Consider the following 144,179-nt stretch of genomic DNA (forward strand, 5'->3'; position numbering starts at 1 on the left):
CTTGCGCTTCTCACGTCCTGACGAATTTCCAGTCAATTCTACCTCCCAGGAGTTCAGCCTATAAATAATAATCGAAAATGTGATCTTTGATTAAAACATAAAAGCCCCAACATTTAGCAGCTGAAACATTTAAGCCAAGTGTTTTGCACTGATTGATAGGCGTGGGTTAGACAGAGAAACCAGAATGAAGATGATAAAACGAGTCATTGTTTTGGGCAGGATGCTGGGCAGAGTTTTCTGCCTTTTGTTAGCACGGCGTGCTGCATTAATGTGGGTCAGTAGTTGGGACACCACTAATGTCTAGCACATCAGAAGTGTTGACTCGCTTATCACCATCTGTCATTTAAAGAGATCTTATATGAACTCCGCTGCTGTCAACCTCATAAAAGACTTAATTTTTATACTTAGATTCTGGATAGACCACAGAAGGAGACTTTCCCAAGGCATTTTTGATTGAACCCTTTTTTTTTTGCCTTCCTACAGGAAAAAAGATGGCATTCCGCCCAGATACACTGGCGTTTTGAACATAATGTCCAAGTCACTCTGTAATAGAGCCAGGGCTGGACATTCTTCAAGACAGCACGATTCAGTGTTGATCACTTTCTTTACATTTTGATTCTATGCAAAGCCGCCTGTGAAATCCTTGAAGCCAAATAAACAAACAAAATAAATAACAGGCTGCACTTAACGTGCTTACAGAATTATAGGGTTTTGAGAGATGGCATGGTATCCTGCTAGAAGCCATAAAAATACCCCAGCTGTTTCATAGTGTGGAAGAAATATATTGGTTTTACATTTTATAATTTCAAACTCTGTTGTCAACAGGCAACTTATGTTACTTTATATTCCACTCATCACAACCCACCGTAATTCCTCATGGCAGAGCAAAGTAAAATATATTCCTCTGTGCTGACACTACTTATTGTTTTTTGTCTCCTATAAATGATTTGTGGCCCTGCTTTGAATTTGGGTAAGGAAGTGCATTTCCAGAAGCTTTTATAAGAAACAGCACATTCTGTAGCATAGGACAGTCAGTCTCTAAGGAAACAGGAAAAGGCTATTTGGCTCTTTCTCACAGGGCATTTATGTTTTCTCCCCTTTCTTTCTGGCAGGGTCTGTTAGACCTCTCTTGTCAGAGAAATTCATCAAGCCGCTGTTGAATCTATTAATCCCTTGGTTTAGAGCCCATCGGCCCACGTCTTCCCCAGGTAATCATTGTAAGCCCTCTACAGCAGCCTCGAAAGGTCCAGGTCAGAAAATCTCTTCCATTTTCATTTCATTGTTGATTCAGAGGCTATCAAGTGATAATCGTCAAGGGCTCAAGAAGAGGAGGTGACACCATTGTCTGGGCACCTCACAAAGATGAGGAGCTCTGTCCATTGGTTTTGAACACCTTACCCACACATTGGCTTACCCCCAAGTCATAAGAGAGGCCACAAGTTTTTCTTGAGAGGAGATTTGCACTTGCCACATCAAGATATAGTATCTTCACAGAATTTTTTCTTTTTGGAGTCATAACCTGTTTTGATAGGGTGGTCCACCCGGGTCTTCTAGATTTGTGCTAAAGGTGGGACTCGAGAATGGTGTCGTGAGCTGTGCCTCCTGGAGGGGAGGCAGAGGCTCTGTCTGCCTCAGAGGGCTACTCTGACAGTGCCCAGGGATCTTCTGTGATGAGGACAACCCTGCTTTCTCGAAATGATTTGGAGTTGAGCCAGCTCAGCGTAGGCCTACTTTATTGTAATTTCAGGCACTCCTGTTTCTCTAATAAAATAAAACCTTATGGCAAAGAGATAATAACACCAACAACCGCCCACATTAGTAATAAAAGCATGAATTACCATTAAAGTTTCCATCGGAAAAACATTTTTAAATGTCCTTAAAACACTTCCATGGATGGAATTACGGTTAAGACGGTTGAAATAATTGAGAATTGTGAAGAGTAACATGGATGTTTTAAGCTTTTTTGCAGATTAGTTAAATCTCCATCAGTCCTAATGACGTGGGTACTATTGTATGTCCATAGTTTGCAGGTAAAGAGGTAAGACCCAGAGAGGTCAAATAACTTGCTGGGGGTTATCCAGCTAGTAGTAGCAGAGTGAATGAGAATTTAAACCCATGCCTGGGATCCAGTGACTACTCTAACCCTCGTGGACACTCCTCCCAAATGGTTATTGTGACAATTTCAATCTCTCCTTATTTTTTGTCATGTCTTTATTTTTGATAGTAAACTCCTGAGTGTAATACCAAAGTATCTTCCTGAAGTTAAGGGGTGCTTGTCTTTGCAACAGGACAAAAGTGGCCATTCCCTCTTAATGTGTGGGAAGTCACCTGGTATTTATCTACCAGGGGAGGTGAGGCAGCAGAAACGTCAAAGAAACGACAGAGACACCATGACATTTAGCAAGGGCTCCCATTCATCGTGACTTTATTAAACACTCCGTCAACATTGCTTTTAAAATCTGCCTGCAAAGGTTTGGTCTGTACGTGTCTAACTAAGGAAAATGACTGTGATTTTTACCCAGCAGTAGATTCTGGAATCTGGTTTCGAACCCAGATCCATATGCCTGAAGAGGCTTACAGGGCCCTCTGACCCCGGAGCTCCACATTGCCAGCAGTGAAATAGGACCCCAGATACTCCCCCACCCAATAATCCCAGGTTCACTTTGCAGAAAGGTTGCAGGCTTGAGAATTGGTTTAAAATGCAATGAAGAACGGTTGTGCTATATATGGCAGCCTTCAATCTCCAGGGTGGGGAGGTATATAGTTATTTTCTCGAGGGAACATGTTCACATTTATTTCATTAATCTGAAATAAGCAACTCATATTTTCACACAACCTCATTTCCATTCATCCAGCTGCATGGAAGCCGGTTTCTGTGGTTGGCTTCTTCATTGTTCAAGGGAGATTTCATCAACTAATTGAAAAGAACACATCTCTGTCCTCCACAGAGCTAAATACATACAACAATTTCACCACCAATGCCAGACACATTATCAGTGTCCTGATCTTTGGCCTTTGATACTTTCAAGAGATGTCCCAGGGGAAATCTTTCCCTGGAATGTTAATCTGTTGCTTCTCTGACCTTCTACACATGTACCACATTATTATTACAACCCACATGCTTCTCTTTTCACGCTGTCATTTTGACAATAGAACCATCGGGCAATTCATCTTTAGACCAGATAGCTGTAACAAAGTGCATACCAGTAAGTGAAATCAGATTGGCTAATGGTATTGTTTAAATGCAATAACATTTCTCCCCTGAAATCCACCCAGATTTCAAATGATATGTCATTCCTGAGGGGGATGCTCGGCAACAATTAGCTACTGGTGATTCATCACAGGGTCCCACTGTGGGGATCTCTCTTTCACTTTTTTCTGAACATGCTTAGGAAACATAAATTAGTCCCTGAATTGGAGCGGTGTGGATTTATCAGTCAGGTTTTCTGCCTTTACCTTCTTTCTTCTTTCATCTGGCAGATGTTTATTTCATCTCCAGATTTATTGAAAGCAGTGTGGGGATCTGAGAGCATTTAGCAATACTGAAAAGCCATTTCTTTTAAATTCTCCCCAAATGTCAAATGTCACCTCCTCAGAGAGGCCTTCTTTTGACCACCCCCCATACAATAAACCTCACTCCTATTAGTATCTATCCTCTTTGTCCGGCTGGCTGGCTGGCTGGCTTGCTTGCTTGCTTTTGCTACACCTAGCATCAGCTGTCATAGGATATACTTATTCATTGGTTGGCTATTTCCCATCGTCAGAATGTGAGTTCGGTGAGCACAAGAGTGTGGCTGTTCCACCCACTGCAGTCTTCATTAGCACTAGGATTGTGCCTGGCTCATCATAAGGGCTCCAAAGATTAGTATCTGTCAAGTGATAAAGAATCTTCCACCCTAGAGTAGACAGGAGGATGCTTTGGAGGCATATGAGCTGTGAATCTCACTGATACCCAGTAGGCATTTTTTTTCTGTTCCAATGTGATAATGAAGGCAGAGGAGAGACTACTGCACACAAATTACTGCTTGTTTGTAGCCCAGCCTTATCATCTGAAGCATTTGAAAAATATACTGTGGGAAGGCTCTAGTCTGTTTTGTTTTATGGATTCTTTTGTCGTACTAACCATCGTTTTCAAACACAAAGTAACCAAGGTTTATTTGCAAACATTAGTCATGGTTGATGGCAGGAAATTCTGAAGCTCATATGAATAGAACTTTTATCTATATACCTGAGCCAAAGAATCATCACTGAAGAATCTTCTAAGGTTGGCGGAGAATATGTGTGGGTGGGTGTGTGTGTGCACATGTGCACAACTGTACCTTCAAGCCCCTCCCTCATTACCGTCCACAGGACTGTAAATTGACCTGCTCTGCTCTGCTTCTGTCCATTTGCAGACAACCAGTAAAAGCCAACAGGGTGAGCCCTACTTACATAGACTCATGGTAGATTAGGTATTGTTGCAGGGTGCCTCGGTGGCCTGAAAGGGTTCGTTCTCCTCCCCTAATGAGCAAACTTACAAGGAACAGGTTTTGAAGAAGTGCTAGGGAATGCTTCAGAATGTAGTTAGATGAGAAGAGTATAAATGATTCATCTTCCTTGGATCCTCCATAGACTGTGGTTCTTTTCTTTCCCTACTGAGAAAATGACCACTCTTCCTTTGTGGATGTGATAATTGCTACCCTGGCATAGTAACAATTAAGGAGAGTTGCCATGGGAATCTGTGCAATCCTGAGTGGTGGTGGAAGTGGGCCGGTGAAGGAGTCACTCACAGGTGCAATTTTTGCTATCTGATAATAATATTTAAAATAATTTTCCATTTCTCTGTCTACCTGTCTACCTACCCACCTATCTGCTCTGCTCTTCCTCTGTATCTCCCAGAACACTCTCTATACTCTCTTCCAAATATTGGCTTGGATTGCTCGTCAGGATTAGTGTCAGATTCTTATTCTCATGGACTGGAAGCAGTTAGAAACAAAGGAAGGTAAAGAATGTCAGGAGAAGTAGAAAGGAGACCGGGGTGGACGAATTGTATTTAAAAAATATAATCTTCTAAAACCCAGGATAAAAGGCTTGGGGGAGAAAAGATGATGTGAAACCACAGTTAGTGAGAGATCAAGCAGCTTCAAACAGCACTCTTTTGGTTGGTGAGACAGGTGTCCAGATTGGTAGGTGAAAGGAAGCAAATCACATGACTAGATTGAAATCATCAGTCTCAAGAAAGGAAAGGTAGATGCTAACGATGACAGGAATTCTGGGCCCTTCCGGTACTCCTGGAGGAAAGCTCACACATATTTTGGCTTTCTCACGGTGGACTGCAAGGGTAACACTGGTTTCTCTGAATGCTGAATTAAGTGATGCGGTTGTTGCTTTCAAAGCATGTCAGTGGGAGCAAGAGATGAACACACGGGAGCCCAGAACCTCAGCCACAGAGATTTTTCTTTGCGAGCAGGAGCTTGTTGCGCCCTTTCAAATCCAGCTCACAATATGTACTTTGCAAGGTTATTGCTTTTCATCTTTATCGTTCGCTCCCTCTAAAGAAATTGGTAAAAGCGTAATGACAAATCCCGGAGCTGCTTAAACCTGCAGAGAAAGCTTCTAATTTCTAATTCATCTCAACGGAGATTGAATTGTTCAGATCGGCATTTCATTTAAGGAAGATAGAAATGAGAGGAGGTTAGTCTGAAATAGCTCTTCCACAGGGATGAACGGAGATTCGTCAAGTTTTAGCTTGCACCATCAACTTTCAGGTGACGTGTCCACTTTTGAATAACACTGGGCAAAACACAGGAGATGAAAACAATTTTGAGAGCAGATAGGGCAGCCTTTAAAATGTGGAGCTTCTGAGATGCCTGGGGGCTCAGTGGGTTGAGCCTCAGACTTGATTTCTGGATGTCGGGGCTGTGAAATTGAGCCCCACATGGGCTCCACGTGGATCTTCCCTCTACCTCTGTCCCTGCTCTCTCGTCCTCTGTCCCTGTCTCTCTCAAATAAATAAGTAAAATCTTTAAATAAAAATTAAAATTAAGAGATAAAATTTGGAGCTTTTGTTTGAGCAGCTGAGGAGGTTGGGAAGATAGAAGTGAGGTCAGAGTGCAATTAAAAAAAAACCTGAAAATGCTCTGAAATATTAATTTATTTAGTACATATTAGTTGAGCACCTATGGCACATCAAGGATAGTTCTAGATTCCAGTCACAGCTATGGTGATCAGCCACTTGGTGGTTCCAGGCAACTGTTTACCATATATGGGCAGTTCAGGCACCTGTCCAAGCCAAGTTGGATCCCTTTACATGGACCCTAGATCTCACCACCCCCACCCTCCACCATGCTCTTAAGGGACTCTATCAGTTTCCTATGGCTGCTGTAACTACTACAACCCACACATTTTTCTTACAGTTGTGCAGATCAGAGGTCTGCAATGGACCTTATGGGACTTGAACTGAAGGGCCCACAAAGCTCTGTCCCTCCTGGAGACTGCAGAAGACAGGCTGCTCACATTCCTTGGCTTCTGGCTGCATCAGTCTCATCTCTGCTTCTGTCGTCCCATCTGCTCTGACTCCGAACCTTCTACCTCCTTCTTCTAGAGACCCTTGTGCTTACATGGCATTCACCCCATGATCTAAGATAACCTTCCCACTTAGGTTCCTTAACTTAATCCTATCTGTAAAATCTCATTTGCCACACAAGATGACATATTCACAGGTCACAAGGATCGGAGCACGAACAATCTTGAGGGGCCACTATTCTGACTCCTCCGGAGACTAAACATTGTTACTTATTTTTCTATTTATGATCCGATATTCAGGCTCATCCATCTCTTGCTTGCAGTGCCCCTTTTGACACTCTCATAACAGCCTTCAACTCTCCACACAATTATTTCCTCATAGAAACTGCTCATTGTAAGGTCACCTAGATTCCTCCCACTGCAATATTAACCCGATGCATTTTAGGGCTTCTCTTTCTTCATTGTAAGAGTAACACATTGATGACCATTCCTACCCTCTTTTAATTAACAACAAGGCTGCTCTCATTATTTATTATTTACTAAGCTCCAGGCACTAAACTGAACACTTTATAAATGTTAATTCCCTTGATCTTTTCCATGGTCCCATGAGTTCAGCATTATTTTCCACACTATCAGTGATAATACAGAGACTTAGCACCTCAGGTACCACCTAGAACTTTCGAGCCTCCATGTCCTAACTCCCACTTCTCTGCCAAATGATAAATCTAGACAACTGAGTGGCTCCTGGGTGTCTTCATGGGTTGTCCCAATTCTCTTCTCATCCTTAACCCACAGAGATACCACCAATCAACTGTGACCAGAAATGTGGCAGTCACCTCAGATTTCTCCTTCTCTTCTACATCCAAGAAGCATCCAAGCCCTGTTGATTCCATGTCCTAAATGTCCTTGAACCCATCTCCTCATCTCCACTTTGATGGCTACCACCTTAGTTTTGGCTTGTCTTGACTCCTGTCTTCTTGTGTCTCAAACTGAGCTAGCTTCTAAGTAACTTTGTACCCTGATGGTTCCCCATGCATTCTCTTCCAGTTTTTGCAAATTTTTTCTGCACCTGGTCTCCATAATAATCTTAGGAAAATAGAATTCTCATGCTGTCATTTCCATACTTAAAAGTCTGTAATTATTCTCATATGTTGTCAAGTCTTGCCTTCTCCTATCTCAGTACCTCTTCTCCACTTGTTTTTTCTCCTCCATACATCTCACCACCTCTTTCCCTCCTCTTTCTCCTCCCTCAGTAAACACTGGACTAAATTAATCAACTTAGAAATCAAACAAATGAACATTTGGATAACTTTTTTCACACTTGGTTTTACAAACAATTGCAAGATGAATTTTTTTCATAATTGGAAATTTTGATATAACAATCCTAGGAAAGGTCTGGCAAGCATACAAGCACTTAAATGGTTGAAGGGAGTGTGACTTGGTTTTCTTTTCCTGAAAATAATTATGTTAATATATAATAAGAGCCTTAAAGATGTACAATTGACCTTGTGTTTCCACTTCTGTGGATTTATGCTAAGAAAATAATCAGGCAGTATGTATGCAATTAAATACTGTATTCTTGAATATAAATCTTCATGTTCAAGAATATTTCAGCATTATTCATTAGGAGAAATCGAGAGACATGTCCAATAATAACCTAATGATTTAAAAATTAAGATCTGTAATAGGCTGGAAATATACCCATTAGAAATCATGTTTTCTAAAATATACCATAAGAAAATATTCACAAGTATTTTAGAATATACCATAAGAAATATTCATAAATATTCACAAATATTTTTAAATAGAAAAAGCAGAATTTTCTAGGAAACAAGGCAAATACACCAAATAGGTCAATGTGTTAACATAGTTGTTTGTAGATTTGTGATGGCTTAAAGTACTTTTTTTATACTTTAAATTTTCTTTACAGGAGATAGAGATAGGGGATAGATGAATAGAATATGGAGGGGTTTTAGAGCAGCAAAAATACTATCTGTATGAAACTCTAATGGTGGTTGGTTATCCTTATGCATTTATCCAAACCCAAAGGATGTGCAGTGAAAGTGAACCCTAATGTAGACTCCAGACTTTGAGGTGATTGTGATGTGTCACTGTAGGTTCATCATTCATCATGGATATTCAGCTGTGATGGGGAGGAGGGGTGTTCTATGTGTAGAGGGCTATGCATGTGTACAGATGGGGGTCTGTTGGAAATCTCCGTACCTTCCTCTCATTTTTGCTGTGAACCTAAAGCTACTCTTATAAAAGTGAGTCTTTTCAAGAATTTTTTCTTTATACTTGACAGCATTTGAGTATGACCTCTGGATACAAATGGTCTAGATTCAGATTCCTATCCTAATTTCACTTCTTACTATGGTGACCATGAGCAAGTCACATAACTTCCCTACAACTCCATTTTCCCATCTGTGAATTGGGAAACATAGAAAGATGGATAATAGCAATAATAAAAGATGTTGAATGTTGATGTAATATAATCATAAAGATCATAGTGTAGTGTCTAACACAGACTGCACTCATTGGACTTCTAGTATTGCCACTCGTGGGTTGTGAGACCACAAAAGAAGTTATGTAGCTGCTGTGAATCTTGGCAAGTCCTTCTGGAGTGAATGCAAAATGCACAGTGCAAAGCACAGTCCTCTCACTTGGTCAATAAATGGTAAGATATGAATAACAGTGCAGGGGCTTAGAGCTTGGATTTTGGCATCAGAAGTTGACACAGTGGGGGTCAAATCCTAGTTTTACTTCTTACTGTGAAAAAGGCAAATCAAGAAAGAAAAAGAAAAGGAAAGAAAGGAAAAGAAAAGAGAAAGAATGAATGAATGCAGGGTGTTTTGGCCTCAGTTTCTTGTCCTGAATGGGTGCAAGATCTCTTTTAGAAGGTGACAGTGAGGGATCCCTGGGTGGCGCAGCAGTTTGGCGCCTGCCTTTGGCCCAGGGCACGATCCTGGAGACCCGGGATCGAATCCCACGTCGGGCTCCCGGTGCATGGAGCCTGCTTCTCCCTCTGCCTCTCTCTCTCTCTCTCTCTCTGTGACTATCATAAATCAATAAAAATTTAAAAAAAATTTTAGAAGGTGACCGTGAGGATAAAATGTATATTATATAATTGTATAGGGTTCTTAACCTGGTCCCTGAGTAAGTCGGTCCTTAAAAACTATGGTTAGCTTTCAAACGACTGAATGAAACCAAGTTAACTTGATGTAAAATTTTCATGATATTTCTCAGTGTATTATAAATGACAGAAAGGATTCATATTTGATGATGAATTGGAGGTTAGCCAAACAACAAAAAATGTCCTAGAATAAAAGCAAGGAAATCAATCTATAAGCCTAGAGAAGTTACTAGTAAAGTGTTGGGAGGAGGGACAGGTAGGTACAGTCAAAAGCATGATTCACTAGAACTAAAGGAGCAGATTATTTAATAAAAAAAACATACCTAGTAAGTGGCCATTCAAGCTCAACACTGTTTTTAAATACTTTCCATTTATGGATTGCCTCCTACAATAAAGATGCTGCAAAGCTCATCAAATGGATCTTGTTGTCTCAAGGTTGACATAAGACTTGGGCTTCCTCTGAAGAGATTAATAAATTGACACTTCTTATATCATATTTCCTTTAAATAGTTGTGCCTCCTTGTTTTAGGGAAGGTAGGAGAAACTGATTTTTTTCCATTAACAAAAACTGTATATAAAAACATTCACTCACTGATTTCACTGGCTTCACAGAAAAGTGACCAAAAGAAAAACAAGTCCAAAAAAAAAAAAAAAAAAAGAAGAAGAAAGAAAAAAGAACCCAAAATATATTTCCCCATTTTCTATAGTTCTCTCAATTTTTTTCTTGCAATTTTCTAGATGAGACAATATCTTGGGAGGCAAATTAAGGGATTTGACATTTAGATAATTAGACTAAATCACTTATTTTTGGTAAGCAAAACAACATGCATTATTGATTTTTGAACTCAGCTGACAGCAAGCTCATGAGATTCACAAAAGTACTCAACCCAGACAGGTTGACACCAGTGAGGAGTTAAACCAATTTACATTTAGCCAATTTATTCCAGTGATATTTCAGTTCCCCTTCTCGATCTACATCCTCAGTGGATACCCAGCGTGCCTTCCCATTAATTTGGCTTTGAATTCTACTCCAAAATCTGTGGGTTGTTGAAACAGGATGAAAAAATATTCCAGGGATGTGACTCTTCTAGGGGAAGTAATTCTGAAGATAACACTTCACAGGAAATTCCTGCCATTGGATGATCAAACTGTGCTGTGGGTTAATTGGCAGGAAGGCATTGGAGAGGCAGTGACTTTTATGGTATGCACAGTAATTAGGCTGGATCGGTTACCCCTCCACTGAGCACTGAGATGGAATCCACTGAATCCGTGGTGTTTTCTTTCTTTCTCTCAAAGCTGAGTAGCTGAGTGGAAAATCTTCTCAAAATGGAGAAAGGACATTCCTCATTCTTCTGATCATGCACACTTAGATCGGCAGTGTTTCCTTGGACCACTTTGTGTTGCAGAGGTAGTTGGGCATAAGAATGAGAGGGGTTTTTTTGTTGTTTTTTGTTAAGATTTATTTATTATATATAGAAAGAGAATGTGAGTGAGCAGGGGGAGGGGCAGAAGGAGAGAGAGAATCTTCTTCATGCAGACTGCCCACTGAGCATGGAGCCCTATGCAGGGCTCGACCCTGAGATTATGACCTGAGCTGAAATTAGGAGTTGGATGCTTAACTGACTGAGCCACCCAGGTGCCCCAAGAATGAAATGTTTGGCATGAATTTCAGTGATGAAAGATTATCAAGATGGAATATGCTAAACTTGGAAGAAAAATACATCACTAGATAGATTTTCCCCATACACTCTTCCAAATATTTAATGAAAATTAGAATTTATTCTCCAAGGCTTCAGTGCCTATTCCTCTTCATGAATGTGCACCCCTCATGGTTTCAGTTACCAGTTTATGCATAGGGAGAAAAATCAGGTTCGGAAGATTTCATGCTAAACTGTCGCAAACAGTAGAATACCTTCTTGAAATTGGGAAAGAAAGTGAAAGGAAGTGACAACACTATAAAACATGTTTCCTAGTTCCCTGAACACTTGAACCTCATTGTGCTCTGAGCTAAGGTTAGTCCTCCACAGTATGTTGTTGCTCAGGGAGATTCATCATTTAGAAGGGAAAAAAAATGCTACCACTAGTTACACAAAAGAGGGAATGGGCACTGGCAAGCCAACTCAATTAAACACATCTTGCACAAGTGGATCCCAGCCATGTTGATTTTCCACAGTCCAGTCAGATTCAGTTTTAAAATATACATTTCTAGGGATCCCTGGGTGGCTCAGCAATTTAGCGCCTGCCTTCAGCCCAGGGCGTGATCCTGGAGACCTGGGATCGAGTCCCACATCGGGCTCCCTGCATGGAGCCTGTTTCTCCCTCTGTCTGTGTCTCTGCCTCTCTCTCTCTCTCTCTCTCTCTCTCTCTCTCTGTCTCTGTCTCTGTCTCATGAATAAATAAATAAAATCTTTAAAAAATAATAAAATAATAAAATAAAATATACATTTCTAGAACACCTTTCTGCCTTTCAAAACAGTATGTGAGCTAATATCATCTTGATTTACTTTTTATTGGTAGCCAGCCCTTTCACCCTATGACCTGGATTGGGGAAACAGTTGACAGAGGGAGTATCAGGACCTGCAATTAACATTTCAGTGTCTTGAATAACACTGGCATTGGGAGCCTCAAGCAGTATCTGTTCTTTCTTTGTGAACTAAGTCTAGATTTTTTTGAGTGATTTTTCTTTCATTCTTTACTTTTTCATACGTTCAGGACTGGGGCAAGGTACTGCGAATATGAAACATACAGGATCTCTTTTCTAGCAAGCTTCTTCCAGGGATAAGAGGAGAAAAATTGTGTCCCCAGAGACTACATTCTAGGAGATAATTCCTTTCCAGACAGAAAAGATGAATAAGATAGAGCCTTTGGGTCATCTCCTATGGTTTTCTGATTTTTCCTCCAGTCTGAACAACTAAGGCTCTCTTGCCAGTAAGCAGAATTTTCTCTTTTCTTTCTTTGCTAAATGATGCTGCTGTAGAATGCGGTTTCTTAGTATCTTGCATAGCACTTTGCAAGCTGTTCCATCCCACGCAGTGCTGCCATTCTGTTGACATCCTGGTACCCGTGTCTCTCTCACACCACCACCACTACCCCTCCTTGGTTCTGCCTCTGCTCTGGGAAGAGATTTGGGGTCCAACTAGAGTATCTCATTGCTCAGTCCTGGGTCAGATCCCCTGAGCTGATGCTCAGGTCTCTGTAGTTCACACTTTATGAGAAGAGTCATCTTTCCACTGGACCGAGTAGACCCCAAACCCTCCCCAAAGACCTTGGGTAAGAGAGTTAGTTTAAAGGTATCTGTTTGAACATGATTTCTGTGACTCTAGGTCTCTTAACAAAATAGAGTGGGGCATGGTTCACTCATTCTAAATAACTCATAATGACTCATCTCTTTGTTTCTCAACTCCATATTTTAATTCCTGAAGGAGGGGAAGGATTTTCATTTTAGCATCATAAAATTATTACGGGAAAATTATAGTCCTTGAAACCAAACATTTCTGTGGTAAATTATATTTTTAAAGTAGCCACAGAATAGCTCTCCTTGCACATGGTCTTCTAAAACCATAAAGAGGTGGAGCCTAACTACCCTCTCCTTCAAATGCATTAGGTTGTGACTTACTTATGACCAATAGAATGGATGAAAGTAAAGCAATGATTTCTGAGGTTGGGTCATAGAAGACAGTGGCACTTCTGCCTTGTTTTCCAGAATACTAATTCTTGAAAGTTTCATGCAACATGGAAGCAATCTGACAACCCTGAGGTTTCATTCTGTTAGGGAATCCAAGAGCCTGTGCAGAAAAACCCCATGGGGAAGGCCCTGGCCTACTCAAGGAGAGGGGGATGCCAGACCTCAGCTCCTAGTTCCAGTTGGAATTTGGCTATAACCACAAGAACAGCTACCATGGCAGAACTGCCCAATGTAACCCTTTGAGAGTTTCTGATCCACAGAAATCATAAGATTATTGCTATCATTTTAAGACACCAAGTTATAGAATGATTCATTGTGTGGCAGTAGCTTAGTAGAATAAGGCCGCTAGGTAGATCAGACTGTGATAAAAACCAGCACAGTTTGGATGGCTTAAATGGCACAAATTTATTTTCTCAAAGTTTTGGAGGCTGAAAGTCCAAGATCAAGTTTCTGGCCAATTTGATGTGAGGGCTCTCTTCCTGGCTTGTGGATGGCCACCTTCTCACTCTGTCCTCAGCATGGCCTTTTCTCAGTATGTGTGCATGGTGGGAGAAGGGGAGACTAGGAGGCAGACAAGGGAGGGGGAGAAAGAGAAAGAAAAACCCTTATGAGTTCATTAATTAACCTTAATTACTTCCTTAGAGATAGCTTTTCCAAATACAGCCACCCTAGGAGCTGGAGCTTCAACATATGAATTTGCAGGGGAAACCCACATTCAGCTCATAACAATGTCTGAGTTCAGATTACACTTCTACCACTGTAAAATACACTCAAACTGAGCAATTGGACACTGGTAGAAGAGAACATGCTAGGTAGTCTTTTGCCACTTCTCAGCTCAGCCAGAAAAAAAGAGTTTTTTTTTTCCTTTCCTAAGCAGGGAGAAAAAGGACAGTCTGCTCTTCTGAGGTGGGAGAACTCGCGGTTTCAAAGCACAGGGGGAAAAAAAGAAAACTATATAGGACAAAGAGTTCTTTTCTCTTTTCAAAGTATGAGAACGTGTGTGTGTGTGTGTGTGTGTGTGTGTTGGTAGGGTATGTGTGTGTAGGAGGTGTGCATAGGAGGTGTGTGTGTGTGGTGTATGTGATTGAAAAGGAAACTCACAAATACGTGCAATACATGTTTTTGAGACATAGGTGTAATTATGTTCTACCCCTTTCCTCTGAAAAAAATCGGTTCACACATTTAGTGTCTGATGGACAAAATTGGGAGGTCAGAGAGTTTTGTGTCTGAGATAAGAATTAACCAATATCTTTTCACAGAACAATTAAATGCTGGACCTGTTAAACCATACGTCATAACACATTGTATTTTTTTCTTTGGCTACTAATCCATATCATTAAAAAGACAAAACAGGGTAAGGGAGATATGAGGAAACTTTGGGGGTGATGGCTATGTTTATTATAAACATATTATCTTAATAATAAATATTATTTGATGATGATATCACAGGTATAGGCATATGTCCAAATTAATTGTGTATGTTAAGTGTGCAGGGTTTTTTTGTTTTTGTTTTTGTTTTTGTTTTTGTTTTTTTTTTTTTTTGGTATAGCAGTTAAACATCAATAAGGCTGCTAAGGAAGAAGCAGACCAGTATTTCAAAAATAGCTTTCTTATTTCATATACACATTGAATCCTTTCTCTCTCTCTCTCTCTTTTTTAAAGATTTTATTTATTTACTCATGAGAGACACAGAGAGGGAGAAGCAGGCTCCATGCAGGGAGCCCGACGTGGGATCCGACCCTGGGTCTCCAGGATCAGGCCCTGGACCGAAGGCGGCGCTAAACCGCTGAGCCACCTGGGCTGCCCCGCATCCTTTCTCATCAGGATGATTTTTTTTATTTCTCATTTTTTCTTTAATTCTGTGGAGTGAAAGCATCTTACAAAGTGATACAGAGAACTGCCTAATCGTGGTGTATACAGATGTAGCTACTCACTGAAGTGACTATAATTTATGCATACCAGAAAACTTCACAAACTTAAATAATCCAGTGAAGGAAAGTAGCTGATAATTAGTGTGGTTGCTCACTTAGTAAGTCAAGGTCAGGAGATCTCTTTAACATCTGAATATCCAAGTTCCCATCTGTCAGATGGAAAAATGTTATCTACTCCCTTCATTCCTTACAGGAAGAGTTTAATAAGTTGCACAAAGAACTTTTTGACCAATAGACTATGCAAGTAAAATGTTTTAGGGTTACTCAATGACCAACCAATAGATGGTTGAGACCTTCATGTGTTGTTCAGGGGAAATTACTCTAGTGAACTGGCATTATCCATGTTTAAGCATTCTTTCTGGTACCCACGGTCAAATGAAGAATGAAGAAGAAAAACTTTAAAATGAAGCAGTAGTTAGGAGAATGAAAAGATGAGACAAAGAATAGAAAGTATTTTTTAAAAAACATTTAATAAAAGAGTGTTATCCAAAATATACAAGAAAAAAAAAACTCTTACTGCTGAATAGTAAGAAAGTGCAGAGTCCCATTTAAAAGTGAGCAGAAGTTGACTTTGTTAAGCATCTGTCTTGGACTCAGGTTGTGATTCTAGGGTCCTGGGATAGAGCACTGCATCAGACTCCCTACTTCTTCCTCTCTCCCTCTCCTGCCCCACCCCCTGCTTATGTCTATGTCTCTTAAATAAATAAATAAAATCTTTAAAAAAATAAATGTAAGCAGAAGATCTGAGCAGACGCCCCACCATCAGTGATACATAAATGGGAAAGAGTAAATGAAAAGATGCCCATTATGCTGTTACTTGGGAATTAGAAATTAAAACAATAATGAGATACCATGATGTATCTATTAAAATGGTTAAAATTCAAAACATTAGAAATATTGACACCACCAAAGGCTGGTGACAATGTACAGCAACAGAAACTCATATTTATATTGGTGGGAGTGCAACATAGGATGGCTACTCTGGAAGACAATTTGACAGTTTCTTACAAAGGTAAACATACCACTTAATCCATCAGTCATGTTCCTTGGTATTTCCACAAATAAGTTGAAAACTTAACATCCACACAAAAACCTATACTAAAATGTTTACAGAAGCTTTATTCAAAATTGCCAAAACTTGGACACAACAAGATGTCCTTTGTTAGGTCAATAGGTTACACATCTATGCAATAGAATATTATTTAGCTCTATAAGGAAGTAAGCTATCAAGGTATGAAAAGACAGGGAGGAAATGTAAATGTATATTGCTCAGTAAAGTAAGTGAATATGAAAGGGTCACAAACTGTGTGCTGCCAACTGTATGACATTCTGGAAAGGATATAACTATGGAGACAATAAAATGACCAGTGGTTGCCAGGGACTGCTGGGAAAGAGGGATGAATGGACATAGCACAGAGTATTTTTATGGCAATGAAGCAGTTCTGTACGATACTACAATGGTGGATATATGTCATTATATATTTGTCAAAAGCCACAGAATGCACACCTCAAGAGTGGACTGTAGTATAAACTATGGACTTTGAGTGATAATGATGTGATAGTCGGGCAGGCTGTGCATGGAAAGAGAGAGAATAAATGAAAAACCTTTGTACTTTCTACTCACTTTTTCTGTGAACTTATAACTGCTTTTATAGTAGTCTCTTTATTAAAATGAAGATGAAGCAACACTGACATGATTCCTAATTGCCTTGTTCATTCCTATGGCTGACTTCATGGAAACAGGATGTATGACTATCATTATCAGCCTCACTTGAAAACAAAAGAAGGAAGCATCATTTCATGATCATGGGGTGTTCTCATTTCCTCTCCCCAAAAAGTGCATTCTAAATTTAAATGTTTCCAACTAGTTTAAGAGGCTCACATCACCCTTTCTCTAAACCAGATATTCAAAACACTTTCCCTGATTAAGCCCTTGAATATAGAGCTGCTGCTATATTACACAGAAGTAATCATGGTGGAGGAGTGCCTGGGTAGTACAGTTGATGAAGCATCAGACTCTTGGTTTTGTGATCTCAGGGTTGTGAGATTGAGCCACACATCAGGCTCTGTGCTCAGTGCAGAGTCTGCTTGGAGTTTCTCTCCCCCTCAGCACCTCCCACCTCAAAAATCAATCAATCAATAAATATTTTTTAAAAAAGAATAGTGGTAGAGTGAGGCAAGGAAGAATGAAGGTCGACCCATGAATTAATAGGTTTGCCAGCAGATTGCCACTTCGATCCAAACTTTAGAATAAGCTGAGACTCACAGAGTCTTCAGTCATGATGGCACAGTTTGCTTCAACATATTATTCAGCCATGAAAAGAAGTGAAATCTTGCCATTTGCAACAACATGGATGGATCTAGAGGGTATGATGCTAAGTGAAATAAGTCAGTCAGGGGAAGACAAATACCATATGATTTCAATCATGTGGAAGTTAAGGAACAAAACAAGTGAACAAATTAAAAGAGAGAAACAGCCAGACTCTGGGGATGCCTGGGTGACTCAGCTGATAGAGCGGTGACTCTAGATCTCAGCTCAGGTCCTGATCTCAGGGTTGTGGCATTGAGCCCCGTGTCAGGCTCTACCCTGGGTGTGAAGCCTACTTAAGATTCTCTCTCTGCCCCTCTCCACCTGCTTACATGCGCTCTCTCTCTCTCTCTCTCTCTCTCTCTCTCTATCTATCTCAAAAACAAAACCAAAAAGACCCCAGACTCTTAAATATAGTAAACAAATTTATGGTTGCCAGAGAGGATAGAGGGATGAGAGAGAAATCAGTGAAAACCCCAGACTCTTAAATATAGAAAACAAATTTGTGGTTGCCAGAGAAGATAGGGGATAGGAGAGAAATCAGTGAAGAGAATTAAGAGGAGTACACTTACCATGAAGAACACTGAGTAGTGTGTAGAATCGTTGAGTCACTATATTGTACACTTAAAATTAATGTAACACTGTATGTTAACTATACTTGAATAAAAAATAATAAAATTCTTAAAAGTTGAAGCCTATATTATGAAAGGATGTTCCAGCTAGAACTCTTTGTCCTCCAACACATTTTGTTTATTTGGGGTAGAGGTAGGAGGGAATGCTCAGAGAAAATGAGCTTTTAAATATGGAAGATCATATATAAGAGCATATCAAAAGACATCCATATGTATATCAATATGCAGTTGGAAATATTTATATGACTGTGTGTATCTCTGTGACTTCATTGTCTCCATGCCATTCCCTTTTTAAAATTTAAAGCATTTGAGGAAAATTACTTAAAAAAGGGAAAAGTCTACTTTAGAGATTCATGTTATGTGTTGATATCTGTCATCTATCTGTTTAGTGGGAGTGTTTACGTGCAGAATTAAGTCCTAGAAGAGAGTCATAAATTCTTCGATTGCATTCTCATTTTATAGGGAGGTTTGAGGGCAGAAATGTGTTCAGTCCCGTACTTACCGAGTTCTTTGTTCTGATATACACACGTATCCATCCATCCATTTGGCATGGGCCGTGTGATACCGGCTTTGGGCTTTGCTGAGCTCTTCAGGGCATCCCCATATGATCTTTGTGTAGTTGTGGGAATTCTTGAAAATTTCAAAAGGAATGGATCCTTAGGCTACAACCTCCATTAGTTCTGGGAGAGAATACAAAGTGGATTATCCTCAGATCTGAACTCTACCTCTCCTGGTTTGGTAACCAATCTTGAATATGAATTAAATACCAGATAGTGTGAAGAGTACATTACTGAACAGAAACTGAAACCTCACAAGCCTCAAGACTGAGCCTTGGCTTGACGTAGGCTTCCCCTCTCAGGTCACCCCAGAAGGTCCTCTGGACTAGGACCGAGATCTGATCCATTGGTAGGACTAGATGTTGTCGGTCCAGCTTCCCTACCCCGCTTCTACCTTCTTCAACAGTATGTGCCAAAATGAACTGACCATTTTGCTGCAGAATTCAGGAAAACTCCGGGAGGTGCATGATCAAGAGATGTTGAACTGGCTCAATTTCACTCACTAGCCAGTAACCTGTAAAGCACAAAGCAAATGGCTAGTAACAGTCCGTCTCAAAATTTGATACCACACTGCTGCTTGCAGTGGCCGCTGTGAGCATTTTTGTTCTGTGGTCCTGTCACTGGCTTTCACATGAATGGGAAAATAATGAGGAAGAAAAATAATCTAATGTCGGGTGGCAAGTCTCAGAACAAGGCCATGGAGAATAAGAAATGGCACACCCCCACCTCAGAGGGCTTGTCTGTAGGGGGACAGGCTAGCATGTTCTCTTTTATGGGCAAAGATAAGGGGCCAGCTGTTGAGAAGAGAGAAAAAAAAACAGAATTGAAGAAAAGGTTTCAAATTTAAAAAGACCAATTGAAAGAAGGTCTGATAGGCTATTGGAGAAATCCATGAACTGCAGAGTAAGGAAGATAGGTCCACAGCTTTCTTGCTGTTTCCAGTTTTTCTTTTTTTTTTTTCATCAGCAAGAAATCATTTCTTCTCCCGAAACACTTCTGCACTAAAATCAAGTTTTCATTCTCATTGGCCATGGGGATACCAACATCTTTGATCTTCAACTTACTGAAGCAGCTGCCTACTGTTCTACTTCAAAGTACACTTTTATGACTTAAGGGCATTTTAATAAAGAGTTCTTCCAAACCCAGTTGCGTATCATCTGGAATAGTAAGGAGCTCTGTAGCTCATCAGGTGATACAATACTGGAATCATAAGGAAACTTCTGCGAGAAAAAAAAAAAGCCCTAAATGTTAGAATGGCTTTTGAAACATTTATACTGGCTTTGTAAGGGGACATGCTCCTATAGTGGGTCCCTTCTGCTTATCCACACGTCTGCTGTTTAGAAATCATAGTCACACCCTCAAAATAGGATGGCGTGGGTTTGAAAGGCTTCTATTCTAAAGAATGTGTGAAAATACAACTCAGAAAAATCTCCTTTATGTATATCTAACATGCAAAATGTCTGTAGTGTGGTGAGAAGCTGTTTAGGTCAAAAAAGAATCTCTTCTGTTATGGAATCGTTTGCAAACAAACAAGTCATCAAACCTGTCCATTTGAAAGGAGATAATTTTGCCATAAGGAGAGAAATTGCCCGTTACTTCTTGACCTGGGCAGAGAAATGAAGACATTTCCTTACCTGTGAAAGACAGAAGCTCTCTCACTGTGTTCATCTTAACCATCGGCTTATGAAGGAAGCAAAAGTTCTATGGAGTCTTGAAAGAGGCAAAGAGAGAAAGTTTTCTGGCTAGGGAAGTCCACAGTAGCCAGATGATTCAAGTCTCACTTGTGAAGCATTTAAGCCAAGTTGGGAAATCTGGCAAGAGGCACACAATTCCGCACACGTAGAAGGAAAAGTTGTAGCTTTTCAGAAGATTGAGGGTTCATTATTTGGCATGTTGGGCCAAATATTCAAGACAAATGAAGTGGTTGTTGGTGCCCTGGGGTGAAACAGACCATGCACATGACAAGCACAAGTGAGAAATCTGAGCCAAGAAGTTCCCCTTTCAGTTAGTTTCACTAAATGTTACAATTTTTGTCAAACTCACTTTTGCTCCTTTGCTCTGTGTGCTCTCCCACACGCATCTTATGCACCACCTCTCCTTTCTTCCTGCCAAGCTGTCAGCACACTGAAGACTTCATGGTGTCTCAACCCAAAATGTCGTCTCTTCAGAGCAAGGACATTGTCTCATGTGACCACGACATTGTGGTCATGGATAAGCTCCATATGGATCAAGTAATTGTACAGGTTAAACAGACCAGATCTAAAATTCTCGAATTGTTCTAGAAATAGTTCTTTTGCTGATTTCCCCCTATAACTCAGGATCCAATCAAGGATAACTCATGGCATTCCCCTGTCACATCTCTCGGGGCTCTCTTAATCTCTAATAGTTGACTTGCTGCTTTTTTCTTTCATGCCATTGCGATTTTTTAAAGAATCTGGGCCAGTTGTTTGTCATAGGCTGTGTGTCTCAGCCTGAATTTGTGGATTTCTTTCCTGTTTTAATTAATATTACATATTTTGGGCAAAAAAATTACATGAGTGAGTTAATATTCTTATTTCTTTATACCTGGAAGCTCATTTATCCCATTACTGGTGAAGCTACATTTGAGCCCTTAATTAAGCTAGAACTCTATCTTATAAAGGTACTTTTCATTCCTTTATAAGAATCAAGAATAACCTGGGGTATAAAACTTGGAGAACATGAAAATTTCTGCCCTACTAAGATAGACAGGATAATATCACCTCTATCCCCACATCCTGTAGATGTCCACAGCCTGTAGATGTCCATGGAACTTGTGAATTTGTTAGGTTAAAGGATAGGTAAAGGGAATGAAGGTAGCAGTTGGAATTAAGGTTGTTATCCAGCTGACCTGAATATAGGGAAGTTAGCCTGGGTTATCTAGGTGGGTCCAATATAATCACAAGTGACTTGGAAAGTAGAGGATAGCTAACGGAGTCAGAGGGACATGTGTTGAAGGTAGAATGATCAGGGTTGTAAAATGTGCTTGCTTTGAAGGTGGGGAAAAAGGGCCACAAGCCCAACAATGCAGGCATCTTCTAGAAGCTGGACAGGGCGAGGAACCACATTCATGCCTATGGCTTCCAGAAAGGAACCCAAACCTGCTGATACTATGATGTTGGCACAGCAAGTCCACTTTGAGGCTTCTAACCCCCACATCTGTAAGTTCACAAATTTGTCTTATTTTAAGCTCCTAAATTTTTGGTAGTATGTTACAAAAAGCAGTAGAAAACTAACACACCCCCTAAAATTGGGTCGGTTCATTTTAGCATTTCTTGATGATCCTTGCCTGAATCATTTCTTATTTGGGGACTTGTAAGTGGTGGTGTTTACTATGTTGCTTTTTCCTTACTTTTATTGACTGGCATTCTGCTGAAAGAAGAGCAGAATCCATCTTGTTTGTTCTTCTCTCTCCCTCTTTGTCTCTTGAATACTGTTATGAACTCATTAGATCTCTTTTTCAAATTCAGTTCCATAATGTAGTATTTTCATTATGTTTCTGATCCTTTGCTTGTCCCAGATTGGACCAATAGTAGCCACTTCTATGCCCACCTGGCATTCCCTCAGTAGTAGTTTTTGAGCACTTTCTGCTTTCTAGAATGTAATATTTAGGGTTTACTTAATCCTTTTTTTTACCACCCCAAACCTGAAAGCCACCATTTTCCCAAGGAGCCTCGAATCATTTAATGGGAAAAGAAGGGATGGCTTTGATTGTGACTTTGATGTCTCAGTTTACTCTTTGGTTTTTAGTGTGTGCTGGAACATCTTTCCATAGTTTCCAAGACCTCTGTTGGAAATTTTTCTGTGAACCATTCATGTATTTTGCCCATTTTATATCAGTGTGAGATTTTTTTTCATTGTAAGTTGTTGTAGTAATTAGCCTTTTACTTGATAAACACATTGCAGTTGTTTTCTCCCAAATTTATATTCATTCTTTGACATTATTTTGCAATGCGAACTTCCTTTATGTGAATTTATTCCTTTTTTTTTATTGTTACTGGGTTTTGAATCCGAGTTACAGAAGACTTCTCCACATCATGGTTGTAAAGAAATTAACCCATGTTTTATTCTAGTATATTTGGATCTCCTGTTTGGAGATCTCAGATAAGGTCTGAGTCCAAAATTAATGTTCAGCAGCTGTCTCAGGAACATTTGTTGTCAACCCCAACTTTTCGCCCCAGCCACTTGGTATGCCTTATTTATCACTCACTGAATTTCTACGTTTTGAGGTTCATTTTTGGACTTCCTATTCTGTTCTGTTGGTCATTCTACACATGCACCAATACCACACTATTTTAGTTAGAGTTTTGATAATGTCTTAAATCCTAAGGCTAGCCAAGCTTTCAATGTTTTTTTTTTTTTTTTTAGTTTCCTAGCTATGTTCTCATTTTATATGAATGTTAGAAGTACCTATTCTAGCTCCCAGAAAACTTGTTGGTATGTTTTCTGGGACTGCATTAAATTTATATATTATCTTAGGGATGTTTAAAACTTGACCTACCTGCTATTGTGAATATGCTTAATGTAGAAAGAATGTTTGCTACTTTTCCCATCACTGTGCATCTTTCTCAGTGGTTTTCAGTCAGCTAAGCATATTGGAAATGCCTGGCAAGCCTCATTGTCAGGGCTCAACTGTCTCCCACACTGGCTTGGTATCTCTGGGTGACATAGCACAGGATCAGTGTAAATGAAGTTCCTCAGGTGATGGCAATGCACAATAAAAGCTGAGAACCCTGATTTATTGGGGGTTGGAGAGAGTAGGATCCTTGGGAGCCTGGATATGAAGGCAAAGGAAGGGAGAAAAAGTGTTTTAAATATCCTCGTATTAGTGATTTGCTTCTATTTGGTATTTACTATTTACAGGTATATGTATTGTATATAATGGTATGTACTATATACAAGTATATACTTGCAAAAGCTAAAAGGTCTTTGTCACATTTAGTGCTTTTTGGTCTGAATTCTAGCTTGTTTGCTCTCAGAATTGCTGTCACTAGTGTCTTTTGTTTCTTCCAAGTTTTTATTTCAATTCCAGTTTGTTAACATAAACTGTACTGTTAGTTTCAAGTGTAGGATTTAGTGATTCATTGCTTACATAAAACATCCGGTGCTCAGCACAAAAAGTATCCTCATGGTATACATTTCCTCAACCCTTTATTTCTAGCTTTCATGATTTATGTGCTTTAAACAGTTTTTTGCATTTAGTATGTAATAGGGTTTCGTTGGGTGACTGAATTTTTAAAGTAGGTAAAATAAGCCCATTTCATATTACATGAAATAGAATATGTCCTGTATGATCCCATCTATATACCTTATTACATAGAGTATTATATAGAAGTGTACTGCAGGCTGGAGACAGAGCTCCCAAGTTCTTTGCAAGCTCATGATCCCCTGAGGATGCAGGAAAGGGAGTATGGATCGCTGTGTGGTAATTAATGCAGCAGCGTAAGAGAATGCTAGAGGAACCCCAAGTGGAGACTGTTTGTGTCTTGCAGGGAGGGGAGTCCTCTTTGAAGTCTAAACTCCAGCTGGTTATGAAAATTAGTGCTGGGACAGATTTTGAAAATGATGAGACAAGGCAAAGCTAAATGAATAACACCTACCAACCATTGCCCCGTAGGAAATTTGAAGTGAGTTTTCTGGTCTAGTGCCTAAATCAGTGGTTACCATGACAGTGGCACCACAGCTAAATGGGGTACAGCTGGTGGGAAGATATTGGCTCCAGCTGACTCTAGTATTCCAAGCATTCAGGATGATCAATGAGAAGTAAAGTAGAAGATCTTTCTGTAATAAACTACTGATCTTTACTTTGCATCATGAATGTGTAGATTACTTAAATGATGTGTTGGTCCCAGCTTCATCCTACTAAGCTGTATTTACTACTTTTCTTTTTCTCTGTGCTCTATTTTCTTTGCCTCTTTTTCCAGAGCACCCTTGTTTATTAGGAAGAATTGGTTTGTTGTTGTTGTTTTCTTTTTTTTGTGATACTGGTTACATTTATGGTAATAATTTGTGTGTTAGTCCTCTTTCCCTTATTTAGATACCTATGCTTCGTTTTAAAAGACTTCGACCTGGGATCCCTGGGTGGCGCAGCGGTTTGGCGCCTGCCTTTGGCCCAGGGCACGATCCTGGAGACCCAGGATCGAATCCCACGTCGGGCTCCCGGTGCATGGAGCCTGCTTCTCCCTCTGCCTGTGTCTCTGCCTCTCTCTCTCTCTGTGACTATCATAAATAAAATAAAATAAAAAATAAAAAAAAAATAAGACTTCCACCTGTTGGATAATCAGTGAGCATATCTAACTTCTCTTAGTGTACTTTTCCTTTGTTGAATTACTTTTTATTGAATTATTTCTACTGGGGCAGAATACATAACCTATATGCCCTGTTCTTCCATGTGGACGACGCACATTTCCTTTAACTTTAAATCTGTGATTAAACATATTTAATGCTTCCTATTAAGCTGGTGCCCTCACAGATCTTGAGGAATTGTTCATGGGGACCGTGTTCCCCAGGTGTTAGCACATTCCCATTGTTTGTCTGAAGAGGCTAGCTGGATTAAGAGTCCTGGCTCACACTTTGTCTTTAAAGTTTCTTTCAGGGCAGCTCGGGTGGCTCAGCAGTTTAGCGCTGCCTTCAGCCCTGGGACCTGGGATCAAATCCCACATGGGGCTCCCTGCATGGAGCCTGCTTCTCCCTCTGCTTGTGTCTCTGCCTCTGTGTGTGTGTCTGTGTGTGTCTCTCATGAATAAATAAAATCTTAAAAAATAATAGTTTCTTTCAAATGTTGCTCTCCATTGTCTTTATATATTTCTGTGTAAAAGTCTGATGCCAACCTGATTTTTCTTTATTTGGAGTAACTTTTTTTTTTTTTTTACTTGGAGGCTCAGGGGATGTTTTTTCCCCCGTATCCTTAATATCTAACAGTTTTACTAGGATATATCTTAGAACTGATGAGCTTCAGTTATATACTTTAGGTTTATAGTGGAGTCTTGGCATATCTAACATCATCGTTTTCTTTCTAGAAAGTTTTCTTAGATGGCATTTTTAAAGACTTAAATATGCCGTTGCATTGCTTTGCTTTTCTTCAAACTCTCTAGTTATGTGATTGATCTTCTATCTTTTATCCGTGTCTTTTATCTCTTTATTTTCCATCTCATGGCTATTTTACCTTTTTCTTCGATGTCATATATATATATGTTTTAGTTGAATCTGATTTGACATACTTCTACAAATGATTGTGTGAGAATGTTTATTTCAGGTTGTGCTGTTAGGTTTTCACCCGCTTTATCTTTATTGGAGAATTTTTTTCAGCTAACCTCTTCAGATTCTTTTCTCTATTAATAATACCTTTGTGGATGTTGTTAGCCACTGCATGCTCATTTTGAAATGGCTTCTCTTTCTGTATGAGCAATAATGGGATATGTAGGCAGGGGTAAGCATACGTTTGGCCGACCCCATTTCTAGTTTGCAGGTGCCCTCTCCTCTGTGTTCATTGCATTGCAGTCTTGAAAAATCAATAGTGCTTGATTTTGGTGGGGAAGGGTTACTTCATGTCTCCTGATTTTACTATTATTTTTAAAATTTCAATAGATCCTGTATTTTTTAAGATTTTATTTATTTATTCATGCGAGACACAGAGAGACAGAGACATAGGCAAAGGGAGAACAGGCTCCCTGCAGGGAGCCTGATGCAGGATTCGATCCCAGAACCCCAGGATCACACCCTAGGCCAAAGGCAGATGATCGACCACTGAGCCACTCAAGGTGCCCCTAGACTCTTTAATTTCCAATACTTGCTTCCTTCTTCCTCTTCACCCCTAATCCTAGAAAAAAACCTTTCCAATTCCTATTCCCCAGAACAGTATCTTCTTGAGATTCTGATCCATGCTCCTGCATTGCCAAATCTCTACCTGTGGATTCTTTAGCAGCCAGTGCACAGAACCACTGTGTCTCAGCACTCTTTCAGTTTGGCATTTACAGTGTGAGTCTCTCCTCTAAGGAGATGATTTTCATCCATTTTCTGTCCTTAGGCCTCTGATCCTGTCTTGCCCTCCTATAGTTGCCACCGCTGTGCATTGAGCTCTGGAGCTTGGTCTGCTGCTTCAAAGTTTTGATTTGCCTTGTTGAACAGAGTTGGAAATCTATAGTAGTAGCTGATCCTATTCAGACTGTAAGTGTGGGTTCTGAAAAACTTTGTGATACTTGTTGATCTGAATTTTTTTCCCATATAATAGATGAAAAGAGATGAATATAAATAACCACCATCTTTCTCTGGAAACTCAAATGTTTCTTAAAGATGCCTAAAGTTTGTATCTTAGCATTTTTTTTCTTAACATGAATGTCTTGGATTAATACAGCATATTTTTCTCATAGCACTTATATGTGGAGTTTTTGTTCAGTGATGATTTAAAATAAGCACAATTTCAAGTGAGAAAACCAAGCCTCAGAAAGGTTACATAGATTCTTCAATATCACACACCTACATATATTGGAATTCAAATTCTACAGAGGAGTGCTCTTCTAAAATGAAATAGACAGATTTTTAAGCTGTGACTCTTGACTAGCACCAATCCGTCACACACATTGAAAATGCCTAATCAGAGTTAAGATGTTTACCTCTTGAAGTTGTAGGAAAAGTTCCTGCGTTATGGGGATGTTTTCTAAGACAGCTGTGACATGAGAACTATATTTGGTCTCTGTCCCCATTTCCTTACAAAGAGCTTCTAAAAAGAATTACCTGAGTAATAGAGGTGATAGGAGGGTCATTCACAGAGTTCCTAAATCTCTTAGAATTTTTTGAATGATAGGATCATCTTTTGTTCTAATGAGGTGACTCCTGGTGGGCTCCTGGGCTGCTTCAGGGTGAAGGTGGGTCACCAGAAATAATAAGCCATGACTAGCAGCTTGAAACTTTCAACCCCAGGAGGGGAGAGTGCCATGAGATGGAGTTAATAATTGGGGAGTTAAAAACTGGGGATCCCTGGGTGGCTCAGCGGTTTAGCACCTGCCTTCGGCCCAGGGCGTGATCCTGGAGTCCCGGGATCGAGTCCTGCATGGGGCTTCCTGCATGGAGCCTCCTGCATGAAGCCTGCTTCTCCTTCTGCCTGTGTCTCTGCTTCTCTCTCTCTTTCTGTATCTTTCATGAAGAAAATAAATAAAAATATTTTAAAAAAATAATAATTGATCATACCTATATGATGAAGCCTCCATAAAAATCCCTAAACTGGAGGCTTCAGAGAATTTGTGCTTTTGGTGAATACATCCATGTGCCAGAAGAGTGGTATACCCCAACCTTGCAAGAACAGAAGTTCCTGTGCTTGGGACATTTCCAGACCTTATACCATGTACTTCTTCATTTGTCTATTCATTGGTACTTTATATAATAAATTGGCTATAGTAAATATTTCCTTGAGTTTTTTGAACTGTTTCTGTAACTTATCAAACCTCAAGGTGGGGGTTGGTGGTTATAGGACACCCTGATTTTGTAGCCAAGTTGGACAGAAGTGTGGTTACTCTGGGGTCCCATTACTTGAGACTGTCTTCCAAAGTGAGGACAGTCTCGTGGGACTGAGCCCTTGAATCTGTGGAATTGGATTAATTATAGGACACCCAGTTGATGTTCAGGGAGCTGGTTCCCAGCCATGGGTAAATCAAAATCACACTGAGATACTTTTTTAAAAGAGGGAGTCTAGTAACCTAATCTATAGACTCTTCTTCTGTAAATCTAAGGCAAAGCCCATAAATTTCTGTCTTAAAATTGTTAATTATTCAGTCAACCTGCTGATGGCTCATATCTGACTCTGACACTCGGGTAGAGTGGTTCCTGAACTTAACAGCTTTTGCTCTTGTGGCATTGACAGTTTCATGGGAGAGAAAAATAGTAATTTAGAAATCACACTGTTGATATGAAAATGAAATTACAAACTCTTCAGGTCATTGATCTGAGGGGGAAAAAAAAGAGGAGAGTATAAGAAATTCATGTGATGTAGCCTGAGAGCCTAGAGAAGGCTTCATTGATAAAGGGACACTTAGCTGAGAAGTGGAATATGAGAGTGCTAGTTACTCAGCAAGACCACAGCATGTGCAAAGGTCCTGTGGCAGAATGAGAGTGGAGGGTTAGAAGAATGGGAGGAAGGGAAAGATGAGTATGGCTGATGATGAGACAGAGCCATGTAGGAGCCGTTAGTAGTGTGTTGAGGATTTTGGCCTTGATCATAAAAGCAAAGGAAAATCACTGCAGGGTTATGTGCATTCCATGCAAATAAAGTGTGGATACTCTGATCAGAGTTGCATTGTTAAATGAAAATCCCAGCTTCTTTGTAAAAAGTAGAAGGGGTGTACACTGCAACAAATGTTAGAAATGACTGAATTACAGACAAGGTTCATGTGGCATTAAAGGGAAAATGTTATGCCTAAGAACAATTTCAGATGTACAATAAAGACGATTGGTGATGGAATTGAGTGGAAGGTTAAGATTTGAAATGTTCTCACACATGCCTATTTGGGGAGCTTGTGCAGTTGCATGGCGGGAAGTGTGATTCATTGGGATAGAGTCATTGAAATGAGCACCATGTAGTGAAGACATTTTGATTCATTCTCAAACATGTTGAGATTGGAGATGCATTTTGATATCAAAATGGATTTGCTGAATAAGCTCTGGTATATATTAGTCTGGAGGTCTGCGGACAGGCGAGACAGCATGGTTCCTACCACGGCAGGGCATCCCATTAAGAAAAAATGCCCCCAGAAAGAATCCTTGGATAATGGCTTTTGCAACTGAAGAGTATAGTTAAATATCAGGGTTATTGGCATCTATCCTGCTGGTGTCATCTATTCATTAAAGGGAACATAATTTTAAGGAACCCAGATAAGGCTGGAAGCCCTTGGAGTTGTGGTAAGCATGCTTGGCTATGTCTGTAGTTGTACTACAGTAATTTTTTTTTTTTATAACAAGGTAGCATGTACTCTCATGGGAGCTGAAATGACTTCAAAGAAACCTTCACCCATCTTCATTTCTGCAGGAGAGGAGGCAGGAGCCTGTGGAGTGAGTGAATAGGATGTGGAAGGTGGAGAAACAGCCCAATTAAATTGCAGTGGAATGATAGAAGTGAATAAAATTTTGAAAAAAAATACTCGCAGTATCTCTGGTAAGCAAGTAAGTTTAAAAAGAATTAGAAAAATATGGGGGGAAAAGGCAGCTCATCAGCTCTGTTAGTTTTGCTCTCTGACCATTTCTCTATTTATTAATTGGTGATCAGTGATAAGACAGAACAATGTTCCATTTGCTCCATGTCTCAAAAATTTCAGTGGCAAAAACAACATCAAATTCAAAGAAGCATCTTGAATCAGAAAGCTTAGGGGATCTGTTCCACAAGTTTCCTGGGCAATTGGCTTATAGGAAGGAATAAGAAGACTGTTTTATGGAGGTCCGTCGATGGCTCACAGGGACTGATGAGTTGTGAGACCCTTGTCACTTTACCAGGAGAAAAGAGTTGGCTGATGGCAAAGTGAAAGAAATGTGAAAGTTGATGACAACACCTGTTTGTAGGCCACAGATGTCCCAGATCTGTTTTCTTTCTCATCTCACAACTTCAAATACTTCTATTTTATGGTAGGCATACCTTTGATAATTAACCTCAAGTCTTATTGGGAAGTGACACAAATAAAGTGTATATATACATTTGCACAAATAGAATGTACTTGCATACATTGTATACAATGTACATAAGTGTATTATACAAATAAAATGCATATAAAATGGGACTGTGCTGGTTCCACTCTTAACCACACATGAAGCCAGAATCTGCTATTTGAATGATTACACCTGGCTTTCTCTTTGCTCGCACCCACTCACACCAGCCTCCTGCTACTCTGGGAAAAAGGATGTAAAGGAAATAAGCAAAGTAGTAGCTCAGCAAAGTCACCAGGAAGTGCCAGCCTATTCTCTCCCTGCTCCTCAGCGTAGCCCCAGGTAAACAGTGAGCCGCTCCAGTGCCACCTCGGTGCTTGTTTGCCTTGCACATCTAGGCTGGTGCCTCCACACACACACACCTTGAGTTTCCTCCCTAATCCGCTTTTCCTCTGCACTGAGGGCACCTCTCGCCGTGTTCTCACTAATTATCTGTGACATGCAGTTGGCAACCCTGTTTGTGAGGCTTCGTCTATATTCTGTGCTAGGTTGGCCTTGCCCCTTGGGAGATGAGAAGATGTGTGTCTTTGAATCAAAAGATCAGAGCATGCAGTCAAGATGTACTCCTGTGATCCCTTAATATACTTTCAGCCAGGGCCCCTTTTATTGTCTCTCAGACACCATTTCCCAAATGCACTGCAGTGTCAGCCTCTTCTTCAAAGTGCCCTTACAGAGAGCACCTGATGGCTCTGGCTGGAAGAAAAAGCTAAGGACAGACTCAACCCTGCTGCTCTTCACTCAGGGCCCCAGAATGTGTCAGGAGGAAGCACTGGTTTTCCCACTGAGATGGGGGTAAATGCAGAATGTTTGAATTTCAGTCATCCAGTGCTTCCTAAAGATGATAGTGTGTGTGTGTGTGTGTGTGTGTGTATTGCGAGGGGGGATTTCTGAGTGTAGCATTGATGGCACAGATGAGATCACACATAGAGAATTAAACATAGTGAAACTCAAATGTTCTCTTGCTTGGGAGTTGATGTATTTGATTAGGTGGCTGCCCTCCTGCTCTTCCTTGTAATCTTTGCAAAATTGAAAGGAAATTATTGAGTCAAGAGTGGTACAGAAAACCCTTTGCAGGCCAGACTGGACTCTCAGACTATAGTAGGAAGACCTCAGTTTTAGATTCCCTGGGATTGTAACTGCAGTATTACCTTGGGTTTTCACTGAGAATATGAAAACCAAGCATATGCTTTGAGAGCACCTTAGTCCCTATTACTCATGTCTCCTCCTGTGTTCTTGGAGCTCCGTGCATCCCAACACACGTGGACTCCCTTTTGCTCCCTTCCTCACTCTGCTTTAGGGAAGGGCAGTTCTGGCAAGATGGTGAATTTGGGCCAAACACCTGAGCATGCTGGGCTCAATTCCCCCCTTCTTCCTCTTAGACATGAGCCAACCATTCGTTCATTCAACAGATAGTATCAAGAGCTTATGCATGTCAGATAGCTTTCTAGCCACTGTCATCAAAGCAAATAAAATAGGCAAATATGAATAAAATAGACAAAGAACCCCTACTCTAATAGGAGGTACAGAAAATAAACATAAGTGTTTAAAGTGTTTAAAGTGACAGGTGTTACCATGATGAGCCCTGAGCCATGTCTAGCATTGTTGAATCATTGTATCATACCCCTGGAACTAATAGAACACTGTAGGTTAACTCTCTTGCAATTAAGATTAAAAAATTAATACAACAAATAAAGTGGTGAGTGTTGGAGGAAAAACTGTGGAGCAGAGAGAAGAAATATCAAGGGTTGTGGGCCAGAATTTTAGAAGGGAGGCACAGGGGCTAAAGCAGAGAATTCCTGCAATAATTCCGATTATTGGCAATAATCGGCTGGAGCCCAGAATTCACCTAATTTGACTTGTGTTCTAATGAAATCACTGGTCTCCTGTCCTAAGACTCATCTGAGGGAAGGAGGAGGTTGTGACAAGAAGAGGTCATTGCAAAAGTCGAGAAGTGATGTGATGGTGCGAGCAGGGAAGGTGGTGAGGAGGAAAGGGCTACTGAGCATATTTGAAGTAGGGTTGTCAAAACTTGCCAACAAGTGATGCACAATGTGAGGAAAGATAAGCATTAAGGATGGAGATACGCGTCAAAGATTTTGAAGTGAGTAACTAAAGGACGAATTTGCAATTAAGTGAGGTGGAAAGACGGGTCAGACATGTTTGGGATGGGGCTGGCAGTAAAAATCCGGAGTTTAGTTTTAGATAAGCTGAGTTTAAGAAGCTTGTTAGACATCTGGTGCAGAGAGTAATCAGGGGATTAGAGATGTGGTTTGGTGCTCAGAGGAGAAGCCCAAACCTGACATCAGCTCAGAGGTGGAATTCAAAGTCACAGGCCTGCCTGAGATCATCCTGGAATGTGAATGTTGTCAGAAAAATAAATGTGGCCCAAGGACTAATCCCTGGTCACTCCAACGTTTACAAGCGCAAACAAAAGGAAGGAGCAACAGTGGAGATCAGGAGAAGGAGGAAAACTAAGTGGGGTGTGTTATGTCCAAGTACAAGATCCAATGCTCATCCTCTGGGGGATGTCTCCCACACTTGCCTGGGTCTACATGGGGAGTTTGGCCACATTCTGTGTTCTCAACACTACTTACCTAGAAAGCTTGAATGAAGCCACGTCCTTGAATTTGATCCCATGTGCCACTTGAGTTTCTTCTAAAACTGTTCAGACCTGGGTGGGAGAGAATGGTGTGCTACATCAGGGGTCTCCTGGGGCCTCCTAAAAGAAAAACCAAAAATTTGGGTTGGCTAATTAATTCTTTTTTTAACTCTTGTTTTAAGCCAAGAATCAATGTTCAGGGTACAATATGATTTTCTTGTTTAACAAATAAAGATAATCCATGTTAAAAACAAACCATAGTATTTTTGCCAATATTTAGTTTTGGTTTTCTTTTGACAAAGCAGTGAGCTGTTCTTCATCTTTGCTCTCCTGTAATTCAGCCTTTTTTGGGTAGTCATGTGCTCTTAGGCCTTGGTAACAAAGTGATCTTGTTTGAATGTTGACATTTTCTTTTTAGCAAGCATATCTGAGCATATTTACAAAGTCAGCTCATAGCCACAGCTGAAGTCACTTGGGACCAGTAATCAACATTGTTTGACAGGATCAAGTCTCATGTGTGGGTTTAGAATATGCCTACGTGTGAAAAGAAGGGAAAAAAAATGCAGAAGACATCCATACCGAAATGATTACATCTCAAAGCATTCCTTGCTAAACAGAGTCTCACATCTTTGCTATTCAGAGGGAAAGGAAAGAGAGAATCCCAAGAAAGCTTAAACCCAGTGGAGAGCCCAACAGGGGACTAGGGATTATGAGCAGAAATCATGACCTGAGCCAAAACCAAGAGTCTGATGCTCAATCAAGTGAGCCACCCAGGTGCCCCATGACTTAATGTCTTTAAAAAAACAATTTAAAAGATAGGCAGAGGTCCTGAATAGACATTTTTCCAAAGAACACAATACAGATGGCCAACAGGGACATGAAGAATGCTAAATATTCCTAATTATCAGAGAAATGCAAATTAAAACCACAATGAGATATCACCTCCTACCTGTTAAATTTGCTATTTTTCTTAATAACTAGTGTTGGTGAGACTATGGAGTAAGAGGAACCCTCCTGTGCTTCTGGTGGGCGTGTAATTTGGTGTGGCCATACTGGTGGAAAACCAGTATGGAGGCTTCTCAAAAAATTAAAAGTAGCACTATTATATCCACTGATTCTACTTTAGGATGTTTATCAAGCAAATGAAAACACTAATATGAACACCTATTTGCAACTGTATGTCCCTTGTAGCTTTATTTTCAGTAGGCAAGATCCTGAGGCAATGAGTGTCTGTTGGTGAATGAATGGATAAGGAAGTTGTGCTATGTGGGGAGGAGGGCAGGGGGTGGGGGTGAATGGGTGACGGGCACTGAGGGGGACACTTGACGGGATGAGCACTGGGTGTTATTTTGTATGTTGGTAAATTGAACACCAATAAAAATTAATTTATTTAAAAAAAAGTTGTGCTATGTATATACTGTGTATGTGTATTATGTGGAATATCAATCACAAAAAAAATGAAATCTTAGTATTTATGACAACTTGGATGGACCTAGAGGGCATCATGCTAAATGAAATAAATCTGAGAGATGAATACAAATACTGTATGATTTCACTTAGGTGTGGGCTCTAAAAAACAACCGAGGAATAAAAACAGAAACAGAATCACAGATACAAGAAACCATCAGTTACCAAATGGGGGAGCTTGTATGGGCTCGGTGAAATAGGTGAATGGCACTGGGAGTAACAAACTTTCTGTTAAAAAGTAAGTCCAGGCATCTGCCTGGGCAGCGCCTGAGCCCTTCGGCTCAGGGAGTGATTCTGGGTCTAGGGATGAGTCCCCCACTGAGCTCCCCCAGGGGAGCCTGCTTCTCACTCTATGTCTCTGTCTCTCTCTGTCTCTTTCTCTCTCTCTCTGTCTCTCATGAATAAATACAATCTTTTTAAAAACATAAATAAATGAAAAGTAAGTCATGGGAATGTAATGTACAGCATAGGGAATACAGTCAACTATATTGTGATAACTTTGTATGGTGACAGATCGAAACTAGACTTCTTGTGGAGATGATTTCATAGTGTAAAAAAATATTGAATGACTGGGACGTACATGTAAAACTAATAGGATATCGTTTGTCAACTGTACTTCAAAAAATTATCCCTTTGAATGGTTTTTATTTTGATTTTCATTGGATCTGTTATTAACATGGTGACCCTTGGTTTTATATTTCTTTGCATTTTCCTAATGCATTTTACCCATTTTCTGAGTTACTTCCTTTTAAATGTAAATATAACAGCATGAACCATACTTGGATTCTGGAATTCAATCAAGTATCTTAGGTTTTTCTTTCAAATATTTAAGGTCACTCATATAATATGCTTATAAATTTTTATTTTTTCTTTTTTTGGGGATACTTTTTGATTGATTTCTTTTTTCTCATAATTTTCTGTGACACATTGACATTTTTCTCTCTCCACCCTAGCCACTCTTTAATTGTATTTTATTTATGTCTTTAAAAAATGAACACTATCTTTGTACAGTTAATGCTCTAAGTAGTGAAATAATGGCAGTTAATTTTCTAATTAAACTCTTTTTAGAGCAATTTTAGCTTTATCTCAAACTTGAAAGGAAGGACAGAGAGTTCTCTCTACTCCCTCTCCTTATATACATACAACCTTCCCAATTACCAGCATCCCTCACCAGACTGGTACATTTGTTACAGTCAGTGAACCTACACTGGCATGTAATTACCACCCAAAGTCTGTAGTAGTTTGTATGGGACTCTCGATATTGTACATCTTAGGAGTCTTGACAAATGTATCAATTATCGTAGTAACACACTGAATGATTTTTTTATTCTTCTGCTAACCAGTGAACTCTACTGTCTCCGAACTTTTGCCTTTTCCAGAATGTCATAGAGTTGTGATCATACACCTTGAAAAGCTTTTCCGGTTGGTTCTCTTCACAAGTAATAAGCATTTAAGTTTCCTCCATGTCTTTTCATAGCTTGATAGCTCATTTCTCTTTAGCACTGAAAAATACACTATTGTCTGGATGTATCTTAGTTTATTTACCCATTTACCTCCTGAAGGACATCCTGGTTGCTTCCAGGTTTTGGCAATTAGGAATAACACTGCTGTAAATACGTGAGGGCAGGTTTTTGTGTGGATGTAAGGTTTCAGTTCATTTGGGTAAATTCCAAAGAGTGTTACTACTAAATCACATGGTAAACGTGTGCCTAGTGTTCTAAGAAACCACCAAAATGTTTTCACAGTCTTCCAGAGTGGCTGTACAATTTTGCAGTCCCACCAGGAATGAATGAGAGTTTATATTGCTCCCTATCCTTGCCAGCATTGGGTGTTGTCATTGTTTTGGATTTTGGCCAGTTTAACAGGTATGTAGAGTGGTATCTCATTGTTTTTGAAATTTGTAATTTCCTAACAACATATGATGAAAAACATATTTTCATATGTTCATTTGGCATCTGTATATCTTCTTTGGTGTCTGTTCAGGTCTTTTGCCTCCTTTTTAAATTTTTTGTTGTTAAGTTTTAAGAATCTTCGCATATTTTGTATAACAATCCTTTATCATATATGCCTCTAAAGATATTTTCTGTCATTCTATAGCCTCTCTTCACATTCTCTTGATACCATATTTAATGGAGCAGAAGTTTTTAATGAAATCTGTATTATTAGACATTTCTTTCCTGGATTGTGCCTTTGGTGTTGTGTCTAGAAAGTTATAGCCATCCCCAAGGCTGCCAAGATCTTCTTCTATGGTAGCTCCCAGGAGTTTTATTGTTTTTTCATTTTATGTAGAGGTGCCTGATGCATTTTGAGTCATTTTTTTTGTGAATGGTGTAAGGTCTGTGTATGGATTCATTTCTTTGCACATGTACGTCCATTTGGCCCACCACTGTTTGTTGAAGAGTCTGCCTTTGCCCCATTGCATTGCATTTGCTCCTTTCTTAAAGAAAAATTGACTATTATTTATGTGGGTCTACTTCTAGGCTCTCGATTTTCTTCATTGATTTGTTTTTCCCTTCTTTCACCAGTACACACTGGAGTGCAAGAGGTGAGTAAAAGACATAATAAAAAATAAGTGAAAATGAAAAATTGTATGAGAAAGTAAACTACTTCAAGACTAACTGTAGAGCTATACAACCAAGACAATGTCACTTTATACTAAATCTTGAAGTAAGGTAGTGTCAGTCCTCCAATCTTGTGCTTCTCCTTCAATATTGTGTTCACTCTTGTGGGTCTTATGCCTCTACCTAGAAACTTTAGAATTAGTTTGTCATTATCCACAAAATAACTTGATAGTGTTTTGATTGGGATTGAGTTGAATCTTCAAATCTAGTGGGAAAGAACCAACTACTTTGACATATTGAGTCTACACATGAACATAGAATGTCTTTCTATGTAGTTCTTCTTTGACATTTTTCATCTGCATTGTCCTCATAGATGTCTTAGACATATTTTGTTGTATGTATACCTAAGTACTTCATTTGGGGGGTTGCTAAGTAAAGGGTAATGTATTTTTAACATCAAATTCCATTTGTTCATTGTGTTATATAGGAAAGCAATTGACTTCTGTATATTAACCTTGTAGCTTACAATCTTGCCATAGTAACTTAAAAGTTACAGGAGATATATTGATTCTTTTCAGTTTCTCTACATAGACTATACTTAGTCATATACTAATAAAGACAGTTTTATTTTTTTTCCAGTATGTATACCTTTTGTACACTCTTCTTGTCTTACTAAATGAACCAGGACTTACAGTACAAGGTTGAAAAGCAGTGCTGAGAGGGAACATCCTCACTTTGTTACTGATATTAGCAGGAGAGCTTTGAGTTTTTCATCATTAAGTACAGTGCTAGCTGTAGGTTATTTTGCTCTTTATCAACTTGAAGGAGTTCCCTTCTAATCCTTGTTCACAGAGAGTTTTTATCATGAATGGGTGTTTGATTTTGTCAAATGACTTTTCTGCATGTATTGATAGGATCATGTGGTTTTCTTTTCTTCTTCAGCCTGTTGATGAGTTGGATTATGTTAACTGATTTTGTAGTGTAAAAGCAGCCTTGCATACCTAGGATAAATCCTTCTTGATTGTGGTGTGTAATTGTCTTTTATTTGTTGGATTCAATTTACAATTTTTTTTTGTTAGAGATTTTTACATTTATGTTCAAGAGAGTGGTCTGTAGCTTTTTGTTTTGTTTTTGTCTTGTAATGCTTGTTGGATTTTGTACTAGGATAATGCTGGTCTCATAGAATGAGTTATGAAGCATTCCTTATGCTTCTGTCTTCTAAGAGAGATTGTAGAGGATAGCTATAATTCACTTGAAAAAATAGATATAGGCCTATTCAGATTGTCTGTTTCTTCTCATAAGTTTTTTTGCAGATTCTGTCATTCAAGGAATTGGTCCATTTTGTTTATGTTACCAAATTTGTGGGCATACAGTTGTCCATAGTATTTCTTTATTACCTTATTAATCTCCATGGATCTGTAGTGATGTCCCTTCTTTCTGCTTTTAGAAATTTATGTCAGTTCTTTTTGTCTTAGTCTGGTTATAGGCCTATTAATTGTATTGATCTTTTCAAAGAACCAGCTTGTGGTTTCATTGGTTTTTCTCTCTTGGTTTGCAATTTTCAATTTCATTAAATTCTGTCTTACTATTTTTTCTTTTGTTTAGTTTGCATTAATTTGTGCTGCTTTTATTTTCCTCCGATGGAAGCTTAGATTATTAATTTTAGACATTTCTTCTTTCCTAATATTTTCATTTAATATATAAATATTGAATTTTAAAAATATATATTAAATTTTATTTGTAAAATTTATAAATTTTCCTATAATACTGTTTTAACTCCATCTCAGCAATTTTTGTTAAGTTCTATTTTATTTCCATTTAGTTCAAAATATTTTTAAAATTTCTCTTGAGAATTCTTCATTGACTATATGTTATTCAGAAGCATCTTGTTTAATTTTGAAGCATTTCGGATTTTCCAACTATCTTTCCATTGATTTTTTAAAAAATATTTTATTTATTTGCAAGAAAGAGAAAAAGGGAGAGAGAGAGTGTACAGAGGGAGAGGGAGCAGACTCATCACTGAACAGAGAGCCCAGCACAGGACTCAATCCCAAGACCCTGAGATCATGACCGGAGCTAAAGACAAACATTCAACTAACTGAACCACCAAAGCACCCCTCCATTATTGATTTCTAATTTAATCCTACTGTGGTCTGAGGGCAGACATTTGATGATTTCTATGCCTTTAAATTTATTAGGATATGTTGTATGGTCCAGTATATGGTCTGTGTGGGGGATGTTCCATAACAGCTTAAAAAAATGCATATTCTGCTGTTGCTGAAGTAATCTATAGATGTAAATTATATCCATCTGATTGATGGTGCTTTAAATTCAATTGTGTTCTTACTAATATTCTGTCTGACAGGTTTGTCCATTTCTGATAGAGGAGTGTTAAAATACCCAATCAAAAGAGTAGGTTCATTTATTTTTCCTTGGAATTTTGTTAGTTTTTGCTTTAAATATTTTGTTGCTCTGATATTGGGTGCATATGCTTTAATGACTGTTGTGCTTTCTTTGAATATTGACTCCTTTATCATTATGGAATGTCATATTTATCCTTGTATCCCTGATAACTTTCCTTGAAAGTTCTGAAATCTGTTCTGAAATAGTACAATTACTCCTGCTTTCTTTTCATTAGTGTATTAGAGCTTTCTCTGGGAACACAAAATAGGAAATGAATGGATAGATGGATGAGAAGTTTTAGTCTAGGGACAGGCTCACATGATGATTATGGAAGTTGAGAAATCTCATGATCTGCTGTCTACAAGTGAGATATCCAAGGAAGCCAGTGGTGTAATTGAGTCTGAGATAAGGGACTAAGAACCATGAAAGCAGAAGATGGATGTCTCAGCTCAAGCAGAGAGCTGATGAATTAACCTTTCCTCCCTCTACCTTTTTTTTCTATTCAGGCCCTTAATAGGTTGGATGATACCTGCCCACATTGTGGGGAGCCATCTGCTTTACTCAGTTCACCAGTTCAAATGCTCATCTTTTCTATAAACAATGTCACAGACACTCACAGAAATGTTTTGCCAACTATCTAGGCATCCTTTTATTCAGTCAAGTTGACATATAAAATTAATGATCTTAATTAGTGTTAGCATGTGTCTATATTTTTAATCCCTGTGTCTATATTTTCCAATTTTTCCTCTTTTCAGATTTGAAACTCTCCATCATATACTCAAGCTCAGAGAGTCATTCCTCAACTGTGTCTAGTCTGCTATGAGCCCACTCAAAGTTCTACTAATTTTGATTGCTAGCAGGGTTTTTTAGAATTTCCATTTTTCTCTTTATATTATCCATCTGTTCATCTTTTCTACTTGTTCCATTAAAGCCATTTGTATATTAATCACAATTTTAAAAAGTTCCTTGATAATGCCAACATACCTGTAGTATCTGTCTCTGGTTCTGATGCTTTTATAGTCTCTTCAAACTGTGTTTTTGCCTTTTGGTATGACTTGTAATTTTTTTTGTGAGAAGTAGACATGAGGTACTAGTGAAAAGGAACTGCAATAAACACACATTAGTAATGTAGTGAGAAGGTATGGGGAAGAGGATGCTTTCTGTAGTTCTGGGATTAGGTTTTCGTTTCCCGGCAAAACCATGCTCCTGTTTTTGTTTCCTGGACCATGCTCCTCACCTTTGCTTTTCATTTCCTTCTGCACTCCCATTAGGTGGAACCAGACAGCCAGTGGGGGCTGGTTTGGATATTTTCCTTCCTCCAGGTTGTTGACACTCTGGTAGGATAAATTCTGTTGAGGTAACAGAGTGCTCTGACATATTTCAACATGCATCCATTTTCTGTCCTCCTGCCAAAAGCATAACTGGATTTTCTCTGACATTCACCATGACAATCTGGTAGATTTCCCAAAGTTAGAACTTAAAAAAGTGGGGGATCCTCCATAACTGGTTCCCCTGGAGTTTTTATCTCTAAAGCTTGTCCATACTGAAGCTCCAGCAATTCATCAATTACAGGTCACATTTCCCTTCTCTGGTACTGTTTTCCCTGAAAGTTTCTACTCCAATTTGGGATTTTCTATATCCTCCTTTCTGTCTTCCCACTCTTTGTGGTAGTAGTTTGCCCTGTGATTTACCTTCTCTCATGCATCTAAGAAGCATTTTTGATATATCTATTTATAAACATTTTTGCTAGTTGTTAGAATAGAGTAGTAACATCTGAGCTCCTTTCCTGCTGGATGGGAAACCAGAAATCCCTGACAAGTGACCCTTTTCTTTGTAAATTAAAGAATTGGCACATTCAGACTTCCCTCCACCTCCTTTTACATGTAGGTTTTTTTTTTCATTGAATTATTGTTTTAGTTATCATGGTTATTTTTCTTGACTGGAAGGAATTAGTTTGAAAATATATTTGCCTTGTTTTTGTTTTGACATTTTTATTCTATTTACTTAAACAACAACAAACAGTTCACCCATAACCTCCCTCCTGACCAACCCTCAGCCACCAAGGAGAAGGGAAGGAGCCTCATAAGAAATATGAACTAAACAATGAGCAATTCAAATCATCATTAAAAAAAAATTACCTACTGCTGATAACAGCTGAGATAGAACCAGGTGTTGATTTTTTTCTTTTCTTTTTTTTTTTAAATCCCTGTTGGACAAGTACTTCTTCTTAAGCTGAGTAAAAGGAGAGATGGCTACACCCAGAAGATCACTTGGCCAATGCCCACAGCACATTTCACAGCTCCGTTTCAGAGAAAGGGACTTGAGCTGTTTCTGTTCCCACAAAGCTGCCCCGAGGGTAGTCGGCCAGCCTTAAGTGCCATGCTGGAGGTCCTGGGTGGGCTGCCTACCTTCCACGCAGAAGCTTTCCTCCAGGCACTGACCAGGCCTCCTTCAGAAGGGTTCTAGGTCTTTGAGATTCAGTCTGAGCTTTGAATGTGCAGGCTACTCCTCCAGCTGCCTGGTGAAGTACGTTTCTCCCTAGTATTGGCTTTAGGTGTGTCCGTTTCATTTCCTCTAATTCATTCTCTCTGTGGCTAAATTTCCTTATAGTTTTTTGTGGTTCCTGAGTTAAAGAGTGAGCATGTATTTTTTCACTCTCTGGCTTTTTGAGAATTTGCTTTTTATTTGTAATTGTATTTGGCTTCAGTGGAAAATGGTCTCTAAGCCCACTCCTCCATTACCAGTCTTTCCAGAAGTTCTCAATTTCATCTTTAAAAACATGTTGCAGGACAGCCAGGATGGCTTAGCTAAGGTTTAGCGCCGCCTTCAGCCCAGGGGGTGATCCTGGAGACCCGGGATGGAGGCCTGTGTCAGGCTCCCTGCATGGAGCCTGCTTCTCCCTCTGCCTATATCTCTGCCTCTCTCTCTCTCTTTTTTTTTCTCTCTCTCTCTCTGTGTCTCTCATGAATAAATAAATAAAATCTTAAAGAAAATGTTGCAGAAGAACCTTTGCTTTCATTAACACCATTTCATCTTCATGAAAAAGATGGGTGAAATATGAGAGGATATTAGTATGAAGGCTAGTTGGCAAATATCTAGAAGTGGGTATCTCCTATAGTGGGTCCTTTTTTGATAAGTGTATATTGTCTATTGCCATTGGAGTGTACATAACTACAGATTAGGAAGGTGTACTCTAAAATCTGTGCTTACTGTCCAAGCAAGTACTACATAAAACAGGTGAATTAAGACATATACCCTGACAGCCTGTTCACTGAACCTTTATAATCCATGTATTTTAATTAACTAGCTTCTTTGGCTCACAGAAAGGTTTCACTGAACAAATTCTTTTTTTTTTCTTTACCCTTTTCTTTTTCTTTTATAAAATCAAATTTACCTAAACACTCCATTTAATGACTGTTAATTAAAAGTAAACAAGTACTTTCTAATTCCCTTTGGAATTTTAAATAGATTATCCAGAACACCATTTCTCCAAAATAGCTTACTAACCTTTAGAGGTTTTGTTGGGTTTTTTTTTTTTTGTAACCTTTAGAGTTTTGTGTGAAAGACGCTCAAGTGGGGGTGCTCAGGTGGCTCAGTCAGTTAGGTGTCTGCCTTTGGCTCAGGTCATGATACCAGAGTCCTGGGATTGAACCCTGCATCAGGATCCCTGCTCAGTGAGGAGTCTGCTTCTGCTTCTGACCCTCCCATTTCTTGTGCTCTCACTCACTTTCTCTCTCTCAAATAAATAGACAAAATCTGGAGGGAAAGAAGGATACCCAACTAGCTGCTTTATAAGCTTGTTGGAATTTTAAGATTATGAATTCTTTGCATAGCATTTCATCTTTTAGGGCATATTTATATGCATAATCCTGGACTATCCTAGTTGTTTCATTATTTATAGAAAATTAGAATAACAGTAGGTAGTCTATACTTGCTTTCTCTTGAAGAATGAATGACTTCTCTAACATTTTATGTTAATGTTACCTTTTAAAATACAAATCAAAACCACAATGAGATACCACCTCACACCAGTGAGAATGGGGAAAATTAATAAGGCAGGAAACAACAAATGTTGGAGAGGATGCGGAGAAAAGGGAACCCTCTTACACTGTTGGTGGGAATGTGAACTGGTGCAGCCACTCTGGAAAACTGTGTGGAAGTTCCTCAAAGAATTAAAAATAGACCTGCCCTACGACCCAGCAATTGCACTGTTAGGGATTTACCCCGAAGATTCAGATGCAATGAAACGCCGGGGCACCTGCACCCCGATGTTTCTAGCAGCCATGTCCACAATAGCCAAACTGTGGAAGGAGCCTCGGTGCCCATCGAAAGATGAATGGATAAAGAAGATGTGGTTTATGTATACAATGGAATATTACTCAGCCATTAGAAACAACAAATACCCACCATTTGCTTCAACGTGGATGGAACTGGAGGGTATTATGCTGAGTGAAGTAAGTCAATCGGAGAAGGACAATCACATGGACTTTTAAAAGCAAAAGAGGGAAGTAAGGGGGGAAAAGGCCAGAGAGATTGGAGGGGTAAGAGGAATTCATTATGTCATCGTGGCTTTGGTGATGGATGGGCCAGATAGGAAGGAATGCAGGTAGCATCTAGGAGCAGACAGCAGACCCTGGCTAACAGCCAGCAAGAAAATGGGGACTTCAGACCTACAGGACCTCCAAAAAAGAACCTAACCTACCTGACATTATAGATTTGTGAGGCCCAGAACAGAGGATCAGGCCAGTCCCAACCAAACTTCTGATCTCCAGAAGATAGGGGATAATAAATCTTAGGCAGGATATGAAGATAATAAATGGGTTACTTGTTTTGCTGTCATTTGTTACAGCAGCAATAGGAAACCAAAACAGGTGCCATTCACACTCCAGAAACTTGGAATTTATGCCAGAGGACAAAGTGGGAAGGAGGTGGTGTGAAGAACTAATTGGCAATATTAGTCCCTCTCAAAGAGAAGCATGCCCCCCACATTCATGTAAGGACCTTCCTGGGGTTGAGGTTCTATGCCAGACAAACAGGAAGCCCAATGCACATCTCCCTTTGGGAGCAGGATAACTTGAAGTGGAAAAGGCAAGGTCCAGGCACAGCAATCAATGAGGCCATGGGGAGAGCCTTTGTCCACAATAGGCAAACACAGAGGGAAAAAAAATTGGGCCTTTGAAAATCTAGAGAAACCACTTTTGGAAAAAAAATAATCCTTTTAATTTGATTCATTTCCTCACGAGTCAATAAAGTGCACATGCATTTAGGAGAATAAATTAGAAGGAAGAAATCACCTGCAATCACAAAAGATTCCCTGGATAATAAAAATTGGACTGCAAATTTTAAAAAGTGATGAGTGTAGTGAATAGCTTGCAGGAGGAAGGAAAATGAATTCATGCAGTAAAAAGGCAACCTGGCTACAAAAGCCACAGAAGAAAAAGGGAATAAAATACAGAGAAAAGATAGGAAAGATCAAGAAAGTGCGTCTGTGTAATAAATGTACCATTTGGCTTGAAGTACTAAAGAAAAACTAGAAAATTTTATTGGTTAAAAAAATTAAAAGGCCTGAATATACATACTGCATGGATTTAACAATAACTATAGAAAAAATAATGAAGAAAGGTCAAGAAATATGATGCATATGTTTGGAGATTGAAAATGATTCTGTGCACATCTGAGGAGAAGGGGAAGTTATATTCAAAGAAAGGAAAGTACAAAGGCTTCAGAATTTTCTTCTGCGACACCAAACACCAAAAGCCAATAGACGATTAGAGTATTGGAAGTGGCTTTTTTTTTTCCTAATTAAAATGTAATGCTTTGGAGAGAGAAAGCATTTGCAGTGGGGGTCGAGAGAACCATGGGAAAAAGAGATGGAAGGAATCACCTATTGCCAAAGTCTCAGAGACTACTATCCTTCTGAATATTTTCAATAAAATTCCCTTAGGCAGTAAGATTTGTTAAAATGTTCAATGAATATTTAAGGTCACGAGGAAGGAAATAAATCCGGTCATCATCCCACCACTCAGGGACAACTACCAATAACACTCTATTTGGGAAGTTACTTATATATTTCTTCACAATAATTGAGCTCACACAATGCAGACTTTATTGTACTTGGATTTTTTCTGATTTAAAACTATGTTCTGCGAACTTTCCAAGTTAGTGTCAGGCTACACCTGCCCCTCAGCTTCAAATCCAGCATCCTACTTAGCAACCTGCTTTACAAAACAGGTCACAATCTGTGTAAACCACCTTTCTTTTTTTACCTCAACTGCTCGGGAGACTCCTATCTAGTCTCTTTACTTGTTATGCTTCTCTTTAATTAACACTCCACTCAAAAAAGATATACTTGTTTAATAACTTAAACTGCCCCATGTTTAAAATCAATCTATAACAGATTAGAAACACATGTACTAAGAATTCTAAATCCCTTACTTTTAAAACTTTCTAAAGCCTTTAAAGCTGTGAATATAAAGGTCCCTGGCCACCTTATTCAACCTTTTAACATCGCAACTCTCTCTTTGTGGGGTGTGCTTCAATCCTCCAACATCTCATTAGCTTGCAAATTGTGCTAAGTTCTGGCTCCTCCTAGACTCCTTAGACATGCTGTTCCCACTGCCTGAACTGCTGTTCCTGCCAGTCCTGTGACTGCATCTTTCTCATAAGGCCTTAACTTTGCTAAGAAAAGCTTTTGGACTTGCTGATGCTTGAGATCTGCAGTTTTACTTTTACCCGCCATTACACCAGAATTTGTGATTCGATGTTTGTTTACTATCTTGTCTCTTCTACATTATATAAGCTCCATGTATATTTTATTTATTTATGCATAATCAGCCCCTGCTGCATTATTTAATTTTACTGAGTGCTCAAAAGAATCCCTTTTGAAAAAAACTTGACCTTTTTTTTTTTCATATTACAGAGGCTTCAAAAATGTGATCTTTTTCTTTGCTGCTGTGTATTTCAACACAGGAATAAAAAACAACATATCTCATCATTCATTATTATTAAATACTTAGTTTTTTGCAAAGCTTTACATAAACATGCTAATGTATTGAAACATTCTTTTTTTTAAACTTTTTAACATTTTATTGTGGAAAACACAGTTAATAGGAGATGTACCCTCTTAAAGTTTTAAGTGTGCAGTACAGTATTGTTGACTCTTCATACAGTGTTGCTCTTCAGATCTCTAGGAATTAACTAAATTTAGCTGAAAATGTATGCCTGTTAACCAACTACTGCCCGTTTCTTCTTTCCCCTCAACACCTGGCAACCACTTCAGTGAGCCTATTTTCAATACCTCCTAGAAGGAGGATTGTGCAGGACTTGACCTTCTGTGTCTGGCCTGTATGCCTTAGCAGAGTGTCCTTGAGGTTTATCATGTTGTCGCATAATTTTTTTTTCTTGAGAGGCAGAATAGTATCCCATTGTATATATATGCCGTGCCACATTTTCTCTGATGTTTCTTATACCACATTTTATCCGTTGTGTACACTCAGGTGATTTTCACATCTTGGCTATTATGAATAGTGTTGCAGTTAATATGGGAGTGCTCATGTCTCTTCAAAGCACTGATCTGTGTTCCTTCAGATAAATACACAGAAGTGGGACTGTTGGGTCATATGGGAGTTCTGAATTTTTTATTTTTTGAGAAAAACTTCCATGCGCCATTCTGCATACCTATGAAAAGTGTGTGGGATTCCACTTTGTCCACATCCCTACCAATGTTAGCCATCTTAAGAGGTGCAAGATGAAACCCCATTGTGGTTGTGATTTATGTTTCCCTGATGGTTAATGGTGTTGAACATTTTTCATAGAACTTTTGGCCATTTATAGGTCTTTTTTTGAAGAATGGTCTCTTTAGGTCTTTCGCACATTTTTAAATGAGGTTATCAGTTTTCTGCTATTCAGTTGTAGGAATTCCTTATATATTTTGGAGATTAATCTCTTAAGAGATGAATGATTTGCAAATACATTTCTTTCATTCTCTAACTTGCTTTTTCACTATTTTGTTTCCTTTGCTATACAGAACTTTTTAGTTAGTAGTCCCACTTGTCTAATTTTGCCTTTGTTGTCTGATTTTGTTTTGTTTTTTTCTTTTGTTGTTTTGGTGTCCTCTACTTGAAAGCACTGGCAAGACCACTGTCATGAGTCTCCTCCATTATGTTGGTTTTTCAGGATTTTAACAGTTCCAGGTCATATGTTTAAGTCTTTAATCCATTTTGAATTGACTTTTGTATAAAAGCTTCATTCTTTTGCTTGTGGCTGTCTGATTTTCCCAGCACTATTTTGTCAAAGAGACTGTTCTTCCCTCATTGTGCATTTTTGGCACCCTTGTCAGAGCTCTGTTGACCATATATGCTTAGATTTATGTCTGGGCTCTCTTTTGCAGTCCATTGGTCTTTGTATCTTTATGCCAGGTCCAAATTGTTTTGATTACTGTAGCTTTGTAATAGAATTTGGAAGCAGGAAATGTGATGGCTCTAGCTTTGTAACATATGTCGGAAGGAACTCTGATATCTCTAGGTTTGTTCTCCTTTCTCCAGATTGATTTGGCTCCTCATGGTTTTTCTTTTTGTGACTTCCAGAATTTATTTTCCTGTTTTTGTGAAATATGGCATTAGGATTTTGATGGGGATTGTATTGAATCTGTAGATTATTTTCAATAGGAATATGAGTTCTTCCAATTCATAAACATGGGGTGTCTTTCCATTTGTGTCTTAATATTTTTGAAGACGTGGCTATGAAATTTAATTTATTACATTATAATATTTATAATGCATTTGGATTAAATTTGAAAATTATTTTCTGAATTCACATATTGCATCTAATTGACATATCAGTTAACATATTGATTTTATTTTACTTCTATTTTAATCTTTCCTGGGTCTGAAAATGCAATCCCATTCTCAGCCTGGTGTTGTTTCATTTTTGTTTTTCTTTTTATTTCCTTTTCATTAACATACAGTGTTACATTAGTTTCACATGTACAATCTACTGATTCAACAATTCTATACATTACTCTGCCCACCATAGTAAGTGACTCATTAAATCCCCATCACATATTTCACTCATCCTCCCCCACCCACCTCCCCTCTGGTAACCACCAGTTTGTTCTCTGTAGTTAAGAGTCTCTTCTTGGTCTGTCTCTCTCTTTTTTTTCCCCCTTTGCTTATTTATTTTGTTTCTTAAATTCCACATAAGAGTGAAATCATATGGTATTTGTCTTTATCTGACTTATTTCACTTAACATTGTACTCTCTAGATCCATCCATGTTGTTGCAAATAGCAAGATGTCACTTTTTATGGGTAATATTCCATTGTGTATGTATATGACAACTTCTTTATCCATTCATCTGTTGATGGATAGTTGGACTTCTTCCATAATTTGGCAATTTAGATAATGTGGCTATAAACATAGAGTGTACATATTCTTTTGAATCAGTGTTTTTGTATAGTTTGGGTAAATATCCTGTAGTACATTCCTGGATTGTAGAGTGGTTTATTTTTAAGTTTTTGAGGAATCTCCATACAGTCCTCCACAATAACTGCAGCAGTTTTCATTCCCACTAACAATTCACAAGGGTTTCCCTTTCTCCACATCCTCATCAACACTTGTTATTTCTTGTGTTGCTGGTTTTAGCCATTCTGACAGGTGTGAGGTGGGTATCTCATTGTATGATGTACAATTCCCTGATAAGTAGCGATGCTGAACATCTTTTCATATGTCTGTTGGCCATCTGGATGGATGACATCTTTGGAGAAATGTCTGTTAATTTCTTCTTCCCAATGTTTAATTGGATTTATTTATTTTTGGAGTGTTGAGTTGCATAAGCACTCAAGTATCGAGGTATCAAGTATCAAGTATCGAGGGTTTTCCATATGAAGATCATGTAATCTGCAAATGGACAATTTTACTTCTTCCACTTCAATTTGAGTATGCATTTTCTTTCTTTCTTTTGTTTTTCTTAATTTGTCTGGCTAGGACTTCCAGTACTATGTTGAATAGAAGTTATGGGACTGGGCATCTGAGCCTTGTTCCTGATCTGTGAGCAAATGTTTTAAGTTCTCATCATGAGTGCAATGTTAGTGGTAGGATATCTTATTATGTTGAGGTAGTTTTCATCTCTTCTGAGTTGGAGAATTTTTATTATGAAAGGTGTTGGATTTTATCAAAATTCTTTTTTTGCATCTTTTGAAATGACCATATTATTTCAGTCCTTCATTCTACTAATATGGAGTATCACATTAGATGATTTTTGTATGTTGAGCCATTTTTACATACTAGAGATAAATCCTGGTTGGCTATGGTATATGATTCTTTTAGTCGGCTGTTGAATTTGATTTGCTATTATTTTGTTGAGGATTTTTGCATCTATATTCATCAAGGGCACTATCCTGTGTTTTTCTGTTCTTCTGGTATCTTTGTATGGATTTGGTGTCAGTTGCTGTTGGCCTCATAAAATGACATCAGAAGTGATAAATATTTTTGAAGAATTAGAGTAAAATTGATGTTAATTCCTCTTTGTTTGGTAGAATTTACCACTGAAGCCAGCTGGTCTTGGGTTAGTTGGTTTTTTTGTTCTTTGTTTTTAAGTTGAGAGGTTTGGTTTCAATCTCCATGTTAGTTATAGATCTATTCAGACTTATGATGTCTTCATGATTTAGTCTTTATGGGTTGTATGTTTCTTGGGATCTACCTACTAAGTTATCCTGTTGGCTGGCATATAATTATTCATAGTTGTCTTTTATGATCTTTTTTTATTTCTAAGGCATTTGTTATAATGTCCCTCCTTTTATTTCTGACTGGGAGTTTTCACTTACCCTGGCTAATGGTTTCTCATGTATTCAAATGTTTTCAACTTAAAACACAGTTAAGAATTGTTTCTCTGGGTAAATATTTGAAAGTGGGAACTGTGTAAACGTATATAAACATTAAATAGAGAAATAGGGTGTATTTCAGGATGGCAAATTTGGTTGAGTTACCAGTTTTGCCAAATGATTAATTAGCTGAACTATATTTTGCAAGAATTCCAGTGGGGACCCTGCATTACCAATTAAGATATGGAAAGCCACAAAACACTGTTGCTTCTCTCCTAGCAATGAGAATACAAGCTGGATAGGTGGGCAAGATACAGTTTGGTTTTTTTAAAAAAATCAGAGCTTAAGGCACAAAGATAACTAAATGAACTAAATTTTAAAAGCACTGGGCTCATCCAGGGGAGAAAGACCTATGGATATTTTAAGTGTTGTTGGAGCAGTGGGAAGAGAAGAAAACCACCACAGCTAAAGGAATAAGCCTGTTGAAATTTTAATTAACTTTTAATGGTCTTGGGGGCAGACAAGACGGATTACAGTACTAAGGATTCTCAGTCATAAAACAAATCTACATCTAGGCCTATTTTGTAAAGGCCTAAATGAGTGCATGGGAATGGTATGTTGAAGCTTGTAAGGGAAAAGGAGAGTTGAGAAAATTCTTCTAAATCACTTAGGGGATTCACTGCTATGGCTTGCTGAAGGCAGGGTATAAGGCAGGGGAAACAGGAGAAGTCTCCACTGACCAGGCCCCTCTGATGTTCACAAGTACCCAGCAGTGGGCTGCCAAAGGTTGAGATTAGGGCAAAAGAAGGAATAAAATCTCTCAAAGGTACCCTGGACCTTCACTGATGGGGAAGGCAGTATGTTCCGAATGCTGGAGGCAGAGGAACAGGTTGAGCAAAGTCTTTAAAAACCTAGAAAGCCGGTAAGGACTGGAGAGGAAAAAAAGAAACTCCTTGGTGAACCACAAAGCTGTCAACCGGTTGTAAAACAGAGAAAAAAACTGGCATTTAGGATGTAAAACATTAAGAGATATCTAAAATCTGGCTAATGCCCAGATTGCAAGCATTGTTAAAGTGAAAATTTTAGTTTCACCTTCAAACCATTTGAGGTCATTGACATACTAAATTTATCTAAAATTATCACACAATCTCACCCAAATTCAACTGTAGGTTGCATGAATTTATCTGTCTACATTAGCAGTATGACAAAAGAAGGGGGATGACCTTTTCTAGAGGTTTCTACTAACTAGTATATGATTAAAATTCAGCATTAACTGGATGAATCAGTTATCAACAGTTATTTACAAGTATCTATAATAATATTTAAAGGCAAAGTTTGAAAGTAAAGCAGTAAAAAGACTATGCGAACTCAAAGCATAAAAAAGGTAGTGTTAACAATTTAATACAGCATAGGTTTCTAGACAAGAAGGATTATCAGAGGGACGCCTAGGTGGCACAGTGGTGGAGCATTTGCCTTAGCCTCAGAATGTGATCCCAGGGTCCTGGGATTGAATCCCACATTGGGTCCTCACAGGAAGCCTGCTTCTTCCTCTGCCTATATCTCTGCCTCTCTCTCTGTGTCTCTCATGAATAAATAAATGAAAATCTTTAAAGCAAAAAAAGAGGATTATCAGAGATAATGAACATTCCATAATGATAAAAGCTCAGTTCACCAATAAAATGTGACCATCTTAGAGCTGAGGTTCAAAGTAACCTGAAACAAACAAAAAGAAAAAAAGGGAGTAACCCGTGTCCAGTGTCCAATCATAGCTGTAGATCTTGTTCGCCCCTCTGAGTAATTGATAGAAGCACATGATTCCAGATACTATGTTTCGTTTTTTTGTTTTGTTTTGTTTTTGTTTTTTTAAGTATAGTAAGGGGACTTTTTAAAAACATTACCATGCCAATAAATTTAACAGCTTAGGTGAAATGGACTTCTTCCTTGAAAAATACTTCTCAAAACTGACACAAGAAGAAAAAAATCTAAAAGGCTCTATATCTCATAAGGAAATGAAACACCTTGTCAAGAAGAAATCCTGTAATTGAAAAACAAGTAAATTCTGTTAAAATTTTAAAAAATAAAAATACTAAACTGCCCAACTTATTTTCAGAATTTAGAGAAACACAAAGCATTTCCCAACTCATGTTTGAGGACTGTACAGCTTGAGCTGTAAAATCTTTTCTTTTTTTTTTTTTTTGTTAAAGATTTTACTTATTTATTCATGAGAGACAAAGAGAGGGAGAGAGAAAGAAAGAGAGGCAGAGACACAGGCAGAGGGAGAAGCAGGCTCTATGAAGGGAGCTGGATGTGGGACTTGATCCTGGGGCTCCAGGATCATGCCCTGAGCTGAAGGCAGGTGCTAAAACGCTGAGCCACCCAGACATCCCATTGAGCTGTAAAATCTAATGAAGACATTATGAAAAAATTATAGACTGGTATCCCTTATAAACATATACAAAAATTCTTAACAAAATATGAGCAAATCAAATACAGTCATATGTAAAAAGGATAACACGTCATGACATTTATCCCAGCAAAGCATGAGAAAAATTTTCACATGAGAAAATCTGTCCATGCAATTCACCATGTTAAGAGCATAAAAAGAAAAAATATATGATTAGAACATTTAATATAGAGAAAAAACTATTTGAGCACACAACCATAATTTTAAGATATATTCTTAGTAAACTAAGTATAGAATCAAACTTCTTAGAGTTTATAAAAGGTAACTAAAAGTATACACATCTAGAAAAGCCTACAGCTAAATGCTGAAAAGCATTTTTAGCTGAAAAGCCTACAGCTAAAATGATACTGAATAGTGAAAATACTGAATACTTCTTTTACTAAAATTGGAAGCAAAACAAAAATAGTCATTTTCATAATGTCAGTGTCACATGGAGATCCTGCCAATGCAATACGCCAAGAAAAGGGATAAATAGCGTAAAGAAAGAAAATTGTTAGCATGACAGATACTATGATTGTGTATGTAAAGAACCCTATAAAATCAGGCAACAAAAAGCCAGTAGAAATAGTAAATGAATTTATCAGTATACAAGTAAATATACAAAATTCTATTTTATTTCTAAATTTTAGCAACAAACAATTGGATAATGCAATCGAGAAAACATTATAGCATTATAGCATCATAACATCACCTAGAAATGATCACTATATGTGCAATTTCTATATGTTGAAAACTTACATAACATTGCTGAGAGAAATGAAAGAAGACCTAAATAAGTTGAGAAAAAAAACATATGAAGTAGCAGACTAAATAGTAAGATGTTCATTATCCCAAAGTTGACATGTAGATTTACCACCAATCAAAATGCAAATTTTTAAAAGAAATTGATGAGTTGATACTAAAAACTAAAAGGAAATATAAAGGAGTTAGAGTCATCAAAATCTTATAGAAGAAATTTGCAGGATTTGTATTACTTGATTTCAAAATTTACTATAAAATTTTAAGTAATCAAGACAGTAGAAATAAGGATGGAAATAAGGACAAATGAAACACTGTTGAGTCAAGAAAAAGACCCATTCATGTCCAGTCAAATGAACTTCAATCAAGGCACCAAGTCCATATAATAGAGAAAAGAAAATTTTTGAACAGTTGATGCTGCAACACCGGGATATATTTTTGAGAAAAAAAAATGAATCTCAGTATCTCATAAAAAGCTTAACTCAAGATGGATCACAGGTCTATACATAAAAGCAAGAACTATAGGTTTTCTAGAAGAAAATGTAAAATAGTACCTATAAGACATTGGTATAGGTAAAAATTTCATGGAAAACAAAAGCATTATGTGTATATATATGTATATTCACATGGTGGGAGGAGGCAGGGGCTTAAAATGTTCTTTCAATCAAATAATTTACTTCTAATAATTTCTGTTGAAGTTATCAAATATGTGGGAAAATGCACATGTATTTCTTTCATATGTGAGGTGTAGATAAGAGTATGACAATTTGATACCAGAATCTATCTGAAATTCAAATTGTTGAAACCAGGAGAATTATAAAAGTATAAAGTATCTGGAAGATAAAATAAAATGTGAACTTTTAAGTTCCTGTCTTACCAATTAAAATGTGTCTTCCACAAAATCATATATTCAAATCTTAACCCCCAAGGTGACCCTATTTGCAGATAGGAATTTTAAAGAGATAATCAAGGTTAAATGAGATCATCAGTGTGAGACCCTAACCAGATAGAACTGATGTTCCTGTGAGGAGCAGAAGAGATATCAGGAATAGGTTTTTAAAAGAGAAAAGGCCATGTGAAAACACAGAGACGAGGTGGTCATCTACAAGCCAAGGAGAGAGGCCTCAGGAGAAACCAAACCTACCAACTCCTTGATGTGGGACTTTGAGTTTCCATACCTTGGAAAATAAATTTCTGTTGTTGAGGGAACTCAGGCTGTGGTATTTTGTTGGAGAAGCCATAGAAAACTAATATATCATGTTTCTAGATGTATATACTGTCATAAGAAAATGTATTTGCTGTCAAATAGACAATATGGAAAGTCAAATTCTCTCTCTCGATCTCACACACACACATACACACAGGAGAAACTTACCCAGATTTGACATTGTTTGGTAGGGGTTCACTTTTATTGTCTTTCTTATAGTTATATTTAAATTCTTCAATGTATTTTTCAGTATTTATGAACAAATAAAACATCTAAAAATTTATTGGGTTCAAATTCTCAGTTGTGGCAAATCTTAGAATACTCATGGAAGATTGAAACGTGATCCTCTTGATGTGATCATTGAACTTTTTACTACACAGCGCCGTTGCCATAAATAACTTTTGGCTTCCTCAAATACATTTACTGCCACGAAGCAAGAGAGTACACTTACTGCCACAAAGCAAGTTTCTTATCTCTGCAAAGATTTTTAGAACAATAAAAGGTGAAATAATTATCGGAAAACATTGTAAAGATGAAAAAAATGTGAAAGCAACACTGTGATGCCAGAATAGCTATTCTAAACATTTGTGCTAGCTATGGCTTGCAGTTAAAATTTAAAAATAGCACTTAAATATGCGTGTTAATAACATCCAGAAGGCATTTCTTTCAAGCCTGTTTGGGCTGTTGAAGGGTTTAATTTAACCACAGCCTTCATTTATGTCTAGCAGTTAAGTTTTTTCTTTTAAGCTCAAAGGAACTGTGAGTTGTAACTATGATCTAATTGGTGAGGAATGAAGAATGTTTTTCATGTTTTATAGACAACATGAATCCTGATCATTTTACAGCAGTAAATTATGAAGCACTCCACTTGCTGTGTCTCCCCATGGAAGCCAGGGCCCAGCTCATTAAAGTATTAAAAAAAAAAAAAAAGAAAGAAAGAAAAAAAGAAAAACAACAACCTTGGTGGGTTCCACTGCTCCTAGAAAGGCTCCCTGACAAGGTGCGTTATTTTTATTTTGCTAATGCACATTCACTAGGCAGTCCAGAGCAAGTGAGATTCTTTACGGTCCCCAACTAAATCAATTTATAACTACATCTACATGTCAGAGGGGACGTGCAAAGAACCTAAACTGCTATATAGGAAGATAATTTATTATTGATTTTTTTTCCAACTCTTTTTTAAAAGCCACTACAATTCACTGGTGCCTTGGTTCCTTTTTGTGGCAGAAATGATCTATAGAACATTGGTGGTGCATCACCTGTGGCAGAGGAAAAGGACATAGGAGCCAGGAGTGCCTGGCTTCTTGATGACTTAAAGAGAAATAAAGAATGACTATACCCACCTTTAAAAACAAGGATCAGAAATCAAGTGCCAGCTCCATCCTGTTGGGAAAGACCTTAAAAAAATAAGTGCAAATGATAGATTGTTTAAATATGCATGGTAAATTAGCTCTTACCTAATAAACTGGGTACTTCCCTTAATTTTTACTGGCAGAAAAATTACTGTAAATTTTATATTTTTCTTTTGGCCTCAAAGAGTTGAGTATCCAGTTGCAAGTAATTAGACAGCCATGCCCACAGCTCAGGACCAGAGGGAAGTTAGAAAAAGAAGGTGACCCAAAATCTGTGTCCTGCAGACTTTGCTATGAGCCCTCACCCTATTGATTCCGGTCTCTTTACTCCAGTTCTGCAGCGAGTGCATGCTGGCATGTGGAATTCCTAATTTCAGCAGCAATTTCAACAAAACATGCTTCCTTTTCCGTGATTAGAATCGAAGCCATGTACTAAGAGGACTTCAGTTGTAAGCTTCACCTACCACAGGTTAGGTCACATCTACCCTTGACCTTGATCAAGTCAAATGCCACCAATCTCTATCATCCTAATACTGTTAGAATTTACAGTAATATGTAATATACATATAAATACATATTTATACATACAGCCATAAAATACACAATGACACCATTACTGGAGACTGCTATAATCATTATTTTAAAACGATTGTGATATGACAAAAACAACAAAAAGCCTCAGAAACACATTGCAGTCTATTTGGGCAAAAAAATCTACCAGTTTCCCATAGTTCCCATTCTCACATCCAATGTCAAGGTCACTCTTATTTCCTACGTTTTTGGTAAACTTGTTAAAGGCTGACACTTTCTCCCACAAGGAAATTGTCTGTTTCCTCCCTTAAGTTGAAAAACTTTTAAATTCCAATGCTTTCACAGGTAAATGAGAATTAGGAGATGGAGACCCCCGGTGCAGTATATTTGGATACTGTTGAAATCGAAATATCTGAGTTTGAATCACCACTTCATAGGTTTTGTTTGGTTGGTTGTTTGGTGTTTATCTTGGCTATGCCACTTTATATTAGTTTCCTAACCTATGAAATGATAACAGTAAAAAAAAAAGTCCACAATTCAGATGTTTTCAAAGAGTAAATAAGGTAAAGTATAGGAAATGTCATGGGAACCACACAGCACTATACAAATAGTAGTTACTAGTATACTAGTATTTAATATTTTACTTAATAGATGTTCCTACTTTGGCCAACCAAACCTTCTAGAAAATTGTAACACACCTGTGAATAAAGACAGAGTGGGGGTGGTCTCTGTGTATCAAGGAAGATACCATCAGCGATGTGCTTTTGGCTTGTAGAGAAATGTGGGTACACCCAGAGTCTACTGAAAGAAGATGATGACTTGTATAATTAATCTGGTTTCTAAGAATAATATTGGTAATATCGATCAAGAGAGCAAATGTAGACTCAGGATTTTCATGACTTGCAAAAGTGATGGTTATCCCAGAGGATGGTGACAGAAGTAGTCTCCCACCTACAGACATTTATACCCATTTGATGGTCACTCCTACAAATATAGATCAAGTGTCTCTACTCCTTGCTCACCCCATCCCAAAACTCGTGCACCTCCCATCCCCTCTATGTTCAAAAAGATTACTGCAACAATTAGGTTTTTTTCTGTCTTTCTTCCAAATTTCTGCCAATAGCAATCAAATATGTAATTAGTTTTCCCATTTAAAAAGCAGTTTGTCTATAAACCTCACTCCCCACTCCCTGCCACCTATCACTCACTTCATTTGTCTCCTTACCTTGAAAATAAAATTTGAATTTTTGCATGTGTGTTTGTGCTGGATGTCTCCATTTTTTTCTTTTCTTCTTTTTTTGAGATAAAATTGACATGTAACCTGTTTGGATATGGCTACAACATGATTTGATATTTGTATACATTGTAAAGTGATCAGCACAGTAAGTCTTGTTAACATCTGTCATCATACTTAGTTAAAAATAAAAAATTTGGGGCAGCCCGGGTGGCTTAGCGGTTTAGCACAGCCTTTGGCCCAGGACGTGATCCTGGAGACCTGGGATCGAGTCCCACATTGGGCTCCCTGCATGGAGCCTGCTTCTCCCTCTGCCTGTGTCTCTGCCTCTCTCTCTCTCTGTATCTCTCATGAATAAATAAATAAAATCTTAAAAAAAATTTTTTTCTTGTGGTGAGGACTTATTCTATGATCTATTCTAGCAATTTTCAAACATGCCATATAGAAAATTCTTTATTTTATAGATTTTATTTTTCATTCTTTATTTTGCAATTGGAAGTTGTACCTGTTGACACCTGTGCCCATTTCACCTATCCCCCCATCCTCTGGCAGCCACCAATTTTAATCTATCTCTGAGCTTGCTGTTTGTGTTTGTTTGCACTTCTACATATAAATGAGGTCCTATGGTAATTTGTCTTTGTCTTCACTTAGCATAATGTCCATAAGTCTGTAAATGTGGTCACAAAAGGCAAGGTTTTAGTCCTTTTTGTGAATGAAAAGAGTCCTTTGTATACCTACCTATACCGTATTTTTATCCATGCATCCATCAGTAGATGCTTAGACTGTTTCCATGTCTTAGCTATTATAAATAATGTTGGAATTAACATGGGGGTGAATATATTTTTGGTTTAGCGTTTTAATTTTCTTTGGACAAATACCCAGAAATGAAATTGGTGGATCTTATGGTAGTCCTGTTTTTAATTTTTGAGGAAACTCCATATTGTCTTCCATAGTGGCTGCACCAATTCACATTTCATCATTGCACATCAGTGCACCATCAGTGCAATAAGAATCCTTGCCAGCACTTGTTATTTCTAATCTTTTTGATACTAACCATTCTGACAGATGTGAGGTGATCTCTCATTGTGATTTTGATTCGCATTTCCCTGAAGGTTAGTGACATTGAGCATCTTTCTATGGGCTTGTTGCCAGCTGTAGGTTGTCTTTGGAAAACGGTCTATTAAGTTCCTCTGCCCATTTTTTCTAAATCATTTTTTTGCTTTTGAGTTGTATGAATTTTTCATACATTTTGGGTATTAGTCCCTTATCAGATATATTATTTCTAAATATTTTCTACTATTCAATAGGTTGCCTCTTCATTTTGTTCATGGCTTCCTTCTCTATGCAGAAGATTTTTAGTTTGATGCCATCCCACTTGCTTATTTTTGCTTTTGTTGCCTTTGTGTTTTGGAATCAGATCCAAAATCAGGTCATGGCCAAGACAGACATCAAGGAGCTCACTGCCTATGCTTTTTTCCAGGAATGTTAAGGTTTTAAGTCTTAAGCTCAAGTGTTTCATCCATTTTGAATCAGTTTTTGTGTGTGGTATAAGATAGAGGTCCAGTTTCATTCTTTGGCCTGTGGCTGTCCAATTTTCCCAACCCCGTTTATTGAAGACTGTCTTTTCCTATTGTATATTCTTGACTCCTTTGTCATAAATTAGTTGACCACATATGAAGGATTTATTACTGGGCTCTTGATTCTATTCCATTGATCTATGTGTCTATTCTTAGCCCAGTATCATACTCTTTTGATTATTATTGCTTTGAAATACAGTTTGGAATCATGAAGTGGGGTGCCTCCAGCTTTGCTGTTCTTTTTTTTTTTTTTTAAGATTTATTTATTCATGAGAGACACAGACAGAGAGAGAGGCAGAGACACAGGCAGAGGGAGAAGCAGGCTCCCTGCAGGGACCCTGATGTGGGACTCAATCCCGGATCCGGGATCACGACCTGAGCCAAAGGCAGGTGCCCAGCCGCTGAGCCACCCAGGCATCAAGCTTTGCTGTTCTTAAGATTGCTTTTGCTTTTCATGGTCTGTTATGGTTCCACATACATTTTTGGATCATTTGTTCTAGTTCTGTGAAAAATGCCATTGGTATTTTAATAAGGATTGCATTGTATTTGTGGATTGCTGATAGATAATAGGAATATTATAACAATATCAATACCTCTAAGAGCACAAAATATCTTTGCATTTATTAGTTTCTTCATTTTTAAATCAATGTTATATATTTTTCAGTGTACAGGTCTTTCACCTTCTGGCTAAATTTATTCCTAGACATTTTATTATTCTTGATATACCTGCAAATGGGATTGTTTTCTTAATTTATTTTTCTGATATTCAATATTAGTGTACATAAACACAACTTATGTATATTGATAGTGTATTTTATAACTTTAGTACATTTTTATAATAGTTCCAACAGATTTTTGGTGCAATCTTTGGAGTTTTCTGCATATACTATATCATCTGCAAATAGTGACAGATTTATTCTCACTTCCCAGTTTGGTTGCCTTTTGTTTCTTTTCCATACCTAATTGCTCAGGTTAGCAGTTACCATACTGTATTTAATAAAAGTGACCAGAGTGGGCATCCTTGTCTTGTTTCTGTTCTTAAAGAAAAGGTTTCATCCTTTCAGCTTTAAGGATATTACATGTGAGCTTGTCACTTCTGATCTTTATTATGTTGAGGCGTATTTCCTCTGCATCTGCTTTGATGAGAATGTTTATCAAAATTGAATTTTGAATTTTGTCCAATGTTTATTCTGCATCATATGATCATATGATTCTTAGCCTTCATTTTGTGAATGTGGTCCATCACAGTGATTGATTTAAGGATGTTACACAATCCTTGCATTCCTGGAATAAATCCTACTTGATTATGGTGTAAGATCTTCTCAGTGTTTTATTCAATTCACTTTGCCAATATTTTGGTGGGGATTTTTTCATCTATGTTCATCAGGAATGTTGGGATCTATTTTTTTTTCTTTTGTGATGTCTTTTCCGATTTTGGTATCAAAATAATTGTGGCCTTGTAAAATAAATTTGGAAGTGTTCTCTCCTTTTCTATATTTTGGGACGATTGCTATTAATTCTTCTTTGAATGTTTGCTAGAATTTTCCAGTGAAGCCATCTGGTCCTGTTAACTTTGTTGGGAAATTTTATTATTACTAATTTCATCTCCTTATTTAGTCTTATTATTTAGTCTCCTTATAGACTAAATGGTCTATTTCTTTATGATTCAGTCTTGGGAGGTTATATATTTCTAGAAATTTATCCATTTCTTCTAGGTTATCCAGTTTGTTGATGTATAACTGTTCATAGTAGTGTCTTATGATCCTTTATATTTCTGTGGTATGTGTTGTATTATCTCCATTCTCACTGATTATTTTACTTGAGTTTTGTTTTATTCTTGGTTAGTTTACTGAAAGACCAATTTTATCTTTCTAAATACACTTTTGGTTTCATTGGCCTTTTAGTCTCTCTTTCATTTATTTCTGCTCTGGTCTCTGTTATTTCCTTATTTCTACTACCTTTGGGTTTTTGGTGTTGTTAGTTTTATTACTTGAGGTGTTTGACATCTTTTTTCTTGATGTAGATATCACTGTAATTTTCCCTTTTAGATCTGCTCTTAACTGCATTGCATAAATTTTGTTATGTTCTATTTCCATTTTCATATGTTTGAGGGTATGTTTTATTTCTCTTTGAATCTCTTCCTTGTCATATTAGTTGTTCAGTAGCATGTGGTTTAATGTGTACATATTTGTGAATTTTCCAATTTTCTTCTTGTAAATGATATTTGATTTAATACCATTGTGGTTGAAGAAGATGCTTGGTAGGATTCCAATCTTCTTTAATTAATTCTTGTTTTGTGTCCTAACATATGATCTATCTTTGAGATATTTCAGGTGCATTATGACGAATGTGTATTCTTTTAGATGGAATGTTCAGTATATGTCTGTTAAGTCCATCTGGTGTAATGTGTCGTTTAAGGCTTATATTTCTCTATTGAGTTTCTGTCTGGATGATTTATCCATTGATTTAAGGAGAGGTTTTTAAGTCCTCTATTATTGTATTATTGCTGTCTTATTTCTACCTTTCATCTGTTAATGTTTGCTTTCTATATTTGGGGGGTCCTGTTTCAAGTGCCTAATTATTTGCAAATATTAAATCCTTTTGTTGGATTTGACCCCCTTATCATTATATAATGCCCTTCTCTGTCTCTTAATATAGTCTTTGTTTTAAAGTCCTTTGTGTGTGTGTGTGTGTGTGTGTGTGTGTGTGTGTGTGTGTGATACCAATATTGCTACCCCAGCTATCTTTTGGTTTCCATTTGCGTGGAACATCTTTTCCATGCCTCCACTTTCAGATGTGTGTCAATTGAGATCTGAATTTCAGATCTGAATTGAGTCTCTTGTAAGCAGCATGTAGGTGGGTCTTTTTTCTCATCCATTTGGCCACTCTGTTTTTTGACTGGAAGATTTAGTTAGTTAGTTAGTTAGTTAGTTAGTTAGTTAGTTAGTTAGTTAGTTAGTTAGTTGAGAGAGCATGAGTTGGGGGGAGAGGCAAAGGGAGAAGGAGAAGCAGGCTCCTCACTGGGCAAGGAGCCCAATGAGGGGCTTGATCCCAGGACTCTGAGATTATGACCTGAACTGAAGGCAGATGGTTAGTCCACTAAGCTACCCAGATGCCCTGGATTTAGTACATTTTAATAATTACTAATAATTATATAGTTATTGCCACTTTATTATCTTCTGGATGTTTGACACTTCACCTCTATTCCTTTCTTCTCTTCCTTTTTTTCTTTGTGGTTTGATAACTTTCTTTACTGTATCTTTAGATTCCCTTCTCATTCTCTTTAGTGTATCTACTATAGGTTTTTGCTTTGTGGTTACTATGAGGCTTACATACAACAGCCAATTTAAGATATGTTAACATATTATCTTAAATTGGTAACAGCTTAAGTTGGAACACAGTGTAAAGCTCTGTATGTTTACTCCGTTTCTCTTTTTACCTTCACAATAAGATGTGTAATATTTATTTATACTGGGTATATCCAATTTCTTTTATTCTAGTCTCTCTTAAGCCCACACTATAAATATTTTCCCCCATCAAGCCATAAAACTGCTCTTATTTTGCCAAAGATAACCATGTTGCTAAATCTAACAAGCATTCTCGGTTCTCATGCCATGTGATTCCTTAACCAGCTAATCACACCCTCCTCTTGAAATGTTCTTTCCTTGGGTTCAAGGATACACACTCTCTTTATTTTCCACATACTTCTTTGGCAGTTCCTTCCTAATCCATCTTGCTCCTATTCGTTGTTTTGTTCTCTGCATACTGTAGTGTTCTGGTGCTCAATCCTAGGCCTCCTCTTTATAATGTCATCCACTCTAATGTATTTAAATAACAACAAAATGCTGTTAACACCCTGATTTTTATCTCCAGCTTAAATTCACTCTCTCCTGAAATACAGGTGTGTATGGATTACTTGACATTCCCATTTTTTTTTATTTGCATAGCTTAGTTATCATCCATTGAGTGCACAGAGGTGGTCTGCAAGCACATGCAATTAGTGAGACTTCAGTTCTCTCCCATTGGCAGTGCATTTAAAGTTCAGTCTTAAAGACCACCTTGATTTTATCCCCTGCGGGGTTCTTTTGCATTTCTCCATGTCTGCATTGATTTATTTTTCTTTTTTTTTTTAATTTTTATTTATTTATGATAGTCACAGAGAGAGAGAGAGAGAGAGAGAGGCAGAGACATAGGCAGAGGGAGAAGCAGGCTCCATGCACTGGGAGCCTGACGTGGGATTCGATCCCGGGTCTCCAGGATCGCGCCCTGGGCCAAAGGCAGGCGCCAAACCGCTGCGCCACCCAGGGATCCCTCCATGTCTGCATTGAGATGTGAAAGGGGATTGAAAAGATTTATAAATTTATATAATTTTGTCAAGTTACTGGGAATTTGCATGTTTGTGTCTGTTGAGATTCTAGAAGGTTGTGTGAGAGGGGAAGAATCTGGAGGCAAGAGTAGCATTTAAGAACATAACCCCCTTAAAAAAAAAAAAAACATAACGCTCCCACCATCTCATGAAAAGGGAAATTCTTTCAGGGCTGAGCATATGAACGTTGTATCTTCTCATGTATGTAGCACAAAGGACTAAAATGTGAAGATAGATAGGTTCCCCATAAGCATTTATGTTCACATTGATGACAGTAATGATGAGAATAATGTGAAGAATCTCAGATACCTTGTGCTAAGTTAAGAGAAGAACTTTATTGAGAAAAGCAGAATAAGAAAGGAAAACAAATCTTTAATGTTGGAAATAAACAGTTTGAATTGATTCACACTAAACACACCCAAATTTGAGGGGCAATTTTTAAATTAGGGATCATGAAGAAATAAAAAATGCCAAGAATGGTTTTCAACCTTAACAAGAAATCTGTTCAGGAAAGCCTTAGAAAAACTGTATTTGTATCTCACACTGCGCCACCAAAAGAAAATTTTCTCTAATTGCCGTTAGCAAACACATATTTTGAAGTTGACCTTTCTCACTGGACAGCATAAAGGGACATGTTCTTGCATTTCAGTTGTACCCCATGTGAAGCCTCATTTATATGTAACTGTTATATGTATATATGTTTTCAACAAACTTTTAATAAGTTCCTACTGTGGGGGTGCCTGGGTGGCTCAGTAGTTGAGCATCTGCCTTAGGCTCAGGGCATGATCCCAGGGTCCTGGGACTGAGTCCTGCATCGGGCTCTCCACAGGGAGCCTGCTTCTCCCTCTGCTTATGTCTCTGTCTGTGTGTGTGTCTCATGAATAAATCAAATCTTTAAAAAAAATTTTTTTAAGTAGTTCCTACTATGTCTACAAGTCACTCACTTCCCTTTGCATTAACCACAGACTTCCACATGGCTTTCTTAGATATCAAACGAGACATGCCCAAGTTGGTAAAAGCCATCAAATGAAATCTCTCTGAAATAAAAAATTTCACAGAGAACTACTATAGCCTTTCTAAGGATTTTAAGTATGCATTGGTACTTGCAAAGATAACTTTATATGAACTGAAAAAGATTTGCAAAGCAACTATAAATTATTTTACTGTGTTTTAAATCTAATGACATTCTTAAGACTATGACCCTAATGTATTTCAGGGTACCTGTAGACAGTATTTCCCATAATTCACATGTTTTATTCTTTAGGCTATTTCCAAGGACCACTTTTTTACTAAAAACTCTTTTTTGAAATGTGCAAAAGGCATAGAGACTACTTTATTTCAGATTTTTAAATTGCAAAGAAACCACTTTGTTTTTGCTTGGTACCACAAGCAATTTAGGTCTCTCTTCTCTAGTCCCCAGTGGTATATAAGCAATACAGCTACCCTTCAAAGACATATCAATAACCATCTTCTTGGCAAAGTTGTATTGAACACATCTTTCTTCTGCAACAAAATCCAATCTGTTTTTGATGAGTAGGTAGGATTGTGGACAGAAAGGTTAAAGTATCACTCAGTAACAAGTATTGGCCAAAAGGAAAAAAAAAAAAAAAAGAAAGAAAGTGTATTTGAAATTCTGGTCTAAATACTCTAAATTGGATGAGAGCTATGGGACTAAGGGAGTGGTATCCAACCACATAATAAAAGCACTAAATGAGTATAATTATCCAAAGCACATAAGCAGTAACATGACATACAGGGAATGAGATATAAATTTAGGAAATCTTGATTAATATTGGCTCAGTATTACAAAGCATAACCATCAAGCATGAGCCAATGTAATTATGGTTTGCAAAACTGTAATTTACTCAAATTTGAAAAGGCAATGACACAGTATGACATAAAAATATGCAGATGCACTCACCGAAATAATCTTTTAGCACCTTAACTACTTATAAAGTGTATTTTAATTAAATTTTGTGCATACCCATATACTTGTAATCTATCTGAGATTTTGGTATGTGTGAGTCTGAAATAAGTTCAGTTCCAGCTGAGTGAGATGTCTGCTGAATGTTAATGAGACAGATTGTCTATTTTAATATGTGTGTTTTTGTATAAACTGATTATATTAAAGTATGTTGTAATTGAATTATTTTCTAGGCTATTATTTAGGAATATATTTTTTAGCAAACCAATAGCAATCTTGAAGTATTTAAAGTAACATGGTTTCAAAGAGAAAGAAGAGCCTATTACCAGTAAAGGTTACTTGTATAACAGGTAAAAATAAATTTCGAGGGGGATTTTATATTTCTCCTTGGAGGTTGTTTGCTCTATGCTTTTCCATTGCAGCAAAATTGATTCAGATTCAAACCAGGCACTCTCTTCAATCTACCAAGCACCAAGCATTTTAAATTAGTTAAATCTGTGGTCACATAAAAAGCGATCATGTCATTAAAGTTCTTATTTTATTCACCTACCAAATTCTCCCACATGGGCAGTATTCTGAATTATAAAACCATCTGCATACATATAATTGAAGCCAGTTGTTTCCCCACAATTGGCTCCCTTAATATGTGAAAGTTGAGTTTGAAGCTAGTAAAATCAATTATATTTGCTTCTGGAGAGTCAACAGAGTTGTGGAGACCTTTCTAATTTCCTTCTTAGAATAATGTTTCTAATGTATGCACTTCAAAACACATAAACATATGTAATATAAGAAAAACAGTAGCAGTAACGACAATAGGTGTTATTTAATGAATACTTACCATGTTGTAGGGACTTGGTAAGTACATTATAAATATTATTTCACTTAATCTTTAGAGCACCATTAATATCTGTTTTTACCATGAGGAAATAGGCTTAGAAAAGTTTGATGATATATCTGGTTAAAACAAGGAGATAGAGCCTGTTGGTGACAAAAAGAAAAAAAAAAGGCAAGCATATGTGAATTTTGGAAGAAATATTCATCAACTAATAAGGAAACATTCTAGCCTCAATATATATCATGATCAGAAATTTTCCAACAGTATTCTACAAATACTAAGATGTTCCACAAAGCGTCTGATTTAAACTTCTCTATATAACATAGTAATCCATATTAAACCTGTAAAAAGAGTAGTTCATGTCATAATGCATATTAACATAGGGGTTGCCTTGCACTTTGATTTTTAACTCAATTTTGGGAAAAAGCTTCAACTACCCTACTGGGAACATGTTTGGACTTGTTATAAGTGTGTTATTTATTGAGAGGTTTATAGCTCAGGACCGGCCCTTTTGAAATTTCAGTTCAAGGAATGTTTGTGCTAATAAAATGGAATATCACATCGCCCATCCCATTCTTCAGGCTACTCAAATAATGCCTAAAAAGGTTCAAGTAAGATCTGCTTGTAGAACAAGTCCATACTATGTAATAGTCTGCAGGCAATCCCAAGAATGTTTCAGATTTTAATCATCATGACATTACTTTTATATATTATTTATAGTTTGTACAACTTCTATATTATAATATATTACATAATATTTATATCTAAAAACAATAGCTAATATCTTTGAAGCTCTAACATTTTACTGATAAGAAAGTGGGGTTTTACTGATTTTTTTACTGATAAGAAAGTGGGTTTTAAGTCATTTGCCCAAGGCCAGTCTCTTAGAAGAGTTAATATTTGAAAACCAGCAGTAGGATTGCAGAACCCCTCTGGCCCCTCCAATGACTCAAGGATAAGCAATGTGAGTACTTCTCAGTCTTAATGACTGCACTTTGAACAAAATTGTGCTCCTCTTCCACTTTGAAGCTACTGAATCAGTTTAATTGAAACATTATCTGCAGGCACATATGTAAAACATAGAAAAGAAATTTGATATGTTGATATGCTATGACTATAAATAATATTTATAGCCACAAACTAAAAGCTTGTATTCAGCATCCAAGAAGCCTCATTGTCTTGTTAATTGATTTTGGAGTGAGTAAATGTTTTAAATCTAACTCTGAACTCAGCATTATTTACTGTTAAATGGCATATTCACCTTTTTTAGACATTGAGCTTCACGTATGACTTCATTCAAGAAAAGGATTCAGAGTTGAAAAAGTGTATCTCATAGAAAGTAAAGAGGTTTTGGAATCCAAAGAACTGGTATTGAGTCTTGGATTCCACAGTGTTGGCCATTTGCATAATTGCTCTCAACTGCAGGTTAGAATGGGAAAAAGAAAGGGGAGGAACTTTTATTCAGGACTTATTGTAGGCTGTTTTCTTATTTAATGGGAGTGGTAACATCTACTTGAGAGGATTGTTGCATGAAATAAAGAGGAAGATGCAGGAGGGATGGGCCTCCTGCTCCAGTCCAGCAGCCCCAGAATCATTCACTCACAGTGGTTGGAATGCGAACCAAGGCAGCACACTGATTCCTAAAGGTGTGCTTGCTCTGCAGGTGATGTTCTAACTCATGATTAATAGAGCCAGTGAGATCAACTTGGGGTGAAATCTGGAGAGGTTTGGAGATGGAAGAAAAACCACAAGTCTGATCCTGGAAAAGTGGACCCTTTAAAAATGTTGGCCTCATCTCTACCTTCCCAGGGCGTGGGGGGGGGGGGGGGGGAGATAAGTTTTGTTCATTGGAGCCAAGTAAACAACCAATGATCTGAAAAGTTTTTTTACAGAAAACAAAACAGCACAAAATATAACTGCCTTAAAATATTGGAAGCTACTCAAATAGAAGTAAAATTGGGATTTCCAAAAGATACATATAGACAGATGGTTAGAAATTGGGTATAAAGACAGCTTTCAACTTAATACCTAAAATCATTATCTTACATTTAGTTTCCTCAAGAGTAGAATGCATTGGAAATAAACTCATTTCTAATGACATCAGGCTCTTAAGGTATTATTCAAATCTATAGAGTCACAAACATGTGAAAGACACCTGAAGAGAATCACAGTGTATTTTTGATGATTGGCAAAGGGTAAATGAGGTCTCTTAAATGCATTTTTCAAAAGGAAAATTGCTGATGTCGGAATAAAGGCCATTGCTCACTGGAAAGCAGAATTTTATTATGGTTTTGAACCTAGGACTTAGAGTCACTCAACTTGAAACCAGTCCGTGGTCTGCCAACACTTGTTTCTCATTAACTGAGATGGAAGGGAGTTAATGTTTACCATTTAGTGTCATTTTGCTCATCTGTTAAATAAGGATAAAATAAGAAAATAAATGTAAAAACACTATAGTGTCTGGCAGAGAAAAAGCACAAAAATCATTGAAATTGGCACAGGATGAAGAAAGCAAAAAGGCTCTGATACTAGTCATTTTGGGAGTAACACATAGAAAAGGACATTGTTTCTGTTATGTTTTCAAATTATCTTTTCTTCATTAGGCAGATGACATCACCCAAAACAGACAGACCATGTTTTCCAGGTAGGATATAGCTATCTGAAAATTCTCTTCCCTGACTGGGAATGAAATTTATATCAGGCACTCTTCTAACTGTTGCATAATCGAGGGCAAATAGATAACATTTTACAATGTATAATTGAGGCCATATTCTAAGTGATCTTTCATCTCTCCAGAAGAAGAAATGGAGACTTTTCTACATTTGACACCTGACAGCTTATTGAGGTTATACAATCTCCACCCCCCCACACACATACCCACAAAGAAATGAAACTGAATGTCACAAAGATAGAAATATAAAGGACTTACACTATTGGTAGCAACAAACTATAAGTTGTCATCTTTCATCTGTTTCTGACAGGGCCAAAATGGTATTTTTAGACTTCTAAAAAGAATGCATATGAACTGCCAGCAGTTGTTTCAAATATCAAGTTCTACTGACCCCTAACTGTCAAAATAGCCCCACTCTATTTGGAACTCCTTTCTCCAATGTGACTAGTTAACACTGGTGTTTTGACCTCTCATTTCTACTGTGCCTCTATCACCAGTAGGAGAGTCACTGGTATTGTTTACCCATCATCCCTCTTCCAGGAGTCGATTTACTCTGCATCTTTCCACATGGCTTTCACAGGGGTCTCTCTGTTAATTACAGCATCCACACATCCTTTTGGTTTGAGTCAGTCCTGTTCACAACTGTTACATCTTCAGCTTCAGCCATTTGTCCAGGATTTCCTACTTGTTTTGAGGCATCATGAGGAGTTGTATTAAAATAAGCCAAGATGGGTTTGGAGGACTCCACTAGATACATTGACTTCTGCCCTGACCACATCCAGCAGCCGGTGAGATGCCCAGGCAGTGAACCAACTTCTCAGCCTTGGGCACGTGACTAAATCACACAGATGATCAGAATGACAATTCTACAAAGGAAAAGAGAAATTCTTAACTGAGATCATGAGAGCTCAAGCACCATAGGAGATTTAATTTTCAAGTGCTGTACCTACATTACACAATGTGTTGATTGGAGTAAAATATAATTTTTTGAGCTTTAATTTTGAAAAAGCTTCAAACTTAGAAAAGCTGCTAAAATAAAACGGTCACACACGCAAAAACCCATATACCCTTTCCTCACATTATTTTTCCCATTTTTGCCTCACCAATTTTCTTGTCCCTTCCCCTTCTTCTATCTTAACGCTTTTCAAAGTTTGTTCCTACATTGTAACCCTTCACCCTAAATATTATGTATTTCCTAAGATCAGTGATACTCTCTTGTATAACTCTCTACCGATATATAAATTTATATCTGTAGAATAATCCCCAGGCATGTTCCAAGTTTGTCAGTTGATCTAATAACCTTCTTGAGAGCGTTTTCCTCACCCAGTACAAAATCTCTTCAGAGTCATATGTTACACTTTGTTGTCATTGGGCTTATACCTTTAGTTTCCTTTAATGTGGAACATTGAACATTTTCACAGCTTTTCTTTGTTATATGATATTGAGGTTTCTTTGGATTTTTTGTTATTTCTGTTGTTTTTTTAAGAATCTAGTCCCCCTCCCTTCTTTGATTTTAATCCAGTATTGGGAAGAGTATTTTAGTGGATTTGTTTTTAGATGAATAAATATATACTCTACACTAAAAAAGAATGGAATTAAGAAGGCCCATTATTTTAGGACATCCAAGTTTGGAAAAATCTTCAAGAGATCATAGCAGTATCTTTATGGAATTTTGTGTTTTAGAGTCATTTCTCAGGGTAAGGTACTTTGCATGTAGGCAAAAAAAAAAAATAGGACCTCTAAAAGTATTGTATCTGAAGTATTTTTGGGCAGCCTAGGTGGCTCAGTGGTTTAGCACTGTCTTCAGCCCAGAGCATGATCCTGGAGACCCAGGATTGAGTCCCACATCGGGTTCCCTGCATGGAGCCTGCTTCTCCCTCTGCATGTGTCTCTGCCTCTCTCTCTCTCTCTCTCTCTCTCTCTCTCTCCCTCTCTCTCTCTCTCTCTCTCCTCTCTGTATATTCTCATGAATAAATAAATAAAATCTTTTAAAAAAGTATTTGTATTTGTCAACAAAAAAATTGAAATCAGTATCTAAATCGATAACCACGATTTAGCAGAATTTTCTTTCTGTCCTTCAAGATCTATAGAGAGAATATTTTTTAAAAGATTTTATTTATTTATTTATGAGAGATGTAGAAAGAGTTAGAGGCAGAGGTGGTGCCTGACCCCTTAGGAAGGTTATTTAAACCAGTGGATTGCAGGATGGAAGTCCTTGAGGAAGCACTGCTGGCAAGAGAAGCATGGTTAGCTCTGATACCAAGAAGTCCCTGTCTCGCTCAGTTGGTCACAGGGAATGTTTCAAAGAGATGTCATCTCTCCTCCAAGGATCTCTGAAATTTTCAGGGTAACTGAGCTGGGGTCCGAATCCAGACCTACTCAAATAGAGGGTTTAATAACAGTTGTAGAATTTCTCCAGTTAGCATCTCAGAGCAATAAAAGGTCATTGAAATCCTCAAGTCTCCTTCATCTCTTTATCTGTCAAATATTTACTGAGTACCTACTCTTATTTGGTCCTAAAACCCTATGTTGTTTTTTTAACATTCTGATAATTGACATAAGGAAGTAATTTTCTATTTTGCTTTATTGTAGATGGATTTAAATCATCTCATTCTTGTGGAAAGAATATTTTCTTGGGATAGTTCTGAGTAAGATTTTTTTTTAAGACAGTATCATTATAATAAAACCCATTTGTGGCTCAATAAACAGTATTTCAAAAACTACGTAGTTATTGTCGTGCCCATTTGGGAGGCTATTTGATCATCCTAATGTTAATACAGTGTGACTCTGTCCATTGAATATAGTTAATCTTCCACAGGTGGTCATTTGGTCCAATTTGAGTGAAACAGAGGTCTTCCCTAGGAATATTGGAATCAGAACTTTAAAAAAGACAAAAATCCAATCTGTTTTTAGGTAGTGGGACTAGAATATTTTAGTGGCCTGTTACCTATCAGAGGTATTGGAGAAGCAAGGGAATCAAGGGTATAGAACATGAAGCAGAAACTTAAGCAGAGAAGAACCCTCGTCCATGTTAAGGCTCATGGACCCAGGCAAGGGAAGAGGAAGTCATTTGTACTCAAAGGATTTCTGCTTCACGCTATCAGTCCCCAGATAGTCCTCTGTACTCTTAGACAGTGGGCCGATATTTCCCTTCTCCCTTGGTAATTCAAATACCTTCTGTGTCACAGGTTGTTGCTCACTTGGCAGGCCCATCACCTTCCCCCCACCGCACCCCACTTCCTGTGTCTTTAGATGAAAACTGATAAAAACTCTGCCTATACATTTGCACTTCCACTTCTAAGATAAGTAGATACTTGAGTAGGGACTTGAGTATTTTTGGAAAGACAGCTCTTGAAAAGTCAGCAGCTTCTTCCTCCTCTCATTCAATGAGTATTCATTGAGCCCCCTACTGGGTGTCATGGTGCTTCTAGGTTTGGAGATTAAACATTGAACCAAACAAACACCTCTGACCTCCGTTTAGCAGAGACCATAATTAAACATATAGTGTGTTACATGGTAACAAAGCCAATGAACAACAAGTCAAGAGAGGATAACATGAGCAATATCCTGAATAAGAGAAGAGGAAGAGCCAAGGCCCCGGCTTTGCCAGGCAGGAGTTCCTCAAGCCTGCATTGCTCCCAACAGCTGCTTTTTTTTTCCTGCAAAAAATAAAATCTTGCAATTTATGTTTTTGCTAAACAGACATACATATACATATAAACTCAGCAGAAAATTGCCTTCAGCAAAGAATTGCTATCATTTAGGCTGATGTTGATTGGAAAGTAAGATTCACCGTGCATCTTTCAAAACAGTGTCTGAAATGCTTGAGCTTTCAGAAGGATTGTCATCTTGGAACGTTTGTGTATTTAACATGATTAATCCATTGTAGGTTGTCTCGTTGTCTGGGGCTTTCTACTTGTTAACAGTGACTATCAAAAATATTATTATAAAATCAATCTCCACAGTGCAAGTGAGGATAACTCAAGATGGCTTCCATGTCTTAAAAACCCATGGTTAACATTGTAGAAACTGTACCTTTGAAGCTGTAACTATTTACTGGTCTTCATAAGCTGTATAAGCCTAATACAAAAAAATTTCTAATTACTGTGATTGGTGTGTGACCTTTCTAATGAAAAGTGGCTGGAAATCAACTCCGTGGCTGTCAAGTCAAACCAAGTCACAATTGTAGTTCTGTTTAGTTGACATTAAATATATTGTGACCTCTATTGAGTTTCTCTAATGGCACCTGGAGCTCTGCAGTGCTTCCTGGAATTTCAAATATTTTTTTTAGTTTCTTATTTTATAAAAATTAGACCTTGGGGGCAGCCCAGGTGGCTCAGCACTTTAGCACCGCCTTCAGCCTAGGGCGTCATCCTGGAGACCTGGGATTGAGTCACACGTCAGGCTCCCTGCACAGAACCTGCTTCTCCCTCTGCCTGTGTCTCTGCCCCCTCCCTCCCTCCCTCTCCCTCTCTCTCTCTCTCTCTCTCTCTCTCTTTCTCTGTGTGTGTGTGTGTCTCATGAATAAATAAATAAATAAAATCTTTTTTAAAAAGCCATTCTCTTAAAAAAAATTAGACCTTGGTTATGTAATATGATGAAGAACTGAGTGAACATTAAAAAAAAAAAAACTGGCCAATTTCCATAACCCTCCATACAGCAAATGGATTAGGACCAGAGGAAATCTAAAATCCCATGAACATTTTGCCTTAATTTTATAACTAGAGAATCCTGCCCAGTCAAGACTTCCCTTTAACCCAGTGTGTGACCCAAGAACAAGAGAAATATTTCACTGAAATTTTGAAGAACCAAACATCCCTACCTCTCAATCTTCCTACTGCTCTCCCCAATGCCATACATCCATGGCCAGAGTCCATCTGTTAAGGGACTTCACATACTTCAGTTTGCACTCTGTTGAGATCAACTCTCAATTGCTCTAGGATTCTTGACTTCTCCTTTATTAAACCCACAGTTAATACCTGCAACACTATTTTGACATATTCTAATTATTATATCCTTAGCTACTGGTTTGCAAGTTTATTCTTTTTCTTTTCTTTTTTAACTTATTTAAATTCACTTAGTCAACATATAGTGTGTCATTAGTTTCAGATACAGAGTTCAGTCATTCATGTGTTGCATATAACTAACTCAGTGCTCATTACATTGTATGCCCTCCTCATTGCCCATCACCCACCCTATCCACCTCCCCTCCAGCAACCTTCGGTTTGTTTCCTAAAGTCGAGTCTCTCTTATGATTTGTCTCCCTCTGATTTCATTTATTTGATTTTTCCCTCCCTTCACCTATGATCCTCTGTATTGTTTATTAAATTCCACATATGATTGAAACTCTATGGTAATGGTGTTTCTCTGATTGACTTATTTCACTCAGCATAATACCACCCAGTTCCATCCATGTCATTGCAAATAGTAAGATTTCATCCTTTTTGATAGCTGAGTACGATTCCATCGTGAGTTTGTGTGTGTGTGTGTGTGTGTGTGTGTGTGTGTGTATCTCCCAGTTCTTTACCCATTGATCTGTTAATAGCATCTGGGGTCTTTCTGTAATTTGGCTATTGTGGACATTGCTGCTATACACATTGGGGTACAAGTGGCCTTTCAGATCAAGGTGTTTGTATCCCTTGGGTAAATACCTATAAGTGCAGTTTCTGGGTCATAGGGTAGCTCTATTTTTAACTTCTTGAGAAACCTCCATACTGTTTTCCAGAGTGGCTGTACCAGCTTGCATTCCCACCAACAGTGTAAGGGGGTTCCCTTTTTTCTATATCCTTGCCAACACTTGTTTCCTGAGTCATTAATTTTAGCCATTTTAATTGTTGTAAGGTGGTATCTCATTGTGGTTTTGATTTGTATTTCCCTGATTAACAAGTTTATTCTAAGTTCTTGGATGACACTCTCTGTCAAGTTTTTTTTTTTTTTTTTTTTTTTTTTTGGTCCTGTCAAGTTTTGAGATGGATTAGTAAATGGCCTAATGAAATGGTATTTCACAAGAACAGAGGAGAATCATCAGTAATGAGCAAACATGTTCTAAAAGAAGTTACTAGCTTCTCTCATAGAGTCATTGCATGCCCTGTGTGGAAACAGTGCAATATACATTCACTGTCATATACATTTCATTGCTAATCATTATATCTGTATCAGGTATGTTTTTCACAAACTAGAAACTAGGGTTAGTAGATGAGGCACTTTTTTTATTTTTTATTTTTTATTTATTTATTTTTAAAGAGAATAGGCTATTACCCCAAGGAGGGGGCCAAAGGAGCTGTGCCTGGAGAACATGGGGTCAAGTGTCAGGACCTCATGTATCCCCAGGGTGCTGAGGACTATGACATTCAGTTCCCAGACAAACCCCACAGCTGGTTACCCACAAGGTGGAGCAGGCTCTGACTTTGTCAGATATCTGATTTTTTTTTTTTTCAAGTAGGCTCCTTGCCCAAGGTGGGGCTTGAACTCATGACCATGAGATCAAGATTCTGACAGTTCAGGGCATTTTACCAACTGAGCCAGCCAGCATCCCGATGAGGCACTTTTTTAGAGTGGAAATACCAAAACCACTTGTAACAAGGTATATGTTGATTCTGAGATGATGTACCACAAGGCTCTATTATCCTCAGATTTACTTTTGCACACATGTCCCTGTGATGCAGATCACAAGAGTTTCAAGATCCTCTTTGGAGTGTTAGTACAGCTTTCTATGCTGTTTTCCCTGAGAGTGCTCACAGCTGCCTGTCATTGGTAAAGGTATTTCAAGGACGGCTTATACATTTCCTTGAGACATTTCATTTATTAGCAGTGACACTAGTGTCAAGATAAGGTAAATTTATATTTGAGAATCAAGAGTCTTACTCACGTTTTCGATTCATTCAACAAATATTTATTGAATACTCAGTATATGTTGTTATATTCCCATGTAATTAAATGCAAGTTACTTATATCAGTAAGGTTCTTATTTGCAACCAAGAGGACTAATTCAGACTTATTCTGGGGAAAAGAAAATTACTGAACTTTAAAAAATAGGTCACAGGCTGACTGAGAATATGGGCCAACCTAGCTCAGAACAGAGGGAAGCCATACAGCCAGTACCACAGCCAAACATGCTTTTAACCCAGTACAATGAGAACACCACAACTGGCTACCATTCCCTACAACTTGCCTTAGCATGCTCCACCTGGGTAATGCCATCTCAGGGAATGGGTGTCAATGCCTTCAGCAACATCAACCAAAACATTTGGTCCTGTCCATCACTGTTTATGTCCTTAGTTTCAGAAGTAAAATGAAGGATCCTGTGTGTAACTAAATCCTGTCCAAATGAGTGTTGGGTATTTTGAAGCCTCTGTGTTTTGGAAAAAAACAGTGTGCTAAAACCATCATTCATTGGGATGATCATTCATTCCTATCATATGGTAATCCTAATGGTGCTAGTAGGAAAATAGCATTCTGAAGCATAATTATCTGAGCTTCATAGGGACTTAATCTTCATAGTAAGACCACAGCCGGCATTTGGATGATCAGTGGTTACTTTTTTGTCTTCTTTGGGGTAATCTACCTACATATACGTATAGAATGATTCTGTAACCATAGATTAAACATTGAGAGTACTTCAATATTTTAGTCAGTAAATATCTGAGGCTTTATTTTTTAGTGTGATGCTCATAAAACCTGAGAAACAAAGAGCACAAAACTGACTAGTCACTAAAATGGTTCTCTTAAATCATGCCTGTTGAAAATAATATCCCATTTCTGTTTCCTCTTGAAGGAACTTTTCTATAAACTACTTTTTCCCAAAACATGATGATAATCAGCTTTCAAAAGCTGTGGTTTATAAAAAAAAAATTTCTCTGGGCAATTGAACAGACCCTCCATTTTTATTTCTTTGCTAAGCAGTTTGTGCTATTTCTTTAACTACCTCATTAACAAAAATCAAGTCTTTTCTCTTGAAGCTGATGCCATTTCTAGCAGTTTCTTCCCTGCTCACTGAGTTTCTTTCATTTCGAGGCAGCCAGACATCTTTTCCCCCATGCCTACTATTATCAAGTTCATTTAATATCAACTCTATTAATGGAAATTCCCACTAATGGGAAAGTTCTTTTCTCATACTCCAAACTATTTTTATTAATTTAATGTAAATGTTAATTTAATATCATTTCACAAACTTTTTCTGTTTAATGTCAATTAAGAAGTCACTGGTTTGCTACTCAAAACAGCACTTAATGTCAATTATTGCAATCAGCCTTTCATTTGAAAACTGAATTTTTTAAGTGAAACTGATTTTAATATGTCTTTAAATTTTCTCAGTTGAGCAGATTAGAGAAGATAATTCTTTAAACTTTTTATTATTTTAAGGAACTGGAAATGGCTACTGGAGTTTTCTGAGGAGAATCGTACATTAAAATAATATTGTAAAACTGCTAGCATTAACTCAGGTGGCTGTTCAATGGATAATTCATTTATCATATTTCTATCAAATACAGTTTTTCCATTTTCTTAGTTCTGTTTTTGTCATGCTTTACCAGACTCTAGCCATCATTTATAGTTTGGTTTGATGGAAAAGTTAAAGAAGTATCTTTGGCCTTTGATCATGGAAGCTAGTAATGAATATGTTGATTTGCATCAAGTTTGAAAACAAATTACGATTCTTTCACACAAAGAGATGAAATAGTAGGCAGCATACCAAACCTATAGGATGGCAAATATCTAAAAATTAGAATGGAAATGTAGTAGGGAACATATTTGTACCAAGAACGGAATATTTCTTCTCTTTTACCTATTGACCCCTCATTAACACCAAAATAAATATTAATGATTACTCTAACAGCTGATTAGCATAATCAATTTTGATGCTTGATCCTTCAAAGAGACAAATAATTTCATATTATATAGAGATCATGTCTTTCTCATATATGAACTTCTTAGCCTTTAATATAATGATATATACCAAATTTTAATTTTTCTTTAATATTATCTGGCCTTTTTTTATTTGGTTATCATAGATAGCTTCAAACTCAAATCATGTTAAAAGTGGCTTTTGATTGAGTATTAGATTCAGTCATTGCTATTAAAGAGCTAGGAGGTGGTCAGATAGTCTCAGAAATTACATGTGATAGTTACTTTGCTTTTATTCAACATATGCCTATGATATTCCTAAATTCAAGTATTTTTTGTTCCTCAAAAGTATACATGAATCTCATATAGCATTCAAAAACATGAAAGAATCCTGTAATTTCAGTGAGTCTTGACAAATGTCAGAGAACTGTCAAAACTGTTGACATCAGGGCAACCATTGGATGAGTGTTACCCTTTTAATGTCCTCCAAGTTATCCTTCTTAGTAAAAAAAGGAATTGCCATAAGTCATAGTAGCAAGGAATATTTTGAACTTACCAGGAAGTGGTCTTTTAAAAAAATAATTGCAAAGGGAGGCAACCATGAAACTTAAGTGTTGGCTAAATCAACATGGAGTGTCTGCCTCATGACTGGTCCTCTTCCTCAGTCATCAGAAAATGAAGAGACAGAAAAAATGATGGGCTGAAAAGATACCTTGGCTTGCCAAAGTTATTGTTTTAAATCTTTATGGTCCTTTATGTGACTGATCAACATGATTATCAAACTAGAAGGAAAAGTGTGAAGATATGGATCCTAGTTCCAATTGCTTAATCTTTATGGGACTCAATTTCGTTCTTTGCAAAATGGAAAAAATATATTCATGTGAGTAATGGAAAATTTTAAAGCTGAGAAGTTCCAGTGAAGTAATGTAAGAGAATGTGATTGTAATATTAAGAACTGCACACATGGAATAGTAGATGGTGTCAAAGCCCAATGCGAGATGGGAAATTATAAACCTGTATAAATTTATAAGTATTCAAGGACACCTACAATATGTTATGTATTAAAAAATGGACATGATATTGATAGAGCATCAATTATTATACCCATTCAGTACAACATACTGATTCCATAAATATACTCGACCAAGTTCAAAATTCCAATTCAGTGTCATCAAGCTCTTTATTGGTGATTCATTAGGCAGTTTAGGAAGAGAATTAGGTTTGGAGTCAGGTAATTCAATCAAATCTTACTTTGCCTCAAATTACCCATTTTGGCCTTGCAGGATTTCCTTCATCTTCTGGGATGCTGCTTCCTCATCTGTAAAATTAGGGAATTTGAATTACATAATCTCTGAAATCCTTTTTAATGCCACCATTGGAAGATTTTTAGGACTTTCTGTTGAATTTGACCAATTCAAACTAATTCATAGATATTGATGCATTTAATTCAGAAATACGGCTTTCTTTAAACGTTCTGTCACTTACCTAACCTGGAGGACTGGGATGAAAAGGGCAAAACCAGCTTGGAGCCTTTGTATTAGTCATTTTCCTTGAAAATTGCTGTAGTTTTCCTGTCATGGAAAACACAGTTTCAGGGCTCAGATGGTGAGAATATTTTAGCTGAAAGTGTTAGACAGATTTGTACTGGGACATGTGTCACAGCCAGAGACTAATTTGGATTATTAATTTTATCTCTTTCAACATAATTAGATCCCCTTTTCTATGGTGGGGTTGTAGGAGGCTATAAGCCAAAATGATTAGACTCTCAAGGTCAGTCTAACAACTTTGGATGAGAGAATTGCAAGACATGGTCTCTCTCTGGTGGACCGAAGCTGGGTCATCGAGAAGCTGTATGGACTTGGGTGGAGAAAGCATGATACAAATTTGAGTTATAGTCAGATTGAAGCAGGTGCAGTTCGCATTAATTACCTCGGGGAAATATCAGTCCCATGTGTGTTCTAATACTTTAATTCTGAGGGGAAGGGTCCTAAAACCTAGACAGTGTTAACCCTTAAAACAAAGGATGAACATTTGGAATTGGTGTTTATTTGTTCTCCTTTCTTTGTACACACCAATAGAGAGGCCTTTGTTCCTGTTTAAGTTTCTGAGACTAAAAAATAAAAATATTGGTTATTACCTTCTGGTAACTAAGGAAAACTAATAAAGACTTGATATAAATTATCAGAAGCCATCACTCAATAGTTATAGAGTAGGATGCTTTCATTTATATTATCCATATAGTTTATAGCACTATTAGTTAGTATTCTTGGTATGATTTTATGAGGTTACTTAGATAACAAAGTTATGAACTCTTGTCATGTCTTCCTGAAAATCCCAGCTCAATATTAACTGGCTGAGTACATAGAGGAAGAATTATTTTGGTTTGATGGCCCAAGTTAATAAAGCAGCTAAAATTAGATAGAAAAACTTCATGAAATTCTCTAGGGATACTATCTGGACTATCTAATTTTCCCTTTGGTTATTTTAAAACAACCTTTATGATCATCTAGAATGGGATCTATTATTAAAATATCAAATGCTCTTGGTTCATTCTAAGTTTAGTTCACATAGAAACATTTCATTTCTGCTGCGCCCAGAGTATATATAACAAGAAAGCTCCTTTTGAAAAATGAGTAACCCCAAGTCAGAGAATATCTAGGTGCAGGAATATGATAAAAAAGAATAAACAGGGCAGCCTGGGTGACTCAGTGGTTTAAACGCCACCTTCAGCCCAGGGCATGATCCTGGAGACCCGGGATCGAGTCCCACGTAGGCTCTCTGCAAGGACCTGCTTCTCCCTCTGCCTGTGTCGCTGCCTCTCTCTCTCTCTGTGTGTCTTTCATGAATAAATAAATAAAATCTTTAAAAGATGAAGAAAAAGAATAAACAAGTGTGGAAGAAGCAGGAAAAGAAAAAAGAACCTAAAAACTTGGAGAAATGCCAAGTTATTTTGGAAATCCTATCCAGGCTGCCCAGCCCTTTTGTCATTCACTCCAAAACACATAGCTTACTGTGTGTGGTTGTTACAAAATAAATGAAACCTATATAACCACCATTGGCTTGTCTTATGAACTACAATATGGCAGTTAGAGAGGTCTTGGGTCTTGACCTTGGCTGAGCCCTTTGTCAGTAGTGTGATATTGGATTAAGCAAAGATTATGGAATCAGTTTCCTCATCTCCAATAGATGGATTACACCATTTTATCTCAGAGATTGGCATGAACATCACTAAGTAGAATGCATGACACAGCAACAGACATAGTTACTCAATAAATGATAGTTTCCTCTTGCTTCTTTCATCCCAATTCTCTCCTCACATCACCTATCAAAAGAGTAATAAGGATTATCCATTAAACAATAAGATGTCCTTTTAGCTTTTAGTTTATTACAGAGTAACAAATACATTACCACTGTGAAAATAACAGTACAGAATGACATAGAATAAAATGTCTTCCTACCCCATTCCTCAGATTCCAAAATCATCACCACTCCAGAAGTAACCGTATTTAGCATGATTAAATATTCCTCTACCTTTTCTTGGCCCTGTATATACATATAATACATAAATTTAGTGTGCACGTAAATGGAATTGTAGTATATACTTTTCCTGCAACTTTTAAAATTTAACAATATTTTAACAATTTCTTGAAGATCTTTCCAACTTTTAAATATAGATCTATGCCAACATCATGCTTAGTAGTCTGAATTCTGTATATTCCTATAGTTTATTTGATCATTACCCTATTAATAAATATTTAGTTATTCCCAATGGCCCACTGTGATAAATGAACAATGGTGCATGAACACCTATATACACCTCTGTACTCATAATTAAACACTGCCTTAGAACAGATATTTAGAAATAAAAATATTGCCAGAATGGAATGTCCACTGTACATTTTATTTATTTTTAAAGATTTTATTTATTCATAGAGTGGGGGGCAGAGTCACAGGCAGAGGGAAGAGCAGGCTCCATGCAGAGAGCCCGTCGTGGGACTTGATCCCCGGTCGCCAGGATCACACCCCGGGTTGCAGGTGGTGCTAAACCGCTGCGCCACCGGGGCTCCCCTCCACTGTACATTTTACTAGACCTAAAAAGTGTTAGGCACATTTATTCTCCATGCTACCATGCCATTTCTCCTCAAATTCCATTGTTCTATGCAAACAATATGGCCAACTATGGTAAGAGCTTAGAAAAATATTCTTCTTACAGAGGAATTAGTACACACTTGGGAATAATAATATAATTAGACACAAATAGCAAGAGTCTGAATGATATTATTGGACTTCAAGAATAAAGCTCTTTGCTATCTAGGTTTTAAAAAATAATAATAAGGTAGCAGGATGGGCAGGCTTGCCAGCAGTATTCAATGCCAGTAGTCATAGGTGAAGATTTCTATGGGAAACAATGTATGTTTCCAGAATGTTAAAATAAATCACAGTTGTCTGGGTGGCAACCAGGAATTATCTGACCCTTTTATGTACCCACTCTCCCATTCATATCTTAAAGTATAAAGGCTGGGAATGCTATTTTCTGCTATCCTAGCTGGTAGAGTTCCAGATTGGACTCCACCAGTGAGAGGGACTTGCATAAAATTTAGAAGGCAGAGCAGATGCAGAAGCCACCCTGGCTTGGTGCTGGCAGCAGGCAAGCCCATGGGTTCTGCTGGCCTGTGGCAACTTCCAGGCATCCTCTTGCAGAGTACTCGTGTGTGTGCTGGAGGCCATTGAGGTCATTGGTGATGACCTTCTCAGGTTTTTGTCCTTCCTGATTTCCTAAATGTCAGATTCCTTGACTTGCACTGATCTCTTTTAGCAGTTTAGTCAACATCTAACTCCTGTCAAAATCACTCCTTCTTGAAACACCTGGACTGATTGTCTCAATTCCCTGGTGAACCCTGATTGAATACATATAAAATGGGCATTGCAGTAGATGTACAACCTCAAGAAATAACCATCCAAAAAAAAAAAAAAAGAAGAAGAAGAAGAAATAACCATCCAAGAGACCTTTTAAAAAGTAATTGAATATAAAAGTTTTTCCTAAACAAAAAGAACTTAAGAATACAGAAATGGATATATACAAGTAAACAAATATGCCATCTAGACTTTAAAACCGAAGGAAATATGATTATAGAATACAATGTAAATGTTATAACCCTTAACAACTACCAAAAACCAGGAGATAAAGAGGAAAACATGAAAGGGGAATTTTTTGATGCCCTAATGTTTGATGTCAACATATTTATAGCAGGCTCTGGATCAATGATCAATATTGCCTAAAGCTTAAGAATCTGATTTGTCCCCCCACCCCCTTTTTTTTTTTTTGACAGAATGTATGTACAAGCAAGGAGGGAGGGGCAGAGGGAGAGAGGGGAGCGGATCTTAAACAGGCTCCATGCCCAGCAGGAGCCCAAAGCTGGGCTCAATCTCACAATCCTGAGATCATGACCTGAGTGGAAATCAAGAGCCAGACTTTTAACTGAGTGAAACACCCAGGTGCCCCAAGAATTGGACTTTGAAAAAGAACTCCCATCTGTTTAGGTTTTTCATAATCTTTTTTTTCTTGAAGTGAAACATGTACTTGTGATACAGCAATTCATATTTCTTTTTTTTCATTAAGTTAGAAAAATTAATCTCATGTTTTTCAAGAAAAATTTCATAAAATTCTTTTTTTTTATTTTTTTATAAATTAATTTTTATTTGTGTTCAATTTACCAACATACAGAATAACACCCAGTGCTCATCCCGTCAAGTGTACCCCTCAGTGCCCGTCACCCATTCACCCCCACCCCCCACCCTCCTCCCCCTCCACCACCCCTAGTTCATTTCCCAGAGTTAGAAGTCTTTATGTTCTGTCTCCCTTTCTGATATTTCTCACACATTTCTTCTCCCTTCCCTTATATTCCCTTTCGCTATTATTCATATTCCCCAAATGAATGAGAACATACACTGTTTGTCTTTCTCCGGTTACTGTGGCCAAGTTCAAAAAGGGTGTTGCCTGAGTTCTTCTCTGGGATTTTGATGGAATCTTGTCTCACATTTAGATCTTTCATCTATTTTGAGTTTATCTTTGTGTATGGTGCAAGAGAGTGGTCCAGTTTCATTCTTCTGCATGTGGATGTCCAATTTTCCCAGCACCATTTATTGAAGAGACTGTCTTTCTTCTAGTGGATCGTCTTTCCTCCTTTATCGTATATTAGTTGAGCATAAAGTTCAGGGTCCACTTCTGGGTTCTCTGTTCTGTTCCATTGATCTATGTGTCTGTTTTTGTGCCAGTACCACACTGTCTTGATGAACACAGCTTTGTAGTACAACCTGAAATCTGGCATTGTGATGCCCCCAGATATGGTTTTCTTTTTTTAAAATTCCCCTGGCTGTTTGGGGTCTTTTCTGATTCCACACAAATCTTAAAATAATTTGTTCTAAGTCTCTGAAGAAAGTCCATGGTATTTTGATAGGGATTGCATTAAACGTGTAAATTGCCCTGGGTAACATTGACATTTTCACAATATTAATTCTGCCAATCCATGAGCATGGAATATTTTTCCATCTCTTTGTGTCTTCCTCAATTTCTTTCGAAATTCTATCTCTTCATATATCTTTTTGTATATATCCATGGTCATCAAATTACTCCATTTGTAATATTTGGATAATTGTATTTGGGTTTATATAAAATTTTTAATTTATATAATTTTCTCTACTGTTGAATAAGTCATTTAAAAAGTCACTGTTTTCATATAGAAACAAAAAGTAGTAATTAGTTTTAGTTTTTTTTTTTTGCCCCTTCCAGATATAGTATATACTGCTTTGAATATGTCAACAATCTTTTTTTAAGTAATTGTAACATTATTCACTTCTAAAAAATTGATAATATTAGTTTCATTCAGATTTGAATTATTTTTCTTTTATGTAATAGAATATATTTAATAGGGGAAATCCAGAGAGTTTATAAGGAAAAAATGAGCAGGAAAATGAAAGTTAAATCAATAACAGAGCATACCAATGCAAGAGAAGGGGTAATATCTTTAAATGAAATAAATAAAACACTTCTTTGTCTCAGCAACTCCAAATTTTGAAAATCAAAGCACACCCCGAACAGTATTCTTTTTCTCAAAACATTTATCCTAAAAAAAAAAAAAAAAAAAAAAAAAAACATTTATCCTGGTATACCTTGTCAATAAATATTTATAGAGTTTAGTGAGTCATTGACATACATTAATCTCATACATTAATCTCGTTACTGGGAGTCACAGTGATGAATATATATTTTACTCTTAGCTGCTGACTCAATCCTGTAAGGAAAATCTGGACATTGTTAATCAGCTATAAATAGGATAAAAAGTATTAGAAATTAGTTCACAGGTCTACCACTCTCCAAACTTTTTCCCAAAGAAAATGGATGGAGAAGATTCTCTGTTTTGCTGTGTGTGACTCTACCTGTCAGATCGTTGCTGATAGATCAGACATGGGGGCCTGTGGCATTGTTTAGCATAGAAATTCTCTTCACTGTGAAAAATCTAAAATAGAGGTTTCATTTGAGCTTTGATTAATTTTTGAACTCCTAAGTGCCAAATGCTCTGCAAGGAACTGGTGACACAGTGCCTAATCCAAACACACACAAGCTCCACCCTCCTGAACCTTACAGTTTAGCAAGAGAAATAAATAGTAGTCAGGTGCACTACATATATGTCAAAATGTCTCTTTGTCACAACAGATTATAAGGAGGATGGAGTCATAGTGAGAGGCACAATGGGGCAAACGTGACTTCTTGTAGAAAGTGACGCTTGAGCTGATAGGTGAAAGAGAAGCAGCTGAGCAGTTGAAATGACACAGGTGTGGATATTAGTCAAAGCCAAGAACGTGGCTGAATGACATCACCTGGAGGACAACAGAGCAGGAAATGAGGAGAGACCAACCAGGACTGAAGTTCATGAAACCACGATGTTTAATGGTGGGGACGATTTTGAATCTGCAAGTGAATCCACAAAGCAGCAGCAGCCAGTGATATTGATGGAACCTCAGGAAAATGATTAAATCAATCTTAGCCTTTCTCTTGAGGAGAGTGGATAGTTGTTGCAACAGTTAGAGGCCAAAATACATAGAGTTAGAGATATGCAACTCCCAGGCTGGAAAACCATGCCTCCACATCAGCTCCACAGTAGAGGGGAGTCCAGAGAGGCTTCTGTGGGTAATGACTTAAAGATACGGATAACATCTCCCAAAGATGAGGGCAACAAATGTATTATACGTTCACTGGGGATATAAGGTATTTTAAATAATGTCCTATTTCTTGAATAGTATTGCCATCTCATGACATCTGGATATGTAACAGTTGAAATTATTTCTTGTTTTCCTTACTTTCCTGTGTATCCTTGCAGTAGATACCTTTCCATTTGATGTTACCCAAAATAGCTATTTTCTAGCAACATGAAAGAACCCAACTAGCACACGTAGAAAGAACATGCTTAATAGAATGAAGTTCTAGCTCTCAACATGGTGCAGGACTATAGGAGATGGTTCTTGCTCTCAAGTCTGTTGTCTAGTTGAATTATAAAAAATTCACTTAGAAAAGCTGTTGAGAGAACCTTCTAAGAGTACATAATCTTAATGTGGATCAGACCCTAGGGCTACTGGATTATATCAGATGGTCTCAATAGATGGTCATGAATATGGGACATACCTTCACATGTGGGCTAGATACCCAAAGGTAGAAGCTGGAGGCAATAGAGAGGGACTGAGTTTGTGGCATTCATGGCAGGACAGTACATCGGTCCCTAAAATTACGTTCATTCAAATACTCTGTCTGAAACCTCAGGCTGTGTAAATCTCACAAAGATAATTCAAATTTAATGAAACAAATCGTAAGCTTCAGTAGTGCCACAGTAAAATTGTGTTCTTCACATCTCCAGGTTCTGAATTCAATGTGAATCGACGGTACACAAGACAAAAGTATGTTTACCTTTTTTCACCTACGGTTTTGTTGTAAGATCAACCCTACTGTCTATTTTTTTACTTGGACATCACTTTCATCAGTAGAAAGTAGGAGAGCTGAACTTTGGATGCTTTTGATATATTCATGGTTCTGCTTTACCAAGTGACTATCACCCCTGGTGTTGAATATACCTTTTAGATGGATGAAAATATGTAATCATTGTGTCCTCTTATTAGGCAGCTTTGCTGTCATCTAGTCTGACCCATTTCTCTTTATGTAACCTGACATGAACTTGTAAGACCACATAGGATTTGCAGTCTGTAAAGTGCAAGTTATTAATAGACTTTTATGGTTACCCAGTTCACATGTGTACTATTATTTCCTCTCTCTTGTGTGTCTTAAAGGTTTTCCTTTCTCTTAGGTCACTTTCATCTATATAAAAATGTATTGTAATATCTCCCCCCTTAAAAATAATCCCACCCAGGCCCCTCTCTAGCTATTGCCCCATCTAGAACTCCGAGTTCTAGATACGTGCTAGATCCTTTTCTCCCTTCTATCTTGTCCTCATCACTCTACTGATGGAGCTCCAGCTGAGATCCTTAATACCCTTCACAGCCTAACCCAGTGGTCACGTCTCTCTTCCACTCTTACTTTCTATATCAGCAGAATTGACAGGATGCATTAAAACATCCTTGAAGCATTTCCATTTGACTTCTGAAACAACTCTCTTGCTTGATTATCCTCCCTAGCTTACCAGCTACCTTACTTTGTTTTCTTTGCCTGTTCTACCCCACCTTTCACCTCGCTAAGTCTCTGAATTTGCCAAGCTCAGCAATCAAAATTCTCCTCTGTCTACATGTGCTTCTTTGGTGAGCTTATCCAATTTTATGGATTTAAGTGCTATATTGATACATAGCTGGATGACTTTAAATTTGTATCTCCATCCTGGATCTCTTTCCTCCATTCCAGGCTCATGTATCAAATTCTCTCATTGACAGCTCCAGTTGGATGTCTTATTGGTATCTCAAACTTGGGTCCATTTATCAAGCTCTTATCTGAGCCCCTTCCATCCTTACCTCTTGCTCCCCTGAAGTCACCCCCTTTTCTGTAAATGGCAAATGCATTTTTCCAATTTTACCAGCCAGAAGTCTTGTAGTCATCCTTATTCCTACACTGTGTTGAATCTGACAGTAAATTTTTAGGCTCTTTCACAATATATCTAAATGTTGACTGCTTCTCCCCTCCTCCATTTTCAACACTGTGGTCCAAGCCACCGTAATCTCTTCCTCAGATGGTTGCAGAACCCCTAACAACTCTTCCCACCCCACTTCCATCCCCTTAGTTGGTTCTGCACACAGAAGACATAGTCATGCTCTAAAAACCTTTGTTAGACCACAGTACTCCTTTCATAGTGCTCAAAGCACTGATAGTGGCCTTCAAGGTGTTCCATGATCTCTCTCAAGCTTTCTCACAGATTATATGAGAGCCTACCACCTTTCTGCCATCATTCCTACTGCTTTTCCTCTAGCCCAGCCACACTGCCTTCCCTGCTTTTCTGAGTACCCCAGGGCCTTTGTGCTTGCTGTTTTCTCTGCTTGCAGTGCTCTTCCTCTTTATATCTACATGGCCTCCATGTGGTCCCTTACTCCATAAAGATAGCTGCTCAAATGTTACCGTACTTATGGGACTTTTTCTGAGTCCTCATACAAAACAGTGTCTTCCCCTTCTCCATTTTTCTTATTGGCAAATGTGTGCCTTTGTCAAATGTGTGCATGTTTATCTGTCTTCTCCCACTAGAATGTAAGCTCCATGAGTACATAGACTTCATCCGTTGTGTTACTCACATATCCGTAGGGCTGGAAAATTATGCCTAGTAGGTGCCCAATGTGTTTATTAAATGAATGATTTAATGAATCGAGTGGCAAAGCATACCATATGAAGCATTCTTCCCCACTCCCTCCTTCCCTCCCTTCCACTGCACTGTGGTTTGCTAGTGAGGTAGTGAGGTAGGGGAAGCTACTCTTGTCCTCCTCGAGTATTTTTCTGTATGCCTCCTTCCACACCTCACAGAGATATTATCCCAAGTTGTTATGCAATCATTCTTTGTGAACTAGGTTTCATTTAGCTCCTAAACGTAGTGGCGCATTCATTCTCTCTCACTGAAGGTGATAGAACCCTATGTGTTTTACATTATTTATGTACAAAGGACACTTAAGTGGGTTTGGCTTAAGTGGTAGGAAAAAGAATGTGTGTGTATGTGTGAAGGTGTGTGTGTGATGAAGTGTGTTTAATATTTTTATCAGAATGTTACCTTTGACCTGGACTAACCCTGATGTCTGAGGCCATTCTTCTGTTTAGTAAAACTAATTTATATTACATATGTTTTTCAATTTTTTTTATTTGTTAAGCAAGAAATTCTAAAACAAGGGATCTCGTCAGGTGCCATGCTTAACCCACACGAGCAGAAGAGAGATCACCAAACTGTCAAAGAAAGGTGGTATGAAGTAGCATGATTTACAGAATATTATTTTGAGAAAGAGGAAGGTGGCGCATCTCAGTAGACCTGTTTCTTTAAGTGAGAGTATAGGCCATCCCATATCCCATGTTGATTTCGGCATCAGAGTACTAGATTGATTGAGTACGACCTATTTACAATTTATAATAAAATGTAATTGTGGCTTTTCTGTTAATTTTCAACTGGCAAGTAGTAATCTTACCACTGACATCAGTGGAGGAATAAAAGGTGTCTCTGCTTGGCAGGAAGCATTTATGGCTCTATATAATGCAGATAAGTTTGTTTGAGAATGTAGACAGCTTTCTAGACAATCACTAGAGATAGAACCTTAATTTAACCCCAAGCCTGAAGCATTTCCTCTGGGATACGGATGACTGATAACATGGCAGAGGGCAGAGAAAGTATAGATTTACTGAAAAATAGATGCTGCAAGCAGGGGGTGTTAAATTTCTTCCTCTAAATCATTGTTTAAAAGGACAAGCTTAGATTTCTGCTTCAGAATAAAAACCCTAAGTGTGGAAAGAGAAATTTTTTAAATCACTGGTAGTTGGCATTTTCGACATATCATTTCAAAACCATAGTGATGTACTTACCTCTAGCTCATCTTGCAATAAGATGCCATTACTACACTCACTTTTAATATCCTCTACACAGGATACCTTGGTGATTTCTAATTTAAAGAAAATGAGTCCTTTACCGACAGCTTGATAATCTCTCCTGTGGGAACAACAGAAAAAAAAGTCTCTTGTTCACAGTACTTATGAGCATCCTATAATAACTAGCTTCTTTAAATGGTAGAGTATATACATCTTTATTAACAAAGATTACATATTATGTGCCTCTATATCCCAATCTTCAAGAATAACCTTTTAACAACATGAATAAATAAGCCATAATAGGTGTCTTGCCCTTTACAAAGAAAAATATCAAGAACTTCTTTCTGTAAGGGCAGAGGTTAAGTAACTCCTTTATTTACTAAAGATAAAGTTAATTGTGTGAAACCTAATTCTACCGGGCTAGAAAAAAGAATTTGTCTTTTAACTAACTCTTGGCCCTCACAGTGATTTTTTTTTAAATATTGCAATTCTTCAAATGAAGTTTACCATCACCATCTCCTATGTTTTTAACTAATTTGTGATTGCAAGAAAAAGCCACACACACACACACACACACACACACACACACAAATCCCAATAACACAAACAAACAAAAGCCACTGAATATATTCCATGTAAAATGGCTCACCAAGAACAGTCAATAACTGTTCTTTACAGGGTGTGCTCAGAGTAGCAGTTTCAGTATACATTAATAGTAAACATTCCGTATTATCTATCCCTTTCATTGGGTTGAACTAACCAAGTGACATAGTTCTACAGCTAATTATAAAATAGCCTACATTATAGAAGAATTAAAAACAGCAAATGAATCATCTGGAGAGCTGCCATGGTGGTTCTAAAATTCTACACACACTACATGTGAATTTTAATATATAATTTTAATTACACAATTCTTCCTACTGAACCCTTCTCATTACTTAGGCAGTGTGTGTGTGTGTGTGTGTTTCCTTTACCTTGATTACAAAGTCAAACCATTTTAGCTGAAATTAAAAATATCTGTGTATTTATAGAGAAAATAGAGGGCTGTGTTTTGATAAGGTCTCCAGAGGAGGAGGGCAAAATGTAACCCTGTAAGCAGGAAAGGCTGCCTGGTCTTCATATCAGACACCAGCTAACAAAATCCTAAGAGGGTTTGTTACATGAGCCAGTGGGCTGAAGCAACCTTTAACATGCAGGAAACTGGAGTTAATTAAACTGTTACCAGGATCCTATCTGTCATCCTAGCTGCACGTTCTACCCCAAGTCCATTTACATTTTAGAATTGAAAAAATGTTCTCGGGACTGTTGATAAACCGTGTTTACTGTCTCTATTGATTTGCTACTTTTGCATAACCTTTATGTTTTAATTATCTTATAGTATTTCTTGAAGGCTCTTCTGTGGCATTTGCTATCTGATTAGACTTTACTGGCAATTACTAAACACGAGGAGTATACCTTTTAATGGATTAACCTGCTTCAAAGTTATGAGATAAGTACAGGAGTGAAACAGCTAAGGAAAAATGATGTTATGTTCCTGAAAGGCAATTTTCAAACCACAGTTGTGCTTACTGTGGAGGAGACATACTCCGATTATTGGCCTGCTTTATTCATTGGAATGCCGCAGGGGGGATTATTTTACATATAGCATTACAGAAAGAGCATGCACCAGGAGCCCATCAGTTGGATAATTAAGATACACATTTAACACCTGGTGAGTACATATTCTGTGAAAGACCTAGAGCCAGACCCTTTTTCTAATATAAGTATTTTTATTGAATGAAAACATTATTTATTATATCATAGATGAAAGTTGCACATGTGTTCATTTATTAAGTGTTTACAAGGTATCAGGCACTGTGCTGATAATAATTGCACAGACCATCTCACAGTCACAGGGTAATCTTAGAGCATTTTACACAAGAAGAGACAGTGGAACAGAGAGGTTACATAATAAGCCTCAGGTTACACAGCCCTTAGGTGGATTTCTGGCTTAGGGTGTATGATTCCTGAACTCTACAGCCTAGCACATGGGTGACACCCTATGGGATGTATTTCAATAATGGATACTGAATGCAATAAAAAGAAGGATGATCAGACCCTATTATGCTTTTAGCATATTCATATCTAAATACTGGCCCAGAGCTTTAATTTGAAGATGCCATTGTGACAAGTGTTTCTAAAATTCAAAGTAACTCCAACCCAACTATAATATTAAAGTTCTCATGCACATACCCTATTTCAAGGAGCTCGACCATTCTGAATGGATTTTCATTAGGAGATATAATAAGGAAAACAGATGAAGAATTAAATAACATATCCTGTCTGTTCTGCAAAAGCAAACAAACAACACACGATCCTGAATTCTCTGATTTATCACTAATGCCTTAAGGACAAATATTAATGTTAGGGTACATATAGTATTTCTTCACCCAGGGTTTGTTGTTGATCTGGTAACATTTTCCCCCGAATATCCTATAGGCAATCCTAAGTCTACCTTCCATTCCTTTATTTAGATGTGTTTTTGAGGGAAAAGGCAGACCATAATCTTTTGATTAAAGGAAGAGGAGTTAGAGCATTAAGGTTCTGGTCCCAGACAGGATCAGACACATGATTCTCACTCAGTCACATAACCTACTATACCCTCTCTCCTATCCATCTACCCATTCATCCCTCCCATATTTAGTAAACAAAGCAGAATAGCCTAGTATTTGTGAGCACAGAGTCTGAAACCCAGCTGCTAGGATTCTCAAAGCTCTGTTTTACTCTACATCAGGTAGGCCATTTAACCACTCTGGGCTTAGTTTTCCATCTATAAAATGGGTATATATATATTATATATATATTATATATATATATCTTATATATATATAAGATCATTTACAGTGAGGATTAAATAGATTAAGAAAACAATTTGGTGTAAGCAAAGAACTCAGAAGAGTGACCCTCACATGGTAAGCACAGGATACTTGTCACTATTGTCATAAAATTAAGTAATAGAACAGTGTCCAGAGGTATGATGGTAGCTCTTAGATAATACTCCATGCAAATAATCAGGTAACTTTCATCTATTTAGTGATGCTGAATAACTAATAAGAACAGTAACAAGACCTATTCCTTGATCCCACACTCTCATATATTTTCTTTAATTTTCCCATGTGATAATTGTACCCCAGAGGGAGAACGGCTGAAAATAAAGACGGTACTGAGATGTTTGCCCAGAGCAGTTCATTTCCCAGGCCTTTCAAGGATCCATTTGGACATGATGTGCATGTGTTCCCCTGCCTAATCAGTGTCATGGCAGCATGCAATCTTTCTGGCTACCCTTGGGGCAGTTCCCTGGGCCCATTCATGGTAACATTACACTTCGGCTGAAAACTTTGGCAAAACCTGCACACTTGCCCAGGAAAATGCCCATCACTTTTGCCATGCTCAAGGACTGCAGGTACAAAAGTGGCAATCATTTCATGAGCCCTCAATATGGGTTTGCCCCAAAAGATAAAAGAGACATTGATTTTTTTTTTTAATCAACAGATCTCATTCTGCTATAACCATTGTGGTGAGAAGAAAATCATCTATAGGTACTCAAAAGTACCGAGGAAACTAAGAGGTAGCGTAGGGAAGGAAAGAAATATATTCCTCTACCCATCTCAGGATCTCTTAAATTAAGGGAAAAAAAGACAAATTATAGGATAAAATCAAATAAAAGTTTATTGGCATGTGTATCACATATACATATGGGAATACCCAATGATGAGTAGTAACTCAAAGGGCTGGTTAAAACTTCAGCCTATAAAAAAAAACACTTCAGCGCATAGAGCAATTTAACAAATCAACAAAGAAACAATAAATGTGGTAATACACAAGAAAAGGATTCTGAGCTTCTAGAGGCAACAAACTTTGGGAAGGCAAATATACAGAGGAAACTAATGACAGATGAAGGCTTTGGCAAGGTTTGTTACATAGACTTCTCTGGTGCAATCTCCGGACTACTACAGGTCTAGCGTAGTCTCCAGTGACTATCTTCTGTCATTGCAGGTAGAGAGGGGAGTACGGGAGACACCTTTACAAATTTATGTGGTGGTTTTACACAAATAAAGGGAGGGCAGAAACCTCTTCTTTTAAAAGGAAAAGCTGCTGCTTTTCCGTTGCCAAAGCCCAAAATTATCTTCATGTCAAAAGTGGCATATTTTGGGGAAATGTCCCCAAATCCTTATGTCAAATTGGCATATTCTGCTCCTCTTTAATAGGCACCTTTTGCTTCATCCTTCAAAAGTGATTTTCTGTCTCCATTTCTGCAATATAGTGATCCAGGACAAATAAGAGGAATAAGAGAAATTTCATTGTGCTTCCGTGTCAGCTCCGCATATGTTTGGATTCAGTAGTGCACTCTCTTTAGCCCTCAACCTCCCCCAGGAATTCCAAAAGAAGGCCCAAATTCCTCCTTCTTGGAACTCTATGCCCAGCTTCATCCTGTGGAGTTACCATCACCTGCAGAATATGAACCATGCTATCCATCTCCTCCCTTGGTGTTGAACCCCTTACTGGCCACAGTAGGACATGATGTAATCTGGTGCTAGCTATTTTGTATTTGTTAATCGGGGATTCTTGGGATGATTTCTATGGCAGATGAAAATGTTTTTTTCTGTCTTGTATGTTAGTAGTTATGTCCTTATTTTAATATATTTAAAAACTCACTTAAGTGTGTTTCTCATATCAAAACTATAATTTCTTAGTTATTTTTGCTTGGAAAAAGCCCAAGAAAACAAAAATAATTTAAAGTTATACAATGAAAAATAGGTGTCAGTAGTAAATGAAGATAGTACATAAATGTATGATGTTTGAAGCTGTTGTCCTACGTTGATTCTGCAGTCAACAAAAGATTATGCCTAAGACCATGGGTATTATTCTTCTTTTATAACTGAAGAAATCAGTTAAGGAAAGGAAGAAGTAATTTCTAATAATGCCCACATATACACATTAAACATTTTCTGTTTTATTAAAAATGTTTTAATGAACATTAGTGAAATGATACAAACAAATGGCTTATGTTTCTCCAACTTGTTTTGTTTGGTTAGGTTTTGTTTCTGTTTTTAAAAGGGAATGATTGGGATCCCTGGGTGGTGCAGCGGTTTAGCGCCTGCCTTTGGCCCAGGGCATGATCCTGGAGACCCCGGATCGAATCCCACGTCGGGCTCCCGGTGCATGGAGCCTGCTTCTCCCTCTGCCTGTGTCTCTGCCTCTCTCTCTCTCTCTCTCTCTCTCTGTGACTATCATAAATAAAAATAAAAAATAAAAAAAATAAAAGGGAATGATTTCTTGCAATGTTGGAAAGGCTCCATCAGCCCCACCAGTAGAGGTGGGTCACACAGGCCCCAGAATACCTTATAATCCCCAGGCTAAGGGACCACATGGTAAAACCCAGCAGGAAAATGGCCTGTAATAGACATGCAAAAACTAGAGGGTTTTCCCTCAATATTTAACCTGTATGGCTTGCCTTCTGCCTCTGCTTGACACTTAATTAAAATCTCTTATTTCCACAAGGGTGAGAAGAGGAAGACAATTTGGGTGGACTGGATAAATTTGCATTTGCCATCAATTTGAATTTCTTACTAGCAATTTGTTTCTAAGGATACTTTACATTGTAAAAGGGGGGGAAATCATCTCAAAGGAGATGCAAAATCACTAGCAGTTGAGGTATGGACAAAGATAGTAGTCACCAAGTTATGCTTTCCATTAATTTTTTAAAGGCAGCCTGGAAGAGCCAGAAGAAGAGGGACATTCCCTTTAGATTACTTTGCCTAGTTGAGTTATTTTGAGTTAGGACTGAATAAGAGGGCACCAGTCAGAGCTGGGCTTGAAACAGCTCACTTCATAACGATTTTGTCAAGAGCTGGCCCCAGGTCTATATTCCTCAAGTTGGACACAGCTCAGGGGCAGGGAGCCAGGCATGGCCATACAATAAGCATGGTACCTCTTGTGAAGCTCAGATTACCATGTTAGTCATTTTAAACGATTTTTATATCAAAGTAAACATGAGCAGATACTGGAACTGAAAATAAATTACTCAAGATATTTTAAGATAAATCATCACATCTGAAAGAAATAGTGAACTTTTAACAGGTCTGTTCTGGCTAAACTTTCCTCCCCATCCTCCAAGTTCCCTGGGGGGGCACACATCCCTTTTCTCCTCTCTGCTGGGTGGAAACATCTGAGGAGCCCTTTGACTGTCTCTAGTGCTTCTGACCATTCTCATCCACATCGTTTCACCTTGCAGTGTAATGCACTTGGCCTTGAACTAGGGTTTGCAAAATGGGGATCCACAAAGACATCCTAAGCATCTGCAAACACCTATATTTAACAAACATTTCATTGGAGATTTCTCTCCACCCCATAACATAACTCAGATATCAGTCCTTTCTACTTCAACATGAATTTATTTCTTTTGCTCTTCAGGCTCACTTATATTGTCTACTTTATCCTTGGTCAAAGAATTGAAGACTTTGCCCCAATTTAAAGGATTTTGGCTTCCATAGGCAAGAGAGAGAACCCGCTGCTATGTATCCCTCATTGCCCAAATATCCCCTTTGTTAGCACTCCCTCCCCCTAGACTCCAGGACATTATGCTGAAGGAAAGCTCATTGTTTAGTGGCAGGCTTAAATTTGGAATTCCAGCCCGCTCTACCTTTATCAATGCAAACTTCTTGACCCTCAGACTCTCCTCTCTGCCCATCTCTCACTCCTTAGGTTGAAAGACCATCCCAAATGAACTCGACTAGTTCTGGCTGGTGTCTCAGCATAACTCATGAGGCCCAGTGTCCGTTAAATATTCATATTTTGTTCCTGGGGTGATCATTACTATGCCAGATTAGAACTTTTAATGCATTGAAATGTCAATATTTCTCAGCTTAATTCCTCATGCACCCATTCAGGTAGGTGATAATATAGCCAGTCTGTAAATACACCAAGTTCTCCCCTCCCCTGCCAAGAGGCATGATTCCTTAGCAATGAGGAAATTAGGACATGCTCTCTTTTATTTTTAACTATAAACTGGAATTAGATGCTTGGCACAGTTTAATGGTTTTTAAAACATCTTTTTGTAATGGAATCTGTCTTCGTGTCTCTATCACCATGCCAACTGGAAGGACTTTACTGTTCCCTCTGATAGGAAAGTTGAAAACAATGACTAAAAAGAAACCATATTTATTGACATTTTGTTACTATAGTGGAGGGGAGCAAGAAACAGTTTGGATGTATTAACTAGCAAGTTGTGAATGCAGACATGTCAGACCTCGTTACATGTTTGCTCTGGTATAAGAATGATGACACAGAATGCTGGTGACTTGGCTGTCTTGGGCTCAAAGCTTAGAGGCAGAGCTGCACGCAACCATGTCGAGAGTCAGCACTGCTAGGAAATGCTGCTGTGGCTTGGTTACAAATCAGCCTTCTCTGGCAAACTTGCCCAGGACAGGATTTAACCACCTCTTCTTCCAGGGTCTTTGTCCTTTTTGTTTACCTTATCCTCACTCATGCCTTTCCTTTCGATTTTTTCCCCCCAAGTTCTGTCTTTCCCAAGGGATGTCTGTCAGCAGACCTTCTCTAGGTCAGCCTTGTTACATGGATCCGACACAAGCAAACTTCACCTCCCCTTCCACAGCCCTCCCCCTGCCCTGCTGGAAGTCTCCCTGCTGCCCCTGTTGTCATAAACCGAGCTGAGGGAATACACCCTTCTGTGCTCAGAACTGAGAGCTAGAGGTGGGACTCTGACCACAAGGACTAGGAATGGGGAGAGCATGCCCCATGGACGGGGCATATGGTACTTGTCTGTCTTTCTTTCCTCTGCATGTACCCACTGTACCCATTCCCAATGGCATGTTGTGTCTGTTGGACTTAACACTGTCAGTGACTAGGACAGGCCTCCAGAATTTAAATGAATTCACCATTGTCAGGGAAACTACAGGGCACAGAGAAGGATGAGACCCTCCTAACCTGTGTTCATCACCTTCCATTTCCCCAGCAGTAAAAGACACAGCATTTTCTAACAAAGATCATTTCTGAATACTGAGCTCAGCTGCCTTTTTACAGACCAACCATAGAACACAACAGACAAAATTTACATGGAGCATTTGTGGCTCTAAGTCCTGAGAAATTTGGGAAATTAAGAAGGCTTCCCCCCCCCCTTTCTTTCAGAAAGCATGTGAAAGCATTCTTTTCCTACTAAATGGATTTAGTCTAACTGCCTAATTCATTATGCTAAAACCATGAAGCAATTTCCTGTTCAAAGCCCGGCTCACAGGCTCTCTGTTGTCAAGTATTTGAATTTCAGATTAGAAATGTGTTCATTTGGATAGCTTGAAAGGAAAGCTTTGTTGTCAGCTTGGCTTTATGTTCTGCCAGAAGCCAAATCCCTCCTCTTCAGCAGCCACCAGCAAAATACCAGACCTTGACTCTGGACTCCATGTCTTGAAACAAACACAAACATCTCTGGCCTCTGTGGTCAAAGCAGTGGTTAGAGGTTTACTTGCCCTAATAATACAATCTGCTCAGATGACTGTTACCGACACACAGAGGAAAGACTGAGGGTCTGTATCCTGCCCCACCCCCACTTTCATATCACCATCACTATCGCAAAGTAAAACAAAAAAAGAAAAAAAGAAAAAGAAAGAGGGAGGAGTTTTTCTGTCAGAAATTTCCTCCAGAGTAGTTTAGCTCTATTAGTAACTGAGCCATTTGTGACAGTGGGGAACTGAATGGGGGAGGCTGCATTTTTTTTGTCAACATGTGACTTGTCACTAGGGGTCATGTATGCTGGCAGCACCATCCCAGCCACTTGCCATTCCTCATGATGGTTTTCCCCTGTTGATTTTAGAAGAGCTTAGTCAGCTGCTCAGAAAGTCAGAAGTCATGCTTTTGAGCTGGAAAACAAACAAACAAACAAACAAAGATGAAGAGGAAAACAATGGCCTGATATACCTAGAAGGAACAAAAGAAACCTTGACTAGCTAATAATCATGGAGCTTCTCACACTGGGTAGAAATTTAGGCCACCATTTCTTGTACAAATTTTTGCATTTTTGAATCATTGTCACCATTTGCTCTGATTCCACTGTGATTATCTCTAAATATTAGTAATTAGTAGATATTTCCTGAGACTTCTTGTATCTAGTTGGCAATGTAGTACTTACATCTGATACCACCATATAGCATTTTTGGTTGTCACTCATGTTAATGACTTACTGGTGCTGCATGTTTTACAGTTTACAAAGTGCTTTTGTTAACATTATCTCACTTTTATTCCCTGAGATGCATCTTTTTTTTTTTACATGATTGACATGTCACATTATACCAGTTTCAGGTTTACAATATCATGGTTCAATATTTGTATATATTGCAAAATGGTCATCACAATATATCTAATTCCCATCCATCACCTCAAATTTACAATTTTTTTGAGTGTGTTGAAAACTTTTAAGATGTACTCTCTAGGCATCTTTCAAATACACACTATGTATTCATTACAAACACCATGCTAGGGGGATCCCTGGGTGGCGCAGCGGTTTAGCGCCTGCCTTTGGCCCAGGGCGCGATCTTGGAGACCCGGGATCGAATCCCACATCGGGCTCCCGGTGCATGGAGCCTGCTTCTCCCTCTGCCTATGTCTCTGCCTCTCTCTCTCTCTCTCTCTCTCTCTCTCTCTCTCTCTCTCTGTGACTATCATAAATAAATTAAAAAAAAACAAAAACACCATGCTATACCTTACATCCCGGTTACTTCCATGTCTACTTTTTAATTGAATTACAGTTGACACACAATGTTAAATTAGTTTGAGGTGTACAGCATAGTGATTTGACAACTCTGTGTTATGCTGTGTTCACCACAACTGTAGCTACCACCTGTCACCATACAACACCATTTGCAATGTCATTGACTGTTTTCCCTATGCTGTACATATCTTCCCCATGACTTATCAATTCCATAACTGGAAGCCTGGACCTCCCACTGTCCTTCATCTATTTTGTCCATTCTCTTCCACTCTACTCCCTACCAAACCATCTGTTTGTTCTTGTATTTATAATGTTTGTGTATAAAATGTGTTTGTTCCTTTGTTTTTTACATTCCATATAGACATGAAACAATACTGTATTTTTCTTTCTCATTCTGACTTAATTCACTTAGTATAATACTCTCTAAGTCCATTCATATTGTTGCCAATAGCAAGATTTCATCTTCTTTCATGGCTGAGTAATATTCCATTGTGTACACACACACACACACACACACACACACACACACACCACTCTTCTTTTTCCAGTCATCTATCACTGGACACTTTAGTCGCTTCCATAATTTGGCTGTTGTAAATAACAGCTGCAACAAATATAGACTTATATATGTATATCTATGTATGTGTATGTGTACATATAAATATATATTTACATGTGTAGACCATATATAACATATGTCTTACATATGTAAGACATATGTAAATATATTTTTTTCAAGTAGGCTCTATGTCCAACATGGAGCTCAACTTGGGGCTTGAACTCAAAATCCTGAGATCAAGATGAGCTGAGATCAAGAGTCGGATGCTTAACCTACTGAGCCATCTATGTGCACCAAATTTTTTTCAATTAGGATATTCATTTGCTTTAGGTAAATACTCAGTAGTGGAATTGCTGTATCATATGGCATTTATCTTTATAATTATTTGAGGAACCTCCATATTGTTTTCCAAAATGGATGAACCAACTTACATTTCCACTGGGAAGAGGGTTCCTTTGTCTCCATATCTTGTCAACATTTACTATGTCTTGTCTTTTTTCACACTAGCTATTCCAATAGGTATGGTGTGAGATCTCATTGCAGTTCTGATTTGCATTTCCCTGATTAGTGATATTGAGCCTCTTTTTATGTCTGTTGGCCATCTGTATGTTTTCTTTGGAAAAAAAAATGTCTATTCTGGTCCTCTGATCATTTTAAATTGGATTATTTGTTTTTTGGTGTTGAGCTGTATGAGTTCTCTGTGTATTTTGGGTATCAGCCCCTTACTTCATATATTATTTGCCAATCTGCACCCATTCAGTAGGCTGTGTTTTATTTTGTCAATGCTTTTCTTTGCTGTGCAAAAGCTTTTTATTTTGGTGTGGTCCCAGTAGTTTATTTTTGCTTTTGTTTCTTTGCAAGAGGACATATCTAGAAAAATGTTGCTACAGCCAATATCTAAGAGATTACTGCTTAGATTTTCTTCTAGGAGTTTTATAATTTCAGGTCTCATATTTAGGTCCTTAGTCCATTTTTAGTTTATTTTTGTGTATGGTGAAAGAAAGTGGGTTCTCTCTCTCTCTTTCTCTTTTTTTTTTTTTTTTTTTGCATGTAGTTGTCTAGTTTTCCCCAATACCATTTATTGTCTTTTCCTTCATTCTATACTCTTGGCTCTTTGTCATAAATTAATTGATCATAAAGTATAGGTTTATTTTGGGGATCTCCATTCTATTCCATTGATCTTTATGTCTGTTTTTGTACCAGTACCATCCTGTTTTAATTATCATAGCTTTGGAGGATATCTTGAAATCTGAGATTGTCACACCAGCAGCTTTATTCTTCTTTCTCAGAATTGCTTTGGCTATTCAGGGTCATTTGTGGTTCCAGACAAATTTTAGTATTATTCTAGTTCTGGGGAAAATATTGTTGGTATTTTGATAGGGATTGCATTGCGTCTGTACGTTGCTTTGGGTAGTATGCATATTTTAACAATATCTTCCAATTCATGAGTATAGTATATATTTCCATTTGTTTCATCTTCAATTTCTTTTATCACTGTTTTATTATTTTCAAAGTAATGTTCTTTTAGCTCCTTGGCTAAGTTTATTCTTTGGTATTTTACTCTTTTTTGGTGTATTTGTTTATGGAATTATTTTCTTAATTTCTGTTTCTCCTACTTTGTAATTAGTATTTAGAGATGCAACAGATTTCTGTGTAAGATTTTCATATCATGTGACCCTAATGAATTCATGTATTACTTGTAATAGTTTTTTGGCAGAATCTTAGGGGCTTTCTTTGTCATCTACACATACTGATATTTTGACTTCTTCTTTACCAAATTGAATGCTTTTTATTTCTTCCCTAATGGCTGGGATAAGGACTTCCAGTACTATGTTGAATCAAACTCGTGAGAGTAGACATCCTTTTCCTGCTCCTGATCTTAAAGGAAAAGCAAATTTCTTTTTCACCATTGAGTATGATGTTCACTGAGGACTTGTCACATGTAGTCTTTATTATGTTGAAGTATCTTCTCTTCAAACCCACTTTGTTGAGAGTTTTTATTGTGAACAGATGTTGAATTTTGTCAGATACTTTTACTGTACCTAATGACATGACCATATAATTTTGATCCTTCCTTTTGTTAATGTAGTAATCCGTGTTGATTGATTTTTAGATAGGTGAACCATCGTTGCTTCCCTGGAATGACTTCTTTATTTCACAACTAGAAGGCTGTGCCTTTTGACCAACTTCACTTACTTCACTCATTCTGACAACCAGCAATCCATTCTATGACCTCAGTTTTTTTCTTTCTTTTTTACTGTCTTTAGTTTTTTAGATTCTACCTGTGAGATCCTGTGGTACTTGTCCTTCTCTTTTTGATTTATTTCACTTACCATAATACCCTCGAGATCTCTCTATGTTGTCACATATGGCAAGATTACTTTCATTTTTACACTGAATAATACCCCACTGTGTACCTCTAACACATTTTTTTAATCCATCCATCAACAAGCATACAATATGTGCTTCCATATCTTGGCTATTGTACATAGGCTGCACTGATTATGGGAGGGCATGAGTTCATAGATCTTTTCAAGTTAGTATTTTTTCCTTTTCTCAGATAAATACACAAAAACGGAATTGTTCCTGATTTTAATTTTTTAGGGAACTGCCATCCGTTTTTCTTGAGGCCACAATCTATACTCCAAACAGCAGTGCACAAGGTTCCCTTTTTCCCATATCCTTCTCTGTATTTCTTCTCTTTTTGATGACCGTCATTCTCACAGGTGTGAGATAGGTTTGATTTGCATTTTCTTGATTAGTGATGCTGACCGTCTTTACCTGTACCTGTTCACCATGTCTATGTCTTCTTTGGGAAAATGTCTATTCAGATCCTCTGCCCATTATTTTTAATTGGATTGTTAGAGATTTTTTTTTTTTACTATTGAGTTGTAGGAGTTTTTCCACATATTTTGGTTATTAACCCCTTTTTAGATATATAATTTCCACATATTTTCTCCCACTCAGTAGGTTTCCTTTTCATTTTGTTGATGATTTCCTTTACTGTAAGGTTTTTAGTTTGATATTTTCTCTCTTGTTTATTTTGCTTTTGGTGTCAAATCCAAAAATCATCGAGAGCTATGTCAAAGAGGTTCTTCCCTGTTTTCTTCTATATTTTATAGTTTAAGATTGCAGTCTTTATGACTGCAAATTTGTATTTGTGAGAAATGTCAGATAGGTATCCAGTTCTCCCAGCACCATTTTTTGAAGAGGCTTTCTTTTCCCTTTGAGTATCTGGGCACTTTTGATAAATATCAATTGACCGTATATGTGAGAGTTTTTATTTTGTATCTCAGTACTTTCCTATTGCTTTAAGTGTCTATTCTTGTGATAATATCATAATATTAATACACCTTTGTGATAGAGTTTGAAATCAGGAAATGCCTCCAGTGCTATTTTACTTCCACAGGGTTGCTTTGACTACTTTGGGGGGGGGGTCTGTACTTCCATACAAATTTAGTAGTATTTTTTTCTAGTTCTCTAAGTGAGGCCATGGAACTTTCAGAGAGATTACATTAAAGCTATAAATGGCTTGGTGTAGTATAGACATTTTAACAATATTAAAGTTTTCTAATCCATGAACAAGCAATATTGTACCATTTGTTTCTGTTTTCTTCAATCAGTATTTTGTAGTTTTGAGTCTACAGGGTCTTACACCTCTTTGGTTAGATTTATTCCCAGATACTCTATTGGTTTTGATGCCAGTATAAATGGGATTGTTTTCTTTATTTCTGTTTCCAAAGGTTCATTGTTAGTGTATGGAAACACAACCAACTTTTATTTATTAGTTTTGTATTTGGTAACTTTACTGATGCATTTAATAGTTGTTTTTAACAGGTTTTTTTTTTTGGTGAAGGCCTTAGGGTTTTCCTATATAATATCATGCCATCATTTCCCTTCTTTTTCTCTGATTTGGATACCTTGGTTTTTCTTGCATGATTGTTCTGGCTTCTAGTACTTTGTTGGGTAGGAGTGGTTAGAGTGAGCATCCTTGTCTTAATTCTAATCTTACTAGAAAACTTTTCAGCCTTTCACTATTGGTATGATGTTAGCTGTGGCTTGTCACATATGACCTTTATTATGTTGAGGTACCTCCTTTCTATATCTAGCTTGTAGAGAATTTTTATCAGGATTGGAGGTTGAATTTTGTCAAATGTTTTTTCTGCATACATATGATGATCACAAAATTTTCAGCCTTCATTTTGTTAATGTGGTGTATCACATTGATTGATTTGCAGAGATTTACCATCCTTGCATCCCTGGATTAAATCCCACTTAATTGTGGTGCATGATCCTCTAATATTTCTGAATTCGGGTTTGCTAATATTGAGTATTTTTGCACATATGTTCATTAGGAATATTGGCCTATTATTTTCTTTCTTAAAGTATTCTTGTCTGGTTTTGGTCAGGGTAATGCCTCATAAAACGAGTTTGGGATTGTTCCCTCATTCTCTATTTTTGGAAGAGATTGAGAAGGAATGGTATTAATTCTTTTCTGTTTAGTACAGCTCATCATCTTGTCCTGTACTTTTCTTAATTGGGAGGGTTTCGGTTACTAATTCAATCTCCTAAAGATTTAATTTGTCTGTTTCCTACATCTTCATACTTCACTCTTGGTAAGTTGTATGTTTCTAAAAAATTTTCCATTTCTTCTAGGCTGTCCAATTTGTTGGTGTGTAATTGTTCGTAGTAGTCTCTTATGATACTTCCCTTCCTGTTTCTGTGGTTTCAGTTTTAACAACTCCTCTGTCATTTCTTATTTTATTTATTTGAGACATCTTTTTTTTCGTGGTGAGTTTAGCTAAGGTTTATCCATTTTATCTGCTAAAAAAGTAGTTCTTAGTTTCATGGACCTTTCTTATTGTCTTCTTGGCTTCTAATTTCATTTGTTTCTACTGTGATCTTTGTTATTTCCTCTCTCCCACAGATTTTGAGTTTTGTTTGTTCCTCTTTTTTCTACTTTTTGAGGGGTAAATTTGGGTTGTTTGAGATTATTTTTCTATCTTGATGTAGGCATTTACTGCTATGAACTTCCTTCTTTGACCTGCTTTTGCTATATTCCATTAGTTTTGGTTTGTGTGTATTCATTTTGATTTGTGTCAAGTTATTTTTTTCTCTTTTTATTGGTACTTTTGATCCATTGTTCAGGAGCATCTTGTTTTTCTCAACCTATCTGAGACTTTACCAGTTTTCTTCTTGCAATTTTAGTTTCATAGCAATGTGTTTGGAAAAGATGGTTGGTGTGGTTTACATGTTCTTAAATTTATTGACACTTATTCTGTGGCCTGACATATGGTCTGTCCTGGAAAATATTCCCTGTACACTTGAGAAAAATCTGTATTCCGTTGCCTCTGAATGGAATGTTTTGTGAATATCTATTAAGTCCGTCTAGTCTGATGTTTCATTTAAGGCCAGTGTTTCCCTACCCCTCTTCTATCTAGATGATCTATTCAGTGGTGAAGGTGGGGTATTAAGATTTCCTACCGAGTTGGTATTCCTGTCTATTTCTCCCTTTAGGTCTGTTAATATTTTTTGGATATACTTAGGTGCTCCTGTGTTGCATGCATAAATATTAGCAAATGTTATATCCTCGTTTTTGATTGATCCTTTTATCATATGTAATAGAGTTTTTTGGTCTCTTGTTAGACAAATAGACTTTAAGACAAAAATTTTAAGTATAGCTAGTTTTCTGTAGTTTTCCATTTGTATAGAATATCTTTTTCCATCCTTTTACTTTCAGTCACTCCTTACATGTAAAATGAGTCTCTTGTAGGCAGCATATAGATGGCTTTTAAAAATCTCTTTAGCCAGTCTTTTGATAGAGAAATTATCCCATTGACATTTAAGTATGAGAGATAAGTACTCATTGTCAGTTTATTAATTGTTTTCTGGGTGATTTATAGTTACTCTGTTCCTTTCTTCTTGTTCTATTCCTTTGTGATTCAATGGTTTTTTTTGTTTTTTTTTTTTTAATTTTTATTTATTTATGATAGTCACAGAGAGAGAGAGAGGCAGAGACATAGGCAGAGGGAGAAGCAGGCTCCATGTACCGGGAGCCCGACGCGGGATTCGATCCCGGGTCTCCAGGATCGCGCCCTGGGCCAAAGGCAGGCGCTAAACCGCTGCGCCACCCAGGGATCCCCAATGGTTTTTTTGAATGGTCTGCTTAGATACCTCTTTATCTTCCATGTATCTACTATAGGTTTTTTTTCTCTGTGGTTACCATGAGACTTACATAAAACAAGTTAAATTTATATATCTGTTTTATGTTAACAACTGATTTAAACTCATTCTAAAGTTCCACATTTTTATACCCACTAATTTATGTTTTAGATGCCACAATTTAAATGTTCTTCTGTATCCCTTGTCACAATTAGTGTGGTTATAGTTATTTTAGTACTTTGTTACTTAACCTTTGTCCTCGTTTTAGAAGTGATTAACACACCACTTTTACAATATTATATAATGCTCAATGTTAATATACATTTACCTGGATCTATGTGACTTATACTTTCATATGGTTTCCTCTTATTAATTAGCACCCTCTCATTTTAGCTTTATTAATGCAAAGTCTCTTTACCATTTCTTGTAGATGAATTCCTTTAGCATTTTCTTGTCTGGTAAATTCACTATCTCTTCCTTAATTTTGAATGACAGCTTTGCCAGGTAGAATATTCTTGGTGGAATTTTTTTCTTTTAGCACTAAAATGTATCATGTTCCCTCCTCTCCTCCAAAGCTTCCACTAAAAGTCTTCTGATAGTCTTATGGAGGTTCTCCTATACATAACAAGTTGCTCTTTCCCTGATGCTTTTAAGATTCTTTCCTTATCTTTACATTTTTATGCTTTTTTATACTGTGTCTTGGTGTGGGTCTCTTTGTATTCATATCATTTGAAACTTTAGACTGCTTGCATCTGGAGGTTTCTTCCTCCTCCAGGTTAAGGAAGTTCTCAGCCATTATTTCTTCAAATAAGTTTTCTGCTCCTTTCTTTTTCTCTTTTCCATCTGTGGCCTTTCTTATGTGAATGTTGATCTACTTGATTTTGTCCCGTAGGTCCCTTAAGCTATCTTCATCTTTTTTTTCTGTTTTTTTCTCTGCTGCCATAATTTGGTGATTTCACTGCCCTTTCTTCAAGGTCACTGATCTGTTCTGCTTCATCTAGTCTACTCTTAAACCCCTCTGGTGTCTTTTTCAGTTCACTTATTTTATTCTTCAGCTCACTGACTTGTATCTGATGCTTTCTTTTCTATCTCATTATTGAAATTTTAGGTCTGTTTATCTCTTATTCACCCAAGTTCAAGAAGCTACTTTGGAACATTGTTTTTAGGAACATTATCTTGAACTCTTTATCAGGTAAATGACTTGCCTTTACTTCATTAAGGTTTTCTCCTGAGGTTTTATCTTGTTTTTTCATTTGAAACATATTTCTGTTTCTTCATTTTGCTTGACTCTATTTCTATGCACTAGATAAAAGAGCCACTGCTTCTAGTTTTGAGGGAGCAGTGTCAAGTAGGTGAGGAATGTAAAGGTTTAACCCTGCCCTAGCTCTTGGTTGGCTTTCAAATCTTTGGAATTGTCCCAGGAACTGATTTTATTTTTCATGTCCCTCAGTAGTTGAAGGTGTACCATGACCTGCCAGTGTCCAAAGGGGAGAATCTCAGTCAACACCTGGTTGAAAACTAAACCTTCAACAGCAGCTCTTAAAGAATACAGATATACATAGTCCTGAGGAACTGCAGGCAGGTGCAACCCCCATTGGCAACTAGAATATGGCAATCTAAAGGTATCCTCAAATGGCAGGTACAAATACTGGGGTACCAGACAAGTGTACAAGCTCCTTTCTGGAAGATACCAGTGACCTAGAGCAAGGCAGAGGGTGACATAAAGATGCATTCCCTAGCCTCCATTCCCCAGGGAGCATCTCAGTATTTTAGATAAATTCAAAATCAGAATCTTGTTCCTTTAGACCAAAGTTCCAGGATAAGCAAATAGACCTCTTTTACAGAAAGACTTGGGATGTGTTTTAGTTTGTAGTCTGTGCCCTGCCCTCGGGGTGGTAGGCAACCAAGAATTCTCTTTGTTGAATTCCCATGAGACCCATAACTGCAAGCCCTACTGGCTACCAGAGCCAGGCGATTAGGGCCATTTCCCTGAGCAGCAGTCAAAATGTAACAACTGGAGCACCAGACATAAAAACCAGGGTTTTAGACCTGTGTGAACCCCATATTGGGAGACACTGGAACTCTGGAATGTGGTGGACAGAGAACAGGAAGATAGCACCCATCCTCTAGGGTCTTTACAGAGGAATTTAGTCTACTCTCAGATGTGTCTTTAGCTTTTTTTTTTTTTTGAAGACTTTATTTATTCATGAGAGAGAGAGAGAGAGAGGCAGAGACATAGGCAAAGAGAGAAGCAGGCTCTATGCATGGAGCCCAATGTGGGACTCGATCCCGGGACTCCAGGATCACTCCCTGCATGGAAGGCAGGCGCTTAACTGCTGAGCCATCCAGGGATCCGGTGTATGTTTATTTAGAAGCTTGCCTTTGAGGCCATAGCTGTGAAGACAAGCTAATAGGCCCTTCCATGCAAAGATGGGCATTTCTGTTTGCTGCCTCTCACTGTGTGTGGGAATAGTGGCCACTTAACACTTTCTCCATTTGTTACAGTCCTGTGGGACTCAACAAGCATAACATCCTCCTGGCCAGTGGTGCAGGGAAACCAGTAAGTGTTCCATGGACTGCAGCTGTAAAACTCCGGTAGAAGATCCTTTCTGGAATATAACAGTGATCTGGAACAAGACAGAGAGTGTAAATATGGTGCCTGCTGGTCTCCGTCCCCAGAATATTTCCGTAGACCTCTAGATACGTGGTAAGCAGATGCCTGCTCCTTAGGTTGATGATCTAAGATAAGCACATGAGCATCTGTCACAGAAAGTGGTTGTTTTTTGGTCTGCTACCTCTGCACTATACTCTGAAGTAGGTGAGTCCATGAACAAGCCCTCAAGGACTGTTTGTGAGTTTGCTGTACATTGATGGATCTATAAGACAAAAGTGCTCTTGACTCTCAAAGTAGAGATTTTGGGGGCTCACTTCTCAGGCACAAGTCTTAAAAGTTATGGTACCGGGATCCCTGGGTGGCTCAGCGGTTTGGCGCCTGCCTTTGGCCCAGGGCGCGATCCTGGAGACCCGGGATCGAATCCCACGTCGGGCTCCCGGTGCATGGAGCCTGCTTCTCCCTCTGCCTATGTCTCTGCTTCTCTCTCTCTCTCTCTCTCTCTGTGACTATCATAAATAAATGAAAAAAAAAAGTTATGGTACCTAATGTGGAATTCAAACCCTTTGCTCCTCAAGGAGAAACTCAGGGTTTTGACCTCTCTCTCGATTGTGGGTGGCATGCCACAGGTAGGGTTTCTGATGTGGTTTTGTCAATGTCTCCTACCTGCTTCAACATGAGTGTTTTCATTCATCCATTGTATAGGAGTTCCTTGGCTAGTTTTGGGGGGTTTTCCCCCTAGAGCAAACTATTCCCTATGTCTATTTGGTATGTTCTTGGGAGGAGGCGAGTTTAAGATCTTCCCATATTGGCATCTTGAAATAGAACCCTATCAGATAATTCTTATTCATGTTTGACAAGTGAGGAAACTAGCCTTAATATTATACAAGTAGTACTACGTTGTAGAGGGAAGAGTTTCAAACACAAAACTTGTGTCTAAATGTCCTATATATTTTATTAAACTGACTCTGATAGTGATCTCAGCTCCTGAATGGGGCTAAGCTATCCTTATATACTTTCTGTGGTAGTGTTTTTATTTTGAGAACAAAAAACGATAGAACCTTTAGCCTTGCATCCATTTAGTTTATCTTAGAGGCTAGAATGACGCAATTCCAAATAAATTGTTTCCAATTTGAAAATAAGAGTTATCTTAATTTTCTAGGGCTGCCATAACAAGTGTTTTAAGTCACCAAAGTTTATTTTCTCACATTGCTGAAGGATAGAAGTCCAAGATCAAGGTTTCAGAAAGATTGGTTTCTTCTGAGACCTCTCTCCTTGCGTTATAGATGGCTGTCATGTGCGTGTCTGTGTCCTAATCTCTTCTTATAAGGACACCAGTCATACTGGATTAGAGCACACTCTAATGACCTCATTTTAAATTAATTGCTTTTTTAAAGACTCTATCTCCAATACTGTCAAGCTAAATCCTGTCAGTCATATTGTGAGATACTGGGGGTTAGGGCTTGAACATGTGAATTTGTGGGGGGGGCAGAGGGACACAGTTCAGCCCCTAACAATAGGCTTTATGTGGATTTAAACTACAAACCAAATTGAGGTATGCCAGAGAAAAGTAGAGCATTTGTCACATCTGCTTTTTGATAGAGAATAGTAACAATGCGATGATCTATTGTGGAAATGATCCAGGCCTTATCACAAGGAGAAGAAAAGTAAAATTAGGGTAGAAATTAAAGACAAGTTAAGATTTGTGAGGGATATGCTATTGAAAGAGAGGAACTGTTACTCTCAAAGAAGACCCACTTCAGGACCTTGAATTTCATTATAACCTGTGCCCTACTTTATTTTTCTGGGTCATTTCTGGACCTTATTTATTTTTCTGAATTGGTAATTAAACTACAAGCTTTTTGAAATTATAATTGTGATCCAAATTATGTCCTGATCCCCCCAAAAACCCCAAACTGTATGCTGATTAGAATTGTTAGAGTTAACTCACAACCTGACACATAAATCATTTAAAGACAAAAAGTCTGAAACAAGAAAAACATGGTTCCTACCACAATACACTGCCACTTTCAGGCATATATGGGGTTGTTACAGATTCCTATAAAGATTCAAAATAGGTATTTTTTCTATCTCCTTCATTTTCTCATTGTCTAATCTTTGAACTACTTATCCTTCCTGAGTTAATCTGGTATTAACTCATAGGGTTTTTTTTTTTCCCATAAGGACTTTTTTCCTAATACAGAATCAAATGATTGGGTTACTTGAACCTCTGTGGTCACCTGTGCTCCCTTGATTTCCAAGGCCGACAGTAAAGGCAGGTGGTATGCTTATTGTGTCCCTCATATTCTGCAAGCTTTTGTCATTTGCTACCTCCTCCAAAAACCCTTCACTCCCAGAGCTGATCCACAGGAGGGCTATCTTCCTATAAATATGGCACCTACGAAAATCTCATTTTTATTTTCTATCACTGTTTATATTTAACCTTCTATGACTTTGTCATCCTTCTCCTATGATTGCTGCTCCCTTAAAAGCAAGCAATTTATATCTGTCTCTGAAATCCTCTTCCTTGTATGGTCCTGAGCAGAGAATTGGTATGAGCTGGGGAGACAGAAGTGAAGCAGTTATGACTCTGCTGCTGCCTGTGGTTCACTGGAACCCAATTCAGAGGGGCCAGCGAGAACCAGCTTGTCCTCACTGGCCCCAGCTTTGTGTCTAGCTCTTCCTCATGAATAACAGCACTGCGGACTCAGTGAGCCCAGGCTCCCCACCGCTCATTTGGCTGAATACCTATGGAAGCAAGAGGTAGCTTTCCAGAGGCTCATCCCCAGCTTCCCTTCATGGCCCTATCCTGGCAACTGGCCATGCCCACCAGCCCCAGTGCTTCTAGAAAGCTGTTGGTGACTTTCTTTGGTCCTTCATTTCTCCCTTCTCCATCCTTACATCCCTAGCTTCTCTGATAATCATATAAAGTCTCACTCCCGTAAGTGGTGTTTTTTCCCTGATAAACTAGTCTACCTTCCCTAACTAAATGCCAGTGGATGCAGTAACACATCTAATAAACGTGCCCTTTCTTGATCTGTGGCAGAGAACGTTGTGCTGTCTTAGCAAGTGACAGAGGCAGGAGAAATAGATCATTTTGATTCAGCTCTGTTCCCTCACCCTTTTGTTCATTATGACCAGATGTACTGATTTAGGATAAAATCAACTGATGGAAATTGTGTTTTGGTGGCCACTAAAAAGACTTTTCATTCATATGATTCTAACAAAGATCAAAGAAGTGAGTACTTTTTGACTTCCTCAGCCAACTAAACTAAGGTCTGTATTGAAGATTAATGACCAAATGTCACCCTGGAACAGCTGAAATGATAAAAATGTTCCTTCATGTCATTAACAATATAGGTTCTTAACCCATGCATTAAAAACACACTTTAATACATTTCACCTCAAGACCCTGTCCATTTCTAGACTTTTGAGACACTCCCCTATTCCTAAGGACAGTGTTCTCATTAGTAAAATAGGCTGTCTTTTAGCCATTTTTCCCTCACAGCTTTTCTGTGTGGCCCTGATTTAAATAGAGGGGAGGATCAATGATGGGGTGAAGGTAAGTTGTACTGAAGCCAAAAGTAGTAAGGACTCTGAAAGTAGAGCTGAGTCACGAGCAAGAGAGATAAAGCTGTTGGGACCACGAGGCCAGGGTTATAAGCCACTGGCCCCAAACTGGGGCCACAAGCCATGGGCTGGGCACTGGGCATAATCCACAGCTTGCTTTTATCTCTGAAAGAGTATAAAAAGAATAGATGACAATGAATGGGTGTGTGCCATCCGCAAGGACAAGTGAGAATGTTCCTCTCCAGCTGTGCCAGCTGACAAACTCTGTACCCCCAGAAGAAAAGATTGGGGGTTTGAGCTTCGTCACAATTTACTCTAGCCTACATCTAGCGCAGAAGCTCACACATTAAAGGCAGCCAGGAAGTGTTCTTCTAGTGAAGAGATCTGTCCTTGGAAGAGATACAAGTAAGGGATGTAAGTAAGGTGAGCCTCAGATTCATTTAAGAGATGTTCACATACTTGCCAGATCTATTCACAGCATTGTGTACCACTTATTTGTTGACCTCCAGCAACCTTCTACAGTTGCCAAGGATCATCAAATGAGCAAACCTTTTTTGCTCTTAAGTGTTTGTTGAGCTTAATGTATTAAATACCTACAAAACTTGACAAGAGGGGATTGATACAGATACAAGTCCAATATTTCGTTTCTACAGGTAGAGTTGCCAGGCAACCATCACAGTACAATTCTCAGGACTGTCATTATGCATCAACCTCCTTCTCCTGTAACTCCTTTACTGCCAAAAGGAAAAGCAATGCAGCCAACGATGTCACTTAAAAGCCTTCATCCTCCAGGCCCTCTTACTGGCTGAAATCTTCCCTTATAGCAATTGCAGAATACTCTGGAGCTGGCAAAAATGATGCCATGTTATTAGAATATTCCTTTGCAGTATAGAAGATGCACTTCCATTAAGAGAGGACTGTGATGGAAAATATAATGCAGACTATTAAAGTTTGAAATTAGCAATGTAAATTATTTATCATAAATTACTATAAGATACCAGGGGTCCCATGTGCAGCAGATGAGGTGCTGTCTTATTCCTACTCCGGCTGCTACTCAGCTTCCCTCCGTGGTAATTTCATCCATACCACTCACAGGATGACAATTTTATATTGTAAGAGGTCCCCTGGTAGTGGATATTAATTTACAATAGAAGGGAACAGGAGGGAGAATTTTTTTGTGTGCTCTTTCCCAGTAAAACACACAAACTGCTCCCTTGAGGCACATACAGTTATATATTAAAACATTAGTGATGGCACTAGAGTTAATAAGAGATATAATATACAATACAACCATATACAGTATATATTAAAAATCCACAAAAAGATATTATAGATCCTAAAAGAAAGCTCTCAGGATAAATTGTGTTTAACAGTTTCTTGTGGTTAAAAAACATATCATCACTAAAAATGTGTAGTACATCCTCTATGGGATTCACAATTATCTGGAGTCAGATATCTAAAGACTATTTTTTCTTCCAGTGAAGCATCAACCATAAAATCTTCCATTGTTGTCTCTAAACCATAATAGAACTGCCAGTAACCAAGGGATGAAATAAATGTTTCCAAAGTAATAGAAAGCATTAAGCTAGATTAGTGGTTTCCTTATTTCCTTAAATGATTCCTATTCCACATGCAAAATATCTTCAGTTTGGTTCCTCAAAATGAAAAGTATATAATACAACTATTTCAGGCTATTAAGAAATACTAATGTAGGATATGTGTAATGCAAAATATTTTCAATTTGGTTCCTCAAAATGAAAAATACAACTATTTCAGGCTATTAAGAAACACTAATATAGGGATCTATTTAATGCAAGAGACCTTTGGATTTTGATCAACATCTAGCTGTAATCTTACCTATAATAAAACTAGCATTTAAAAAATCTATCTCTTGTAATTCAAAGACTTAAATATTTTGCTGAAATAATTTTCCGATGGGAAAATAGCATTGTCTATTTAGGATCTGAAAAGGTGCCAGTTCCCAGGCAGAAGTTATATGCAGTCTGAAAGTGTACCTAACAAAATAGTGGTGGAGTCTAGAACAAACCCGGTATACTTCATTCAGAGCAATGAAGCTATTGCGTCATTAATGAGCTAGAGTGGTTTCATGTACAGCATGACTCAATATTTGAGTGTATTGAGAAATGAGCCCCATAAGAAGTCTAGTTAACATTCCTCACCATGCATAGTTAGAAACTTTGTGTGTGTGATGGAAAATTATGAGAGCTACTCTCTTACCTACTTTCAAATACATAATACAGTATTATTAACTGTAGTCACTATGCTGTATCTTATATGCCCATGACTTATTTATTTTACAACTGGAAGTTTGAACCTTTGATCGTCATCTGTTTGCTCACCCACAACCCACCCTGATCTGTGTATCTATGAGCTTGGTATCTGCTGGGGTTTTTTCTGATTTCACACATAAGTGAGATTATAGGGTGTTCATCTTTCTCCGACTTATATTACTTAACATAATGTCATCAGTGGTCCATCTTTGTTGTTGCAAATGTCAAGATTACTTTCTTTTCATGGCTGAATAATACTCCAATGTGTGTGTGTACGTTTTCTTTATCCATTCGTCCATCGTGGATACTTAGGCTGTTACCTAAGTAACAATAGCTGGGCTATTGTAAATCATGCTGCAATAAACATAGGGGTGCATATATCTTTTCAAATCAGTGTTTTCATTTTCTTTGAATACCCAGAAGTGGAATGTTGGATCACATGGTGTTTCTACTTTTAATTTTTTGAGGAACTGCCACAGCATTTTCCTTGAGGGTACAACAATTAACACTGCACACAAGCTTCCATTTTTTGATATCTTGCCAATGCTTATGGTTTCTTGTCTTTTTGATAATAGTCTTCATAATAGGTATGAGGCGCTATCTCATTGTGGTTTTGATTTGTATGTTTCTAATACTGAGTGATGTTGAGCATCTTCTTGTTTTCTTGTTGGCCCTCTGTATCATTTTTTGAAAAATGTCCGTTCAGATTCCTTGTACTCCTGCTAATGTGCTTTTTATTTGTGTTGCCTTTTGGTGTCAAATCCAAAAAAGAGTCATCACCAAAGCCAATGTCAATAGTTTGCTGCCTATGTTTTCTTCTAGGAGTTTTATGGTTTTAGGTCTCAAATTCAGATCTTTTATCCATTCTGAGTTAATTTTTGTATATGGTAAAAAAGAATGGTTATGTTTGTCCAGTACTATTTATTGAAGAGATGGTCCTTTCCCCATTGTGTATCCCTTATTACTTGATCATAAATTAATTGACCATTATAAGTATGGATTTATTTCTAGAATCTCTCTTTCACTGATCTAGGTCTGTTTTTATGCCATACCATAGTATTTTGATTAATACAGGTTTGTGATAAAGTTGGAAATCAGGAAGTATTATACCTCAAGCTTTGTTCTTCTCAGGATTGCTTTGGTATTGGGGGGTTTTGGTAGTTTCCTATAAAGTTGATGGTAGTTTTCTCTCTTTCTATGAAATACACCATTAGAAATTTGACAGTAATTCCATTGACTATGTAGATTGCTATGGGTAGTATGGACATTTTAACAAAATTGTTCCAATCCAGGAACACTACATATCTTTCCATGCATTTGTTTCTTTATCTTACAGTTTTTAGAGTAAAAACCCAAAACCTTAACTAGTCATAGCCTTCTGCTGACTGGAAGTGTTACCAGTAATATATGTAGCTGATTAACACATATATTGACTAAAACTGAAGAAAAAAATTTAAGACAATCATAAGGAAAATACACTTAATATAGTATACTGTAGTTACCAAAAAAATTCACTGTCAGTCAGTGGATCCGTTTAGTTCCAACCTATGCTGTTCAAGGGACAACTGTAAACAGAATTTTACTTTGTTATGAATATACGTTGTTATATGTAAACCTCATTGTAAGCAGTCTATTTTAAGTTGATAATGACTTGAGTTTAAACACATTCTCACCCTCTCAGAATTTCATTCTCCCCCTCTTCACATATTGTATATTATTGTACTTTTACTGCTTCTGGCTTAACATTTATACTGGCTTTCTGTGTGATTTTATAATGATATACACGATCCACCACCTTTGCTATATATTTTAACAGTGAGATTTATGCCTTGTGTCTTGTTACTAATTAGTGCCTTTTATTTCAAGCTTATACCAGTAAGCCTCTAACATCTTGTAGCCTTGTTAATGGAGATGAACTCCTTTAGCTTTTGCTCGTCTGGTAACTATGTATCTGTCCTTTGATTTCGATGACAACTTTGTCAGCTAGGACAGTCATTGGTTGGAAGATATTTTATCCAGCACTTTGAAGATACCCTGCCACTCATTTGTGGCCTGTAAGGTTCTGATAGTCTTTTGCAGGGACCCAGTTCTTATATTTCTTTACTCATGAGAGACAGAGAGGGTGGCAGGGCCGGAGGCAGAGGGAGAAGCAGGCTGCCCGCAGAGCAGGGAGCCAGATGTGGGACTCGATCCCTGGGATCATGACCTGAGCCAAAGGCAGACATTTAACCAACTGAGCCACCCAGGGGCCCTGCAGGGTCCCAGTTCTCAACACTATTTTTCCTCTTGGTACTTGTAAGATTCCTTCCTTGTCTTTGGAAACTCTGAGCTTCCTGGATCTGGATGTCTTCTTCTTTCCCAAAGTCTCGGGGTTTTCAGACATAATCTTTTCAAATGAGAATTCTGTCTTCCTTCTCCTTCTGGCATTCGGGTAACGTGAATGTGGAGTGTTCATCTGCCTGTGTTGCTCCATAAGTTTCTTAAGCTATTTTTACTGTTTTTGTTTCTTCTTTACTTTTTGGCTGTATTCTGATGGAGTGAGTTGACTGCCTTGTCTTTTAGTTCACTGACTTTCTTCTGCTTCCTGTAGTCTGCATGGCATCCCTTTAGGGTAATTTTCATTTCAGCTTTCTATTCTTCAGCTTGGTGACTGCTATTTCGTACTTTCGTATAGTTTCTACCTGCTTGAAGTTCCTCATTTTGTTATTTACAGGATTTACTGTATGGCCACTATTTTGAACTCCTTATCAGGTACATCACTCATCTCCATTTCATTAAGAGTTTTGGAAACTGTTTTTGTTTTTATGCACCACATAAAAATGCAGGAAGCCCAATGTGGGACTCAATCCCAGGTCTCCAGGATCACGCCTTGAGCCAAAGGCAGACGCTCAATCACTGAGCCACCCAGACATCCCAAACGTCATCTTTTAACCTGTTTTTTTGCTCTTGTTTTTCTGTCACACCTTTGAGATTTTCCAAACAGCTGATTTTATTTTTAGTGGCCCTCAGTAGTTGAGTGTGTGCCACAACCTGTCATTATCCAGATGGGGAAGCTCTCAATGAGCACCTGGATTGGGGCTGATTAGAAACTAGTGCCTATTGGAGCCCTGGGTAGCTCAGGTGGTTGAGTATTTGATTCTTGGTTTCGGACTGGGTTATAAGATCCAGTCCTGTGTCAGGCTCTATGCTGAGTATGGAGCCTGCTTAAGATTCTCTCTCTCTCCCCCTCTACCCATCCACCACCTCACATTCTTTCTAGTCTTGTCAGGCACAAGCACTGCTGGCCACCATAGCCATGCTGGAGGTTTCCCTGGGTGGCATTTATAAAAATGAAGGCACCAAACAAGTGTACAAGTTCCTTTCTTTCAGATACCAATGAGACAAAGCAAGGCTGAGCCAGAGTGCACAGTTAGCATCCACTGGCCTATGTTCCCCTGACAACACCTCTGTAGGCCCCTAGATGGGTGCCAAACCTAGATCCTGACCCTCAGGCCAAAACTGCATTGTCAAATAGTCCTCTTTCCACATGAAAAGGGTGTGTCTTTGTCTGTACAGTGCCCATGGGGTTGTAGCCTGCCAAGAACTGCCTTTGGCCATTAGTCCTATGGGACTCAGTACCAGCCAGGATGTGGTGGCCAGGGAGGCTGAGTTCCTAACAAAAAATCAGGGCATCAGACATAAAAACTAGAGTGTCAGATGCTTGTAAAAGCTCTCCTGGGATAGATACCAGTGCTGTGGGATCATAGCCACCAGTGAGCATAAAGATGGTGGTTTCAAATAAGAAAATGAGCCTCTTTCCCCACATAAAGACTGGTCTGCTTCTGTCCTGGGGCCTGAGGCAGGTGAGTGAAGGCACAGGAGCCCTTTATGTACTATTTCTATAGCCTTGTGGACCTCCTGAATACAAGTTGCATTGGTTTTTAAAGTTAGATATTTAGGGGGCTAGTTTCTCAGGTGCAGGTCTCAAAAGTTGGGGTGCCAGAGGTGGTATTTAAGACCCTGAGCTTGGGATGCCTGGGTGGCTAGTGGTAGAGTATCTGCCTTCAGCTCAGGTTATAATCCCAGGGTCCTGGGATTGAGTCCCTCATCAGGCTCCCAGCAGGGAGCCTGCTTCTCCCCCTGCCTATGTCTCTGCCTCTCTTTCTGTGTCTCTCATGATTACATACCTAAAATCTTTAAAAAATCCCTGAGTTCCTCATGAGGAAGCTGTGTCCACTGAATTTCCTTCTGATCGTAGGTCATGTGGCTAGACTGTGTCTCAGCCTGTCTTACCTCCTTCCTTCGGGGTTTTTCATCTTTGCCTCATGTGCAGGAATTACTCAGATCCTTTCTATGTCTTTTTCAGAGGAAAGTATTCCTTATGTGGCTGTAGGTTCCATGTGCCCATGGGAGGTGGTGTGTTCAGAATCTTCCAGTGTTGCCATGTTGAACCAGAGCTTCTATCTTCAACATAGTCAACTGTGCGTCCTTTACAAATCTGGCCCCGTTGGAAAGTCACAATTATCATGAAACTAAATTGGGATAGGCCAATTATACCAACACCAAAAATGGCCACATATGATATTCTTCTTTTCATGTAACATCTGACTTTTTTTTTTGAACATTGCTTAACATATGGTAGTGTTGGTTCCTATTCAGTATTTATCCTAGTCAGACTTAGAGTCGATGATTGTAGCTCTTACATCAATAATGTGATGTCTCCCAAGTGCCCCGCACCAGTCCAGATCAGTCTGCAAAGCCTCTCTCCTATTTTCTAATGGCTTATCAATAAAGATTCATTCTATGCCTCACTGGCACCTTTATACTTTCTGCCTAGATTCATGGTACTATCATCCACTCAAACATTTTTATTTCTTATCATTACCACTGTGATAACAACACTTGCCTCATGGAGCTGCTCTGAAGATTGATGAGATTTCTCATCTAGTGTCAAAGAATAGGGGCCCACTGTCTGGCAGCTGCCATTACCAATAATACTAATGATTATTAATTAAACCTCAAGCATCTTGGACCTTATCCTCTAATTTTTAAGTGGCCCAAATGTCTCTTCTGTACCTTTCTCAACCCTGCCCTGAGCTGTTGTGCTAAACCCTTGACTGATTTCTTTTGCATTTCTGTTCCCTTGCCACCAAGAACTTTTTTTTTTTTTATCAAACATGAATCTGATCATGTCAGTCTTTAAAAAAAATAAAATAAAAAATATTTTCTTTATTTATTCATGAGAGATGCAGAGGGAGAAGCAGGCTCCCTGTGGGGAGCCCGATACAGGACTCAATCCCAGGACCCTGGGACCACAACCTAAGGCAAAGGCAGATGCTCAGCCACTGAGTCACCTAGGCACTCCGATCATGTCAGGCTCCTGCTTAATAAACATTGTCAGGGAACCCTGGGTGGCACAGAGCAGTTTAGTGCCTGCCTTTGGCCCAGGGCTCGATCCTGGAGACCCGGGATCGAATCCCACGTTGGGCTCCTAGTGCATGGAGCCTGCTTCTCCCTCTGCCTATGTCTCTGCCTCTCTCTCTCTCATAAATAAATAAAAAATTAAAAAAAATTAATAAACATTGTCAGTAGCATCATTTCAAAGTCCTTAGTTTGATAGGTGATACTTAACAAAAAGGACCCAGTTTAGCTTCTTAGCCTCACTGACTACAATCCACAATGTTCTGTAAGACTTTTTGATTTCTCATCGCCTTTGCAGAGGCTGCTCCCTGTGCTTGGAAAGCTCACCCTGCTTTCTTTACTGGGTGTGCTAGTAATTTCCTATCTCCCCTAGTACTGCCACCACCCACTCTGTGTTCTCCCTGTACTGAGAGGCTGACCGCTAAGGGCTAACTCAACTGCATTGCTTTGCTTATCCATTTCTTGTTAAGTTCAATCAATGGGAGCACCTGTAAGAATTCCAAGGGTAGGAAGATCCCTTCAGTCCTTGTGGTGGTGCTGTTTTCCTACTATTATTTACTAGTACCTACCTTCATTAAAAATTATTTGGTTAGGGATGCCTGGGTGGCTCAGCAGTTGAGCATTTGCCTTTGGCTCAGGGCATGATCCTGGAGTCCTGGGATCAAGTCCCACCTCAGGCTCCCTGCAGAGAGCATGCTTCTCCCTCTGTGTCTCTGCCTCTCTCTGTGTCTCTCATGAATAAATAAATAAAATCTTAAAAAAAAAAAACGATTTGGTTAACCTTCCCAAATATATAACCTGAAGGCAGTCCTCAGGAAATACCAGATAAAAGAAGTCAAGCTTTTCTTAGAAGGTATAGATGGGTGAAAAAAAGTCTGAGAAAGGAATAAATAATTTGGATATGATACAGGATCCTGGTTGGATCCCGGAATGAAAAGGAAGGAAAACTGATCTTGTGCAACTGGCACAACGTGGATTAGAAAAAGAACATTGTGTTTTAAGGCCATGAATTGGGCTTATATCCTCATTATGTAAGAAAATGTTCTCAGGAAATAAATACTGAGGCACAGATGAGCTTCATGTCTATAAATTACTCTCCAGTATTCGGGAAAAGTATCCCTCTCTCAAGTGAGAGGGTTGAGCTGGACCCTGGAGTCTGGGTCTGTTCCTCTCTAGCATGCAGGCTTGTAAGCCTGATGCTGTCCCCTTTCCTGGGCAATTCAGTGCACCCTGGAGTAGCGGGGAGAGGAGACATACTCGTCTACAGCTGTTCCCATCAATATGGCAGCCACTCACCACAAACAACTGCTGAGCACTGGACATGTGGCTAGTACACACCGAGGTATGAGTGAAATATGCACACAAGGTTTATCATGAAAAACACCGTAGGATAGCTCAATATTTTTTCATGTTGAATTTTGCACATACTTGGTTAAATAAAATGTCTTATTAATTTTATCTGTTCCTTTCACTTTTTAACGTGCTGAATATCAATTTAAAACTACTCACGTAGCTCTCATTATTTCTTTTGGCTAGTGCTGGTCTACACAGATGAGCAAGTTACTAATTAAGCTGCTTTGCTGATTCTCATTAGTCTTCCGTGACAAGAGCACCAAATAATTCTTGCCTTCTTCATCTCTTTTTTAAAACTGAGGGTAAGGTCAACTGGGACAGTGCTCTTGACCTTTAATGGACATTCAAACTGCCAGCAGCCATCTTGTTAAAATTTGGATTCTGACCAGTAGGTCTGGGGTGGGCCTGTGAATCAGCATTTCTAACAAGCTCCCAGGTGGTGCTGCTGCTGATCCTGGACCACACGGTGTAGACAGAGACTAAGGCGTGCCAGACTTTAATTTGATGCAGGTGTTAGTATATAAATGTTTCATTAACTGAAGGCAAGTCAGTATTTTAGGAAACCTAATTGCTGCTAACCACTTCTAGTTATATCAAATAGTCCTACGAATGATTTTCCCAAATCCACAATACGAGTTACCACACTATTAATGGAATACTCACAAAAAAGTAAACAAACCTATTGAGACAATCTAAGAAGAAATGCTTTTCTGAAAATACACTGTATGTTTACAACCCCAGCTGTGCCTCAGAGGATGTTATAGGAAGTCAGCTGGACTTAGGGCCCCTGAATTCTGGCATTATGGATACGCTGTAGAAAGTCCAGCTGGATATAAAAAAGACCAGCTTCCTTCGATGCACCTAGAATTTTATCAGAATATTTCTACATTTCAGTTTTTATCTAATTAAGGTATCAGTCCTCTTCTTATCCATTTCTAGCTAATAACACACCCAAGTTAATGGGGGCTAGGAAGGATGTCCTAAAACATGACCAGCAGCAATCATTCCTGGAGTGGTAACAAGCAAGTTCTCTAAACTGTCAAACACCAAACCAGATACATCAAAACCCCAATAAGGGAGTATGGGATGAGATTGTCATGAACCATAAAGAACAGGCACGCTCTGCAGTATTGGGCTGAGAATCCAATCATTTCCAAGAGAAAATGTAATAATAGAGAATATTTGTGTGGACTTATTAAAATTCGTAGTCGTATTACCTTGCATCACACTCAGAGGTAATGATGATTCTTTTCATTTTATAGGAGGTGAAACAACAGATTAGATGGAAACCCACACTTAAATCCAGGCCTTGAGAATTTTTAGTCCATTTCCAGCACTCCCACGCAAACCTTGGACAAGAAGCAGAGGAACCAGGTTGGGGCCGGAGGTCATGGTAGTTAAGGTAGAGGCAGAAGTTTGGCATCCTGTTTTATCCTCCCTCAAGGAAAGACCTGCTCAACATACTCATACTGAAGGAAGAATGGGATTGTTAAAGCTCCAGGATGGGGGCTGGGGAGATTAACCACCCAGTAGAGGAGGAAGCCCACACATCACCCTGAAACCATGTGCCCTCAGGCCATATTTTCATATATAGTAGTCATGAAAAAAACTTCCCAGACGATCTCAAAATTGATTCAAGAAGATTCTACACTGACTATACTTTGTGCTACTTTTGGCTATTTTTTTGTTTTCTGGAAGTACTTCTCAGTGAGCAGAGCTTTAAAGGTATTTGTTGAATGTTGATATCTATTTTCTCCCAGCTTGTGATAGACAAAGTGATAAATTACAGGGAAGGACAACAAAGATGCAGAGGAAAGGAGTGGATGTTACTGTTAAAAATTAGCAGGCCATGGAGATTTTCATTTAAATAGTAGTTCTTTGCACTAATTATAAAGCAATAGTAACTGAAATGATTTTTCCTAAGACTATCAAAATAATACGCTTAACCCAGCTGAGATATGATCTATAATTGATAATGATTCTTAACTACCTAAAAGAACGTCTTTTCTTTTTCTAGATTTTGGTGTCCCCTTCTAGGTTACCATACTGTTCAAAAGGGGAAATTTCTTTATTAGTGGAGAACTATCATTTAGCAATAAGAAAGTCAGGATTCTAAACTCTGGCATCCAAATCACTTTGAGCAGTTTACTGCTACTTGGCATGCATTTATAGGAAACAAGATTCCATATCTGCCCTACAGTGGAGCTCTGGAATGCCTAGAAAAGAGGCCATGGTGAAATGGATGTTTGCATCCACTATAAAACCATTTGGAGACAATACATTCAATTTAATGAACCTTGTTCACAAGGTCAAACAGTTCCATCAACGTCCAGAGAACAAGTTTCATTCACCAGTACAATTTCACATTTTTTAAAAAATTCTTCCACCAACTCCTAACTACCCCCCCGCCCCAATGGAGTTCTTGCCTTACAGAAGCTTCATAGGTTTCAAAATGGTGCCCGCCCCCACATTGCTAACAACCTAGCAGAATGCTAAACTCTCTTTACTCAACCTACCCTCTGAACTCTGCCTTGCTTCTGGAACAAAAACACCTTGAAAGACAACTATGTAAGCAGTAGCATGAAAGAAAGCCATGCATATTTATTGTCCAAATTAAAAGCCCATGGCATGGACATAACAACAGAAAAACCAGAGTTGACCGTAAATGAACATAAATGAACATAAATGTGCAATTTGGCTTCATCGTCAAGTTCTCTGACTCAACATCAAAGCTTTTCCTGGAGAACACACTGGGGCTTTCTCACCTCAAACAAAGTAGAAAGATGCTAATGCAACCTTGGCAGCCATCAGGTTGTTCATGCTTTTAAACCCGGGCATTCACTGCTCTCTAAGAAGTGAATGACTAGGTTCTAGACACATTTTTCCGCTTAATGTCAAAGGACAATTTTCTCTTAAAAGGCAAATTGTCGCAGAATTGTTTCAATATTTACCTTGACTCTGCTTCCTCTTAGGCAGTAGCTCCATTTCTCCCCAGGGAATGATGCTGTGGAGTCTTCTTGTGGCAGAGCTCACTAGATGCTTAAAAAGTCAGGTAAAAATTAATAATAGGGTGAATTTGTATATATGGTAACATGGGTATTTAAGGACTGTTAAGGGATAGACAAAAAGGAGTAAGCACAACAGTAAGAAGAAAGTGATTAGTTAGAGCTCAGTGCCCTTTTTGTGAATTAAATACACACCACCAACACCACCATGACCAGCACTTTCCAGTATAAGACTGCCCAATTATTTTTTTGTGTAATTGGCACATAGCAACCATATATACAAAAAAAATATTAGATACATCACAGGCTTTACAGTAGACACTGAAAACAAGACTATATAAGAAAGGCATTAGTTACACATCATGAGTGTGGAAAGGAAGGTGTAATTTTCTAACATTTTGTAATTCTTTTTCAATGTCAATAATGATTGCGAACAGCAATACAGAGATGACTTGAATGCATGAGAATGGCAGAATTTTGAAAAGTAGGCAATACTAAGTACTGGTGAAGATGTAGAGAGGGGAGGACTCAGGTAAACAGCTCCTAGAAATTAAAATTTATTCAGCAGTTCTAGAAAACACTCCTACAGTACTTAACAAGTTAGCAAAAGCCCTGTCAATACCTAACTCATGGGTAAATCCCTCGGAGAAATTCTCAGCTTACTAAGGATCACATAGAATGTGTTCATTAGGATCACACTTTATTTGTGGTAATAGAGATTTGGAAGCCACGTAGAAGACCGCTACCAGGGGAATGGCTGAGTAAAAGATGATGAATGTGTTCCATGGACACTATGCAGGAATTAGAAGCAATAAACGCCATTTCAAGAGCAATATTAAGAGATCTTCAAAACAATATTAAGTGGAAAAAGGCAAGGAAAAAACGCATAACTTGGTGTAAGTTTTTAAAAATATACCTACAGAACAATACACACTTTCTAAGAGGGCAAAGTTATGGTCCTATGACAAGGACATCAGAGGGGCAGCCCATGAGGGGAACACAGGGAGAAACAGAATTTTTTTTAATTAGGAAAACTATCATGTATATATTTTCCTTTCAAATGAAGCAGCTGTCAATGAGCAAATTAGTCCATATGGCCCTTAGTGGAGAGCAAGCTGAGGACTCAGGTGTTTATCACTCTGCTCACCACTGCCAGCTACCGAGACCCTTTGGACCAGTACTCACTTTTCTCCCTTTGGTCATGTATTATTTCATTCACATCTGTAATATTAGACAAGATGCATCAAAATTGCTGATACTAAATTACAAATTAATGAAAATACTGTAGTCAGAGATCTACTCCCAACATTTGTGAAGAAAGAACCAGAGTACAAAGAGAAGCCCACCCACCCATTAACCCAACCCTTTGAAATAAAATATATTTTATCTTCCCACCTTCCCCACTGTACCTTCTTTTTTTTAATTTTTATTTATTTATGATAGTCACACACACACACACACACACATAGAGAGAGAGAGAGGCAGAGACACAGGCAGAGGGAGAAGCAGGCTCCATGCACCGGGAGCCTGACGTGGGATTTGATCCCAGGTCTCCAGGATCACGCCCTGGGCCAAAGGCAGGTGCTAAACCGCTGTGCCACCCAGGGATTCCCCCACTGTACCTTCTTAATAACCTGGTAGGCAGGGGGTGCATGTAGAATCCTCATACTTTTCATAATTTGGTCTGAAACATGGGGACCTAGAGCAAGCTCTCCCCCCTCTCTCTCTGTCCTCGATTTCATCTTATATTCATGCCTGTGGTCTCCGGCCAACACCTGAAGAATTCCAGCCACTTCTTCCCCTCATTCCAAATGGCTACTCCTTGGCCATCTCTTGGATATAGGATTCCATTGTGGCAGACTGGGCAGAAGGGCCATGCAGGCCCTGGAAGCAGACACGGGCTGTTGAGGCGGGAAATTCTGGGTCCCAAGCACTCAGTAGCACATGGAAGAGAGAGTGTGGTCTCTGGGCCCTGCAGAACTCTCAGGAAGTTCTGAGGAAGGCTGGAGCAGCGCCCCCCACCCTGAGGGAAATGGGGCCCCTCTTATCTAGGTCAAAGCACTGCTACAACTCTGCTCTAAAACTGAGGATTTGTATTCCTCCCACATTCATAAGTTGAAGCCCTCCCCATCCCATGTGAGGATATTTGGAGATGGAGAATTGTACCTTAGATGAGGTCATGAGGGTGGGACCTTCTAGGAAGAAAAAGAGAACAGAGCTTTTTCTCTCTACCACATCAAGACACAGGAAAAAGACATCCATCCAAAACCAGGAAGTGAGCCCTTACCTGGGACAGTGTGCTGGCACCTTGCTCTTGACTTCCAGCACCATGAGAAATAAACCCCCTTGTGCTTAAGCCATCCCATCTATGGTATTTTGTATGGCAGCCCAAGCTAAGACGTGTGCCTGAAGAGGCTCCCCATCAGCTCTGTATGTCAGATGCATATGCTCTTAACATAGGCCAGCAAAAAGTTCCTGATGATACTAGAGAAAACAAGAGAAAGCACTGTGACAATTCTGATTTAGCTTTTTATTTATTGGGAATTAAAGCTACCAACATCTGGAATGTCTTACTTGTGGGTTAATTATTGCAAATAGCAGCCTGATACCTTCCAGCTGATTCTAGGGTTTACAAATAAAACATGAAAATTATCAACATGATTTCCCAGTGCATAATTGAGAATGTCCAAACATTAAATGAAGACAGTTTTTGTTCACTGTTTGTCATAATCCATAGTTAAACTAAATCTGTATTTTATTATGGTTTCAATGTGTAAATAAAAAGTGATCTAATGCTGATAAATTTATGAACAAATCATTATTTTTTTCTTACATTTTCAGTACTTAAATAGTGTGCAGTGTTGTTAAATGAAAATTTAATTATACATTATAAATATGGTCATTAATATACTCACCTAATAAAATAGTTCATAAGGTTTTTAACAATTATGCAAAAAGAAGGATGATTACAATAATCCATACTCGGCTCACAAATATTTAATCTGATGAAAGGAATTCCAAAACAAAAAGATGCTGTAAAATGCTGGCACCACAGAATGAGTCAGAGTTTTGGAGAGTAACTTACTCTCAAGAAGCTTCAGTGTTATATCATTTTATGAAGAAAGAATTGTAGTTGCATTACCAGACTTTTAACAGAATCCAGTAAACGAGTTAACTCACCTATCAGCCAGATTCTGCTTGGACATCACTACTTTCCTGGTATCCCCTTTCCCCACCCCCCACCTCTCAAATCTGCTACCACAGCCCTCAGTAAATCTCTGTGCTTATCTGTTCACACTGCGAATATCACTAATCCGTGCCTCTCTACTGTATTTATGTATCACTCATGCCAGGGAAGGATTTAGGGAAGAAGTATCTGCAACTGTAATGGCATTTAGGAAAGTGGCAGTGGTGTTAAGCAAAGCCTAGCAAATTTCGCTATGTCATTTTCTTTTCTTCTGGGGACAGATGCAAAAGAGAATAATGTTCAAAGGATTTGTTCTTTCGACTTGGCATCCTTCAAAGACCATGTGGAACTGGTCGCTAAAGGTGCTTTTTGATTAAGACAGTGGTCTCTAGAGAAAGTATGTTAAGACTATCATTTGTGGAGGGAAGTTCTCTGTGACCCCCCTCCCCCCTTGCCCCCCCCAAATACACACACATCTCTGTCATTAAATGTGATTGGTCATTTTAACCTATCATCAGGATCTTTCAGGTGACTTAAGGGAAAATTCAGTATTCTTACAAAAGCATTTGCTTGACACAAGCTGCTTTAGAATAAACAGTGGGAGAACTGATTTAACATCTTCCTAAATACACAACCAACAGGCAGCAATTTAATCCAACATATACTTGACAGAGATGCCATGCCAGACACTGGGGGGACAGGCATGATCAATAGAGACCCGGTCTCTGCCTTCATGGGGTTCTCAGACTCGGGGTAGGGGGAAGTATACACATGAATGAGACGCAATGGCAGAGACTCTACTACAAATATGTGATCCATTTCATCCTGCAGATATCTGAACGTGAAAGATGTTTTCATGACCTGAATTCAGATGTCAAAGCAGAGATCCAAGATGTAAATGTAACCAAAGTTCAGAAATTCCTATCTCACTCAAGTGCCTGCTGCACAAAGTGCAGTGATGAGCCCCACGTCTTCAGTGCTCACTCTGGCCACAGGACTGACTAGGGAGGGACCTTGCCTCAGGGGAGCAGTTTTGCTGTGGGGGTCTGCAAAACTCTCACCAGGAAATTAAGATGGAAAAAATCTGCCTTTTTCATGACTATTTTTATAATCAATATCTAATTTTTCATTATACTATAGGGAAAAAACAGATCCTATGATCAACTTTTCAACTTGCTCACAAATGCATTTTGTTCTCCAAAAAAACTACCAGGATTTTAATAGTGACCCTGTTGTATTCCTGGAGGATGGATGAGAAACTTACCACAAGCTCTACAAATAACATATTTCCCTGCACGTACACATTCGAACTCTGTACAAGTCTTCCTGAAACCTTCAAGGACCTATTATCCCCATTTACCCTTGGTTAGATTTTTCTATTTTGCTTCCTCATAAGCTCGTCATTTCCAACCCTATCATCTTTCCCTGCAGCCTGAGATTCTTTGTTCTGTTAGGCACTTGTGACATCCAGGGACGCTACACTTTCCTGGCTGCCAGCCATGGAATTTGCAACACGTTTTAGAAAAGGCTTTTGCAATTTTTACTCTTGTCATTTTCTTCACATCTGTGGCTGATGTGGGAAGAACAAAGCTCCAGCAATTTGCTCCCGCTCTCTGGCTTGTAGCAATGCCTTCCAAATTTCTGCTCACCCTATCCAACCTCCCCGAATGTTGCTAAGTTGCTTCTCTAGGCTGGGCAGCACCACTGCACGAACAGGAGGGCTGATTTCTCCTGTTTTCAAGGCTTCTTAACCCAACCAATTTACCTTAATTCCAAATGTCTTCCAACCAGGAAATCCCATACATTTTATGTAATGTAGTAGCTTGGAGGTATGTGGTGTTAGAGAATGGAGTTGGGGTCTTCACTCTGCCAGGTGCTCATTGTAAGACTATGGACAAGATTTTTAGCTCTCCATGCTCTAATGTGTTGAGTTTCCACAACCTGTACAAAGGGAAGAATAGCATGTATCTCCTCATGTTACTGTGAGAATTCAATGGGGTGATACTTAGGTCTGGCATATAATAACTGTTCCATAAATGTTATGCAGTATTACTTAGAAACAATGAATTTACACATATCATTGAACAACAATGGACAACACCCGTGCTTGGTGCAATCGGGAAAAGAAGAGGAAGTAATAGCTACTGAGTACATATAATATGCTCACCCTGTCCTATGTCTATTTTTACATCATCAGATAAAGTCAATGATTGCTGTCTTCACAAAGCTTCTAATGGCATGCATGCGACTAATTATACTGCTCAATGTCTGTGAGAAGTGCTATAACCAAATGCCATCATGAGGAGCTCCATTGAAGGCGCAGGAGTAATGAATAAGCATAAGCCTCGTGGAGCATGTCTTACTAATGTTCATGTCTCAACTCCAAGTCCAGAATCACATTTGAAATAAGCATTCAGGAATTGCCCTATTGATGATAAAGATTGACTCTATAGTTACTTAGTGATAGAAATCTAAGTCAGTCTGGCTTTTAGCCAAAAAGGGAATTGCTTGGTTCATAAAAAGAAGTTGTGAGTGGAATGAACCATATCAGGCATGGCTGAATCCACAAGCTCCAATAATGCTGTGAGAAAGTGGACACTTGGCTCTGCTTTCTTCTGGGTTGGCTTCACTCTCAGGTAGCCTTTAACTCCATGTTGGCCACTTCAGTCCTGGGCTAACAGGCTCATGATTCAGCAGGCACTACTAAAAGATTGCTCTGGGAAAAGTCCAGGATTCCATCTCACTAGATCAACTCAGGACGCATGCTCACTTTTGAACTAATCACATGGCTAGGAAGATGGAATGTGTGAATTGGTAAATCTGGGCCCCCTATGCACCTTAGACTGGAAGCTCAAGCTAAAGCCTCTGGATGGAGTATTAAGAAGAGATGATTCCCCCAAGGAAAACTAGGCTGCTCATTTCCAGTGCTCTTGAATATGGCCAAACCAATACAACAGATAGGCAATTGCGTGGCCTGAATTATCTTGAAGAATTGGCAGGATGTAGAGGACTATAAGTGGAACAAAACAACACTACAGGCTCTATACTGAGATAACTGTAAGGAAGCATTGCTCACATTGTGTGAAGCAGCACATGAGTGATGGAGCATAATACACTAGGAAGTGAGGTTAAAGCTGGGTGTGAGTGAGTGCCGAGGATAAAGGAATGTGTATGTGGTTTGGTAGAAGTGTGGAGATTATTGCAGTTTTCTATTGCTACTTGTGTGTAACAACACCAAAGCATAATGAGTTGTTTAAAGCAGGTCATTTCAGCTCCACTGGGTGTCAATAGGGATCATCAAAGACTAGGGCCTGAAATTCAGGACTTAGCCTCACTGTGTTTGTTCTTGCTACTATACTATAGTACTGATTTGTAGTGATGACCGTGGTCCATCTAAACTTTGTAGTTGACCCAAACTCTTTGCAGGTCCACGACAAGATACAGTACTACCGGAGAAGTCAAGTACTGAAGTAAAAAAAAAAAAAATCAGTGAAGGGGGGATCCCTGGTTGGCTCAGCCTTCATCCCTGGGTGTGATCCTGGAGACCCAGGATGGAGTCCCACATCGGGCTCCCTGCGAGGAGTGTGCTTCTCCCTCTGCCTCTCTGTCTCTGTGTCTCATGAATAAATAAAATTTTAAACAAAAATCAATGAAGGGAGGATTTACAATGCTTTAGGAAAGGATATTTGTAGGTAAGATGTTATAAGAATAGAGAAAAATCCAAGAAAATGTTAAGTAACACCTGAACTCTTATTTTAAATGCAATCCATGAGAAGTGAAAATATGATTGTAAATGTTGCGATCACTATTATTTATGTACACTAGTGACTCTTTTTTCTGCCTCCTCTTTTTTAAGGACCCACGTGATCACATCGAGAGCACCCAAATAATTTCCCCTTACCAAGATTCAGAACTCAGGCATATCTGCCACATCTCTTTTGCCATGAAAGGTGACATATTCACAGAACCTGGAGATGATGATATTTTCTTTTTGAAAGGAACATTATTCTACCTACCACATTCAGTTCTAGGCTTATAGAGAAATGCAAAATTCTTGGTAATTGCTAGGGACTGAATTATGCCCCCATGAAAAAAATATTTATTAAAGCCTTCACCTCCAATGTGACAGTATTTGGAGGTGGGACCCCATTTCCACTGTATAAGCCACGTACTGTCATTTTTTGTTATGGCAGCACTAGCTGACCAAAAGAGTAATTTGAGTTACCCTTAAATAAAGAGTAGTTGCCACATTTTAACTATCTCTGTCCCAGTTGTTTTATAATTCATATCAATTTTCCTAAAAATTTTCTATCCAAATAAGAGAGGCAATGTAATAATACTAGGTCACTGTTACTTAAACAGCTTTTGTTAAATTCTCAGAATATCACTCACTTATTAAATAATTGTTGTTCTGAGTTTTAGAAAAGTTGGCCATCAAGTTAGTTAACTATAAATTTTCCCCAAAATGTACAATGAGAAAAGGCAGTCTTGTCAATAAATGGATGTTGGGAAACTGGACAGCCACAATACAAAAGAATGAAACTAGATCACTATCTTACACTATGCACAAGAAATGAGCTCAAAATGAATTAAAGACTTGAAGACCATAGAACTCATAGAAGAAAACATAACTGGTAAGCTCCTTGGCAGCGATTTTTGTTGGATCTAACACCAAAAATAAAAGCAACAAAAGCAAAAATAAATGGGACTATATTAAACCAAAAAGCTTCTGCACAGAAAATGAAAACACAAACAAAATGAAAAGGCAACCTACGAAAAGGAAGAAAATATTTTCAAGTCATTTATCTGATAAGGTGTTAATAACCAAAATATATGAACCATTTATACAACTCACCAGCAAAACAACAAACCCAAAAAAACAGAAGAAAGGAAAACACATTCAGTAATGGGTAAATCATAATGAGCTATCACCTCACACTATTATGGAAAAAAAACACAGGGGTGGCTATTAAAAAAAAAAAAGACATAACAAGTGTTTGGGAGGATGTGGAGGAAGGGAGCCCTCATGCACATTCCATTCCCTTGGTGGGAATGTTAACTGGGGTGGCAATTATGAGAACAGCATGGAGGGTCATCAGAAAATTACAAATAGAACTACCATGTGATCCAGCCATTCCACTTTGGGGTATTTATCTGAAGGAAATGAAAACATGAACTCAAAAATATATCTGCACCCCCATTCATTGTAGAATTATTTACAGTAGCCTAGACAAGGAAACAACCTGACAGTCCATCTATGGATGAATGCCTAAAGAAAATGTAATATACATACATACACAATGCAGCATTGCTGAGCCATAAAAAAGAATGAAAGCTTGCCATCTGTGGCATCATGGATGCATCTTGAGGACCTTATGCTACGTGAAGTGGTCAGAGAAAAATACTGTATGATCTCATAATAAACATAAGTATAGAGATATACCCCCGGGGGTAGGGGAAGGGCAAAATGAAGATCAAAAGGTACCACCTTCCAGTTATTTAAACAAGTCCTGGATATGTAATGTAATGGTAACTATGGATAATAGTACTAAAATATTTGAGTTTTTTCAAATTTGAAATATTTGTAAACTGGTAAGAGGATAAATTTTAAAAGTTCCCATCAGAAGAAAGAAAAATCATAACTATGTGTGGTGATGGATGTTACCTGGACTCATTGTGGTCATTTCACTATATATACTTAAATTAAATCATTATGTTGTACCCCTGAAACTAGTATAAGATTATAGGTCAATTATATTCCAATAAAAATAAATAAAATATAGACTCTGTGGCCAGTTGCTCTAAATCTGATACCAAATTTGATTCTAGTTCCATACTAAAGTCATCCAGGGAATTTCTAAAACTACAGACCCCTGTGTCCTACTCCAAAATATTTAAATCACAACCTTCTCTTGAATCCCTCTTTCTCAAGGTAATTTTGTTGCCCAAGGGGGACATTTGGCAATAACTAAATATATTTTTGATTGTCACAATTAAGAAGGAGGGATATGCTACTGGCATGTAGCGGGTGGAAGCAAGGAAAGGGGGCAGACAGCTTACTAGGTACCAGCACCAATGATAAATATTATCCAACCTAAAATCTTGGTGGTGCCAGGGTGAGAGACTCTTTCTGTCTTTTCATGATTCTGATATGCAATTGGAACTGACACACACTGCTCTGGCTTTCCTCCCATCGGCATTTCTTTATTGCTTTAATGAAACAAAACTTTAAACAAAGCTCTGTGACCAAAACAAAGACCAAGGAAAGAAAAGTGGGATGATTTGATAGCTGATGTTAACGTTTAGAGTTCTCATTCCTTTGAAGTTGTAAAATTGGACTTAACACTTCACACCGGGGTGAAAGGCTGACAGTAATAGCCCTCATTTGTGCACCTATGCACCCAGTCATTATGTATACAATCTCAGTGACTCCTTACAACTCTCTTGTGAAATACCAATTATTACACCCATTTTGTAGCTGACAGTAATAGAAGCTAACTTCTCAAGGTCACCTTTTCTTCCAAGTTTGTATTTAAATTCCAGTTAGTTAACATACAGCATAATACTAGGTTCAGGTGTACAATACAATGATTCAATACTTCCATACAACACCCAGTGCTCACCACAATAAGCACCCTCTTTAATCCCCATCACCGATTTCACCCATTCCCCTACCCACCTCCCTTCTGGTAACCATGAGCATGTTCTCTAGAGTTAAGAGTCTGTTTCTTGATTTGTCTTTTTCCCTATGCTCATTTGTTTGGTTTTTTTGTTTTTTAAAGATTTTATTTATTTATTCATGAGAGACACAGAGAGAGAGGCAGAGACACAGGCAGGGGGAGAAGCAAGCTCCATGCAGGGAGCCCGACCTGGGACTCAATCCTGGGACTCCAGGATCACACCCTGGGCTGAAGGCAGGCACTAAACCTCTGAGCCACCCAGGGATCCCCCATTTGTTTGGTTTTTAAATTTCCACGAGTGAAATTATATGGCATCTCTCTCTGATTATCTTATTTTGCTTAGTATAATGTTCTCTGGCTGCATCCACATCACTGCAAATGGCAAGATTTCATTCTTTTGGATGGCTGAGTAATATTCCATTATATATATAATATTCCATATATATATATCTCACTCATGCCAATATATCTCACATCTTCTTTATCTATTCATCTGACATTTAGGCTCTGTCCATATCTGGTTATTGTAGATAATGCTGATGTAAATACCAGGGTGTATGTATCCCTCTGCATTAGTATTTTTATATTATTTGGGTAAATACCTAGTAGTGAAATCACTGGGTCATAGACTAGTTCTATTTTTAACTTTTTGACGACCCTCCATACTGTTTTCCACAGTGACCACACCAGTTTACATTCCCACCAAAAGTACAGGAGGGTTCCCCATTTTTCACATCTTTGCCAGCACCTCTTGGTTTTGGCCATTCTGGAAAGTCTAAGATGTAATCTTACTGTAGTTTTGATTCACAAACATTCAAAAAGTCTTTCCATCTCATTCCCTTAACCTGTTCTCTTAGAAGCAAAGTCACACTGCTTAAGGCTTTGCCTTGTACTGTGGGTTTTAAAAAACTGCTGTTGAAGTTTACACAGGAAAATGCATGTTTCATTGATAATCCCTTCACATTTAGGGAAAATACATATGATGGGAATAAGATGACTGACAAGTATATTAAAAGTCAATATTAGGTTTGGTTTCTGCTGTCTAGTCTTTTTTCTTTCATTTCAACAGGTCTTTATTCTTACTTCTTTTATCTTCAACCTATTGAGTGTTTTCCCCATCTCAGGGGAAAGAGTTCCATGTAATCTCTTTTCTCTCTCTCTTTTATCCTCATCTTCATTATGTTTAATTTTCCAGTGTACCAGGACTCCTAAACTTGTGTTTTTCATACCAGACTTAATTGTCCAATTGCCCATTTCTTTCCTTCTTATGTTTTGCAGTTAAATTTTTGCAGCCAGGCTGAAATGGGACATCATATCATTTACCCTAAAAAATACGTATTCTGATGCTGATACTTAACCACCACCTCCTTAAAATAGACTGGTATATATGTAGGCTTTTATATATGAACTTCATAATGAGCACAAACCAAAAATCTGTAATAGAAACATACAAAATAAAGAGAAAGGAATCCAAACAAAATCATGGGATCACAAGGGGAGACAGCAAGAGAGCAAGAAAGCAGCAGAGTAACTACAACACACCTACCAACAAGTAACAAGCAGTAAGTGCTTACCTAGCAATAATTTTTTTTAAGATTTTTATTTATTCATGAGAGGCACAGAGAGAGAGGCAGAGACATAGGCAGAGGGGGAAGCAGGCTCCCTGTGGGGAGCCCAATGTGGGACTCAATCCCAGGACCCCAGGATCACAACCTGAGCTGAAGGCAGATGCTCAACCACTGAGCCAGCCAGGTGCCCAGCAATAATTACTTTAAATGTAAATGGACTAACTGCTCTAATCATGGTAGCTAAATGGATTTAAAAAAAAAAAAAATAAAACTGACCTACTTATTTAGATGGTGCCTGAAGAGACTTACTTCATATCTAAAGACATACCCAGAGGCCTCCAGATGGCAATATACCTAGACCCTGAATTCATGTGCTCCACAAACATAGTGCATCTACATATATTTATAGAGCAATTCTTCTGGAAGAACTGAGGGCTGACTGAATAGTTTCTGCACCACCCCAGATAGACCACATAGAGAAGACCAAAAGAGATGGAGATGCAGTAATGAAGGGAAGACCCACCCCGACACAGGGAACTACAGTGGGGAGGGATGGTGCTGAGGGGTGCTGAGCAGATTCGTCTATGTTGGGGCACAGAAAAGATGCCGGGGCTTAAAGGGGCAGTTAGGACCTAAAGGAACCAGCCCTGCAATCCTGCCAAATGTTAGGGGAGTTGCTGTAACTCGCTGTGGATTAGAGGGGCTGGTGAGCAGCACTGTTTGCATTCCCTTTCTACCTTAATAGTGCAGCCAGGGGCATGGGTGGCATGCTGCCTCACCAAACCCAGGACTCTAGCCCACGCCAGCCAATGATGCCCTAGAACACACAACCCTAGCAGTCCACCAAGCATGGGACAGATGTGGAATCTCTCTCCATGTTGAAGGGTCTGTGAATGTCAGTTTACATTCTGTCTCCACCTAGACAGGGTGGATGGAAACAGGATCCAGGCACCCAGAAGACCTACCATTGGAAACAGGATCCAGGCACCCAGAACACCTACCATCTCAGCTAGCCCCGGGCCCCTAGCAGTACCAGTTTTGCAGTCCTACCAAGATGAGCCCAGCACAACATATACCAGGATGCCCTTGGTCAGAGCTCACTACAGCTCCCTCCATCTCATCAAGGTGACAGAGACAAAGCACCCCAGAACACTCCAGGCTTGTGCTGTTTCAACTCCTGATGATTTGTTAATACACTCCTGGACAAAGTGTCCTGGGAGACCCCAGTCTGCACCTGCCTCAGCACTTAGTTGCCCCGCCAAATGCCTCCTGTGTGTAGAACCCCAGGGTCCCCTGGCTTGCACCAATTTCAGCTTCAGCTCTGCAGCCACAATACCATTTGTACTTAGAGCCTCAGGACTGCCCCAGCCCACATCCACTTCAAGTCTAGAAGATTTTATTTCCTCCATCTTCTGCCAAGAGTTCTCTCCTTCCTTTTCATTTAGCATCTCCAAGGAAAGTCAGTGCCCAGTAGGGCTTTCTTCTCCAAAATTCTACCCTTTATTCTAGTCCCAGGCTTTGCTACAGAGAACCTGCTTCTACTTCCCCGGGACAGCCTTTCACATTCTTAGTGACTGATCCCCATCCTATGCAGCCTCTTGAGTCTTTGCCCAAACTAGCATCTTCTAACTAGTCTTATTCTCCCTATGCTTCCAGAAAGCTCCCTGACCAACACGTCCTCCTCTTAAACCTCTGCTGTCTTCTGGACCTGCTCAGAGAGATAGAAAGCTCTCAAGGAAGAGAATCCACAAGAGCCTATAATTATTCTCTAGAGCTGCTATAAAAAAATAACCACCAAGTTAATAGCTCTAAGAACAGGGATTTACTATCTGACTATTCTGGGGGCCAGAAGTCTGAGAGCAAGATGTCCAGCAGGGCCATGCTCCCTCTGAAGGCTCCAGGGAGAGGTCTGTTGCAAGCCCCTCCCCTAGCTTCTGATAGTTGCTAGACTTGTCACAGGACCACTGCAGTCCTCAAATGGCATTCTCCTTGTGTGTCTCTGACCAACTTTCCTCTTTTCATAAGGACAGCAATCCAATAGGATTGGGGCCCAATCTACTCCAGTATGTCGTCGCCTTCACTAACTACACTTGTGACAACCCTATTGGTCACATTCTGAGGTGCTGGAGGTCACACCTTCAACATATGAATTTGGAAGATGTGACCCACTCCATAACAGAACATCAGAACAGACAAGTCCCGATGTGTTTCAACTCATTCAGCATCGATGGGAAAGACAGTCCCTCTGCCCTCACATGTAACATCCCATTAACTCCCACTCAGTCCACTGGCCCGAGTTGTACACTGCTCATCCCCCATACCACTTCCCACCCCTGCACCCATCTTTCTGTTGGCAAGACAACTCAAATGGCTGGAAGAAGATGTTTGCTCTCACTTTAACTTAGCCTTCATGGGTCATTTTATACAAGTCCCTTCTCTAGGTCAGCCTGCTTACAGATTCTTTTCAAGAGTAACTTTGTGCCAGTTGGGCTTTTATCAGTTAAGTCCAGTTTGCTCTCAACCGATGATTCAACTATGTCTCTTAATTGGCCTCTTAAGTTCCTTTTCAAACCTTGTGAGTCTAAGAGGTTTCTCAGCCAGATCGTGATTCACATTTCCCCTTCACAGCTCTCTCATACAGGGTTTCTGCTCTCAGCACAGGTTCTGCATTACCTCTCTCCTGTCATGTTCCTTCTGCTTTTTTATTGTGTCTCTCCATTGTTCTGATGCTAGAGTTCTTAGACATATTATAAGCCAAAATCGCTCCAACCTCTATGGTTGACAGGATTATATACCCCGAGAACTCAATTTATTTCTTCTAAGGCTCTTGTAACAAAGTAAATCTAACACACGCCATGATTCATTCACTCCATTCTCCTTCTCTCTGGTCACATATTTAGAAAAGTCTCAACTTTCATCTTCCTGTGTTTTGGGATTTTGTGTGTAAATTCAATGATCTCAGATGGTACACTTGATGATTTTTTTGTGTCGGGCTCTCATTATCCCAAGTGCAACCCAAATATAGTTGACAAGCATTTTTGGTTTTTTTTTAATTTATTTATTTATGATAGTCACAGAGAGAGAGAGAGAGGCAGAAACACAGGCAGAGGGAGAAGCAGGCTCCATGCACCGGGAGCCCGACGTGGGATTCGATCCCGGGTCTCCAGGATCGCGCCCTGGGCCAAAGGCAGGCACTAAACCGCTGCGCCACCCAGGGATCCTGCATTTTTGGTTTTCAGAGAGTATCTTGCCTGGTGCTGGTTTCATAAGCTGATGTTACAATAAATGCCCCAAAGCCTGAAATGTACAACACACATAGTATTATGTGGAGAAGAAATTCACAGATGGCTTCGTAACCTTTTTACTTGTCTTTCATGGCATTCAGATTCAAATTAGGTCCTATGTTGAGTTGTTCTTCCAGGTACATCCATGTGCTCCTGGTATAACATGTATTAAAAATGCTTGTTTCCCTCTATGTTATGCCTTTGTGGTCCAGATTTTGATTAAAGATGACCACTAGCAGCACTTGAAAACAAAAATTTCTCCCAAAAGTGTATTTTATTGTTCATTCAACTTGTTGACACTCTTAGTGAAAAGCTACAGCTCAAAAGTAGGGAACTATACAGTAGTGAAAACCATCAAACATGTCTAATCAAAGTAAAATAAGAGAACCTGAATCAATGATAGATACATATAATGTGTATTTCAAAATATCTTTTAAAAAGTCATAAAATTGTATTGTACTAATGTCCAAATCAGGAGCAAGAGACTAAGGAAGGGAGAAAGGGATGTAAATAGTACCAATCAGAGTTAAAATGTTGCAATATAAATCTCAGATTTATAATATGTGAGAGTTGTAGCAATCTGGACTCGCCCTGGATAAGGTGGCTATTAGTTGCTTATTTAATTAGCAGTGAGTTTAGGAAAGTAATAGACACAAGTCAGAGGAGTTCACCTGACCTAGGAATGAATGGGAGCTGTATAAGACAGACCTTTATAAACCAATCTTTGAAGACGTGGGCCAGAAGGCAGAGAGCAACGGTAGCTCAAAACAAAGTAGAGTTTAAAAGAGTTGTACTGATAAAGACACTGACATCAGTTTTCTACCTGGTCACTCTTATTAGAGAGGCAAAAGTTCTTTAAGATTCAGGGCTAAATAGGTCTTCAAATTAATGAAGACCTAATGCCCCTATCTTGACACTGCTGAGTTTGTACAATCATTTGAAGAATTTCCTTAAAAATGCTGATGTTCTCTCACCACTGAGATTCTAATGTAATTATTCTGGGATTCAAAATCAGTAGGTTAAAAGACTTTATAGGCAACTCCAATGGAGAATCACACTTGTAGGGTAACATTTCCCAAATAAACCAATTGCTGGACTGGTCCTATAGATCCTCTGCAAAGAAAGGCCTCGTGTACAGCGCATTTAGGGAGCTCCTTATGATGCGCGTAGCTCATGGCATCTCACAAACACATCAGCTTTCTAAATGCTCTGAGACACCGTGCCAAGAAGAAATTGCCTTTGTTTTGTTGGTCTGTGGTGATCATATTGAATAACTTCACCTTGAAAAAAGCTGCCTGAAGTGGAGGTTTTCCAATAGTTATCTTTCACTGACTAGTTTCTCCTACCCACTACCTTCCCCAAAGGTCATCGTGAGGAAGTTTGAAAATCCTCCATTGTCATATACACAGTATATGGGTTTGTAATAATGGCTACCTAACAAAAATGCTTAAGACATAGTGTATCTCTGGGGGTAGTGAGAAGCCAGACTTTGTCAGCTGTGCCCTGTTAGAGGCATGGTGTATCCAGTACTGGGGCTGGAGAAGACCAGAGTGAGCAGGATCTCATGGCACTGGCCATGCTGTTTTGGGGGTCATTTCCCTCAGTCTCCAGATTCTAGGGAGGCAGGAGCAGAAGGTTCATTTGTCAAGAAATGGACACTTCAGAAGACAGCAGAATAGGAGGACCCTAAGCTCACCTTGTCCTGTGTTTACCCCTGGGTACCACTGCCTATCACGTAAATAGACCAGAAAGCAGTCTGAAGACTGGAAAAACAAACTCCGCAACTAAATTTAGAGAAGCAGCTTCATATGGGAGGGGAGGAAGGGCAGAACTGGTTGTCAGCGGTTGCCCCTAGGAGGGAAGGAGCTGCCAGTGCCAAGAGGGGAAAGCACCAGGGACCTACACAGGGAAGATGAATCCCCATCAAGTCTGGCTTTGAAAACATAGGGCCTAGAGCTTTAAAAGTCAGCTGACTCAGCACTGGGTAAACTGGGAGGGGAGAGTGAAACCTAGGTCCCTGCCCCTAAAGAGACAGGCACCCACGGACGCCTGTGTGGCTCAGCTGTTAAGTGTCTACCTTTAGCTCAGGGTGAGATTCTGGAGTCCTGGGATCAAGTCCCACATCAGGCTCCCTGCATCGAGCCTGCTTCTCCCTCAGCCTTGTGTCTCTGCCTCTGTGTGTGTGTGTCTCTCACGAATAAATAAATAAAATCTTAAAAAGGAGATAGAGAAGAGAGAAACAGAGCCCATGCAGAGGCAATGGAGAAGCAATATTTTGTACAATGCCTGATGCAAACGGGAGGAAGATCTGTTTATTCTGATTTTGGAACATGTTGGTGGAACAGATATGCTGACAAGCACCATTTTTCTCCACCTGCATGAATATAGAGCCACCTATGGGAGGTGGCCCTGCACATTCACCATCTCACCAGCTAATAATGTGCCCCACTCATGCATCCTCCAGAGAATTTGTCCACTCCTTCTGGCCTCAGCCCTGGGCTCAAGGCAAATTTTACTAGCCCAGGCATGCACAAAGTCACCAGGTGCCCCAGTCACTGGTACCACCCCACACTGTACTACAGGTGACCACCATGCTTCAAGGATTCAGCAGGACTAGCAGCCATGTACAAATTTTGCCAACACTACTGCCCCACTCCTGAGGCTTCCTGCTGTCACTCCTCTCAGAGCTAGCTAGCCTGCCTGGGTCTAAAACCACAGAGAAAAAGCATCACCCACAGTAGGCATAGAATCAGTGCAGACACCTGGACTGAAAGAAAAAGTGACTCAGATACAACAGTAGGATGCAAGCAATACCATAGGAGATTGCCTTTAGGTGTCAGGTTCAGGTAAAGGGGACACCACACTATAGCACACTGTATGGCCTCTTCTCCATAAAGCCACTACTTTCAAAAGCACAAAACAGCACTGACTTTCTTTTCTTTTCTTTTCTTTTTTTTTTTTAGCACTGACTTTCCTAATACAGAGATACCAATACAGAGAGGTAGACAAAATGAAACAGAGGAATATATCCCACATCCCACATGAAACTACAGGACAAAATCAATCAGGAGACCTAAGCAAAACAGAAATAAGTAATATACCTGATACGATACAGAATTTAAAATTATGATCATAAATATACTCATTGGACTTTAGATAAGGGTAGAGGACATCATGAGACCCTTGACAAACAGATGATAAAATAACATATCAGAGATGAAGAAATCAAAAAATGGAATTAAAAATACAATAGATGAAAGAAGTAGTAGGCTATATAGTAAGTATCAGTGGCCTAGAATATAAAGTAATGGAAAGTAACTAAGTTGAGCATGTGAAAGACAAATCCTGCATAATAAGATACACTTAGAGATCTCAGTGACTCCATTGAGCCTAATAACATTCACATTAAAAGGATCCCAGAAGGAGAAGAGAGAAAAGGGGGGATAGAAAACAGATTTAAAGAAATAATAGCTGAAAATTTCCTGAATCTGGGGAGGGAAATAGAGATTGAAATTTAGGAGGCACACAGATGTCCCAAAAAGTTCAACCCAAGGAGATCAACCAAGACACATAGTAATTAAAATGGCAAACAAAAAGTCATATAAAAGAATTTTAAAAGTCTCAAGAGAAAAAGAAGACAGTTATATACATAACAAACCTGCTAAGGCTATTAGCTAATGTTTCAGCAGAAATTTTGCAGGCTAGAAGGCTGTGGGAAAATACATTCAAATTGCTAAACGGGAAAAATCTGCAACCAAGGATACTATACACAGCAACACTATCACTTAGACAGATGAAAGAGTTTCTCAGACAAAGGTAAAAGAATTCATGACCACTAAACCAACCCTACAAGAAGCATTAAGGGGAACTCTGATCCAAAATTAAAACCATGTGTAACAGTTTAACAACAACAACCAAAAAAGGAAGCACAAAAGCAGAAAATTTAAATATTTCTATAAAAATAATTCCAGAGGGACACCCAGGTGAGCCAGTGGTTGAACACCCGCCTTTGGCCCAGGGTGTAATTCTGGAGTCCTGGGATCAAGTCCCACATCAGGCTCCCCGCATGGAGGCCGCTTCTCTCTGTGTCTCTGCCTCTCTCTCTGTGTATCTCTCAAGAATAAATAAATAAAATCTTTTTTAAAAATTAAAAAAATAAAAATAAAATTTTTAAAAAAGTAAGAGAAACATAAAATAATATAAATATGATACTAAATACATGAATCATGGTGGGGACAAGAGTAAAGAATGAGTTTAAAATTAAGCAACCATCAGCTTAATATAGACTGCTTTCTTCAGAAGGTGTTATATATAAACCAAAAGGTAACCACAAATTAAACAATAATAAGTATACAAAAAAGAGTAAGAAATCCAAGTGTATTACTAAAGAAAGCCAGCAAACCATGAAAGAGAAAAAAAGAAGGAAAGGTCAGAGAAAAACCACCAAACAAGTAACAAAATGTCAATAAATACATACCTATCATTAGTTAGTTTGAATGTAAATGCACTAAATGTTACAATCAAAAAAACATTGACAGATTTAAAAAAAAAAAAAAAAAAAAGCACTAACTACTTGCTGCCTACAGAGATTCATTTCAGACCTCAAGATACATGCAGATTGAAAGTGAGTAATGGAGGGTGCCTCGGGTAGCTCCACGGTTTAGC

This window comes from Nyctereutes procyonoides, unplaced genomic scaffold, assembly GCF_905146905.1.
Source record: "Nyctereutes procyonoides isolate TBG_1078 unplaced genomic scaffold, NYPRO_anot_genome, whole genome shotgun sequence".
In the NCBI taxonomy this organism is placed as follows: domain Eukaryota; kingdom Metazoa; phylum Chordata; class Mammalia; order Carnivora; family Canidae; genus Nyctereutes; species Nyctereutes procyonoides.